The sequence below is a fragment of the Saccopteryx leptura genome, chromosome 4 (genome assembly GCF_036850995.1).
Source record: "Saccopteryx leptura isolate mSacLep1 chromosome 4, mSacLep1_pri_phased_curated, whole genome shotgun sequence".
Taxonomy (NCBI): Eukaryota; Metazoa; Chordata; class Mammalia; order Chiroptera; family Emballonuridae; genus Saccopteryx; species Saccopteryx leptura.
The window spans coordinates 125772762-125908060 of NC_089506.1; the positions used below are offsets into that span (position 1 = coordinate 125772762).

General features: G+C 53.0%; 12 protein-coding genes, 1 long non-coding RNA gene and 1 other non-coding gene across 34 annotated transcripts; 3 read left to right on the plus strand and 11 right to left on the minus strand.

Moving 5' to 3' along the window:
• Positions 1–4383: 4383 nt before the first annotated feature.
• MCRIP1 (MAPK regulated corepressor interacting protein 1) lies at positions 4384–15157 on the minus strand. 7 transcript variants are annotated; one of them, XM_066381555.1, is made up of 6 exons: positions 15070–15097; positions 14256–14315; positions 6389–6444; positions 6172–6290; positions 5457–5558; positions 4384–5240 (listed from the first exon to the last, which is right to left on the minus strand). In XM_066381555.1, exons 3-6 carry the CDS (start codon positions 6394–6396, stop codon positions 5176–5178), a joined length of 294 nt encoding a protein of 97 aa, XP_066237652.1. In that variant the 5' UTR covers positions 6397–6444; positions 14256–14315; positions 15070–15097; the 3' UTR covers positions 4384–5175. The 7 variants fall into 7 exon arrangements, with proteins under 7 accessions (XP_066237652.1, XP_066237653.1, XP_066237649.1 ...); XM_066381556.1 differs by lacking the exon at positions 15070–15097 and adding an exon at positions 14688–15040; XM_066381552.1 differs by lacking the exon at positions 14256–14315 and having other exon boundaries at positions 15070–15157.
• A 289-nt stretch (positions 15158–15446) lies between these two features.
• On the minus strand, positions 15447–16349 carry PPP1R27 (protein phosphatase 1 regulatory subunit 27). Its single transcript, XM_066383755.1, has 3 exons — positions 16160–16349; positions 15921–16071; positions 15447–15611 (listed from the first exon to the last, which is right to left on the minus strand). The coding sequence occupies exons 1-3, from the start codon at positions 16347–16349 to the stop codon at positions 15488–15490; spliced, it is 465 nt and encodes a 154-aa protein (XP_066239852.1). The 3' UTR covers positions 15447–15487.
• An 8393-nt stretch (positions 16350–24742) lies between these two features.
• On the minus strand, positions 24743–36601 carry P4HB (prolyl 4-hydroxylase subunit beta). Its single transcript, XM_066381559.1, has 11 exons — positions 36388–36601; positions 35133–35339; positions 33653–33786; positions 32539–32676; positions 27940–28044; positions 27649–27774; positions 27238–27438; positions 26827–26947; positions 26539–26720; positions 26325–26411; positions 24743–25649 (listed from the first exon to the last, which is right to left on the minus strand). The coding sequence occupies exons 1-11, from the start codon at positions 36533–36535 to the stop codon at positions 25569–25571; spliced, it is 1530 nt and encodes a 509-aa protein (XP_066237656.1). The 5' UTR covers positions 36536–36601; the 3' UTR covers positions 24743–25568.
• A 7616-nt stretch (positions 36602–44217) lies between these two features.
• Positions 44218–48054, minus strand: ARHGDIA (Rho GDP dissociation inhibitor alpha). Of its 5 annotated transcripts, none has more exons than XM_066381560.1 (5): positions 47929–48054; positions 46319–46535; positions 46094–46177; positions 45721–45861; positions 44218–45565 (listed from the first exon to the last, which is right to left on the minus strand). In XM_066381560.1, the coding sequence occupies exons 2-5, from the start codon at positions 46506–46508 to the stop codon at positions 45366–45368; spliced, it is 615 nt and encodes a 204-aa protein (XP_066237657.1). In that variant the 5' UTR covers positions 46509–46535; positions 47929–48054; the 3' UTR covers positions 44218–45365. The 5 variants fall into 5 exon arrangements, with proteins under 5 accessions (XP_066237657.1, XP_066237658.1, XP_066237659.1 ...); XM_066381561.1 differs by lacking the exon at positions 47929–48054 and adding an exon at positions 47733–47878; XM_066381562.1 differs by lacking the exon at positions 47929–48054 and adding an exon at positions 47485–47708.
• On the plus strand, positions 47344–48705 carry LOC136403130 (uncharacterized). The gene is made up of 2 exons (XR_010751109.1): positions 47344–47492; positions 48367–48705. It is a non-coding gene; the product is annotated as an uncharacterized lncRNA (long non-coding RNA).
• Positions 48706–58854: 10149 nt separating this feature from the next.
• Positions 58855–62481, minus strand: ALYREF (Aly/REF export factor). Its single transcript, XM_066381566.1, has 6 exons — positions 62194–62481; positions 61696–61827; positions 60134–60281; positions 59520–59583; positions 59256–59433; positions 58855–59163 (listed from the first exon to the last, which is right to left on the minus strand). The coding sequence occupies exons 1-6, from the start codon at positions 62428–62430 to the stop codon at positions 59149–59151; spliced, it is 774 nt and encodes a 257-aa protein (XP_066237663.1). The 5' UTR covers positions 62431–62481; the 3' UTR covers positions 58855–59148.
• Positions 62482–62539: 58 nt separating this feature from the next.
• On the plus strand, positions 62540–69856 carry ANAPC11 (anaphase promoting complex subunit 11). Its single transcript, XM_066381567.1, has 3 exons — positions 62540–62604; positions 63101–63220; positions 69574–69856. Exons 2-3 carry the CDS (start codon positions 63112–63114, stop codon positions 69717–69719), a joined length of 255 nt encoding a protein of 84 aa, XP_066237664.1. The 5' UTR covers positions 62540–62604; positions 63101–63111; the 3' UTR covers positions 69720–69856.
• On the minus strand, positions 64385–64488 carry LOC136404650 (U6 spliceosomal RNA). The gene has a single exon (XR_010751370.1). It is a non-coding gene; the product is annotated as a U6 spliceosomal RNA (small nuclear RNA).
• Positions 69857–74433: 4577 nt separating the features above from the next.
• On the plus strand, positions 74434–77430 carry NPB (neuropeptide B). Its single transcript, XM_066383629.1, has 3 exons — positions 74434–74481; positions 74745–74911; positions 74949–77430. The coding sequence occupies exons 1-3, from the start codon at positions 74434–74436 to the stop codon at positions 75103–75105; spliced, it is 372 nt and encodes a 123-aa protein (XP_066239726.1). The 3' UTR covers positions 75106–77430.
• PCYT2 (phosphate cytidylyltransferase 2, ethanolamine) lies at positions 77024–83582 on the minus strand. 2 transcript variants are annotated; one of them, XM_066381568.1, is made up of 13 exons: positions 83424–83582; positions 81181–81269; positions 80788–80949; positions 80496–80562; positions 80128–80212; positions 79896–79940; positions 79121–79259; positions 78846–78928; positions 78572–78649; positions 78284–78349; positions 78073–78138; positions 77816–77904; positions 77024–77732 (listed from the first exon to the last, which is right to left on the minus strand). In XM_066381568.1, exons 1-13 carry the CDS (start codon positions 83510–83512, stop codon positions 77621–77623), a joined length of 1170 nt encoding a protein of 389 aa, XP_066237665.1. In that variant the 5' UTR covers positions 83513–83582; the 3' UTR covers positions 77024–77620. The 2 variants fall into 2 exon arrangements, with proteins under 2 accessions (XP_066237665.1, XP_066237666.1); XM_066381569.1 differs by lacking the exon at positions 80788–80949.
• Positions 83583–83912: 330 nt separating this feature from the next.
• On the minus strand, positions 83913–90514 carry SIRT7 (sirtuin 7). 2 transcript variants are annotated; one of them, XM_066381570.1, is made up of 10 exons: positions 90365–90514; positions 90153–90290; positions 89950–90054; positions 87461–87531; positions 87308–87380; positions 86452–86550; positions 86143–86379; positions 85938–86018; positions 85674–85780; positions 83913–84598 (listed from the first exon to the last, which is right to left on the minus strand). In XM_066381570.1, the coding sequence occupies exons 1-10, from the start codon at positions 90512–90514 to the stop codon at positions 84400–84402; spliced, it is 1260 nt and encodes a 419-aa protein (XP_066237667.1). In that variant the 3' UTR covers positions 83913–84399. The 2 variants fall into 2 exon arrangements, with proteins under 2 accessions (XP_066237667.1, XP_066237668.1); XM_066381571.1 differs by lacking the exon at positions 83913–84598 and adding an exon at positions 85159–85241 and having other exon boundaries at positions 90365–90498.
• Positions 90515–90574: 60 nt separating this feature from the next.
• Positions 90575–106871, minus strand: MAFG (MAF bZIP transcription factor G). Of its 8 annotated transcripts, XM_066381573.1 has the most exons (5): positions 106459–106871; positions 106151–106221; positions 105257–105436; positions 95394–95456; positions 90575–95285 (listed from the first exon to the last, which is right to left on the minus strand). In XM_066381573.1, exons 1-5 carry the CDS (start codon positions 106523–106525, stop codon positions 94833–94835), a joined length of 834 nt encoding a protein of 277 aa, XP_066237670.1. In that variant the 5' UTR covers positions 106526–106871; the 3' UTR covers positions 90575–94832. The 8 variants fall into 8 exon arrangements, with proteins under 8 accessions (XP_066237670.1, XP_066237671.1, XP_066237672.1 ...); XM_066381574.1 differs by lacking the exons at positions 105257–105436; positions 106151–106221; positions 106459–106871 and adding an exon at positions 99601–100297; XM_066381575.1 differs by lacking the exons at positions 105257–105436; positions 106151–106221; positions 106459–106871 and adding an exon at positions 99605–99720.
• Positions 106872–112666: 5795 nt separating this feature from the next.
• MYADML2 (myeloid associated differentiation marker like 2) lies at positions 112667–113693 on the minus strand. Its single transcript, XM_066381572.1, is given in 2 exon segments — positions 112667–113380; positions 113383–113693. Coding segments are annotated over 2 exon segments (939 nt in total). The 5' UTR covers positions 113608–113693.
• Positions 113694–125331: 11638 nt separating this feature from the next.
• Positions 125332–133082, minus strand: NOTUM (notum, palmitoleoyl-protein carboxylesterase). 2 transcript variants are annotated; one of them, XM_066381583.1, is made up of 12 exons: positions 132801–133082; positions 131627–131985; positions 130446–130498; positions 130261–130356; positions 129699–129759; positions 129534–129592; positions 129046–129148; positions 128208–128399; positions 127981–128081; positions 127231–127378; positions 126266–126313; positions 125332–126035 (listed from the first exon to the last, which is right to left on the minus strand). In XM_066381583.1, the coding sequence occupies exons 2-12, from the start codon at positions 131956–131958 to the stop codon at positions 125729–125731; spliced, it is 1500 nt and encodes a 499-aa protein (XP_066237680.1). In that variant the 5' UTR covers positions 131959–131985; positions 132801–133082; the 3' UTR covers positions 125332–125728. The 2 variants fall into 2 exon arrangements, with proteins under 2 accessions (XP_066237680.1, XP_066237679.1); XM_066381582.1 differs by having other exon boundaries at positions 132686–133082.
• Between the last annotated feature and the right edge of the window lie 2217 nt (positions 133083–135299).

Below are 135299 nucleotides of genomic sequence, written 5' to 3' on the forward strand. Positions count from 1 at the left end.
TTTGGACCCTGCCTCTTATGTTTGTTCATTAGTTTCTTACAGAAATGTATGCAGACCTTCACCAATCAGAAAATTGGAAAAATCTACCTAACCCTACACACCAACCCTGAAACCTGCCCTCGCAAAACAGAAAAATCTGAAACCCTGTATCAGCAAACCTCCTAAATCCTCTTTCAACCCCTACAGGTCCCCTAACCCTAAAACTCTCCCATATCCCTGAAGAACTAGAATGAACAGCATTCACCTCTTAACACTTCTCAGTCTTTTTACCCTTCACATAGTAAGGGGACAAGATCGCTGGGTCTTCTTGACTGAAGAAGAGCCTACAAACGGACGTGAAACATTTCTTTTAACTCAAGCTAACTGCTCTCTCCAGGGCTGCCAGGAAAGAATATCTCTAACTTTACCATGGAAGAACTTTCACCCCCCTGCTATACAACCCTCCTTATCTCTGCATTCCTGATCTCCAAATATTTGCCCCCTTCTTTATCAAGTTCCTACAGGCCCGGATGAGAGAAATCTCTAGGATTACCTATAATCATAATGCCCCTACACTTCTATTCCCCAACACCCCAAGGAGAACTTCATGAGGGAAATATCAAATAGGTAGGGATGACAGCAGGAAGAAGCCGCCCCTCAGCCCGAGAAGTTCCCTCCTGAATGTTCTCCAAACCCCCTTCCTTTTAACCACACATATTCAGTCCTTCTAAAAACTTACACCAACAGGTTCCCTATCTCTAAAAATCTCCACATGTCCTCCCATTTGAGAGGAACCAGACCAGCACGTCTCATGAGGATCATCCAGGAGACCATGTATCACCGTGTCACTCTGTCCACTTGGCACTTGCAGCAAGCAATTCACAATTATTACCTTACAAAATTATTTTACTTCCTCACTCAGGTTTTCAAAAACATCGCCAGGTTCAGACCTCACAGCATGGAAATTGATGACCTCCTTAACTGGATGAGGAACTTGGCTTGACAAGGTTCTCTTCTTGAGTTCTCACCAGAAGAAACAATTTTCCAAATTTTTCTCCTCTTTCTCGTCACCCCTCATCATATATTATAAAATTAATAACTGCCTTTCTTTTATATGTAACCACAGAGTTGAGAAATGATAGATATGTGAATTTACCAGGAATTCCAAACTGCCCTCTTGATGTTCCGCTTATCTGTCAGACCTCACCCTTACTGGACTATCGCCCCTGAGACAGAAGAATTCCAAGAAGCTGGCAAGGCCCCCAAGGAGGAGCATTCTGGACATACCAGGACTTTTGATTCAATATCCACTTGCTTGAAACTCCTTTTAACCTATAAATTCGTCCCCCTAGCTTGTACTGAGGCTCTTCTCCCTGGAGGAGTGCCCGGTAGGGTTCCTTTCTTCCTTTCAATAAAGCCTGTTACTCTGGTCTTTTTGGACTCCCATGGATTCCAACAGTTCCCAGCAGGCTGGAATACTACACACCCTAGTCCTTCCCCTCTGACCCTTCCCCCAAAAGAATTATGGGCACTGCCCAGCCTCTGTGTATGTGTGTGTGTGCATATGCATGCTACTAAAATGAGTGTGGAGACCAAGAAAGAGGAAAACGTACTTTCAGAAATAGGGATCAAATCTAAGAATGCCAAGGAGAATCCCCAAGATATGTGCCAGGCCAAGTGGGTCACTGGGGCCTCAAGCAGGGTAGAGACTCCAGGAGAGACACCCTCAAGGGGATCCAAGTGACTGAACACACACTGAGGAGAATTAACGTGGAAACTCCACCACTGAGTGCTGGGGTGGGGTGGCTTTACTCCATAAACAGAGGGGAAAGACTTGAGGGATATAACCCACCTGTCAGACACCTAAGCAACAAGGATTGGGTGTCAGATGCTATCAGGGAATTATCACTCTTCCTCAATACACATCCTCAGTGCTCAGAGCTCAGGCTTAGTATTTACTACATTAACATATTTTTACATTAGCATTTTGAAGAAAATAAAAGCCAACAAATCAGAATAAGGCCAGTCTTTTACAGATCACCATGTCCTCAGAGGCAATAAACGTGCCCATGGAGCTGTCAAGTAGCAATGTCGCACACTGCAGAGTAGGATGTGATGGACACATGGACGAACCTGTCACACCAGGATATTCGCCTCACTCCCAACTGCCCCCACTACATGAAAAGCAGGGGGTGTCCGAGGTGGCAGTGCAGCTGGGGCAGAGGACACAAACTTCTTGTGAGCCACTGGGCTGACAGAGGGTACAGCTACCCTCTTCCTGGCATACCTGCCTCCCCCTCCAGGTAGCATCCGTCCTCCCTGCATGGGCCCTCTGTTGTGACCACACCAAGTGCTTATCCATTAGGGGAGCCCCCAGATTGGATGTTTATACTGCACACTGGGGAAGGGGGGCACTGGAGTACAGGTCTGCTGGAAGTAGAAACTCGGCCCAGCAACCTGAGCCTCTACAGGTTGCGCCCCATCTCCCCAACCCTGCATCACCCTCCAAGGTTACTTCCCCCCTTCCCCACCCTAGAGCAGAGCTTCTGCCCCCAGTGCCCCTATCAGAGCTCCTCTCCCTGCCTCGCCCTTCCTGCCAGTACTTGCCTATTAAACCCATTCTCACTTCCAAGGTGTTAATTGGCAGAAAGACCCCAGGCCAAGGGCCTCCATTTCACAGAAAAGCTAAACTGGCAGGAACTGCAGGAATAAAAAGGCCAGGAGGCGTGTCCCACAGGCCCACCCAGGCAGGGAGGGGGTATACAGGCCCAGCAGTATTACCACTAGTGAGGCTATGAGCAGGTGAGGCCCACTCCAGAGCCCAGTATGGCCCAAGGGAGCTGAGGACAGTGACCCCCTCCCACCTTCCAGCCCCACAGGAGGGATGAATGACCCCAGACAGGGCTTGGAGTCAAAATCAAGTCAATTTTAACTAATGCAGCAAGACATTAGACCGGGGTCGGGAACCTATGGCTCGTGAGCCAGATGTGGCTGCATCTGGCTCGCAGACAAATCTTTAATTAAAAAAAATGTTAAAAATATAAAACATTCTCATGTATTACAATCCATTCATTTCCTACTGTTCATGTTCATGGTTGCAGGTGGCTGGAGCCAATCACAGCTGTCCTCCGGGACAATACCAAATTCTTATTGGATAATGCCTAACGTACACTGGTCGTTGTATGGCTCTCACAGAATTACATTTTAAAATATGTGGCGTTCATGGCTCTCTCAGCCAAAAAGGTTTCCAACCCCTGCATTAGACCTTCCCCAATGTGTTGCTTGGGGCTCTAGCACCCCTTTAGGGAGGTCTCTGGACCACCACAGCCCATTCCCTCACTTTACAGAAGGGAACAATCAATCCAGAAGGCAGTGTGATGCACCCTAGGGTTCACATTAAGGCCACGACTTTGGCCACCAGCAGTTGTCTAGGAAACCTGTGGGTTGTGCCCACTGTGCCAAGGCTGAAGGCTCTGTTAAGTCTATCCACGAGGTGACCAATAGTGGCAGTGAGCATTAGCACTAGGCAGTCATCTGGGAGATAGGTACCAATCTCCACGTGAGAAAACTGAGGCTGACTCAGCAACCTGCTCAAGGTCACACCTGCAGAAAAGGCTGGCCAGGGTCCAGTCCACCCTCCCACCTCCCCAGCAGGACCCCTGCTGGCCAGCAAGGGCAGCACAGGGACAGGGCCTTGCTTCCACCTCATCCTGCCTAGTCTTCAGTGGTCTTAGTGTTTTTCAACCACCAGTCAGTGAAAAAATTAACCAGGTCTTTTGCAGACCAGCACAAAATTTCTGACAGACTGGCAGTTGAAAAACACTGGTTTGGGTGGAGAGTGTGATGTGTGCCTATGTCCACTCATCCTCTGGCCACAGCCCCCTGCACCTCAACTGGACCATACCCAACCTGGCCTCCACCCCTATCCCAGCCCCAGGCGGTGGGGGTCAGCTTAGGCAACCCAGCCCAGCAGACATTAAAGCACTCACAAGTCCCTGGACAGCAAATGAGGCCGCAGTGTTACAAGGACTTGGCTGAGGGTTGGGCATCAGCCAGCGCCAATGGCAGCAAGCTTCCGTGGCTATTTACTACGTGAACCATCCCTCCTGTGCCCCAGGCCTGGAAAACCATCACTAGGATAAGATGCCTCCCAGAGCCACCCTATGGGGCCAATCAAGCCCTAAATTACTTTTCTAGGAAAAGATGTTCTTAAAATAAATTCTAGTTTGGCTTTTCTGGGTTCAGAGCTGCAGAGGGATGCCCCCACCCCACAGCACCTCAAAAGGCCTGAGCCCCCTAGTGGAGACCAGGGATCAGATGAAATTTCTGGGCTCAGGGGCCTTATCCACAACCCTGGATTTCTGACCCTGTATGGGCTGCAGAGACAGATTGCCAAGAGGCTGACCCAGTGCTGCCCGCCTTTATTTTCTGGCCCCAGGCTCCAGTTACAGGGGGAAAAAAGGGCCCTGATGACCCTTCTAGCACACCACAGAGACAGGACCCACCAGGCAACCTCACACTCCTATCCTGAGGGTGCTATGGCCACAGGGCTACAGACACCAAGAGCCAAGCCTAGTTTCCAGGACCCTATGAGGGGAGCCAGTGGTATCCAGGCTGAAAGCTGGTGCCATTCTAAGCTAACGCAGGAAGGAAGGGACCAGGCTGGACAGTGGGGGATGAGGGGGTTATTCACTCCCCATGTGTCCAGGCCAGACAGGCAGCAATGTGGGAGATCCACACTAGGCCTCGTCCTGCCTGCTGGCCAGCTCAGGGACTAACCTGGCCTAAGACCCAGACCTAGGAGACAACAGAGGCCCTCTCATATCTGTCCTGATCCTGGAAGTGGCCAGGGGTCAGGGCTGGGCAGTGGAGAAGATAGAAGGATAGGGAGTCAGGGTCAAGGCCCTAGGGGCAGGCAGGGCCAGGGGACTCCAGAGACACCTAGGCAGCTAGGACCAGGAGAGAGCCGCAGATGGTAGGGCCCAGACCTCCCAGTGACTGGCAGCTGAGACCACCAAGGGGGCTGGGAGAGGAGGGGCAGGCCATGGCCATCAATCATGCTGTCTTGGTCCTGGGATGTGAGGCCCAATGGGAGCACGGGCCCTCCCCCTCCCAGGAGCTGGGCCCACAGGAGAGCAGGCCAACATCAGCTGCACCCAGATCTCCCAGAGGCCAGAGGGGGCCCCTGCCGGTGCTTTAGGACTTCTTGGCATCCTGCGTGTTCCGGCGCTTCAGGTCGCTCAGGTCAATAGGCTTGAAGGCTGTAGGCGGACACATTGGTCAGCGGTGGGCACAGGAAAGGCAGCTTCACCCAGATCCTGCTCCCACCTCTGAAAGCCCTGGGATCTACCCACTCTGCCCAGTTCTCTTCCTATGAGGAAAAAGAAAGCAGGAGGGCCCTTCCTGCCCAGCCCCGCCCCTGACTAGGCTCCACCCCTAGCCAGGCCCCATACCCTAGACTAGCCCCTCCCACTCACTCTTCAGGCTGGGGTTAGGGAACTTCTCCACATACTCCTCCACCAGGCCCCGCTCGCTGCCAGAAATCTGGCTCCGAAGATCCCGCTCCACGCCCTGCCAGGCTGCAGGAAGGAGTGACCCAGTGAGAGACCCAGCCCACTGGGCAGTCCTCAGCCAGTCAGTATCCCATAACAGAGCATCTTTCTCTTGCCCCCTCCTCAGAGCATCCTTACAGGCCCTCCCCCAGCACCACCAATACCCCTCTTCACAGCCACTGGTCCACAGATTGGCCGGCTCTTGACCTGAACTTGTCCCCAGTGCACCCTTGGAGAGCCCTGCCTGGACCACCCGTCTAGGCCTCCCTGCCCTAGCTCCTCTAACAGGCTTGTCCCTCCTCTATACTACGGCCAGGGCTGTGGTCACAGAAGCACATGTGACCTACTGGGGTACAGCACTCACTGCTCCAGGCCGGCCCTTGCACACAGCCCTCACTTTTGGGATACCCCTGGGTTTCTCCAGAGTGCACATCTGTCTCCCATGGCACCCCCCACCCCAAAAGAACCCAACCAGCTCCAAATGCTGCCTCTTCTGGGGGATGCTGCCCATGGGAACCCAAAGTGTTGACCAGCCCCCATTACAAGAACCAGTCTTCCCCATACAGGCCTGGTCACCCCACCTGCCTGGCCCTGAAGGCTGAGGGAGAATGAGGTGGAGGCCAGTGGGGGTGGCCCCTACCTTCATAAATGAAGCGCACATTCTCCTCATGGGCTGGGGTGAAGATCTCGCTGCTGTTGGGGGGAGAGCGGGGGCTACTGTTCCTCTTGCCGTTATAGACGACTCTGGAGACGGGGGACCTGGGGGGGCCAAGCTTGTGAGGAGAGTCTGGAGGGCAGGGTGGGGATCCCATTCTCTCTGCCCCCGGGCAGAGGACACTCCACTGCCTAAGACCCACCTGGTCATCGCTGGGGCGTCTGGTCCTCACACTCTGCTGCTGGATCCCCTCAGCCTCTGAAAGGGAAGTCCTGTTGTGGGGCATGTGTTGCAGTAATATAAGGTTATAGTAATTAAATATATAGAAATATAGAAAACATGGAAGATATATAAAAATAATTAGGATATAATATTAAAAGCAATTAAGGAAATTAAAGTTATGCTGTCTGGATAGGAATTAATATAGTGTGTACAGATATGATAAACAGAGTCTGCCTTTCGCGCAGGACTCAGTTAGTGTGTGTGTGAAATTACATATAGATAAGAGTGGCTTGATATCATAACTCTGTGGATTGACGTAAACAGAAGGCTCCCCTAGGAACATCTTAAAAGTGGCTTGATGTAGCCTGACTGTGGTGGCACAGTGGATAAAATGTTGACTTGGAAATGCTGAGGTTGCTGGTTCGAAACCCTGGGCTTGCCTGGTCAAGGCACATATGGGAGTTGGTGCTTCCTGCTCCTCCTCCCCCCCCTTCTGTCTCTCTCTCCTCTCTCTAAAAAAAATGAATAAATAAGAAAAAAATCTAAAAAATATATTTTTTAAAAAGTGGCTTTATGTAACATTTCAGTAGATTAACATAAAAAGGGCTTCCTGCAAGGAACTCCCAAAAAGGTGGTTTGAGGTGATAATCCTGTAGATTGACACCTGTTAGAAGCCGTTGGCCAGAAAAGGTACTAAAGCTGAGGGCCCCCTGCTGTAGTAGTAGCCCAGACTCCAACGTGAATGTGGACTGTCTCCACGCCACTCTGAGCTCTGACAAAGACAGCCGAGAGGAGCACGCCAATAGGGCCCCCTGAAGCTGTACCCAGGCACGCCAAAAGGATTTGTGAGTAATAAACTGCCTGTGTGATTCTTGCAACTAACTTGTGTGTCGGTCGTGTCTTTCCTCCATTGGCTGTTGGTGTTGGCACTGATAAGTAGAATCCTCATGGCTGCCTCAAGAGTAGTCTCGAAGAGGCTGCCAGCCCTGCTGATAAGTAGGAGTGTCCCACTGCACAGGGAAGTTGAATTAGGGATGCCTGAGCGATGCAGAGCTTGGGCTCTACTGGGACAATGTGTCAGCCTCTTCCCTTTAAGCTGATGACAAACTACTGTGGCCTCACTGCTGCCAGGGAACCCCTGAGGGTGGGGTACAGCCACAATCTGTGGTAAGGATGTAGCAAGCTCAACTGGTGGGAGCCAGGGGCTGGCCAGGGGGGCAGAGACATGCATGACCTGAAGCAACCTCAGCCCCCAGTACCTGGACCACTGCTGCCCTGGGAGCCCCTTCCCCAGAGTCAGGTAGTGTGAATAATGCAAGCTGCTTTATCGCACCATTTCCAGAATCACAGAGCACCTCTCAGTGAACCTAGCTCTGCCCCCAAAGCCTGCAGGCCCTGGCATGTTGCTTCTGTGAGCCTTAGTTTCCTTTCTCCTAGTGGTGAGGAGCCCAATGGACACACAGAACCTGCCCAGCTTTCTGCACCCGGAGGCTGGGTTATGGGTAAGCTGGTGCCCGGGACATGGAAGACAGCAGGGCAGGATGGCTGGAGGGGTGTGAGCCAGGCAGAAGCTACCAGGCCTGGGGACTGACCTAGTGATTAAGACTCTGGGTGGGAGTCCAGTTAATCTTTAGGCTTACCCTCAAACTCGCCATCCAGTGTCCGCTCTCTGGCAGAGAACACACACTACAGGGTAAAGGAGCAGGCTGCATAGAGCTGGTACCATGCCTGACCTTGCCCCAGAGTAAGGCAACACTTGCTGGCAGTAGGGCAGCCCTGGGAGAGGGCTTTGAGCACAAGAACCTCCCTCACCCACCCTGAAACCCAGGGGCCCCCAAACTGCCCAGAGCATGAGCCACAGCCCCTCCTAGAGGACCAGGAGGATAGGAGAGTGTGGGTACATCCTCTCTGACTCACTAGGCCATATTGAAACACCTATACAGTTAAACAAAAGCCCACAAACAAGTCAAGAACAAAAAAAAGCATAAAACCAGACTGCTGAAGGCATGCAGAGCCCTGTGCCCCTCCCAGGCAGGAGCCTATAGCCCGTGTTCTCCTGCCCAGGGCCAAAGTGCTGGTGGGCACCCTGAGGACACTCGCCCCAGGGGGCTGTTAGCAGTGAGCAGAGGAGAAGCTCCAATTATACAACAGGAAGGAGGAGCCAGCAAGACTGGCACCCCTGCCCACCCTGGGCCAGGCCCTCATCTCCTCTCATTCAGGAGTTCCAGTCCACCTGCAGTCTGTCCCTTTTGACCTGGCCAACCACTCCTTTAGGGCACCTTCCTTCCTGGCCTTGCCAGCTCCTCACCTCTCCTCTCAGTGCAGCCACAGCCTCAGCCTCCTTTGGTCAAAGCCTGGTGCTTCCCTGCTTCCCTTTGTCCCTGCAGTCACCAGACCTGGCTGCGCTGAGCCCAGAGCAGCTGGCCTGCAAGGGAACCGGCACATGAGACCAGACCCTGGAACTCTGGGTCTCTGCACTGGAAACCACCTCATGCCACTCCTGGGCTTCCTGAATAAACCAGGGCCTTGTTGGGTGGCACTAGTTCCTGGACCCAGGGCTATACACTTGGCACCAAGTGCCTTCCTGCACAGATGTCCTTCCTACTTCAGTTCCAAGATTTCTGGTCAGCGTGTGCTGAGAAGCACCTCTACCAGGAACCACACTCAGCAAGTTCTCATATCCTTGAGACTTGAAGGTCAAATAAAATAACATTTTCAATGCTGGCTGGGTAGCTCAGTTAGTTAGAGCATCGTCCCGATACACAAAGGTCATGGATTTAATCCCCAGTCAGGGCACATACAAGAATTAACCAATGCCTGATCTGTGGTGGCGCAGTGAATAAAGTGTCGACCTGGAATGCTGAGGTCACTGGTTCGAAATCCTGGCTTATCCAGTCAATGCACATATGGGAGTTGATGCTTACCACTCCTCCCCCCTTCTCTCTCTTTCTCTCTCTCTAATATGAATAAAGTCTTAAAAATAATCTTTTTAAAATCAACCAATGAATGCATAAATAAGTGAAACAACAGATCAATGTTTCTCACTCTCTCAAAAAATCAATCAATAGATTAAAAAATAATATTTTAACCCTGGCCAGGTAGTTCAGTTGGTTAGAGCATCAATGCCATATTCCAAGGTTGCAGGTTCAATCCCTAGTCAGGGCACATACAAGAATCAACCAACGGCCTGACCAGGCAGTGGCACAGTGGACAGAGCATCAGACTGGGACTCCAAGGACCCAGGTTCAAAACCTCAAGGTTGCCAGCTTGAACACAGGCTCACCAGCTTGAGTGCAGGGTCACTGGCTTGAAGCCCAAGGTCACCAGCTTGAGCCCAAGGTTGCTGGCTTGAGCAAGGGGTCACTTGCACCGCTGTAGGCCCTCGTCAAGGCACATTTGAGAAAGCAATCAATGAACAACTAAGGAGCCACAATGAAGAATTGATGGTTCTCATCTCTCTCCCTTCCTGTCTGTCCCTATCTGTCTGTCTCTCTGTCACAAAAACAAAACAAACAAAAAAAAGAATAAACCAATGAATGATTAATAAGTGGAACAACAAATTGTTTTTCTTTCTACCTTCTTCTCTTTCTCTAAAATTAATAAATAAAAAAAATCATTTAAAATAAATAAATAAATAGCCCTGGCCTGATAGCTTAGTTGGTTAGAGTCATCCCAAAACACAGAGGTTGCCGGTTCAATCCCTGTTCAGGGCACATACAGGAGCAGATTGATGTTCCTGTCTCTCTCTCTCTCTAAAATCAATATAATAAATATTTAAAATAAGTAAATAAATAAAAGTTTTTAAAAACATTTTCAAAAAGAAGTAGTCTGTCTCCTCTTAAGGGGTGATCCTGTCACACTTCAGCTGACTTTAGTGGCCTATGTCCTACCAACTGGCCTTCCCAAACACGAAAAACCTCCAAGTCCTCCCAACTTGTCCCTCAGCTCAGCCTACCACTCTGGGCTGTTCTCACCAGGACCTTTTGCTGGTCCCACCTGGCCAAGACCCTGCCACCTGGAAGGACTTGGGAATGGAGACATCTCCTGGATGTACTAGCAGCTTCCCAAGAGGCCAAGGACCTGCTGCTCCCCTAAACACAGTGGGGGAAGTAGCTACTCACCATCATTACCTCCTCGAGGTCCCACCAAGGTGCTAGGCCCAATTCTGACTTACAGGAAATTTCCATTAAAAATCAAATAAATGTACATGTCCTATGATAGCCATTTCAGTGCATGGGGGAGGGGGGACAGCTAAGACCTGGATCAAGAGGTGACCTCTGGACCAGCATAATACCATCTCAGCAACAATGGTCTTAGTGAAGCCAGGGAAGGGGGGACTCAGCCCAGACTGTGGTCCATGATACCTGGCACCAGGTAAGGGTCCTTGGTGGTCTGTGTCTTGCTGAATGGAGGGCAACTTGACCATATTTTTAATCAGGGGAAAATGCTGAGCAGGGCCACCAAAGAGGAGGGTGAGGAGGGCCTGGGTGACAAGCGGCTGGGGAGAATGGCAGAGGCCTGGAAAAGCACAAGGAACACCTAAAAGACCCAACAAGCCAAGGCTCCAGTGAGGTCAGAGACTAAAGTCTGGTAGGACAAAGACCAGATGCTCAGTAGCTCAAGTAAAAGTGATATGGGAAGGGGTGGGACCAGGAAGAGGGCAGGCTATACACTCTGTGTCCAAGAACCTACCTGGCCTTCAACCCTTCTGGGCCATACCAGAGATAAGAGCAGGTGGGGAGTATGCCCTTCCCAAACCCCTTCTCTCCCCTAGTCTTCTAGGGGAATCCTCACTCATGAAGATTATAAGACACAATTACTTCAACTCTTGAACTCAAAACGCCATTGTATGTACCACATGCTGTCAACCCTAAGAGACTTCTTTCAGGTTCTAACAGCTCCAGAGCTGGGCTGTAAGTGGCAATCGATAGCATGTCCAAGTCCAACTGCATCTTTGCATCTGAGTGCTCACAATCCCTGGTGTCTCAAAACTGAAGATACAACCTCAGTCTCTCGCTGGCCCACAGGGGCATCCTTCCCAGAGCCTCCACCAAGGTGCTCCTCTTTCCCAGGGCTCTCATGTGAGGACCACCCCATGTAGGAAGAGCCTCCCACACCACCCTCCCTCATCCCCCTACACGAGTTGCCAGCATGTTCTGCCCAACAACCACTCCTCAAGTCACTTACCACCTGGACACCATCCAGGCCCTCTACTGTCATCAAGTCCCCAGTCTGGCCCCCATCTATTTCATCAGGAGTCACTGACTGCTGGACACCCAGACCACCCCCAAACACAGTCTTTGCCATAGAGCCACCTCTGCCTGCTTCCATCAACATGGAGAACTACACACTGACCCCCACAGCCCACTGCAGACTTGGACTGTTGTCCATCACTGCCTAGCCCAAGTACCTGGTCGGCTGCATGCTAGGCACACAGTCCAGAACCACTCTGTGGCTGAATATCATCCTTCCCTGCTGCCCCTGGGCAAGTCCCTTCTCTCTCTGGGCCTCAGTGTCCTCATCTGAGCCACAGTGGCCCCCAAGGGTGATCAGCAGGCCCTCCTGCTTGAAGGAGTTTAAGTACAGCCACATGAAGCCGCCACGTCAAAAAAGATGTCTATGGCTCCTTATCCAATATGAGGATGGACAGGGTGATCACTGAAGGAATGTATTGCCTAAATGGGTACTTCTGAGGCTGGCTTGTGGTGGCGCAGCAGATAAAGTGTTGACTTGGAAAGCTGAGGTCACTGGTTTGAAACCCCAGGCTTGCCTGGTCAAGGCACATACAGGAAGCAACTACTATGAGTTGATGCTTCCAGCTTCTCTCCCCACTTTCTCTCTCTCTCTCCTTTCTCTAAAAGTCAATAAACATCCAAGCCGATTGGCTCAGTGGTAGAGCGCCAGCCCAGAGTGTGGATGTCTTGGGTTCGATTCATGGTCAGGGCACACAGGAGAAGTGACATACTGCTTTTCCACCCCTAACCCCACCCCTTTTTTTCTCTCTCTCTTTCTCCTCCTCCTGCAGCCATGGCTTGATTGGTTCAAGCGCAATGGCCCTGGGCGCTGAGGATGGCTCAGTGGAGTCTCCACATCAGGCGCTAAAAGTAGCTCAGTTGCGAGCATGGCAACCAGATGGGCAGAGTATCAGCCCCATACAAGCGCTGCTGGGTGGACCTCTGTCAGGGAGCATATGGGAGTCTGTCTCTCTATCTCCCCTCCTCTCACTTGGAAAAGGAAAAAAATAAATAAAAATAAAAGTCAATAAATAAAATCTAAAAAAGGAACAATAATAAAGTATAAATAAATGGGCACTTCTGAGAGAGAAGGAATGCTGCTGATTACAAAGCATGAACCAGGACAGTTCTGGGAAACCTGAATATAGATCAGCCCACTCAGAGGATGTGAAGACCCAGAAAACACAGGGTACTGTGGAAAACAGCAGTGCCACTGGCCACAGCATACACTTGCTGAGGGCAAACTGCAGAGTGCCAGCACAGTGGGTGCTTTACAAACACTGGCCCAGGAAGAAGGAGCCCTGACAATCCCCATTTTGGAGAATCCACAGGTCAGGAAGCCTGCCACCCAGCAGCATAGGGTCTACACCTCAATCTCTGGGCTTCCAGAGCCAGGGCAGCCAGGGATAGCCCAGAAGGCTCCGCTGGGCTATCCCTAGAGCCCACCTCTTCCCCTGCTTGTCCCACCCCCACCCCACAGGTTCCTGACAGCCTGGATATAGATGTGGCCCTGGTCAGGTATGCGGAAGAAGCCTTCCTGGTGCATCTGTATAGTACCATACTCTTCCATGGGATCCAAGGGCTCTAGACACCTCCTGGGGAGAAGCAGGGGGCCCAAAGCCTAGCCCTCTGGTCCCCCAGTCTCAAACTCTTTCCCCATACACAGCCATATGCCCCTGGACAAGAGAGGAGAATATACTCTGGGGTCCAGAACAGTGACAGTAGGTATTCCAGAGTTAGAACCAATGACATAATTGCTAGTCATTCTGTGTTCCTTTGGAATTTCTTAGATTCAGATTTTCTTAGATTCCACTCTCCTGTCATTCTGTATGTTCAGGGCTACCAACAGCCCAGTTCCAGGCAATGAGACTTCTAAAAAATGTTCTTCTACCCAAGCAGTGCCAGCAGGATACTGCTGGACTAGACCTCACACAGGGCTGCCCGTCCCTGAATGCCCTGGAGCAAAGGCTCCAAGCACTGCACCACCCCTCACCCTCATTCCTGGCTGACCGATTTCGTGGATGACCACAGCTTCTCTCCTGAACAACAGACCTGAGTGTGTGCATCCCCTTCCACATCATTGGGAAACCCCAACATCCCTTGAACCCACCCCAAATCAAGACTACTTTTTTTTTTCTTTTTTTTTTTTACAGAGACAGAGAGTCAGATAGGGACAGACAGGAACAGAGAAAGATGAGAAGCATCAATCATCAGTTTTTCATTACAACACTTTAGTTGTTCATTGATTGCTTTCTCATATGTGCCTTGACCGCGGGCCTTCAGCAGACCGAGTAACCCCTTGCTCGAGCCAGCGACCTTGGGTCCAAGCTGGTGAGCTTTTTGCTCAAGCCAGATGAACCCGCGCTCAAGCTGGCGACCTCGGGTCTCAAACCTGGGTCACCTGCATCCCAGTCCCACGCTCTATCTACTGCGCCACCGTCTGGTCAGGCAAGACTACTTCTTCAGGACTCAGCCCCTGCCCCCTCCTCCCTGGCTCTACTCTCTCAAAGCTCTCAACACTCGCCACCCAGCCCTGGCCGGTTAAAGCATCATCCTGATGCAAGTTCAATCCCCGGTCACGGTACAAAAAGCAACCAATGAATGCATAAATACCTGGAACAACAAACAGATGTTTCTCTCTCCCTCTCTCTCTCTCTCCCACTTCCCCTCTCTCTGTAAAATAAAAACAATAAAATCTCTCTTCATTCAAAGGGTCGCTCTCTGCTGCCCACTGACATCTCCAGGCCTTTATTCAAGCAGTCTCCTCCGCCCCAAACTACTAATCATCCTTGAGGGTCCGGCTAAAACACTTCCTTCTCTTGGAAGTCTCCTCCGGGACAGGACGAGGGACACTACTTTTGCACCTGCGTACGACCTGGAGATTTTTACAACCTAGGTTGCTTCTGTAGTTATTGACGACTATGGCTTTCACCCCCTACACTGCGCTCCAGCGGAGGCATCCTGTGCACCATCTACTCCGGCTGCCCCACGCCCAGTGAGCCCGCGAGGTCCGGGCAGGCGCGTCGCGCCTCCCTTTGCCCGCACCTGGTCCCGCGCGTCCCGGCCTCGAAAGGCAGGGCAATCAGGGAAGGGAGGATGTGGAGGGGCCCGGCCCGCTGAGCTGCAGGCACCAGGGGGCACCCTCAGGGAGACGGGACAGCTGCCCTTCTTGGCGACAGCAGCTTCAGAAGACGAAAGGCGGCTCGGGCTGCCCCTTCCGAGCCCTCTGCCCGCGGCCGGAGCGCCACGTTCCCCACGCTCCCTCCTCCGCACTCCCGCGGCGGAGGGCGCCCCCAGCTTGCCCGGGCGCGGGGCGCTGTGGGTGGGGCGCACGGGTCTCCGCGACCCGCCCCGACCCCCCAACCGCGGCCGCCGCGCCAGGGCGGGTCCTGGCCGCACCGCTCCGCCCCCGTCGCCGCCGCCTCACCTTGCCACTCGGCCGCGCCGCCGCCGCCGCCGCCGCCTGCCAGCTGGGGCCCAGCCGGAAGTGACGCGCGCCGCGCACGCGCAGGAGCCGGCCGGCCACGTGACGACCGGCGCATAGGGCAGTGGATCGCAGTGTACCGGGCCGCGAAAGCGCGGGTGCTGCTTACCCGGCCCGGCGACCACGGTCAGCGACTGGAGGAGACTGGGACGGGCGGGTGTCTCCAGGAATGAAGACATCACCACGGGCTTAGGCATCGCGTTTATTGAAAAAGTAAAAAGTGTCACCATAAAAAATTCACCTGGAGAAAAAAACAGGCCAGAGGTGTGGGGCGAGGGTTGTGCCCGGGTAAGGGAGTCCTGGCCGATTCCAGCCCTTGCGGGCGGGTAAGCATGCGAGCCATGGGAGAGCAGGGATGGGCTCAGTTCATTCTAGTCCCTTTGAAGAGCTCCACCAAGTCCTTGAAGTCCGGGTCAATGAGGTCGGAGGGCAGGTCGCCGTCATCGTTGGCTGCCTCTCTGTCTGCCCCCAGGGAGATGAGGTACCTGGGGTGCAAAGGGATGCCCTGGTTGCAGTGGGAAGATGTCCTGGAGGAACCTCCCCCAACCCTAGGTAGCAAGCTAGAGCAACCTAGTTTTCCTTTTTCCAGGTGGGGTGAGGGGTAAGAAACCTGACCCTTCAGAAACTGTCTGACTTTTCCAGTACGCTCTAGGGAGGACAACAGGGCAGAAAGGAGATTCCAGAAGCTCTTAAGGTTCTTAGATACACTACCAGGGCCAGCTTTTGGGGCCCACATCCTAGAGGCCTCTTGAAGCTGAGGGGTTGGGAGAAAGCCACTGACCACAATCTCTCACCTGGCTATGTCGGGGTACCCATCACTGCAGGCAATGTGCAGGGGCGTCCAGCCTGTCTCATCGCGCTGGTGAATGTCAGCCCCATATTTGACCAGTAGCTTCACACATTCCAGGTTTCCAGAAAGGACTGCTTCATGCAGGGCCGCCAGACCTACGCAGGACATGGCAGGAGGCGTCACGGCTGAGGCCTTCCCCAGGTGCCCACCCCACAGACCCTCGGCTGACCCCCAGGCACTCACCTGAGGGGTGGATGGTGTCCAGGGCCACTTTCCGAGCCCGGATAAAGCGCCCCACCTGCTCCAAATCACCCTGGCGGATGTGGTCCAGGAACAGAACGTCATTCGGGAAGCGCACACTGCGCTGGGCCAGCAGCCGCCGGCGCCGCTGCCGTGGGCTATAGCGGGCATAGCGGACAGTTCTGCTGGGCATCCTGGGGGCTGTGCTGTGGACCTCCCCTGTGAGGACAATACTGCTAGGGGAGAAATGTGCTCAGCCTGACCCCAACTAGTGGGCAGGGTCTTCCAATCAAGTGGCTTCCAGCACAGCCACCGAGATGCTCCCTGTATTCCCTCTGCAAGGACATCTCCCACTTATATAGGGCCAGCAGAGCTATATAGTAGCTGCACCACAGTCATGCTTCCACCGCCAGGGGCTGAAACTGAGCCTCTCTCCACCCTGCGCTCAGATCAAGTTTAGTGGCTCATCTTTCAGCCCACCTGTCACTATACCTAGCCAAAGGGGTCAGATCCTTCCTGGCCATCATACCCGGCCCCACTGCTGGACCTAGCAGATACCTTACAGAGGGCACCAGATGGAAAGGGCCTATAAGGAAGGCAAGCAGGTACCAAAGACATCAAAGGTCCCAGGGACCTCCCCCAGTTCTGGAACTCTGGGAGAAGAACTAGGGGCTGCCCACATCTGAGGAAGCACACCTGACCACGTTGGGGAGAAGGCCCAGGCCCACTCATCTCCTTCTCTGTAAGGTCACTTTCCATTATGGCTGTATTACTCTTAGCACTTTTACTAAAACATGGGCCATGGTGTCACTGCCCTCCTGCTTGGGAACCTCCAAGGTTAGAATCTAAATGCCTCAGCTCCCACTCAAGCCATCCTACCATGCCCATCAGGAACACTCTGCAGTCCTGGCCCAGTAGCTCAGTTGGTAAGCATCCTCCTGATATGCCAAGGTTGTGGGTTTGATCCCTGGGCAGGGCATATACAAGAATCAACCAATGAATGCATAGAGAAGTGGAACAACAAATAACTTTCTTGGCCCTGGCCGCTTGGCTCAGCAGTTGAATGCTGGCATGGCGTTTGCAAGTCCTGGGTTTGATTTCTGGTCAGGGCACATAGGAGAAGTGAACATCTGCTACTCCACCCCCCCTCCCCCTCCTACCCACCTCCTTCCACAACCATGGCTCATTTGAGCAAGGTAGCCCCAGGCACTGAGGATGGCACCATGGCCTCTCCTCAGGCACTAGAATAGCTCACTTGCTGAGCAACAGAGCAGCGGCCCCAGATGGGCAGAGCATCACCTGTTAGGGGGCTTGCCAGGTGGATCCCAGTCAGGTTGCCTGCAGGAATCTGTCTCTCTACCTCCTGGTCTCTCAATAACTTTTTAAAAAATATATTAAGCCTGACCTGTGGTGGCGCAGTGGATAAAGCGTCGACCTGGAAATGCTGAGGTCGCCGGTTCGAAACCCTGGGCTTGCCTGGTCAAGGCACATATGGGAGTTGATGCTTCCAGCTCCTCCCCCCCTTCTCTCTATCTTTCCTCTCTCTCTCTGTCTCTCCCTCTCCTCTCTAAAAATGAATAAATAAAAAATAAATAAATACAAAGAAAATTGTAGCAGGAATTCTTTAAAAAAAAAATTTAAAAAATGGCAAAAAAAATTATAAAAAAATATATATATATATATATTAAAAAAACCCACAAATTGATGTTTCTCTCCGCCTCTCTCTCTCTCTCTCTCTCTCTCTCTCTCTTTCTTTCTCTCTAAAGTTAAAAAAAAAATTTTTAGCCCTGACCGGTTGGCTCAGTGGTAGAGTGTCAGCCTGGCGTGCAGGAGTCCTGGGTTCAATTCCTGGCCAGGGCACACAGGAGAAGCACCCATCTGCTTCTCCAACCCTCCCCCTATCCTTCCTCTCTGTTTCTCTCTTCCCCTCCTGCAGCCAAGGCTCCATTGGAGCAAAAGTTGGCCCGGGCGCTGAGGATTGCTCCGTGGCTCCATTGGAGCAAAAGGTGGCCTCAGGTACTAGAATGGCTCTGGTTGCAACAAATCAATGCCCCAGATGGGCGGAGCATCATCCCCTGGTGGGCATGCTGGGTGGATCCTGGTTGGGCACATGCGGGAATCTGTCTGACTGCCTCCCCGTTTCCAACTTCAGAAAAATACAAAAAAATAAAAATAAAATAAATTTTAAAAAAAAATTTTAAAGGACCTTGGCCAAATAGCTCAGTTGAGCCTGACCAGGTGGTGGCGCAGTGGATAGAGCGTCAGACTGGGATGCAGAGGACCCAGGTTCGAGACCCCGAGGTTGCCAGCTTGAACGCGGGCTCATCTGGTTTGAGCAAAAAAGCCCACCAGCTTGAACCCAAGGTCGCTGGCTCCAGCAAGGGGTTACTCGGTCTGCTGAAGGCCCGCGGTCAAGGCACATATGAGAAAGCAGTCAATGAACAACTAAGGTGTTGCAACGCGCAGTGAAAAACTAATGATTGATGCTTCTCATTTCTCTCCATTCCTGTCTGTCCCTGTCTATCCCTCTTTCTGACTCACTCTGTCTCTGTAAAAAATAAATTAATTAATTTAAAAAATTAAAAAAAAATAGCTCAGTTGATTAGAGCATCATCCCCATTCACAAAGGTTGTGGGTTTGATCTCCAGTCAGGGCAGCCAGTGAGGGCTCATACAAAACAGATCCATAGTTTTGTCTCTCTCCCTTTCTTTCTAAAGTCAATCAATAAATTTAAATAAATAAATGATTTTTTAGGTTTTTTTTTTTTTTTTTTTTTTTTTTTTTAAGATTTTATTTATTGTCTGACCAGGTGGTGACGCAGTGGATAGAGCGTCAAACTGGGATACCAAGGACCTAGGTTCAACACCCTGAGGTCACCAGCTTGAGCGCAGGCTCATCTGGCTTGAGCAAAAAAAGCTCATTAGCTTGAGCCCAAGGTTGCTGGCTTGAGCAAGGGGTTACTCGGTCTGCTGCAACCTCATGGTCAAGGCACATATGAGAAAGCAATCAGTGAACAACTAAGGTATCGCAACGAAAAACTGATGATTGATGCTTCTCATCTCTCTCTGTTCCTGTCTGTCTGTTGTTATCTATCCCTCTCTCTGACTCTCTCTCTCTGTCCCTGTAAAAAATATATATATATATTTATTGATTTTAGAGAGAGGAGATGGAAGCATTATCTCATAGCTGCTTCTGGCATGTGCCTCGACTAGGCAAGCCCAGAGTTTTTCAAACAGGCAACCTCAGCGTTCCAGGTTAACATTCCATCCACTGCGCCACCACAGGTCAGGCATAAAATAAATAAGAATTTAATAATAAAAAACGAAATCCTCTGCAGCCCTGCCCACATGGCCTGTTTCCCTCCATCATGACCCCTGTCCCTGTCCCCCAGTTCTGCTCGGTCTACTGGACACATGCTGAAACTTGGTACTGAAACTTAAAGTGGTATCCAGTGTGCTCCAGGGACAGGTTATCATGTCCCAGGTGGCGTGTGCACTGGTCTGTGCCCTCTGTAGCTGGCCCAGTGCAGACTTAACTATAGGAGTGCAGCCAGTGGAATTTTAAAAGAAGGTCCAGCAGGCTGGGCCAGGCCACCTGCCTTCACTGCAGCAGCCAAGGCCTGAGGCGGGGCATAGATAGGCCTGGGTGCAGAAAAGCAGCCAGTGGACAAGGTGTGAGTCAGGGACACACATCCAAGAGCAGCACTGGGCCAGGAGCAGGCCCATGGGATCAAGACAGCCCTGCACATCTAAACCTGGCTATGTTGTTTTTGCTAGGCCTACTGTAACAAGGATCCAAACTGGGGGGACTTCAACAACAGAACTTGATTCTCTCCAAGTTCTGAAGACTAGAAGTCAAGATCAAGGTGTGGGCAGGGTCAGTTCCTTCTGAGGGAGGGTCTGAACCAGACCCTCCTCCTGGCTCCTGTAGCAGTCCTTGGAGCTGTCTGCTAGCATACACTTTAGTCTACCTCTAGCATTGTGTTCACATGGCAGTCTCCCTGTGGGCATGTCTGTGTCCAAAATTCTCTTTCTTGTAAGGACACCAGCCAATAGAATAGGGGTCCACCTTGCTTTATTTAGTGTGACCTCATCTTGATTAAGTACATTTTTTTAAGAAGGGGAAGTGGGAGAAAAACATCGATTTGCTGTTCTACTTATTTACGCATTTATTGGTTGATTCTTGTATGTGTTCCAATTGGGATCGAACCTGCAAGCTTAGTGTAATGGGACGATGCTCTAACCAATTGAGTACCCAGCCAGAGCTTGACTAAGTACATTTGCATCAACTCCATTTCCAAATAAGGTCCCTCCTGAGATCCTGGGGTTAGTACATCAACATATGAATACTTTGGGGGGGTGCAGTTCAACTTATGACCTGGATGTGATCCCCCTGGGAGGTCACTGAGGCCTGAGGTCAGAACCAAGACTGGTCAGCACTCTTCTCAGGGGTGGGAAAAGCAGCTGGGTCCCCTGTACCCCTTGTATCACCAATCTGGTCTTTTTTTTTTTTACAGAGACAGTGAGTCAGAGAGAGGGATAGACAGGGACAGACAGACAGGAATGGAGAGAGATGAGAAGCATCAATCACTAGTTTTTTGTTGCACATTGTAACACCCCAGTTGTTCATTGATTGCTCTCTCATATGTGCCTTGACTGCAGGTCCCCAGCAGACCGAACAACCCCTTGCTGGAGCCAGCGACCTTGGGTTCAAGCTGGTGGGCCCCTTGCTCTAACCAGATGAGCCCGCGTTCAAGCTGGCGATCTCGGGGTCTCGAACCTGGGTCCTCTGCATCCCAGACCAATGCTCCATCCACTGCGCCACCGCCTGGTCAGGCACCAATCTGGTCTTGATCCAACAAACTCAAATCACCACATATACAAGGGTGGGCAAAAGTAGGTTTATAGTTGTGAGCACTTAAAACACAGTTTATTCTTGTATTATTACTTATTAATTATTATATAATTTATTTGTATTATTTGTCTTTTTTTTTTTTTTTGACAGAGAGACAGGAAGGGAGAGAGATGAGAAGCATCAAGTCTTCATTACAGCTCCTTAGTTGTTCAGTGATTGCATTCTCATATGTGCCTTGACCAGGGGGCTACAGCAGAGTGAGTGACCCTTTGCTCAAGCCAGCAACCTTGGGCTTCAAGCCAGTGACATGAGGGTCATGTCTATGATCCCACACTCAAGCCAGCAATCCCTCGCTCAAGCTGGTGACCTTGGGGTTTCAAAGCTGGATCTTCTGCATCCCAGTCCAATGCTCTATCCACTGTGCCACTGCCTGGTCAGGCTATTTGTCTTATTATTATTGTTATTATTCTATATGCTTATGATTTGTCTTTTAGGTAATGATGGCTAGTAATTTAACCTACTTTTGTCCATCCCTTTATTTAACGCCCTCTAGGTGAAAAGTCTTGGGCCTAATGCCCAAGAGAAACAGGCAGTGTCTGAGGTGGTCTCCCAGCCCCTATGGGTTTGTTCCACCTGCCTCTGCGACTCCAGCCCATAGGCCTCATACTACTGGGTGCACACCTAAGTTCCAGGGCACCTCTTCCCCGGCCAGAACCTGCAGTGGCCCTGATGGGAGGGTGGTGCCCAACACTAGTGTACTTCGGGGCTCAGAGGACAGGCTGTGTTGCCTATCTACTGGTCACTGGAAAGGAGTCGGGTACAGTTTCTTTGGCTTATTTACACGAAGCTTAGAGACTAAAAGTTCTACACTGTAGAGAAGAGACAGAACTTTCCTTTGATGTGAAGAATACCTTTTCTGATGTTGTGGAAAGTTCTGTCTGCCCTCCCCGCTCAGAGGATCAGATGAAAGAACCATGGATGAAGCTGCCACCAATGGCATGGCCCTCCCCGGAAGTGACCAGGCCCAGGGCCAGAGACAGGCTTGGCAAGCCCATCAGGTTCCTGCTATCTAGAGGACCAAAGCAGATAAAAACATTTAAGGCAAAAAGCTTACTTTGAAGTCCAAAGAGCCCACCTGTAGGGGTTGGCCTGCAATAAGGGAGTTGAGCAGGGCCCACTGTAGGCACCTCCCTCCCTGAATTCTCTGAGGCCAGAGCACCATAAGGATCTGCTGCCCAGGCCCAGCAGCTGCTTGTTCAGGTTTCAAAGCCACTGGCTTCTTACCACCTGAAGAGAGAAAGATCAGGAAAGAGAGAGGAAGACATTAGGATGTTCAAGCTGTTAAGCTTTAACTGCCCACCCCAGAGCCTGTGGAGTCACCTCTCCAACCCATCAGCCCTGCCAGGTCTTGGCCTCTGCCCACAATCTCCCAGCAAAGCAGGCCCAGGATTGCTCATCAGCTATGTCTGCAGAAGAGGATCATAGCAGTGACACCCTTTCCTGGAGCATGTGATGGCAGTGCTCTTGCAGCTGGGCCTGGTACCAGCCTTCCATGAAGTGGGCCAGGCTCTCACGGCTTGATACAGGGTTACCCGCATGGTCAGTGGGGCAGGGAATATAGGATTGGGCATGACCCAGCCCTTGTAGCTATGACCCTGCCAGACCCCTCTGTGCTGCCAAACCACTTAGATTTCGAGTGTCAGACATAACTTGTCAGCAACATCCTTCCAGGGTGCTGACACCCCTTCCCCACCATGCATGTCACTCTGTTGGCAGGACTGAGGCACAACATGCAAACTTGGCAGCAGACAAGTCACTCAGAACCAGGGGAGGATGCCTGGCCATGTATAGAATAAGCACACTGCTGAGCTGGAGCAGTGCCCAAACACTAGGGTGCAGGGACAGGCTGGGCCCAGTTGGTGCTGCCCAGGGAACTCCAACTGGGTCCTACCTGCATAGCACACTGCTTGCCTTAGTCAGAGGCAGGAGCAGCCCTGGGGTTGTGAGGGCCTGGATGGTGGCTGATGGCATAAAGGAGGGCAAGGCAGGCATGTAGACCTCCTGCTGAGAGCAAGATGGGTCCTGACAGAGATGATATCCCACCTCCCTGTGGTCTGTGACCACTGAACTATGTTCACAGCCAAGTCCCATGGTAACTAATATTTGCCAGACATGACACTGGCATCTGGAAACCCTAAGCAGAATGTGAGCCTGAAATAGGGGATCAGGGATCAGGAAACATGCACACACTTTCTATTCCAGGGAGCAAGTTGTCGGTGGAGGTTTTGGATGGACCATGTGGGCTCCACATTGCTCTGCCTGGGCCATTCCCTTCTTCAGGAATGCCTCAGAGGCCTTCCTGCCTCTCTGCTGCTGCAAATGTGCAGAGACCATGCTGCTGAGTCCCACACTCAGGGACTCTTGGTCAGGGACCGGCCCTACATAAGCGTAAGCAGGCACTGCAGGCCCTAGAGGTATCCCTGATCCACAGTCAGAAGTGCCATCTGCCCTACATAGCAGCCAGATGACACCTTCAAGCCTCATTGTGCTTTTTAAAATGCGAACTACAAGCTGAGCTTCTAGAAGTCAAATTACATTTAAAAGAACTCGGTGATTTGATCTTTTTTATGTGAATGTTTGATGATAAGCTCAGGATCATATCATTTAGTCAATTTTTAAAATTTTTATCTTATTTTTAATTTTTAAAATTTTTCTAAAGTGAGAAGCAGGGAAGCAGAGAGACTCATGCATGTACCCGACCGGAATCCACCTGGCATGCCCACTAAGGGGCAATGCTCTGCTCAGCTGGGGCATTGCTACGTTGCAACTAGAGCCATTTTTTTTTTTTTTTTTTTTTGTATTTTTCTGAAGCTGGAAACGGGGAGAGACAGTCAGACAGACTCCCGCATGCGCCCGACCAGGATCCACCCGGCACGCCCACCAGGGGCAATGCTCTGCCCACCAGGGGGCGATGCTCTGCCCCTCCGGGGCGTCGCTCTGCCGCGACCAGAGCCACTCTAGCGCCTGGGGCAGAGGCCAAGGAGCCATCCCCAGCGCCCGGGCCATCTTTTGCTCCAATGGAGCCCTGGCTGCGGGAGGGGAAGAAAGAGACAGAGAGGAAGGAGGGGGGTGGAGAAGCAAATGGGCGCTTCTCCTATGTGCCCTGGCCAGGAATCGAACCCGGGTCCCCCGCACGCCAGGCCGACGCTCTACCGCTGAGCCAACTGGCCAGGGATGTTTTGCCAATTCTTGAAGCCTAAAAATGCTGACTTCTCACTGAACCCTGTAGCAGTTAGGAGCAGTGGCTGGAAGAGACCACCATTGTACAAGAGACTCACCACCTCCAACCAGGGCTGGATCCATGTGGGGTGGAACACGACCAGTGTCCTAATGTGGTCCGAGAGCAGGACCACCGCCTGACTAGATGCGCAAGGAAGGGTAACTCTGGCCATACCTGTCATAGGTGAACCAGATAAGCCAGCCCCAGAGCATATGAGCAGGGCCAGGCAGCACCTGCCTGCTTCTTGACCTGGTGACCTGCGTGTGCACCCCAGGTCATACACTTGGTGACAGATTATGACGGCTGAGATGCCTATGAACTTCCACACTTTCACTGTGCTCCAAGAAAGGTGTCTCAACAAGAGCAGCCCCCCAAGCCCACCTTCTCTCTTCAGAGTTGGAATCCTAACCCCCATCACCATAGCCTAGAGATAATAAAGCAAAGACAGGTAGTAAAATTTAAAATTTATTTGGCCAATGTGTTCAATTCCAATATTGTGGTAGAAATGCCTGAAGAACTGTCGACAACTGATTGGGCTCAAGCATCCCTGGCTGTCTCTCAGCCTGAAAAAGGAGGGTCATGGCTCTCTGTGGTGCAGGCCGCAGGCCACCCTGTCAGAGCAGCCAGGAGCCGACTCTGGGAGGGCCCTGTCCTGGCCCAGCTGGTGCCCACCGCCCATCCTCATGGTGGGGCCCTTGTGACAGAAACCTCAAGTCTGTGTTTACCAGACAATGTAGGAGCCATGCAGTCATGGCTACACTGGCACAAGTGAGAGTGACTGTCCAGCCTGGTGTGGTTCCTCTCCACACAGGGGACACCCGTCTCCAGGGCAGCCCAGCCAAGATGAGACAGAGACCCTGATGTCCCAAAATGTCTAAAAATCTCACAGATAGAATATTTTTAAAAGTGATGGCATAATAAACCTAACCAGGAGGCATCACTGCCAGCGTGAGATTCCAAAACATTTTAGGAGCACTCTGGACAAATCCGTGTACCAAAAAGTACATCACAATAAAAATTTAAAAAAAAAAAAAAAAAAAAAAAAAGCCCATCAAGACGGTTGTTCTGGAGAGAAATTCCTTTTCAAAAATTGAAAAGCAGAAGGAAGAGATGGGTCTAAATTTACACGTGTTAGAGTAAAGTGTTGCTTCAGAAAGTTCCCTGCAGTTCCGATTGGTGCTCCATCCTCCTGGGAGGGCGTGCAGGCTCCAGAGGCTGTGCTGCTGGGGGTGCAGCCCCGGAGGGGCGTGTCAGGGGTGTCCAGGGCTGGTTCCCACGTTACAGTTCGTCTTTCACAGCTTTCTGATCATCGTCTTCCTCCAGGTCAGGCTCCTCTGCTTCCTCTAGATCTTCCAGATCCTGGGATGTAAGGAAAGGGTAGGCCAGGGTCCCAACCTCAGCATGACAACCCAGCAGAGGGGCCACTGGCATGCAATGTCCACCCACTCCAGCCCTCAGGGTTTGTGGGCCAGTGACAACCCACTAACTACAGCAGTATGAGCTACCCGGGCTCCCCAGACCCAATCCAACCCTGTTTAGCAGCCAGAGTGGATCCCTCAGCCCCATGACCCGAGATTTCAGGTAGGCCCAGCTGGCTTGAGCTGACTATGCCCTCTGCTCCTGGACACAAATGTCCTGCTAGTCACAAGCCCACATCCCTTCCATATCCTCTTGGCCTGGGATCAATTCTGACGTCCCCTTGGCTCCCCCACAGCTGACCTTGGCTGACACAGGGCACGTCAGGGCACCTCAGCAAATGGGTTGGGGAAGGACATTAGAGTCCAAATTAGCGGAGAACCACGTGGAACATGGGACAAGTGAGACTTCATAAGCAAACACCAGCACTTAACAACCCTTCCAAAGCACTCCACACATTAGTGCTGATCGTAGAGAGGCAATTCACAAACCAAGTGAGGGCTTTTCTGTAGCCAGCCTGGCCCAGGCACACATGTGCCTCCAGTGTCAACTGAGTAAGCATGGTCGAGTGGATTACAAATGTGGCCCCAGATACCAGCCAAAGTGACCACCACTTACATCATCATCCCCTGCTCCATCCTGGCCGCCACTCTCCAAGAACTTCTTAAAACCATCTAGTGTCCGCTCCCCGTTGTAATCAATGACCTGTGGGGGGTGGGGATGAGAAGCAGGCCCTGGGGATACCTGCAGAATGCTGGGGCTTCTAGAGTGGGCCAGCTCTGCTCTGCACACCCCCGCCCCACCCCCATCCCTGCCTCCACCAAAAGCGCACCGTTCTGTCTGCACTGGCGGGGAAGAACTTGAGTGTGGGGAAGCTGTGCACTTTGACGGCCTCCACCTCATTAGATGTCGAGTCCATCTTGGCAATGATAATATTTTCATGGTCCTTATAGGTCTCTCCCAGCTTATCCCAAATGGGAGCCAACTGTTTGCAGTGACCACACCACGGGGCATCTGAAAGCAAGCAGTGCTGAGTCCTGCTGGGCCAGGAAACCACTCCCTGCCCTGCCCCACCCCACTCCCTTTAGTGCCCACAAACCCAGGGAGAAGATTCACTTACAGAATTCCACAAACACATTCTTCTTTTCATCAAAAGCCACCTCTTCGAAGTTCTTCCCAACTAGCACTTTCACAGGCTGCTTGTCCCAGTCTTCGGGCAGCTCCTGGCTCATAAGGTGAGGCTGGAGGGCAGGCAAGGTAGGATCAAGGACCGAGCGCCTATGACCCTGACCCTGCAGACACACAGCTGCCCTCAGCGGACTGTGCCTAGGGAGCCTCAGGAGGGCTGAGCCCATAAGGCCAGGGCTGCTCCATGCTCCCCACAAAGTGAGACAAGGACGGCTATGTGGGTAGGGTTAGGAGGGGCCTGTCCTCAGAATCCTACCCTCATGGTTTTACACTGCAAGGATGCGGCCACACTAAGGAACAAGAGGCTGGTGTAGACCAACCCCAGACCTGGCGCGGTTCCCACCTTGATCTTGCCCTCCAGGAAGCGGTGGCAGAAATCTGTTATCTTCTCTGCCGTCAGCTCATCCGACTCAGGCTTGTACTTGGTCATCTCCTCCTCCAGGGTGATGAGGCGCACGGCAGGGCACTCCTCCTTCTTGAGTCCAAAGAATTCGAGGATGCGCTGGTTGTCAGTGTGGTCACTGTCGATGAATATAAACAGGATCTTGGGGGAGAAAAAGCATGTTGAGAGCAGCACTGGGAAGACAGCACAGCTTCACCTACAGCAAAGCTGTGCCACAGGCGCCTCTGCTCTGACCTGGCACAGGCCCTCCGGACCAAATGGCTGAACCCTCCCTGAGGGCCTGGACCCCAAGAACAGCTATCCCCAGAGCAGCACAAAGCCCTGCTCTCCACCTTAGGGAGAGCCACACACCTTGCCCTTGAAGCTCTCAGCGGCTTTCTTGAAGTTGCTCAGTTTGCTGTCATAGTCAGACACACTCTTTGGCAGGAACAGCAGGATGTGAGTCTTGATTTCACCTCCGAAAATCTTTGGGGCCGTCTGTGTTATAAACACAGGTTACTGGTCTCAGCCACAAGCTAAGCTATGGATGCAGGATACTGTCCCAATGGCCCCGACACCACTGGACACCCGGATGACAGTGGGGACTCTGCAAGTGAGGTCCCTGGGCCACCCCCAGGGGCAGGCCCAGCAGGGGAGCCACACCTGCTCAGTGAACTCGATGACCAGTGGCAGCTGGTTGTGCTTGATGAAGTCGAGTAGCTTCTCTTTGGTGACCTCCCCTTCAAAGTCATTCCGGCCTTCGTCAAACTGTGGACAGAGAGAGGGCTCTGACCACTAAGGGCTCAACAAGGCCACCCATGTCCCTGGCCAGTTTGGTGTGGCCTAGCACAGCAGTTTGGCAGCCTCACATGCGGGTCCATAAAACAACCAGGTGAGGCCTGCAGGGACCAGCTGGCCTAGATCCTGCCCCACAGGATCCTCAGAAGCCAGCAGAGCCCCATGTCCTGGTGCCAGGGCACCTTCCTCATCTCCAAGTCCCTAAAGCACCCACTCAGTGTGTGGGCCACACCCCTGTGGGTGGCTGCAAAGTCAAGGCGACTTTCATCATTGCATTCAAGGGTCACCAGGTGTCATGTGCCTTCTCCTGCTTTCTCCCAAGAATGCAGAATGTGTGACATCACAGCCACTAAGGGCAAAGCAGAAGAGTCCATGGTCTTCTGTTCAGGAAGATGTTTAACATACCAGCAGAATCTAGACACCACTCTTACCATTAAAATGTTACCTGGGAAGCCTGACCAGGTGGTGGTGCAGTGGATAGAGCGTCGGACTGGGGTGCAGAGGACCCAGGTTCGAGACCCGAGGTCACCAGCTTGAGCACGAACGAGCTCATGTGGTTTGAGCAAAGCTCACCAGCTTGGACCCAAGGTTGCTGGCAGGAGCAAGGGGTTACTTGGTCTGCTGTAGCCCCACAGTCAAGACACACATGAGAATGCAATCAATGAACAACTAAGGTGACGCAACGAAAAACTGATGAGTGATGCTTCTCATCTCTCCCCATTCCTGTCTGTCTGTCCCTATCTATCCCTCTCTCTCACTGGTCTCTGTCAAAAAAAAAAAAAAGTTACCTGGAAAAATTTGACATTCATAAAAACATTTTTGATAATACGTAATGGGTTTATTATTGTTATTTTAGAATGAATTAAGTTTTTAAAAGTTTCTCAGTTCTAATTTGTAACACTATAAAAACCAACAAGAATATTCCATATAAATAGAAGCTCTCATGTAATAGACCCCAGCCTGAGGCCATGAACAGGGGTGGAGGAGTGCCTGACATAGGTGTGTCCTGTGCCTGAGTGTCTCCAGGTGACAGTTCAGGTAAAAAAAACATTGTTCAAAAAACAACAACAAAAAGACATTGTTCAGAAAAAGAGAAGCTGGCAGGTGGCTCCATCAGGCACAGAGCGGGTCAGGCCCCTCACCCCAGTTAGAAGCAAACGGGCTGTGTCCCACTCCTCTGCCCCTCTGAGAAGCAAGCATTGTCTGCCTGATTTCACACTAGGCTGCCACCCCTTTAGTGACACAACCTTTCCAGTAATGTTGCCAATTACACTATATTCACTGTCTACTTTGGTAAAAAGCAGACAGACAGCCTTCATTTAGTTGGATACAGCTTCAGGAGGCCTGAGGCCTGGGCCCTGGGCAGTGGAGGCCAGCCCACCAAGCCACAAAGATAACATCATAAAAAGGTTGGACACCCCAGACAGCAGAGCGCCCAGCCCCAAACCCACTCCTAACACCCAGCTTCCACAAATAAAAAGGAAAAACAGAGTAAATGTCAGAACAAAGACAGAATGCTCAGCTCTCAAACCCATGGTCCAAGTCATGTGACAGTGACTCAAGCCAGGACTCACAGCTCAAGAGCTGCTGGTACCACTGCAGCCTTGTCATCCTGGCCAGCAAGGGGCAGTGGCCCTAACGGGGAAGCAACCGGCTAACAGGCTGCCCTGGACAGACAAGAAGACCCAGCTCACCGTGAGGAACTGGGGTAAACAGTCTGAAGGAAGGGGAACAATAAAGGCTGAGAAAGACAGAGTGTGACAGCTGAGAAAGTGGGGATGACAGGCTGGTCGAAACATGAGAGGTTCTGTGGTCTGGCTGTAAGTGCGACACTCCTGACTCACAAAGCAAGGCCTTCGGGCTTGGTCAGGCTGCCCAAGACAACCATGTTGTTGAGCAGACCCTGAAGCCACTGCACAAAAGGGGAGACACTGCCCCTCATTAGCACTGACACCCACAGCATGGCTGCGCCCAGCTTATGTGGACTTGAACATCAGCCAGAACCAGAGTCTGCATAAGAAGAAATGGAACCTGACCAGGCAGTGTGGATAGTGTTGGACTGGGCCATGGAGGACCCAGGTTCGAGACCCCGAGGTTGCCAGCTTGAGCGTGGATTCATCTGGTTTGAGCAAAGCTCACCAGCTTGGGCCCAAGGTCACTGTCTTGAGCAAGGGGTTACTCGGTCTGCTGAAGGCCCACAGTCAAGGCAACATATGAGAAAGCAATCAAATGAACAACTAAAATGCCACAATGAAAAATTGATGCTTCTCATCCCTCTCCCCCCTTCCTGTCTGTTCCTATCTATCCCTCTCTGACTCTCTCTCTCTCTGTCTCTGTTAAAAAGAAAAGAAGAAGAAGGAGAAGGAGGAGGAGAAGAAAGAAGGAGGAGAAGAAAGGATGAAGAAGAAGGAAGGAAGGAAGAAGAAGAAGGAAGGAAGGAAGGAGGGGAGGGAGGGAGGGAGGGAGGAGAGGGAAGGAGGGAGGGAGGAGAGGGAGGGAGGGAGGGGAAGAAGAAGAAGAAATGGAGTTCTACCCTTTAGGGACACATGATCACCAAAATCTGCTATCCGGTATGAAAACAGGTACCCCAAGGTCAAGGGTGATGGAAAGGAACAGTGTGGACTGATCTCAAAATCTCACAGAATCTCTCTCTGTCTAAACTTTAGAACAAAACTCAGGACTCTCTTGTTAACACCACTCAACTTGACAGTTCTTCCTAATCAGATGTTATGTAAAATTTTCTAGCAAGTCTACAACTGACTGATCAATTCTACTCCCTTCAGGAGACACTGTGAGGGTTTCCACCCAGGAGAGACAGCACATAAAATTTGACTTTTACCAAGGAAGGGGCTATAGAAATACCCCAGCCTCAAGAATACAGAAAGAAAGCCGCCCAGGTGACCTAGGCCACCTTGGTGGTTCCTATCCTCTGCAGCACTGCTGAGAGGGCTCTCACCTGCCCAACAGCCCAGGCAAAATGCTAGATGCTTAGAAGGTTCTGCAAAGAGTTCCGTTCCCCACCCTCACTCAGAGCCTGCACACAGCCTGAAGTCAGTGCCTCATCCAACTGCACCTTTTCTGACAGGCCAGACAGCAGTCCTATCCCCACCCCTGAAGACATGTCCCGCCTTCGGGCTCCTGTCACAGCCTACTTCCTCTGCTTCTCTGCCTGTGTTCCAAGAGCAGGGGTTTCCCAGCGTCTGATGGCTGAGATTAAGAGGCAAAGACCCCCACCACTACCACTGCATTGGTAACATAGAGACATGAATCCTGCTGTGTCCCAGCAATGGCGCAAAGTGGCTAAGACACCAGCAGCCCCTTTACAAAGAGGAAGGACACCAGAAGGAGGGGCTGTGGGAGCCTGAGGGAACCAGGCTTTGACTCTAGGCTGGGAACACCCTTCCCCCAAAGCTAAAACTCTGGAGTCTCTGTTTGGTGTAAAGAAAAGTTTTAGAAATAAAAACAATGTTGCACCATATATGTTGTAATTAATGTTACAGAACTACTTAGAAATGATTAGATGGCAACCTTGTTACTCTGTCCCACCACAGTTCTCTTTTTGAAAAGCTAAGGCTGCCTGACCTGTGGTGGCTCGGTGAATAGAACATAGACCTGGAATTCTGAGGTCACTGGTTCGAAACACTAAGCTTGTCCAGTCAAATTACATACAACAAGCAACCAATAAACAACTAAAGTGAAGCAACTATGAGTTGATACTTCTGGCGAGCTCCCCCAACTAGGTAGGTAGGTAGGTAGGTAGGTAGGTAGGTAGGAAGGAAGGAAGGAAGGAAGGAAGGAAGGAAGGAAGGAAGGAGAAAAAAAGAGAAAGAAGAAAGAAAGAATAAAGAAAGAAAAGAAAAGCTAACACTCCGAAGCAACTCTGCCCATAAAACATAGCATGGGGCCTGACCAGATGTTGGCAGTGGATGGACTGGGATGCAGAGGACCCAGGTTCAAAACCCCGAGGTAGTCGGCTTGAGCATGGGATTATAGATATGACCCCATGGTCACTGGCTTCAGCCCAAAAGGTCGCTGGCTTCAGACTAATGTTATTGGCTTGAGCAAGGGGTCACTCACTCTGCTGCAGCCCCCTGGTCAAGGCACATATGAGAAAGCAATCAATGGACAACTAAGGTGCCACAACAAAGACTTGATGCTTCTCATCTCTCTCCCTTCCTGTCTGTCCATAACTGTCCTTCTCTCTTTCGCAAAAATACCCAAAAACAAACAAAAAAACACAGCATGGGGCTATCACAGAAGCTGAACAAAGGGCTGAAGGCCACTCTCTGACTGGCTCTTATGCCCTGACATTTCAAAACGGGTCCTGATAAATGCCAGGCTGGCGGTCCAACAATCCAGTGCCTCTCGGCAAGGTTCTCGAAGAGTGTGCAACAATAGAAAGGTAACATCACCCCCAGCACAGCGCCTCAACCACCTCAAGCAGAGCTGCCCAGGGCCACTCACCTTTTTAAAGAGAACAACTCCATCCTTGTCCAGTTGGTATTTGGAAAACACATCACTGTTGGAGGTGATACCGAAGGGTATGTCATCGATGGTTTCTGCTGCCAGCAGGAACTGCTTGGCAAAATCTGACTCCACATCCTGGAGAGAAGAACCAGAGGTGGCAGCACACTCCAACACCAAGGACCCCTGCCCAGGTCAGTAGTAGGGCAGACCGTAGTGCCCAGGCCATAGCAACCCATTCTCCAATAGCAGGGGTAAGAAGACATAAGATGAATCCCAAAGTCCCTCTCTCGAGAAGGGAAAGGCGGCAGAAAGGATCAACTTGTAGTAGCTTTCTCATATGTACCTTGACTGGGCAAGGCTGGGTTTTTTGTTTGTTTGTTTTTTGGTTTTTTTTTTTTGTATTTTTCTGAAGTTGGAAACGGGGAGGCAGTCAGACAGACTCCCGCATGCGCCCAACTGGGATCCACCCGGCACTCCCACCAGGGGGCGATGCTCTGCCCATCTGGGGCCTCGCTCTATTGCAACCAGAGCTATTCTAGCGCCTGAGGCAGAGGCCATGGAGCCATCCTCAGCACCTGGGGCAACTCTGCTCCAATGGAGCCAAGGCTGCGGGAGGGGAAGAGAGAGACAGAGAGGAAGGAGAGGGGGAGGGGTGGAGAAGCAGATGGGCGCTTCTCCTGTGTGCCCTGGCCGGGAATCGAACCTGGGACTCTTGCATGCCAGGCTGACAATCTACCACTGAGCCAACCGGCCAGGGCCAAGGCTGGGGTTTTGAACTGTGTCCTCAATCGTTCCAGGTCAATACTTTATCCCCTGTGCTGCCACAGGTCATGCATCTCTCTTTTTTAAAATTCTTATTGATTTGAGAGAGAAAGAGGGGAAGGGAGAGTAGGGAAAGGGAGAGGAAAGGAGAAAGAAGGGGAAGAGGAAGGGAGAGAAGGAGGGGAGGGAGGGAGGGAGAGACAGAGAGAAACATCAATTTGTTGTTCCACTTTTTATGCACCATTGGTTGATTTCTGTACATGTCCCAACTGGGGATCGAACACACAACCCTGGCGTATCAGGACAATGCTCTAATTGAGCTACCCAGCCCGGGCACCAAAGTCTCTACCTTGAAGAAACCGATGACTGTCACCTCACTGGACTCCACCAGGGCCTCTGCGGCAGCCCGGTCCGGCAACGCAGTGGCTGCAGGGCCCGTGCGCTTCTTCAGCCAGTTCACTATGTCATCAGCTTCTCTGCCAGCTGCACCCAAACACATGCAGTGTTCACTTAAAACTGGGCCCACCCTCCTTGCCATCCTCATCTGAATTCACTGCCAAACCTGAGCAAGACCAGCTCTCACCACTGAAGGGGCATCTTACCCATGTGTGAATTACAGAGCTAAAAAAGGCTTTTCTGTGTGTGGGAGGCCATGGTCATGCTTTTAAAGGAGTGGCCACTTCTGGGTAATGGAATTATAGATCATCTTTCTCCTTTAATCCCTTTGTACTTTCTAAATTTTCCTTGATGTTTGTATTCATTAAACGCACAGACACTTCCCTCCCCACCCCACCCCCTCCCGGTCTTACTCTAGGGCTTTTCTTAATTAAAAATGTGCTAGAATCTATTTTTTTAAGTCAGCCCCAATGCCAGTTTTCCACATAAAAACAGGCTGAACACCACCCTGTCTCCCTTGCCCAGACTGTTTGATCATCCTTGCCATTCACAGCTCTCAGAACAGAGTCACTAGGGTACCACCCAGAGCAGAGAAATAAAAGAAAGACACCCAGTCCTCCTGAGACCGAGGTTGATGATGCTTCTTTCCCCTCATAGAGTCTGACTACCTGGTCCAACGTGAAAGGCTGGTCAAATCTCACATTTAAAAAGATTCTGCTAAGTAGTAGCAAAAGCTGAGTCATCAGTCACAGGTACAACTGAAAGTCACCTCACCTACAAAACCCAGGGGTTAGTAACAGGATCAGGGTACCTTTGGACAAGGCACTTCCTGTTCCATAAGTGAACACAGGTAAAAATGGGACTAATGAGACAGCAGCCCAGTGAGAAGACCACAACTGCTAACATCAGAATTAACACAACAGGCCACCTAAGAGGATTCTGATAGAACCGGTTCTATAGACAAAAAATTCTCCTTTGGTTACAGGTACTGCCCAGGAAACAAAAGGACCCAGCCCTATGCAAGCAGGCTCAGAGTGAGCAAGCAGAGGCTGAGGGCTGGGGCAGAGAGAAGATGGGCTTGAATTTGAGTTCTGCCCTGACAACTGTGACTCAAGTGTTACAGCCTCAGCCCTTGCCCATGAAAAGCCCGCAGTGCTCGGCTTGGTGGCCAGCCCAGCTGATGACAATGCTGCACTCGGTGCTCCAGCCTCCCTCTGTCTGCCTACTGTCCACCCCCCAGGATGTCTCTCTATACTTGAGAGGTTCTGTCAGGGTGAGAGCTTTCCTCAGAGGCCAAATGAGAATTAGAATGAGAACTCAGTCCAAAGAAAGTTTCCTCTCCAAGTTTCTGAAAATGAGCCTCCCACCCCTCAAGTATCTTCCAAGGCCTGCAGGCAAATCACACTGTATGGCAGTTGAAAGGCAGAGTATACCTGTATACTCTCTGGGGGAAGCCTTGTCTCCGTTCTTGAAGAACTTGATGGTAGGGTAGCCTCGGACACCATATTGCTGGGCCAGATCAGACTCCTCTGTGGCATCCACCTTTGCCAGTCTGATTTCAGAGCCTTCAGCCTTCAATTTCCCAGCTGCTTTGGCATACTCAGGGGCCAGAGCTTTGCAGTGGCCACACCAGGGGGCATCTGAAAGGAAAGTGAGACGCTGGACCCAGCTGGCTCCTTGCTTCCCTCTTCCTTGGGCAGTTCCCTCCCTGAAAACCTTATCTGCTAAGATAACCCTCTGAAGGTACAAGGCTGAACTGATAGCTTGTGCTCTTGGGCAATATGGGGACAGAGGCCATGAATGACAAACCAACCCCCCCAACTTTATCACACTATTCAGCACAGTAAGACACACTCTTTAATGATCAGTTACCTCCTATTACCTGCATGCAAGCAATCAGTCAGGCCTATCCCTGGAATGTCCCTCTGGGAAGGCTGAAATATTAAGAAGCCAATGCTGCCCATATTAAGGGCTAATCCCAGATAGATGATATTCATCTACGCACACCTGCCCTTAGCCTCTGATTTACAACCGGCTTTTCATACTGTGGGAACATGACTACCTCTCAGCCAAGGTTTGCAGCTGTGTTGGGCCTAAGACGTCCACCTCAAGTAGTCAGGGCTTAAACACTTATAAACACAAGGTTTGGGTTCTGGTGGTAGCTGTCACAGGCTGTAGGTGGTGCGGGCAGGAGCAGGGCACTTTGGGGAGCAGTTAGGGAACTGGACCCTGGTGTGTTCCTTTATGTTTGTGGCAGCTCCCACAGTCGACCTTGTTTTTTCTTAGACTAACAGAAGAATTCTGCCATATGGATGTCAGGCACAAAAGCAGTCCTGGCTGGCAGCCCAGATCACCCTTAGAGTCCAGCTTGGAAAGGAGGGATGTCCCCAGGACACCAGCAGCGTAGGGACATTGACAGCAGGTCTGTGCGCTGTTTCAGTCGAGGATGAACCTCCCAAGGAGCTAGGAGTTAGCGTGTCCGGGGAGGCCAAAACGCTAACAGCCCTAGGGACTGCAGCCCGCTGCGAAATTGGGGGACAGAGGTTGGCGCCGGGCCTCTACGCCTTAGCCCCCTCGGTCCTGCCTCTAACCCACCCCCGCGCCCAACCCTCCGTCCCCTGGAGTTCCGGCGCCTCCGTTCCCGTCCCCACCCTGCGACGGCTGGGGCGATGCCCGGATGGCACTCACAGAACTCCACCAGCAGGTGTTTGTGGGCCGCCAGCACCTCCTCGAAGTTGCCCTTGTGGAGCACCAGAACGTGGTCCTCCTCGTCGGGGCTGGCGCCCGAGGGAGCCAGCACGGCCAGGGTCAGGCAGAGCAGAGCGGGACGCAGCATGTCCGGTGTAGTTGCAATGGTGCGGTTGGCGCCGCCGAACAGCTAGGCCACGAAAACGCGCGCCGGTCTACTCGCCTTTATAAAGCCGGCCGCGCGCGCGTGCCCGCCCGCTCCCGCTCACTATTGGCCAGTGGCCTCCATGGCCCGCCCCCGCCGCGGTGGGATTGGATGTCACACTATGTCCGGCCCCGGATTCGGAAGAGCTACAGAGGCCTTCTTTGCTCTCGCTCGGGATTGGCCAAGGAGCTCGCGCTCGCACTCTTTCCCTGTCTGTCATTGGCTCCCCGCGGAGAACTTTCTCCCCTTTGACTTGTGACGAGTGGCTTTCACCAACACTTTCCCTGGCGGCCACCTTAGGAGGTCTGGGCCCTGAGGCTCCTGATTGGCCTAGAGTTGCGCGTTCCCTGCGCGACCCTTCGTCGAACGTGGCAGTGGGGCGGAGTCCTCCGCCGCAGGGTGGAGCTGCGCCTGTGCCTTCTAAACCCCTCGTGTTGCCTTCTTACTGGACCGCGCATCCGTAACTGGTACCACCCCACGACTCAGCGGGCCGGAAACTGAGTTTACGCAACTTCCGGTGCGCATGAGGCCCGTGCGGCCCCTGCCGTTGGGGAAGTCTAGGTTTGGGGGCTGCTGCCTGTAGGCGGACTTCCGCGGGTCGGGGTACTCCTAGTGATGGCCGGTGACACGTGATGTACTGCTGGAATTGAGAGCCCTAGGCCTCAGCGCAGAGCATGGCAGAGGAAGGAAGTTTGAGCGCGTTCTTCTAAAGATCCAGGACGAGGAAACGGCCCCTAGACTCCTCGCAGACGTTATTCAAGAGCAGGAGTCGGCCGCGGGCCGGGAAAACTCAGCGCCCACCCTAGCGAAAGACCCCAGGGTCTACACTGCCCCTTACCATCATTTGTCAGGCTTTCCGAAACTGTCTGGTGCTTGGCTGCTGCGTAGCAGCCGAAAAAAACCCGGCCCCTTGCAGCTCCCTCCAGACCCGCGCTGTTCAACGGGTGGCCTACACTGCCACGGAGACTGCTGACTTCTTGAAGTGTGTTTGGCCGAGTATAGCACACCGGACTCGAGACTTGAGTACCGGAAAAAGAATGCACGATCTCCCTTTAATCTTTCTATTGACACGTAATATTTTGGGTTCAATAAAATATTCAAGTTGATAACACTTGTTCCTTTTTAAAAATTTTAACGTGGCTCTAGAAAATTTAAAATAACACAACGTAGCCTGCATTTTATTTTTCCTGGACTGTGGGCCCTAGAGGGATCAGCTCCCTCACTGCTCACCACCTTCCACTCCCCACCCCACTCGTCCGGGAAGCTTTCCCCTTTATTTGTAATCATTTTCTCATTTGTGAATCGCTGCCACCACTGGTTTTAAGACTCATCAACTTAATAACTTGGCAGGAAAATAAACACCATCACATGAAATATACACGTTGATTAACTTCCTGATTTCAGAAATGGGAAAACAAAGTGATGGTTTTGTACTTTTGGGAGTGCTATAATATGTTGCTCTTTTATCATTACTGATTTTGAGAGAGAGAAACACCTACCTGTTCTATTCATTCATGTCATCATTGGTTGTTTCCTGTATGTGCCCTGACCAGGGATCGAACCTGCAACATTGACATATCTGGACAAAGCTCTGAGCCGTTATCTGGCCAGGGTCTGTTACAGGTCTCGAGTGGAAATGACAGAGAATTAGAAAATAAACATAGAAAGAAAAAGGATGGTATCGGGAGGCCTCATGGCCAAGCTGATGGCTTGCAAAAGCAAGCCTGCACCCCCTAAAGCTTTATTTATAGTGCAGAGCAAAGCCATTTGCAAAACAGCTCAGATACAAATTTCTGAGGCAAACCAAGGATTCTCCCAAGTGCAGAATACCGCCCACCATGCATAACATCTTTACTTCACAAAACAAAGGGTAAAAAGAGAACTGCCTTCAGTCTCTTCTAGGAACATGGGGTATGGGGCCAGTAAAAACCATCAGCATTATAGCATGGAGGTGTGGGGAGGGACATGTAAATTGCCTTTACCAACTTAAACAATCAGGTTGTGGGGAAGAAGCTTAGCCTTTAGCAATTTACACCAAGTGAGGTGAGGGGATGGGCAGCAAGGACCTTGTTAGCTTACTGCCAGTCTCCCACACCTCTGTCCCCCCAAAATCTAAACTGTCTCTTGCAGCCTGTTTCCCACAAGGGCCTACATTGCTCTTGAAGGCATGTTTTATCATCTTTCTTTTTCTTTTTTTTTTTCTGTTTTTGTTTTTTTTTGTTTTTGTTTTTTTTTTGTATTTTTCCGAAGCTGGAAAAGGGGAGAGACAGTCAGACAGACTCCCGCATGCACCCGACAGGGATCCACCCGGCACGCCCACCAGGGGAGACGCTCTGCCCCTTCGGGGCGTCGCTCTGTTGCAACCAGAGCCACTCTAGGGCCTGGGGCAGAGGCCAAGGAGCCATCCCCAGCGCCCAGGCCATCTTTGCTCCAATGGAGCCTCGCTGCGGAAGGGGAAGAGAGACAGAGAGGAAGGAGAGGGGGAGGGGTGGAGAAGCAGATAGGTGCTTCTCCTGTGTGCCCAGGCCGGGAATCGAACCCGGGACCCCCGCACGCCAGGCCGACGCTCTACCACTGAGCAAACCAGCCAGGGCCTTTTTCTGTATTTTTCTGAAGCCGGAAAGAGGGAGAGACAGCCAGACTCCCACATGCGCCCGACCGGGATCCACCCGGCACGCCCACCAGGGGCGACACTCTGCCCACCAGGGGGTGATGCTCTGCCCCTCCGGGGCGTCGCTCTGTCGCAACCAGAGCCACTCTAGCGCCTGGGGCAGAGGCCGAGGAGCCATCCCCAGCGCCCAGGCCATCTTTGCTCCAGTGGAGCCTCGGCTGCGGGAGGTGAAGAGAGAGACAGAGAGGAAGGAGAGGGGGAGAGGTGGAGCAGATGGGCGCTTCTCCTGTGTGCCCTGGCCGGGAATCAAACCCGGGACTTCCGCACGCCAGGCCGACGCTCTACCACTGAGCCAACCGGCCAGGGCCTTCTCATCTTCTTTATATGGTACTTCCTCAACTAGTATATGAATTTCTGAAGGTCACAACCAGTTTCTCTGTGTGCCTCCCTCACTTTCAGTAGAGCAAGGGTCAGTCAGAAGTGGCTGTACCCACTGGGATATCTGTCTGCTTTATAGGGGTGACTATAGTAGCTGGAGCTTTCTGCATAGAAAGGCTATGAACATATGCCTCAACTGGTGCTGGCCTCCACCCCAACTCAGTGAGGCAGTCCTTTCTGCCCTCTGGACACAGGTGGAGATTGCCTCATGTCTGCTGCTCTAACTCCCAACATCATTTTTCACCGTTTTTTGTTTTGTTTTTTATTGATTTCAGTGACAGGAACATTGATCTGTTTTTGTATGTACCTTGACTGGGGATCAAACCGGCAACCTGTGCTTTGTACAATGCTCTAACCAACCAAGCTATCTGGCCAGGGACCTCAATATTTTTGTAATTGCCATAAGCCTTTTACAGACCACAATTTGGGACCTAAGACAAGAGACATTTGTACCTTATCTAGACTTCAGAGGCACTCATTAAGTCAGAGTTTAGATGCCTAAATATTGGGACTTGAGTTTTTCAGCTGATGGGGACATCAGATGTTGATTAGTTTGTGATGGTTTGGAGGTAGTGCAGCTTCAGAGGATATCATACAAGTATTTACCTAGAAGAAAACATTGGGACCAAGGGTAGAGCAGGCCAGATGAGGGTCCATGCTGCTGGCTATGATCAAACCCCATTCTGGTTGAGTGTGGGCCTCCAAAGCTGGAGTCAAGGAAAACACCTCGGTGCAGGAGACAACAGGGCCACTGTTGTGTAGCCGTGGTAGCCATAGCCAAGTCGTCGTTCTGTGAAAACCAGGCACTGACCAGGGCTCTGGCTTGGATGGGTCACAGTATTTCAATGCCTTGGATGAATTGGTGTAGCATCTCTGCCCATCTTGAATTGATCTCACACACTGACCATGTGGGAGCAGCAAAGTGCGGTCCTCACAAACTAGAGTGAGGCCTGATTTGGGGGGAGGCTTGAAATCCACCATCTCCTAGGTTGGTCAGTAAGCTGGGTGAGGGAGCTGCGGGGTTGTATCCAGCCCTCACAGCACAGCCAGGTTCACTAATTACCTCTATTGGCCTCAGCCCCAGGGGAAAGCTGGTGTTCCCCCTTATGCCTTGGCCCAGAGTTAGAACTGGCGTTGGAAGTCAGGGCCACCCACCCTTGTGATTGTGGCACCTCTGTACCAGCACATCTGCTTCAGGATGTTCTCCAGGAGTCTCCCACGCCCGGAGAAGGTGCCCATCAAACATCGGTTGAACTGCTGAGTGATTAAAGTTTTGATAAATACTACTCTCAAAAATAGTCCTCAGAATAAAACAACTCCTTTCCCATCCGCAGTTGGGTTGGCGGTGTTGAGAAGTGAAGAGCAGGCTTATGGGCACTCAAGAAGTGTTCACCTGGCCACTGAAGGACAGCTCCTAACTGCAGGTCCTCTGCTAAGCAGCACTGGGGTCAAAGGGTTGTGCCACAGGTGAGCTTGAGCACCGGTGAGGGCAGAACTGGGGAGCAGGCACAGTGGTGTGGTAGACTGACATGGGTCATGACTACAGAGTGGACAGTGCTGGGCCTGGAGAAGATTCTCATAAATCACAGTAACTGGTGATTAGGTGGTCACATCAAGAGTCTTGATCTGGCCTGACCAGGCGGTGGCACAGTGGATAGAGTGTCGGACTGGGAAGCAGAGGACCCAGGTTTGAGACCCCGAGGTCACCAGCTTGAGCGCAGGTTCATCTGGTTAGAGCAAAAGCCCACCAGCTTGAACTCAAGGTTGCTGGCTCCAGCAAGGGGTTACTCGGTTTGCTGAAGGCCCGCGGTCAAGGCATATATGAAAAAGCAATCAATGAACTAAGGTGTCACAATGTGCAACGAAAAACTAATGATTGATGCTTCTCATCTCTCTCCGTTCCTGTCTGTCCCTGTCTATCCCTCTCTCTGACTCACTGTTCTGTAAAAAAACCAACAAATAAATAAAAAATAAAAGTCTTGATCTGGCAACTCGTAAACGGCAACCCCCTTAGTGGAAGAACGGTCTACCTTGGTGGATAAGGATGATGATAGAGGGTTAGGGGGTGGTATGAACGAAGGGAGGGAAGAAGAGGGGACCACAGGCACTGGCTCACTGGGGTAGGGAGGCCAGACCAAAAAGCACAAGGTTGGACAGAGGGATTCAGAGTGCGACAAGAAAGATCAGGTTAGACTTGGGACCTGAGACACGTCATGCAGGTTCTGTAGTTGCCACCTCAAGTTACCTTTCACCAGGGAGGGGCCAGAACGAAGTCCTGGCTGTTGGCAGCGTGCCTGTACAACTTGGCACTCAGGGTCTGAGTTCACATCTAATTAAAGCTGGGAAAATCCAAGAATGGAGATAGTAAGCCTTCTGGCCAGATGGAGCTTCACGAGGCCCTTGCCCAAAAAACTGAACTGCTAAGCACAGGCTAACCCTGGGTACAACCACTGCCTCAGAACCTGGCCTCTCCACAGGCAGCGATGCGGTTTCACAGGTGGCTGTATTTGACTTTAGTGGGAAAAGCCTGAGATGTACAATCTCACTACCTCTCCTACGCGAGCCTTTCTCACTAGGCTTGGGGTAGGCCAGCTCTGGGAAAGGCCAGGTAGGGTCTTTGCCCCTGTAGAACTAGGAGCTAGGGCAGGGGTCGGGAACCTATGGCTCACAAGCCAGATGTGGCTCTTTTGATGGCTGCACCTGGCTCGCAAATCTTTAAAAAACAAACAAAAAAAAAACGTTAAAAATATAGAACATTCTCATGTATTACAATCCATTCATTTCGTACTGCTCATGTTCATGGTTGAAGGGTGGCTGGAGCCAATCACATCTGTCCTCCAGGACACCACCAAATTTTTATTGGATGTGTAACGTACACGGGTCGTTGTATGGCTCTCATGGAATTACATTTTAAAATATGGGGCGTTCATGGCTCTCTCAGCCAAAGTTTCCCGACCCCTGAGCTAGGGGCCCAGGCTGCACCTTGGGGCTGCTCTAGGAATTGTGTCTGGGCCAGCTGCTATGGGAAGCATCCTTTTGTCCTGTCATCCAGCACAGGGCCCCAGCCTCTAGGATTCCACAGGGGTCCTGGTAAGGACAGTGGAGGAGGTGACCAGCCCTGGGGGAGCCATCCTAACATGGGCATGTGTGGTCACTAACCTACAGAGCAAGAGGACATCTCTTGGCCCACCCCAGCTGGCAAAGCTCACTCTGCTGATAAGCACTGGAAAGTGTAGCAGTCCCTGGTAGGTATGGCTAGGGCAGGGCTCTAGAGCAGTACCACACCTCCCTGCCTATGTGACACATAACCATTTTAACTGGCTCAGACCACAGAAAGAGGGCAGATTTCAAAACCCGTCACTCCAGCAGAAGCAGTTTCTGGAACTGACTCAAGCTTGGATTATCCACTTGCCTTTTCCCACCTCCGGGCTGGAGAGGGGTGCCCTTGCAGGTGTGCTCAGAGGAGAAAGCACCCTCCCTGCCACCCGAGGTCCTTCAGAGATCCTGCCAGTCAGAGGGGCTGGCAGTTACCTGCTCCTTGCCTCTTTCCTGCTTCTGTGCCACCTGGGACAATATCCACATTTCCACAATCTCACGCCACCTCCCCATTCCACCTCTGGACCCCTGGCAGGACCCTGCCCAAGGAACTGTCTTCTCCTTCACCCTTGGCTTGCCCACACACTCTGGGGGCCCACAGTTTGGGGTCATTCCTGAGACCCAATCACCCCTTTGGTTCCCATGTATTGCCACCTCTCATGGAGCTCTGTCTTCAGCAAGGTGCCTCCCCTCCACTTTTTTTCTTTTTCTTTTTTTAGAGACAGAGAGAGATAGGGACAGACAGGAAGGGAGAAAGATGAGAAGCATCAATTTTTTGTTGCAACACATTAGTTGTTCATTGATTGCTTTCTCATCATGTGCCTTGACTGGGGGGGCTATAGCAGATCAAGTAACCCCTTGCTCAAGCCAGCAACCTTGGGCCCAAGCCAGTGAGCTTTGCTCAAACCAGATGAACCCACACTCAAACTGGCGACCTTGGGGTCTGGAACCTGGGTCCTCTGCGTCCCAATCCGACGCTCTATCCACTGTGCCACTGCCTGGTCAGGTTCCTTCCCTTTTTAAAAAAATATATCTTTAGTAAGAGAAGGAGAGACAGGAACACCAATCTGTTCCAGTGTGTGCACGAACCATGGATTGAACCGGCAACCTAAATGCTTTGGAATGATGCTCTAACCAACCGAGCTATCAGGCCAGGCCTCCTTGCCCTTCTTTGGGGTTAGGGCATTTTCTGTGAGGCCAGATGGGAACAGGTCAGGGGCTTGAGGACATCAGTTAGCTGGTCCTCAGCCTGGTTAAGGCCTGGCTGTGTCTGCTCCCCAACCCTCGCCGCAAGAGAACCTGGGTCCTTTTGGGACTCATGTCTGAAACACCCACAGGGCACCTCTAACCAAGTGGGCAGAGGCAGGGTTTTAAATCTCACAATAAGGGCAAGGCAGTGGCAACCACACCTGGCTCCTGGAGACAGTACAGGAATGTGCCCCACCCTTTCCTTGCCCAGAGACAAGCAGCAGACACCCTGGCTCCTTCGGGGGAGTTTATTTCCCAGTCAGAGGAGAAGCAGGGACAGGTTCCTGTGCATTCCAGCCTGGGCCTGACCTAGGAGGGGGGAGGCACAGGGGACAGCTCCAACTGTGCACACTTGGTCCCATGGTTGTCCTAGCTGGGTCTGGGGAGAGCCTGCTGGGGATGGTGGCACAGAGCCTGGGGGCAGAGACAGCAGGCCAGGGGGCCCAGAGGACGGCACATATGGAGACAATAAATTCTGACAGGCCAGACATGGCACTCAAGACCGGCGGGCCCAGGTAGGACAAGTAAGGCTCAGCCGCTGGCTTTGTCTACTGAGGGCTTTCTGCAGGGGTCATGGGTTCTGGATCTGGGTACTGCCAACTGGGACAGAGAAGGCAGAGGTGTAAATACACCCAGCCTCTCAGATGGGACTGGAGGCAACTTAAGTTTTGGCAATTTGGCTTTCCCCAAGCCCCTGAAGCTGTCTCCACAGCCCTGGCTGGGAGAAGGGAGGGGTCAGGGGCTGGCCAAGCCCTGGCAGGCCGGGAGCAGCAGCATGTCCCATACCTCCCTGGCCATGGGGACTGCAGATGGGGCATTGGGGACTGGGGGAGACCACATGCTCATGCAAACACAGGGGTTAGGGGTTAGTAACGGCCCCCACAGCACACGTTCCACATGTTAAGGCATCATGGTTAGATGGTTACAGATGGCAATGGATAAACTGACTAGGGAGCAGTGAAAGCTGCAGGATGACTGGCTCCCACAAGGCCCTGCATTGCGTACCCCACCCCTACCCAGCACCCTGGAAGGGGAAACAAAACTGAAAATACCCAGGAGTAACCTGAGTACCCCATTTCCTTGGGAAAGCCAGGGCCTCTGGTCAGGTGAGGACAGATGGGGGACCCTTGAGGGATCCAGAGTGGGAGGCAGAGGCTTAAACTGCAACTTGTCCCCCAAAACCACAGGTGGAAGCAGCAACGACACTAGACTATCCAGGAGGCTGGGGCCTGTGGGCTGGGCAGGAGGCAAACCGAGGAATAATGGCAGCATGGGCAGGGGCCCTGTCAGCACTTTGGTATGGGGTCAGGGTCGGGTGGGGTGGGGGTGAGGCGCGTACATCCCTCCATCCATCGGCCCTGCCCACCTCCTGGGCCAGGCTCAGTCCTTCCACTCCTTTTTGATGGTGAGGTTCCACTCCCAGGACAGGTGGTCAGTTTTGTCGTCGTCTGTGAAGCGGGACTTGATGTTGTAGCTGCCACGAGCCAGCATGCCTTTGGGTGCCTCTTCCATGGGGGTTAGAAACTCATACTCCTCAGCCCGGGGCCCATAGCTCCCCACCATGTAGTCGGTCTTGTCTACTGCAGTGCAGGGGAGGCAGTGGTCAGGAAGCAGAGTGGGTGGAGGGTACCCACTGCCTTTCTTCTCTCCCTCCTTAGTCCCAACACTGAGTGGCCATCTGCATTCTGCCCCTTCCCACAGGCCAGCCACGTGATGGCCACCCACCCTCACTTACTCTTGACACCTTTCCGGTATGTGTGTTGGATGTACTTCATGCCAGACACAATCTCTCGGTTCACTCGGAAAGAGATCTTTATCCGGTATTCCACACCTTCTTTCAGTACAAAGGACTGCTTCTTGAAGCTCTCCAGATCACCTGTGTTCAGGAACATATCTCGTTAGGAAGCTTAGCCAAGAGAAGTGCTACCCCTCAGCACCTCCCACCTGTAACTCCCCTCACCCAGACCAAGGCCCCTCCAAATCCTTCAAAGACTACTTAGCTGCATATTGTGTATTCCCCACAAGAGGGTGCCAGCTCTCCAGAAAACTAGTGTTAAGGGAGCCAGCAAGGGGGCAGCCTCAGCCAGCGACCCAGAGGTACCACCCACCTGTCAGGTCCAGCTCCAGGGGGCCAGGGGCAGTGCTACACACCAGAGTCAAGCGAGTCACAACAACGTTGGGGACGTTGGGATCTGTAGAGTGACAGCAGGTTAGAGCTCCAACTCCTGGGCCTCCCACCTCAAGTAACCAACATGCCGCCACCAGAAGGAACAGCAGGGGAACTTAGAAGAGTGACAGGTATCACTCTCAGTGCCCCACCACAGTCCACTCACCAGCAGACACAGCCACACGGCCCAGCAGGGCCTCCTTGTACTTGCGCAGACTCTCGTCATCTTTGTCCAGCTCCTGGATCTCCTGGATGCTTTTCTGGGCCGGCGGCTTATAGTTGACCAAGTGCTCATCCTCCTCATTCTCAGCTGCAATCTGCGCTAGCTGCTCGGGTGTGGGCTCCTGCTCCGCCATGCTCACTTCTAGCTGGGTCTGAGACACCTGTGGGCAGGATGCACTGTGGCAACCTAAAGGGACCCACTGTGTCCCACCCTGCTACCCCTTGGCAGGACCCTCAACCAACACTGGGTGGGCTGTGCTGAAGGGGACTCTATCTGCCAGGCCTCCTCTTTGTGCCCAAGGGGAGGGGCACTGTCTGGAGTAGGAGGGTAGCTGCAGCCAGACATTGTCAAAGGGCTGGACAAAGGCTCCTGAGGTCCAAAGAAGCCACACTGACCTCAGGAGGCCTGCTGGGACCCTTAAGAGCATCCCACCCTAATTATTCCACCCACTACTAAACAGGACCTGTCAGGAGACCAGACACACCTCCCCTCCCTGGAGGAGAAGACAGCAATAACTCCAGTTCCAGTTGTCCTGGCCCAGGATGGAGTCACCTCAAATTCTGCTACCGTTTCTAAACTGCTCATGCCCTCACCCCAGGGGACCCCTCCTCCTGGGTCAGGGAGAAGCTCCTAACCAGAAATCCCCCTTGAGTGTCGTGAAGCAAGGTCTCTATGCAAGACACAGGTAACCCCAAAAGGGCACGTGAAGCCAAAGCATCTGCCCGGAGTTCTCTTCTGCTGGGAGATTTGTGACCTAGAATTGGAAACCTTTGCAGCCAGGTTTGTGGACCCTGGTGCAGAAGAGACTGAAGCTACGCTGTCAATAAGACAGCGCATAAGGCTAGGGACTGCCCTTCCCGACGATCCTCGACAGTCTCTGAGGAGTTACTTGAAAATCCTTCAGATCCGTCCCGCCTATCAAAGGCGGGTCAGGGCTCACCTACCCTAGACCACTGGTTGCCAGCGAAAGGTACCCAACGTCTTTCCCCCAGTCAGGCAGCCCGGACCTGCTGCGTTACCAGATCCCACAAAGGCAGCTGGACAACCCGGCTCGCCCGCTCTTCCCGGCCTCCCGACCGCCTCCTCAAGATTTCCTCTAGAAGGCTCACCCCCACACGTAAGTGCGGCCGCAGGCGACAAGATCCTACGAGCTCGATGCCGGGGGCCGTACTTCCGCAGGGCCCCGCAATCTGGGCCGGGCGCAGGGTGGGGTGGGATGGGGAACTCAGGGACGTCCGGGGGCGAGGGCCCAGGCGCGCCTTCCCCAAGGGAGGGGCGTCAGGTCTGGTCCCCGCCCGCGCGCAGCGGGGAGCAAGGGCTCCAAGGGACACGAGCAGCGGCCACAAAAGACACCTACACCGTCCCGGGGCCCGCGCCCCCCGCCAGCACGTGGAACCATCTGAGCCCAGAGCCCCGCCCTGCGCTCGGGCCGCCGTCCGCTGTCACTGCCGCCCCGTCTCGAGCAGACCCCCCGGAGGGCGGGGCGGACAAAGGCGCAGCCCTCGGCCCCACCCCGCCTCCCCGCCGCCGTCGCCGCCGTCCCTGGCGCTCACCGGAGGCTCAACCGTGCCGTACTCCCGCTCCCTTCCCACGAAATGACGAACGTTCGCGCCCCGCCCGCACGCACCCGGCCGGCCACTTCCGGGGTCACGGGACTTCCGCTCGCGCCGGGTGGGCCTGCGGAGAGCGCATGCGCGGTCGCGCGGGGACTGCTGGGAGCGCACGGCCGCCATCTTGAGGGGCCTCCTTCTTGGGTTCGTGCCCGTGGGTGGCGCGGAGTGTTAGGTGCCCTGCGAAAGCCGGTCGGATTGGGGGGTTCAGCACCCTTTCTTGCGGGCACATTCCGGCCGCGGCGTCCCCCCTGGCTTAACCCGAGAACTTGGGGAACGGGAAGGTGTCACGGTCTTGCGTACACCCCACCAGGACCTAGTGGCGTTTTCACGAAGTGCTATTAGGTCAGCTGTAATGAGCGGGGACTGCGCCCTGTGCAGGCTTGCGGCCCACGTGCGGGGACTGGTGGACCGAAGAGGCACGTGTTTGGCCAGGTACACCCGAGGTCATCCTCCCACCTGTTGCCATTGTCTCAACCTCCTGGAACTCACAGTGGACATCCCATCGAGTTCACAGTGACCATTGACAGAACGCCCGCGGTTCACCCCTGTTCAAGCCCTAGAGCTGGGGCCTCTCCTGATGTCAACACAGCACAGTCAGGAGTTTTCGCTGGAAATAAGTGGCAAAGATTTATTCAAGGGGTTTAGGGTTTGTCAACCGGACACCTAGCTAGGCAATGCCCACAGTGCCCCAAATAAAAAAGACAAATGAAGAATGCTCACAGTAAAAAGCACGTTCTTTGGAAGAATTAGTTCTGTATTCTTAGCCTCGGGATTGGTCTAAGGCAGGGGTCTCAAACTCGCGGCCCGCCGAACAATTTTGTGCGGCCGGCAGACTAATCCACGAAGTTCAAAATATTTTGGATAAAATTAAGTAAGCCTAGGGGCCTACTTGTATTTTTCATTTCTCTAGCATCCTAGCTAGATATTAGCTTAGTTAACAGCAGTTGTGATGCGAACTACAGTTTCTGGTCATTTTGTGACACTGAGTAAACTGCATGTACGATTGTGCTTGTTGTACTGATTTTTTTTTTTGTTTTCAACTGCAGTGAGAAAAGTGTTGCGTAACAGTTGCCTTTTGTAGACCTAGTGCGGCCCGCCGAATGGCTGTGATCTTGCTCTGCGGCCCACATGCTGAGTTGAGTTTGAGACCTCTGGTTTAGGGGCTTTTCTGGAGGCTTCACTAAAAGGCAAAATTAATTAAATCATCAGTCATTGGTGATCAACTTAAATCTCCAGCACCTCCTCCCTTTTTTTTTATGAGTTTTTTTGTTGTTTTTTTAATTAATTAATTAATTTTTGTGGCAGAGACAGAGAGAGTCAGAGAGAGGGACAGATAGGGACAGACAGACAGAAACGGAGAGAGATGAGAAACATCAATTCTTTGTTGCGGCTCCTTAGTTGTTCATTGATTGATTTCTCATATGTGCCTTGACCGTGGGGCTACAGCAGAGCAATTAACCCCTTGCTCCTGCCAGCGACCTTGGGCTCAAGCTGGTGAGCCTTGCTCAAACCAGATGAGCCACACTCAAGCTTGCGACCTCGGAGTCTTGAACCTGGGTCCTCCACATCCCAGTCCGACGCTCTATCCACTGTGCCACTGCCTGGTCAGGCGCACCTCCTCCCTTCTAAGAGGTCAGGAGACCGGACTGAGAGAGCCTAGTGTTTCTGGTGACCAGCCATCATCCTGACACTATCCAAGGGCCCACCCAGAGTTCTCTAATCACCATAAACTCAGGTATGGTTGAAAGGGACCTGTAATGATTAACAAGATGCTCCTCCCAGGAAATTCCAAGGGCTTTCAGAGTTCTATGCCAGAAATCGGCAAGACCAAATGATTTATTATACCACAGTCACTTTTCTGAACAGAGGAAATCAGGATACTAGTAGTTAAGAATTTCCATGGCACTTCTGGGTTTGCCTAGTTCAATCCTCCATTGTGGTGTAGTAGCTCCTATTCCCTGATGTCTCAGGCTTGAGAAGCCCCAGGTCAATTTTCAGAGTTGCTGTGGGCTCCACACATCAGGCAGATCTATCTTCATCAATAGCCCATCAACCTTTCAATCAGTGGGTTCAGAGGCCACTCAGGATTGTTCTCAACAGGCATTATTTTATTAGGCATCGTGCCTGACCTGTAATGGTGTAGTAGATGAAGCATCGACTTGGAATGATGAGGTTGCTGTTTGAAAGCCCAGGTTTGCCTGGTTGAGGCACAGACTAGAAGCAACTACTACAACTTGATACTTCTGGCTCCTCCTCCCTTTCTCTCTCTCTCTCTCTCTAAATATCAATCTTTTTTTTTTTTAAGTGAGAGAGAAATGAGAAGCATCAACTCATAGTTGCAGCACCTTAGTCGTTCATTGACTGCCTTCTCATACGTGCCTTGACCACGGGCCTTCAGCAGACCGAGTAACCCCTTGCTCGAGCCAGCGACCTTGGGCTCATGCTGGTGAGCTTTTGCTCAAACCAGATGAGCCCGCACTCAAGCTGGCGACCTCGGGGTCTCGAACCTGGGTCTTCCGCATCCCAGTCTGACGCTCTATCCACTGTGTCACCGCCCAGTCAGACTTGAATGGCTTTTTTATGATGGATTTGCTAATTTAAAAATATAGGCCCTGACAGACTGAACTCCCCCTTCTCTCTCTTCTAAAATAAATAAAATCTTAAAACAAAAGGCCTTGCCTGACCAGGTGGTTGCGCAGTGGATAGAGCGTCGGACTGGGATGCAGAGGACCCAGGTTTGAGACCCCGAAGTTGCGCGGGCTCATCTGGTTTGAGCAAAAGCCCACCAGCTTGAACCCAAGGTCACTGGCTCCAGCAAAGGGTTATTCGGTCTGCTGAAGGCCCGCAGTCAAGGCACATATGAGGAAGCAATCAATGAACAACTAAGGTGTTGCAACGTGCAACGAAAAACTAATGATTGATGCTTCTCACCTCTCTCCGTTCCTGTCTGTCTGTCCCTGTCTATCCCTCTCTCGGACTCACTGTCTCTGTAAAAAATTAAAAAATAAATTAAATTAAATTAAAAAAAAAAAAAGGCCTTGACCAGGGAACTCAGTTAATTAGTGTTGTCCCGATATACCAACGTTGCAGGTTTGATACCTAGTTAGGGCACATATAAGAATCAACTGATGAATGCATAAATAAGTGGAATAACAAATTGAAGTTTCTCTATCTCTCTCAAATTAAACCTCTGAGTAGTGAGTTTTTTTCATGCTCGCTGACCCCTGGGAGTGAGTTTTTTTTTCTTCAAAAAATGAAATTAGTTAGTTACGGTTTTATTAATTTAAAATTATGTTTGATAACCAATTTATGGAAACAAGAAGAACATACATTTGCTTTTCATTGTATTTTTTTTGAGACAGAGAGAGAGTCAGAGAGAGGGATAGACAGGGACAGACAGACAGAAACGGAGAGATGAGAAGCACCAATCATTAGTTTTTTGTTGCGCATTGCAACACCTTAGTTGTTCATTGATTGCTTTCTCATATGTGCCTTGACCGTGGGCCTTCAGCAGACCGAGTAACCCCTTGCTTGAGCCAGTAACCTTGGGCTCAAGCTGGTGAGCTTTTGCTCAAACCAGATGAGCCCTCGCTCAGGCTGGCGACCTCGAGGTCTCGAACCTGGGTCTTCCGCATCCCAGTCTGACGCTCTATCCACTGCGCCACCGCCCGGTCAGGCCATACATTTGCTTTTTAATGTTGCCTTACACATGTACGATCAATGTATGATCATAGTCTGTATGGCATGAGGACGTACATGAACATTTGTACTACTCAAAGGGTTAATAAAACATTTTAGCCCCCAACTTCTTAGGGGGACAAGTGGCGTTCAGCCACCTGAGATTGAGCAATAACAGGTCTGTGATGCCCTTAGATGTCCGGGGCTGCACGCATGCTACACTGACTGGCTCAGCGTGTGCCTACCCTACGCTGGCAGGCGCGGTTAACCCGTTGAACCCCATTCGTGATGGGGATCGGGGATTGCAATTATTCCCCATGAACGAATTCCCAGTAGGTGCGGGTCATAAGCTTGCGTTGATTAAGTCCCTGCCCTTAAAATTAAAAAAATTTAAAAAAAACAAAAAAAAAAAAACATTTTAGCTCTGGCTGGTTGGCTAAGTGGATAGAGCATTGGCCTGGTGTGTGATGTCCCAGGTTCGATCCCTGGTCAGGGTACACAAGAGAAGCGACCATCTGCTTCTCTTTCCCTCCTCCCCATTCTCTCCCTCTTCCCCTCTCGCAGCCACTGGATTGAATGGTACAAGCATCAGCCCTGGGCACTGAGGATAGCTTGGTTGGTCCAAGTGTCAGCCCAATGTGGGTGTTGTCAGGTGGATCCCAGTCAGGGTGCATACAGGAATATGTATCTCCCCTCCTCTCACTTAAAAAAGAAATAAATAAAATGAAAAAGAGGCCCCAAAGCAACAACAGCCTGATAACAATGAGCACTCATAGCACCTAGATGTTGGTGGCTGAATTCAACTCCATTAAAGTAGCTGGTGGAGCCTGACCAGTGGTGGCACAGTGGATAAAGTGTCCACCTGGAATGCTGATGTTGTCTGTTCATAACCCCAAGGTCAATGGCTCTGAATGTTGGCTCATAAGTGTGGGGTCACTGGCTTGAGTGGAGCAGTTGTACACATCCCAAAGCTTGCCAGCTTGAACCCAAAGGTCACTGGCATGAAAAGCCCAAGGTCACTGGCTTGCCTCCGGTCAAGACACATACGAGAAACTCAATGTCAACTAAAGTGAAAGCAGCCAACTATGAGTTGATATTTCTCACTTTCTTCCTTCCTGAGTCTCAAAAAGAAATCAGCTGGCAGACAGGTGAGTTGGAGCCCCTTATGGTGCCAGAAAACCAGGATATGCTTTAGAAAGGACAGTTGGCTAAAGGGCACAGGATGAACCCTCACAAGCTCCCAATGGCCAAAGGTAAAAGCAGTATGAACAAAGTTAACAGATTATGACTCAGAATCAAATAAATAGCCATAGTCCATGCTAATATAAATAAACCAATAGATGGTAGGGAAGGGGCTGTTCCTCTTGAAAAGAATTCTAATTACTGTTGAAGGACTGAAGAAATAGTAAAAATACCACTAAACTACAATAATTACCACATTATAGGATGCTAAAATTGGCAGGCAACCCCCCCCCCTTTTTTTATTTATTGATTTCAACAAGAGAGGAAGACAGAGACAGAGAAACATTGAGCTATTCCTGTAGGTGCCCTGACCAGGCATCAAACCCACAACTTCTTTATTTTTTTGTATTTTTCTGAAGTGAGAAGCGGGGAGGCAGAGAGACAGATTCCTGCATGTGCCCAACAGGGATCCACCCAGCAAGCCCACTAGGGGGCGGTGCTTTGCTCATCTGGGGCGTTGCTCCATTGCAACCTGAGCCATTCTAACACCTGAGGCGGAGGCCATCCTTAGTACCTGGGCCAACTTTGCTCCAATGGAGCCTTGGCTGCTGGAGGGGAAGAGAGAGAGAAAGGAGAGGGGAAATGGTGGAGAAGCAGTGGGCGCGTCTCCTGTGTGCCCTGGCTGGGAATCGAACCCAGGACTCCTGCACGCCAGGCTGATGCTCTACCACTGAGCCAACTGGCCAGGGCCCCACAACCTCTTTACCTCGGGATGATGATCTAAGTTCTAACCAACCGAGCTATCCCGCCACGACTGGCAAGCAAAAGTTTTGAGAAACAAGTATTCACTTGTCTACCTCAAGATATTATGGATTATGAAGGGAAGAACAGTAATTTTTTTTTTTTTGGTACTTTTCTGAAGCTGGAAACGGGGAGAGACAGTCAGACAGACTCCCACATGCACCCGACCGGGATCCACCTGGCACGCCCACCAGGGGCGACGCTCTGCCCACCAGGGGGCAATGCTCTGCCTCTCCGGGGCATCGCTCTGCTGCGACCAGAGCCACTCTAGCGCCTGGGGCAGAGGCCACAGAGCCATCCCCAGCGCCCTGGCCATCTTTGCTCCAATGGAGCCTTGGCTGTGGGAGGGGAAGAGAGAGACAGAGAGGAAGGAGGGGGTGGGGGTAGAGAAGCAAATGGGCGCTTCTCCTATGTACCCTGGCTGGGAATCAAACCCGGGTCCGCCGCACACCAGGCCGACGCTCTACCACTGAGCCAACCGGCCAGGGCAAGAACAGTAATTTTATAGTAGATAAAACCGGCAGCTTCCCCTGAACTAAGGGAGCGAGATCACATCTAGTGTCCCATAGTGTGCCCCATGGGACACACCACAATAGCAACACCCCATCTGTGGTATACCTGCCAAGAACACATAACGTTGGTCTAATAATCATAAAGTGACACAATGCTCCATGGGATTGACCTTCAAAAGTGTCAAGGGTGCCCTGGCTGGATAGCTTGTTTGGTTAGTGTTGTCCCGATACACAAAAATTGCATGCTTGATCCCTGGTCAGGGCACATACAAGAACAGATCAATGTTTCTATCTCTCTCTAAAATCAATAAATTTATTTTTAAAGTGTGAAGGTCATGAAAGACAACTCAGTGCAATGGACTGGACACCATTTTCCACATGACCAATGCTAGGAAAGAAATTCTGTTTGTATCATTGGCCTTTTGTGCCCATTACATGTTATTATTTTCAATTAAAAAAATAGTTTCTAGCCTAAGCAGGTGGTGGCGGAGTGGATGGAGCGTCGGACCGGGATGTGGAGGGCCCAGGTTTGAGTACCCGAAGTCTCCAGCTTGAGCACGGGCTCATCTGGTTTGAGCAAGGCTCACCAGCTTGGACCCAAGGTCGCTGGCTCGAGCAAGGGGTCACTCGGTCTGCTGTAGCCCCACGGTCAAGGCACATATGAGAAATCAATCAATGAACAACTAAGGAGCTGCAACGAAGAATTGAGGTTTCTCATCTCCCTTTGTCTTTCTGTCCCTATATAGCATCTGTCCCTCTCTGTGTCTCTCCTGCAAAAAAAAAAACCAAAAAAAAACTAGTTTCTAAAACAATTCACATTCCACACACCATTGAAACAGTAATATAGCCTGACCTGTGGCCGTGCTGTCAATAAAGTAACGACCTGGGCCCTGGCTGGTTAGCTCAGCTGTAGAGCATTGGCCCAGTGCGTGGAAGTCCTGGGTTCAACTCCCGGTCAGGGCACACAGGAGAAATGCTCATCTGCTTCTCCACCCCTTCCCCCTCTCCTTTCTCTGTCTCTCTCTTCCCCTCCTGTAGTCAAGGCAGGAGCAAAGTTGGCCCAGGCACTGAAGATGGCTCCATGGCCTCCGCCTCAGGCCCTAGAATGGCTCTGGCTACAACAAAGCAATGACCCAGATGGACAGAGCATCGCCCCCTGGTGGGCATTCTGGGTAGATCCCAGTTGGGTGCATGCAGGAGTCTGTCTCTCTGCCTCCCAGCTTCTCACTTCAGAAAAATGCAAAAAAAAACAAAACAAAAATGACCTAGAATGCTGAGGTTGCCAGTTTGAAACCCCGGTTTGCTTGGTCAAGGCATATACAAGAAGCAACTACTACCAGTTGATGCTCCCCCGACCAGCACTACTCTCTTCTAAAAATCAATAAAATCTTTAAAAAAAAAAAAAAAAAAAGACAAATAAAAGCCCACTCCATCATCTGCATTTTGGTCAGTCTATGAATGCATCCACGGGAATCCCCAAGAACCTCCAGGCAGCTCTCTTCACCCAGGCCAGTATCCCTGGATTCTTCCTTCATCAGCCCTTTTAACCAGCCACACCCCAGGGTCCTGGCTCACCCCAGCTTTCCAGTGTTCTCACCTCAGGACCTTTGTATCTGCTGTGAGATACAAACACCCCCCCCCCCCCAATGTCCACAGGTCCTACCTCCACCCTCCTCTGCCCCATCAGCACAGCCTCTTGTTGGGGTCATTACCCTGTTTTCCTCCAGGCATTTCACATCTGACACCGTGTTTCAGGGTGCCTATTTGTCCCCCACTGGACTGGGCATTCCACCAGGACAGAGATGTTTTGTGTCTGTTTCTCCACACGTGAAAATGGTGTCTGGCATGTAGCAGGCAGTCATGTTTGTTGGATGAGTAAATAAACTTCATCTTCCTTTTTTAAAATTTTATTTTTATTGATTTTAGTGAGAAAGGGAGATAAAGGAAGAAAAGGGATAGGAACATTGATCTGTTTCTATGTGTCCTGACTGGGGATTTAACTGGCAACCTCTGTGCTTCGGGACAATGCACGCGCTATCTGGCCTGAGCTCCTTAAACTCTAAAATGCAAAGATTACCTCATTAGGTTCTCAGGAGGATACACGAAACCAAGACAGAGTATCTCAGAGTGCAGGTGCATCAGTCCTCAACGTATCTGAGTAGTCCTGCATCTGGAGATGCAAGTGGCAAGTTTCCAACCCCCACTTACTTCTAATGCAGTTACTATAGTGCATTACATTTTATTTCCTACATCAGACTGTCAGCTCCCTGAAGGCCAGAACAAAGCCACATGCATTTAGAGGACAGCAGAGGCTGAAAAAGACACAGCATTGCAAGATTTCAGTGTCCAAGGAATGCAACTGCTCAGCGAATCTGGTACCTTAACTCCTATTGGGCTTTACTTCATGTATATGGGGAGAGGCTGTTCCTCCTCATTCCAGATTGCTCAGGAACCACATGTATCATTTATCAAACAACCAAAAGCCAAGAACACGCTCATGAGCTGACTGTCCTGTGCACAGGGACTAGGCAGTCCCAGCTCAGAGCAGCTTCCACATCCTTCCGCCCTGGTGCCAGCTAAGCCTCAGCAACACCTTTGAAAGCTGTGAAGAGACTGAGGCCCAGTGAGCCCCATGCCCACTTCTGGTCCAGCACCGTCCTTTAGGAGACCAAATGCCTGGTTCACCTGAGATTATAGGTGTTGTCTCTGCCCATGCAAGAGCCCCCACTACTAGCTTCCTTCTCAAAAGCATCCCAGCATGGATAAGGCACTACATAGTCTGCCAGTCCTGGAAAAGGTTGCGTTTCACAAGTCTGGAAGTTGAGGCTGAGCACTGAAGACCACCCCTCACCCCTACTGTCTTAGGAACCTAGGGGTTCCTACTGAATTCACTGGCCATCCTCCCCCTGCAACATAACCTCTCCTTCTTCCTATCCCTTCCAACCCTCCCTGGGCCCCACCATCCACCACAGCCTCACTAGTGTCCAAAGTGCGAACAGCTACCAAATCAGAGAACACTTGTGTGAGCCCAACTCTAGATGCCCACCCACCTCCTGGACCAAGCACTATACATGGTCCCTTCCCTGTTCTCTTCCACCAATGACATCCTCCCACCCAGCCCCTGGCCCCTCCTCATACTGTCTAGTCAGTTCCCAGGTCCTGGCCACTACTCATTCCAGTGCCCTGGAGGAACCACCCCACAGCTCCCCATACCCAGTGGCCACCAGGTCTAGCATTTACAGCTTCTGGCTTCAATAACCTTGACCCTCCATCAGGTGACCTCTTTAGCTTCTCAACAGTGGGGAGGAAGATGACCCCTGCCTCTCCTGTCAACACTCTCCAAAGGTAGTCTTCTTGCCTGGCCTGTGCCTGTTCAGCCCAAGGCCACCTCCTCAGGAACATGCCTGTCTGTCTGGATGACCTCACCTCTATCACACCCAACTCTCAGGCCACAGGCAGCTAAAGACAGATATTTGCCAGTCTGTCCACTGCTGGGCTAGGTTCTTCAGTGGGCACATTAGTGCCTGGCAGGGTGCAGGCTGGAAAAGTGGCAGTTAAAAAGGCCACTCCTGCCTGACCTGTGGTGGCGCAGTGGATAAAGCGTCGACCTGGAAATGCTGAGGTCGCTGGTTCAAAACCCTGGGCTTGCCTGGTCAAGGCACATATGGGAGTTGATGCTTCCAGCTCCTCCCCCCTTCTCTCTCTGTCTCTCTCTCCCCTCTCTCTCCATCTCTGTCTCTCTCTCTCCCTTTCTCTCTCCTCTCTAAAATGAATAAATAAAATTTTAAAAAAAGGCCACTCCTTAGTAACACTCCTGCTGTGTGACTCAAAGCCCACGGGGCCTAGGAGCCACGTGTACTGCGGGAGAGGCCAGATGGAGTGAGCTTGCCACCTGCATACTGCAGTTACCGTTCTTCTGGTCCCAGCTGGAGCCTGGGGGACTCAAGAGCTCCATTTTCCCTGTCCTCACCCAACCCTCCCCAGTCCCTGTTCTGAAAATACTGTAGCCACCTTCTGACCAACTCAGCACCAGGTGATAAGGGCTGCCCCTCCTACCCTACTCTGGATGTGCCTGAGAGCCACAGAAGAGGACCCTCAGCTCTGGCTGGACTGTGGGCAAGACTGAGGAGCCCATAGCCATGCCCTCCAGAAGGGAGATGGAAGACCAGAAGACTTCAGGCAGGTCTCCACACGCTGTCTCCCACAGGCATCTCTGGACTGCACCCCGAGTGTGGTGCTGGCCTACGCTATCCTGTCCCGAGGGCGGTCAGATGAGACTTGGCCACAGTTTCCACCAGCTATCTCAGCAATGCCTTGCCCCTCCCTGGCTGAGAGAACCACAAGGGGAGGATGTCACAAAGTTAGGACTGCTGACACTGGGTTTCTGAGAATCACACCACTAGAAGAAAGGAAGAGCCCAACCCAGTCACTTGAAATCTGGCAGCAACACAGGTGGCTGCCTCACACCTCACAGTGCAGGCAGTGGACAGGTGGCTACAGGTATAGGAGCTACTGCTTCATATCCTCCCATCCACCAGGTCAGAGAGGAAGGGGTAAGGACCCTCAAAACAGATGGAAAGGCAGCCACTCCCACCAGCCCTGCCCAAATGCCTGCCTACCTCCTTGCCTCCCAATTGACACCGAAATTGTGGCCCAGGCAAGGACTCTGCCAGCAGAACAAATCAGAGCTCTATTTCTACACACATTTCTGTTTATTATGGCAAAGGTGAAAACACCACCTCCTCCAGAACAGCAACCAGTAAAGTTTATCCCAAAAATAACTCAGTACAAAACAGGTCTGTTTCAGAATTTTAAAAAAAGGAAAAAAAAGAAGAAATAAAAGAAAAACCTTTACATGAGTTTTAAATCCTATTTTAAAACAGAAGAAACAAATCCATCATTGGCTGCATGGCCCCAGCCCACCCCTCCCACAGGGAGCAGGAATGAGATGTCTGGGCCCAGTTCCATGCACAGACTTGCTGTTGCTTTAACTGGTGTCCATCTGAAACAGGAGAAAGAGGTTCCTACTTAAGAGGAGATCCTACTCCCCTCCCAGTCTAGGTCAGGCCCCCGCCATCCTAGCCCAGGACTCACCCTTGCATTGTAAGCATCCAGCTGGGCGTCCAACTCCTCTGCAGAGATCTGCTGCTTTGAACTGCGGCCAGTGCCCCTGCCTCTGCCCCGGCTGCCACCACGGGCACCTCTTCGAGTGCTGCCGCCGCCCCCAAAACCTCCAGAACCACGGGTTCTAGTCATCCCGCCTCTGTTTACACTAGTGAGAAAGAAGTGTGTTCACATACTTGGGAGACCTGACAATGAGCCCATGGGCGAACCCCACCCAAACACCCTGGAACTCACCTCTGTGCTGGTCTGCGCTGTGTGTCAATCTGTGATGTGACAAGCTGAATGTTCATGGGACGGCCTGTGGCATGAAATACAAAAGGGCACACTCCAGTCAGAGCCCTGAAACCTACCCAAGGATGCTGCACCCATCTCCATGCAGGCACTGGATAGGGTCTCTGGCGTCTCCAATGCTCCCGCCAAGGCAGATGGCCTGGACACACTGGGGAGGGAGAACAAGATGGCACCAAAAACAACACGTCAACACACTGCTTCTTCTCAGTCCGGGTGCAGGTGGGTGTCACTCACAGGTGGAAAGGTGTGGGGGACCTGAGGCAAGAAGAAGTGGTACCTTTGTCTTTATGACTACAGCCCCACACTCAAGAGGCGTACTATGGCTTCACAGAAGTGAGTCTTCCTCGGAAGGAGCTGAAGGAAGGGAGGAATGTAGCTTGCTGGATGGGGGTTCACAAGAGGTTGGTCCAGATGTGTGGGGCAGCATGAGAGGTGGCAGAATGGAAGAGAGAGACAAGGGGGCGAATGCAAAGTATCCTCAATCAGAGTGGTAAGCCATATTCCTGCATGGACAGGTGCCAGCCCCTCAGTCTCCCTGGGTCCAACCCCAAACGCACCATCCAAAGGGACACCGTTGTATTGTTTCATAGCTTTCAAGGCATCTGCCTTCCGTTCAAAGTGCACATCAGCTGTTCCCAGACTGCGACCGGAACGATCATAGTGCACGGCGGCCTTCTTCAGAGTTCCAAATTCAGCAAAGAGTTCCTGGGAGTCACAAAGAACAATTATTAGTAACTCTTTTCCTTCTGGTGGCCCAGGAACAGTCCCTGGAAGTGTGAGCTACTTTGAGGGCATTTCCCTGGGAGGCAAACATACATATGTATGGGGGGCAGGACAGTGGTAGTGGGAAATGTGGGGAAAGATGGGGCAAGTGGGACAGCAACTTCCAGGAGCAGCTGGGCCTGAGGGCTCCTGCCAACTTGGGGACCTGACATCTGTACCATGATGCAGGTAAAGGATTTTGCAAAGCCCACCAGTGAAGGGCACGAGATGAAGTCACTATCTTCTTCAACAGAGGAATTTACAACACACTCAAGGGTTGTGCCAACAATCAACAAAGGCCAAGATCACAGAACAAGGGACACTATCCAACGTGGATCAGCTCAAAGGGACCACTGATTTGGGAGCCCTGACCCAGCCCCTCCCCCAGGGCAAATTCTGGCTCACCTTTCCCTCTCCTCCTACTCAAGCCTGCCGCAAAGTCTGAAGTCAAGCGCTGCCATGGAAACTGCCCTGACCTCAGGCAGGCTGGGAGTTGGAGAGGGAACCCAGAGTGTGGGGCTATTCCGGCCGCAGGCACACAGCGGGAAGTGGAGTTCACCAAAAGCGGTTTCCAGTGGATGCCAGAAACCACCTTAAAAAAAGTGTTGAGACACTGTGAGTGCTCACCAGCCTTGCTCTGTCCTCCCACAGCTGAGCTCTGGGAAATTGAACCCAGGACGGCCCAGCACCCTGACCCGGCCATCTCCACGACTGACCCCCAAGGTGTCACTTAACCAAAGAACAAGTTTAAATGCCTCTGGAATTCAATCAATCCGGAAAAAAAAATTAGAAGTTTCAACCAAAGGTGGTTTTAAAAGTCAGGCCTCTAACAAGACCTGAAGAATGGTGGTAAGTGAAACTACACATATAAGACAAAGGGTTCAAGGCAAACAGAGTCAGGGAGATGCAACACTGTCTTTCTTCTGTGCTGTCAATTCTGTAGAGGGAGATCTTTCTCCTCCCAACAAATTTTGAAAATGGGCACAAAATAAAGCAAGCAAGCAGCCTAGCTCTAACAGTAACAGGAACACTCATATATGACCGCTCTTCCCTTTGGTTAGAAATGTGCAGCTCTGCCAGGGAACGCTCACTCACAGAACTTGTAGTAAGAAGAGCAGCAGCTCCTCAGATTAGGTTGGGGGCCTTTTCCAGCACAAACCAACTTGTTGGAGGTTCAACTCTAGCATGACCTCTGCTCTGCACTCCAGCAGCCCCTTATGGGGGTCAGCGGCTAGCCTTTGGGTGCCTGGGAGAGGGCTCACTGTCCTAAGGAGGAGAGGGGTTCAGAGCCACACCCCAAACAACAAGATCATTCTGCGCAGGGTGAACTGCAGACCGAGAAGCTCCTGTCCCTCACCTGAATATCAGCGTCAGACACTCCAAAATCCAAGTTGGACACCAGCAGTTTCCCACCCGTCTCCACGCCGGCACCACCCCCAAAGCCGCTGTCGAAAAGGTCGTGTTGCCACTTGTCAGGAAGTTGTTTCGGCTGAAGGAAGAAAAAAACACGAGAACAGAAACAGACTCTTGAGTCTCACACCAGGGCTTTCCCTCCCTCGCAGCCACAAGAGCCTCCCCCAAAGAGGCCCGGAGGAAGTGCAGAGCCCTCCGCTTCCCGCCCGCGCCGGGGCCCCACGTTCAAAACTTTTCGGTTCCTTCCAACTTCCCGCCGCCACGAGGCCCGGCGCCCAGCCCAAACAAAGGGGGGGGGGGATTTCCGCCTCCCGAGTCGGGACAGCGCGCGATCTTCCCGCCAGACCCAGAGCCTGCCTTCATTCACAAGCCCAGCCCACGGCCATCTCTGCCGCGCGCCGCCCAGCCGGCCCGCTCCTCCGCCGCGGGCCTCTACACTCACTCTGCTGTAGGGCGCCGGCCGGTTCCTGCCACCGCCGCCCGCCGCGCCGCGGGCTAGGGCCGCCCGGTTCCGGATGGGCCCGCCACCCCGGCTCACTCGTGCGGCGGCCTGCGCTCCGCCGCCGCGACCTCCTTGGGAACCGGCCCGGCCTCGGCCCCTGCCCGCGCCGCGGCCGCCTCGCTGGCTCCGGTTCAGCTTAATGATGTCGTCCAGAGACATGTCCATTTTGTCGGCCATGGCGGGCGCGGAATCGGCGTCGGCTCGATCCCGCGCGTCAGCACGCGGGCTCGTCACTTCCGGCGCCAAGCGGGGACTTCCTACACTTCGTCCCCGGAGCGGTCGCTGATTGGCTGAGGCCCCAGGGTGGCGCGTGCGCGCTGGGGCTCGATGCTCGACTGGCGCAGTTGCCAGGTGCCCGGCCGCAATCGCGGTCAATTTTTTACCTTCTCGCGCGGGCGCCAGCGCTGCCAACTGAAGGCGGGCGGGGCTGCGCTTAATCAAGTTGGCCCGAGTGTGAGGGCGCGGGGCGGGGCTCGGCGCCTTTCCCGCCCCTAACCTCGGTCGACCCTTTGCGGGTGGCAGTTCCCTGGGTGAACTCCTAGCGAGCTAGCTTAGTGTCTTCCCCGGTCGCCCCAAGGCCATCCTGTGCTGTGTGGCACGTTTGTGCAGTTATTGCCGGAAGTCAGCGCGCCTTTTGGCGGTCTTTCAGGTGCCCCGAGTGCTTGGCGAGCCTCTGCGGTGCCCGGTGTTCTCACGGGCAACCCTGGCCTTAGTCGTCCTTGCTTCTCTCGGCGGCTAAAGAGGTTTCTCCGAGCGAACCCTCTGGCTCGGGCAGCACTCTTGCCTGGTGCCTAAATGCTGTAGCTTCGCAGACTCAGCAGCAAGCGATTTCTTCCCCCATCGGCAGGCTCCACCGCCATGAAGGTGAAGATTAAGTGCTGGAACGGCGTGGCCACTTGGCTGTGGGTGGCCAACGACGAGAACTGCGGCATCTGTCGGATGGCCTTCAATGGCTGCTGCCCGGACTGTGAGTGCCCCCTGTGCTTCCCCGGCCGTGGCGTCTCCCCAGAAACACCCGTACATAGTCCCTGGGTTTTGGTGTTCCTTTCTTCAAATAACGTTGGCAGAAAAAAGGCAGGAGGTTTGGGTCCACGTTTGTGTCAAGACATCACCAAACGTTTTTTAAGGAAAAATAGCGCAGCCTGTTATCGTCATCAGACTCGGCTCGGAAACAGATGGGACAAAGAGATGCGTTACAAGTTGTTATTCGAAAATTCTTAAACAAAAAGTGGAATTTTGTAAGGACACTCACCCCTTCCAGCACGCAGAGTAACGATGAGTCAAGTTTCCGTGTTCGCCTCACGGTTTTGCGGAATCGCTTTCAAGTAATTGATGAACAGGACGCCTCACCTCACTCACTTCACCCGTGTGTCTAATTTACCGCGGACTTTTTTTATGATATTCCTCAGTGTCACCGCCCACTCCTAGTCCCGGTGCATATTTCTCCAGTTGTCCCCAGTGTCTCCTTATTCTTGGGTGGACTGAGCCAGGACTCCACATTTGATTGCTCTGCCCCTTTGCTGTTTAACCTGGTAGTCCTCCCACCTCTCCTTTTCAGACATCAGTTTCCTTTAGGAAACCGATATGTTTGTTATCTTGCACAATGTCTACTATCAGGTTTTATTGAATTTCTTCCTTGTGGTTCCTTTGGTTCCCCAGTCTGTGTATTTAGATCAAAAGCAGGTTTTTGTACCTATGAATTGAGTTTTTAGTCAGACCCAAGTGAACATAAAGCAGAAGCAAGGGTCAGCACTTTGCCTAGGGGACAAGGGTGGTCCCAAGAGGAAAGTGAGTTTTGGGGCTACCCAGGTGCTCCTCACTGTCATGTATATAACCAGGCCTTTTTTGTGGGCTAGGTGAGTGCCCAGAATAATAAGCTTTGCTTTTTACAATGAAATGCAAACCATCACTGAATTTTAGTGCAAATGCTATTTTATTCTAGACTTAATCTTTCTATCTGTATTGGTTCAAAGAAAATTTTGTCACCTACAAGTTAATCTACCCTGATCTAATCCAGCAGACAGGACCTTAACTTTGGGAAGTCATTGATTGGCTCTACTTGATCAGGTGTTACTTAATGAGAATAGCCAAGGCACAAAGTCTGGTTTTATTTTATCAATTTTTTTATTTTTTAAATACAGAATGCTTCATGAATTTATGTGTCATCCTTGTGCAGGAGCCACGCTAATCTCTGTGTTTTCCTCATTTTAGTATTTGTGCTACCAAAGTGAACACTTATTTAATCTCTTTTAAATTGGGTTTCCCAAGGGTACCACAGAGGAGGAGGAGCCTGAGGGGGCAAATACTTGCAACTTTCTAAGCAACAGATTGTTACCTTCCTTTTTTTTTTTTTTTTTAGTTGTTTTTTTTTTTTTTTTTTTTTTTTAGAGAGAGGCAGAGAGAGAGAGAAGGGGGGAAGAGCAGAAAGCATCAACTCCCATATGTGCCTTGACCAGGCAAGCCCAGGGTTTTGAACTGGCGACCTCAGCATTCCCAGGTCGACACTTTATCCACTGTGCCACCACAGGTCAGGCCAGATTGTTACCTTCTAAGAAGAAAAGTCCTCAAAGCAATTTTGTGATGGTGCCCTTGGGCAATGTGGGCATGTGAGCCTATATGTTAAAGATGGCACCAGTGGCATGCAGAGCCCAGGGGCACCATCCCAGCCCGGTCTGTGTCTGGGCCTCTCTGTGTTCTCTGCCTCCTGACTGAGGAGAGTAGGGGCTTTAGAGTCTGATCTTTGGAACTGCTAGTGAGCCATTTGTGGCCTAACCTGTGTGCTGAGGTTTCTGGTTCGAAACTCTGGGCTTGCCTGGTTAAGGCACATATGGGAGTTGATGCTTCCTGTTCTTCTCCCCTTCCCCCTCCTCCCTCTCCCATTCTCTCTCTCTCTCTCTCTCTCTCTCTCTCTCTCTCTCTCTCCCTCTCTCCCCCCTCCCCTCCCTCTTTAAAATGAATTTTAAAAAAAAGTGAGCCAGTTGTGATGTGCAAGGCAATTAACAAGCCTAAGGTGTTCTGTCTTTTATTTTTAGTGAGAGAAGGAGAGATAGACTCCCATATGCACCTGGACTATGATCCACCCGGCAACACCTGTCTGGGGCCGATGCTTGAATCAGCTGAGCTCTATTCAGCACCTGAGACCAATGCTTGGATCAGTTGAGCACTGGCTGCAAGAAGGGAAGAGAGAGAGAAGGGGAAGAGGGAGGGGAAGAGAAGCAGATGGTAGCTTCTCAACTGTGCCCTGACCAGGGATTGAACCTGGGACCTCTGCATGCTGGGCTGATGTTCTATCCACTGAGCAACTGGCCAGGGCCTATTTTAAGATTTTATTTATTGCCTGACCAGGCAGTGGCGCAGTGGATAGAGCGTCAGACTGGGACGCGGAGGACTCAGGTTCGAAACACCGAAGTCACTGGCTTGAGCACGGACTCACCAGCTTGAGTGTGGGGTCATAGATATGACCCCATGGTTGGTGGCTTGAAGCCCAAAGGTCGCTAGCTTAAGCAAGGGATCATGCACTCTGCTATAGCCCCCCAGTCAAGGCACATGAGAAAGAATCAATGAACAGCTAAGGTACCACACAAAGAATAGATGCTTCTCATCCCTCTCCCTTTCTGTCTGTCTGTCCCTCTCTGACAATGTCTCTGGAAAAAAAATTTTTTTTTTTAAATGAGGCAGAGGGGAGGGACAGGCAGATAGGATGGGAGAGAGATGAGAAGCTTCAACTCATTGCGGCACTTTAGTTATTCACTGATTACTTTCTCATACGTGCCTGGTGATATGGGGGGCCTCCAACTGAGCCAGTGACCCCTTGCTCAAGCCAGCTACCTTGGGCTCAAGCTGGTGAGCCTGCACTGAAGACAAGGACCTCAGCGTTTTGAACCTGGGTCTTCAGCATCCCAGGTCAGCGCTCTATCCATTGTGCTACCACCTGGTCAGGCAGATTTTATTTATTGATTTCAGAGAGAGGAGAGAGAGAAATCGGGGTGGAGGGAAGAGTGGGAAACATCAACTCATAGTAGTTGCTTCTCGTATTTGCCTTGACTGAGCAAGCCCTGGGTTTCGAACTGGCAACCTCAGCATTCTGGATCAATCCTTTATCCATTGTGCCATCACAGGTCAGGCCTAAGGTGCTTTCTGTACAGAGTAAGTGGCACTAGGTTTCTCTTGCTAAAATGAAACTCCTGCAGAAAACCCAGAACAGCTAAGACTAATAAATCTACTCCATGTCCCAGAGGGCTGTGGGAGTGAGAGTCTTGTTGAGAGGTGTTTTAATTAAAAAGGATTTTAATTAAGACACTAGCAAGCCTGACCAGGCGGTGGCGCAGTGGATGGAGCGTCAGACTGGGATGCAGAGGACCCAGGTTCGAGACCTCGAGGCCTCCAGCTTGAGCACGGGCTCATCTGACTTGAGCAAAAATCTCACTGGCTTGAACCCAAGGTCGCTGGCTCGAGCAAGGGGTTACTTGGTCTGCTGAAGGCCTGCGGTCAAGGCACATATGAGAAAGCAATCAATGAACAACTAAGGTGTCACAACAAATAACTGATGATTGATGCTTCTCATCTCTGCGTACCTGTCTGTCTGTCCCTATCTATCCCTCTCTCTGACTCTCTCTCTCTATCCCTGTAAAAAAAAGGGGAAAAAAAAGGACACTAGCAAGCCCTTGCGTGAGTCATCATCCTTGTCCCAATAAGGTAATGGCTCAGAGCATCCTGGGTGCCCTCTGTTTGTGGGCTTACTGGTACCCCCAGCAGTGGGCTGGCTGGCTCCTGCTTATGGTTTTCTATCTTGTTTGTGAAGGATTCTAATTTGATAGGGTGACTCCAAGTAGAGTTTTGCTAAGGTGGGAGTGTCATATACTGTGTGGGCTCCTGGCACAGGAAATAGAGTGTGTTACATAATTTTTTATTTACTAAGTATATAGTTTTCTGGTTGTTGTGTCATGAAAGTTTCAGGAAGGGAGTGACATTTTTGTTAGAGAAAAGATTTTTTTTTTTCCCATTTTTCCGAAGCTGGAAACTGGGAGGCAGTCAGACAGACTCCTGCATGCGCCCGACCGGGATCCACCCGGCACGCCCACCAGGGGGCGATGCTCTGCCCCTCCGGGGCGTCGCTCTGTTGCGACCAGAGCCACTGTAGCGCCTGGGGCAGAGGCCAAGGAGCCATCCCTAGAGCCCGGGCCATCTTTGCTCCAGTGGAGCCTCCGCTGCAGGAGGGGAAGAGAGAGACAGAGAGGAAGGAGAGGGGGAGGGGTGGAGAAGCAGATGGGCGCCTCTCCTGTGTGCCCTGGCCGGGAATTGAACCCGGGACTCCTGCACGCCAGGCCGACGCTCTACCGCTGAGCCAACCGGCCAGGACAGAGAAAAAATTTTTTAAAAGGTTGAGAAACACTGCCCCAAACACATGAAGAAGAAGGTCGAGTTGTGGCTGCCCCTCCCTCCTGAGTGGGTGGGCTGGATGTACCATACTGCCCTCACTGGTTGCTTGGCCCTGGCTGCCAGCCTGCAGAGCCCAGTGAGGTTGGAGGAGAGTACAGGCCAGCTTCCCTGCTCCTTGTTCTGTGCTAGGGAAAAGAGGAGACACTAAGTGGGTTTTGGGAGCATCATTTGCTGCTCAGCCAGTGCATTATTTCTTTAACATATTGCAAGATCAGGCCCTGGCCGGTTGGCTCAGTGGTAGAGTGTCGGCCTGGCGTGCAGGAGTTCCGGATTTGATTCCCGACCAGGGCACACAAGAGAGGCGCCCATCTGCTTCTCTACCCCTCCCCCTCTCTTTCCTCCCCGTCTCTCTCTTCCTCCCCGTCTCTCTCTTCTTCTCCCGCAGCCAAGGCTCCATTGGAGCAAAGATGGCCCGGGCGCTGGGATGGCTCCATGGCCTCTGCCTCAGGCGCTAGAGTGGCTCTGGTCACAACAGAGCGATGCCCCAGATGAGCAGAGTATCGCCCCCTGGTGGGCGTGCCGGGTGGATCCCGGTCGGGCGCATGCAGGAGTCTGTCTGACTGCCTCCCCGTTTCCAGCTTCAGAAAAATACAAAAAATAAAATAAAAAAAATTAAAAAAAAAACATATTGCAAGATCATGCCTTCCCACGTTTGGTGTCAGGAATAAGGACCAGGACCACAGGCAGCTAGGCCTGGCCCTGTGAGCACATGGGTCCAAATGCAGTTTCTTTCCTCTGCACTTAGGATACATGTTGCAAATGGTACTGCTTCCTGGACAAGATGTCCCTTCTTCTCCTGGTCCTGGCTTATCTGTGTGGTCCCTTGTATTTGTGTACCAGGGACATCTAAATAGAGCTAGTACTTGCGAGGTGTAGAGGACCCCCAAGGCACAGACGTGAGACAAAGGCATTCCCAGGAGAAGAGGGTGGGGACAGCGAGAAGCTCCTCAGTGACTGTGGGGACCCTCCTCTGGGGCCTGAGGGAGGTCATTGCTCACTGTGGTTCTTGGAAACCAAAGGGACAGTTGTTTCTCAATCACAGGCAGTGTGGAGTATCCTCTCTGCTCTAGGTCATTTCCACAAAGGTAGCATTTCCAGGTGTGTGTGGTGGAATACCAGGAAGCATGTGCCCTGGGCCTTGGAGGTGGGACCTTTTTTGGCTAGAAATGGAGAAGAGACAGAGGGTAGCGCTATGGTCACTCCCTCCTGTGAAGCCAGGCCTTAAACACCAGTGTCCCCAACACACTCCCATGTATTACACTGGACCCCTGCTGCCTAGGGAAAGAACCTTCTAGGTCCTAAGGTCCCAGCCTCTATCTTTTCATCAAGAAGAATAGATCCTGCCTGACCTGTGGTGGCGCAGTGGATGGAGTGTGGACCTGGAACGCTGAGGTCGCCGGTTCAAAACCCCAGGCTTGCCTGGTCAAGGCACATATGGGAGTTGATGCTTCCTGCTCCTTCCCCCTTCTCTCTCTCCTCTCTCTCTAAAAATGAATACATAAAAAAACTTTAAAAAGAAAAAGAATAGCTCCTACTCAGCTGTGTGAAACAGTCATGTTACAACCCTGGCATCATGGGTCAAGTGGCTGAGCTGCAGTGTGTCTGCTGATGGGCCCAGACCCTGGAAGGCTAGCAGTTGGGAGATGTGGGCCAGGCCAGAGCTCTTCCTGCCACTGAACCCCCGTGAGCTTTTCTCACCGGGTGGGGGTTACACAGAACTTCACATGGGGTGGCCTTGCTGCACAATCGTGACTCTCCTAAAATCCTGTCTTCTCTGAGAGGCCCTGGGCACTGATGCCTAATGCCCTGGGGTCCAGGTTTTGGTCCCACCTGGCTTGTCACATGCTCTGTATGACCCACATCTCTTGTGTCCCTGTACAGGTAAAGTGCCAGGCGATGACTGCCCACTGGTGTGGGGCCAGTGCTCCCACTGTTTCCACATGCACTGCATCCTCAAGTGGCTGAACGCGCAGCAGGTGCAGCAGCACTGCCCCATGTGCCGTCAGGAGTGGAAGTTCAAGGAGTGAGCTACGCCGCACACGTGGCCCTCCCAGATGGCCATGACAGGGTGAAACAAGGACTGGAGCTGTGTTGTTTTTTTAGTCATAATGTTGACAAGTTTTATTTAATTAGTAACTCATTAAACTGCCTGAGTTTTGCTGGAGGCCTCTGGTTGTCTGTTTTCTTGGTGCTGACATAGCCTTAGTGTGTGTGGATATAAAAACTCTCATGAATAAACATGTCTGTGGTGCTGCTGAGGCATGAGTCAACTCTGGGAGGCAAAGGAGCACGGGATCAGCTGGAAGAGCTGGGGATAGCAGTGACTGGCTCGGGCTGGAAGGGTCCAGAGGTGCAACAGCCCTGGGCTATGTTCCTGCCAACAGGGGAAGCGAAGGAACCGTGGTACAGAAGCCTGTGGCCTATCCACCAGCTTCTCACCTGATAGAAGCCAGACTGGTTTGCAGTATCCTGGCTGGGCATAGCTGAAAGCTACTGGCCACAGTTCCTCTTGCCAGCCAGAAGGCTGTCCCAGAGCCAGGTGCCAGCTGTTCTGAGACAGGCTATGCGCTGAAGCTGTAATGAGCTATGAGGATGCGATGGGGGTCTGTCTGAACTCTCTTGCTCAAATGAAAGGTCAGCTCCTCATTAAGGCTGTGACTTAACCTAGCATAGTGATCCATGTCCTTGATATCAGGCTGTGTCCCCAGGTGTTTGAGGGACTCCCTCACCTAGGGAAGGACAGCCCTTAGGAGGCTCCTTTGGACCCCTTTGCTCCCCCACAGCTCTTGTGGTGGGGGTGGCTCCTGGTGGGCAATGCTCCCAGCCTCAGGAGTCTGGGGCAGCAGCTAGGTGGAGACTGTTGTAGGCTGCATGTTCCCGTGAGCTGCAGTGAGGCCCTTGACACTGACTCCTCCAGTCCTTTCTGTTTGCCTAGTGCAGTGGTTCTCAAAATTTTTGAAGTTGGGCCTGACCTGTGGTGGTGCAGTGGATAAAGCGTCGACCTGGAAATGCTGAGGTCACCGGTTCGAAACCCTAGGCTTGCCTGGTCAAGGCACATATGGGAGTTGATGCTTCCAGCTCCTCCCCCTCTCCTCTCTCTCTGTCTCTCCTCTGTCTCTCTCTGTCTCTCCCTCTCCTCTCAAAAATGAATAAATAAAAAATAAAATTTGAAAAAATTTTTTTTGAAGTTGGGGCGCACTTAAAATCCTACAAATAATTGTAGACGCACTATATACAAATTTCTGAGAAATATAATAAGTCAAATATTAAAGAAAAAAAATAAAATCCAAGCGTGCTTTTATGGTAATTAAATTAAATAAATACGACAAAATTAAATTTATTCTGACATTAAAAAACATTTTTGTTACATTTTTTGGGTTATACTTTTTAGAATTTGTAAAGGTTAAAAAATTAAAAAACAACAAAAAAGTTATCTTTTAAATTTTATTTATTCAATTTAGAAAGGAGAGAGAGAGGGAGAAAGAGAGACAGAGAGAGAGGAGAGAGACGGGGGAGGAGCTGAAAGCATCAACTCCCATATGTTCCTTGACTAGGCAAGCCCAGGGTTTCGAACTGGCGACCTCAGCATTTCCAGGTCGACGCTTTATCCACTGCGCCACCACAGGTAAGGCAAGTTATCTTTTTATATATATAAATATCTTAGTAAGTTTAGTAAATTCGACAGGTCCTGGCACAAATGTGTTAAGTTTTTCCATTCTTGTGTTTATGAGAAACATGAGTCTGATGTGTCCTAGCGATTTCCTCAATGTTTGGGCATATATTTGAAAGGCAAACTCTCATTTCCTCATCAACACATTGAAGAATTCCTCTCTTTTTTTTTTTTTAAAGATTTTATTTATTCATTATAGAGAGGGGAGAGAGAGAGAGAGAGAGAGAGAGAAGGGAGGAGGAGCAAGGAGCATCAACTCCCATATGTGCCTTGACCAGGCAAGCCCAGGGTTTTGAACCGGCAACCTCAGCATTTCCAGGTTGACTCTTTATCCACTGCGCCACCACAGGTCAGGCAAGAATCCCTCTCTTTTTACTCTTAATTGTGTTAAGGGTAGAAAATCCTAATTCATATAAATAGGATGTTGAAAATTGTAGTAAAATGTTCAAAGCTTCTTTAGATATTGCCACATATCCTATTGTAGAAATCCAAAAGGCTTCAAGAGATAATTCCTTATGTTTAATCATCAATCCAAAACCCCCACCATATACAGTGTTTCCGTAAAGTCATGGTGCACTTTTGACTGGTCATCACAGGAAAGCAACAAAAGACGATAGAAATGTGAAGTCTGCACCAAATAAAAGGAAAACCCAGTTTCTGTAGGATGATGTGGCAGCATGTGCGCATGCGCAGATGATGACCTAACACCATGTATACAGCGGAGCAGCCCACGGCCATGCCAGTCGAGATGTGGACGGTACAGAAGAAAGTTCAGTGTGTTCTGTGGCTTGCTAAATTCAAATCCATGACCAAAGTGCAACATGAATATCGGTGCGTTTATAATGAAGCGCCACCACATAGGAATAACATTACTCTGTAGGATAAGCAGTTGAAGGAAACCGGCAGTTTGGTGGAGAAACCCCGTTCTGGGGCCATCAGTCAGTGATGAGTCTGTAGAGGCTATACGGGATAGCTACCTAAGGAGCCCTAAAAAATCTGTGTGTGAGCCCACATCGAACTGCACTGAATAGGTATGAAACTTGGAGAGTTTTCCTTTTATTTGGTGCAGATTTCACATTTCTATCGTCTTTTGTTGCTTTCCTGTGATTGGTCAAAAGTGCACCATGACTTTACGGACAGACTATATCATCTTAGCTTTACACCAAAATAAAGATAGAAGAAACTTGCCTCCAGTCTTTCCCGGAAAATAGAGGGTAGTGTAAACAATCCAGCACCACAGCTTAACAGCCTTTTGCAACCTAAACAGGCAAGTGAGGTGGGGGGTTGGGTAGACTGTCAGCATACAGCCAATTCCCCACACCTCTCTGTCCCCCAAAAATCTAAACTCCAAAAACCCTGTTGGTTTTTTGGTCCCCAACAAGCACATATTTCTCTGGAATACCATAGGGCGCACCTGGAAATCTAGGGTGCACCAGTGCACCTTGGCGCACACTTTGAGAACTGCTGGCCTAGTGGGTGGTAGTTGCTGAATCTACCTGTCCTTAGATCCTGGGGAGAGAAGACAGGGCAGTTCACTCAGAGGGGCAGGCCTATTGGTCCTACTTCCTGCCTGAATATTGTGCCCAGAGGAAAGGAATCCCTGGGGACCATCGCCCTTACTGAACCCTTACGTCAGGTGCCCCTTGGCCAGAAACCCAGCTGCAGGGCTTCCTGAGTGGTTGCTGTCCTGGAGGACACTTCCAAAGGAAGACGTTTGGGGAGTGTGAGTAGGAAGAAAGGAGCCTGAGTGAATCTAATGACCAATGTCACCTGCCATGTGAGGGCTGGTGGCCCTGCCTGGTACCTTCTCAGGCCCTGGGATTCTCATCACCCTGCAGACCTTACATCTGGCCCTGGGTTCTGGGCAGCTACTCTGTTGTCGAAGCCTCTCTTGTCTACAATGGGTCTGGGTCTAGGGAGTCACAAGGGCTTCAGGAGAGGGAGGTGGGCCACTACAGAGGACCCCATTGGAGGAGAGTGCCTGCAGCTTCCCAGGGTTTTCTGACTTTATCCTGGTCTGCCCCACTGGACTTGTGCCTTTTTTGGGGAATTCTTTCCTGTGACAGGAAGTGCCCATGGGGACCCAGCTTCTCAGGCTTTTATCCTGTCCATTGGAATAGCTGCTCTTAGCCCCAGAGGGGTTCCCAGCTTGCCCCAGGTCACACAGTGGCCTCCTGAGGACCACCCATACTTCCTGCCACTTGGACTCCTCAGCACTTTCCTGGGTTCCAGCCTGGTTCTCTCAGGGCCTACTTAGTCCACCTCAAGCTGGGCGCACAGTTGCCTAGCAGGCCCTGCACACACCCAGAGTCGTCATCTTTCTCTTACCAGGAAGCTCTGGACCCCCAGCCTCAGCCTGCTCTCCCTCCCCAGACTCCTCCTCCATAGGCGCAGGGCCACACCACTGCCTTTGTAGATGTCCCCTGGCCTTTCCTCATCTCCCCCTGAGTGCTCTGTGTCATTCCCCCAGTGAGCCATCCTGCCACCATCTCGATTTTCCAGCTTTGCCTCAGTCAGTGCCTAGTTCCAATTCATCTCTTGGATGCTGGAACATAGTAGGTGTGCAATAAATGAACCTCCACTGGGCAGTGATGTCTCCTGTCCTCTGGCCAGCCCCAGAATGTTTGGAAGATAAATGGAGAGAAAGCCTCAAGCTTCTGAGGCCACCCATCCCCAGGGCCTCTTATCTGTCTGGCTACCCCCTGGTCCAGTTTCCAGAGCCCTGGCCTGGCATTGCTGCCTGCCTGTTCTTCCTAGAGGATACTGCCAGTAGCAGCCCTGTTGGTAGAGCCTTACCACTTGCGTGTGAAACAGACCATGACTCCAGCCCACCCAGACAGATTCTTCTCAAGAAACTCTGGCCCTGGGGTCAGTTCCCCTTTAGGACGGGAAAAATGGTCTCTCAAGGGCAAGTGCGGTCAGTGGCTCTCCCAAATTATGAGCACTGGGGGTGACTCAGGGCTGGGATGCCCTCAGATTGGTTAGGGGTTAAATGCAGCCCCACTTGCTCCTGCTCTCAGACACCTTGGGCCAGACCATGGGCACCCCATCCCAGCAGCAAGCAGGTAGGCATGGCTGGAAACAAACTGGACTGTGGAGGAGGTGGAGAGAATGGGAAAGTCAGGGCCCCACCAAGTGCTGGACGGATGTTGCAGTACCTCCAACAAGGGTCTGCACCCTCTTGAGCAAGCCAACAGGTCCTCTGTACCGCCCTCCACAAGCCTGTCCCCCCAGGTCCCCCTCAGATATAAGGCGCCTGGCTGCCGCAGCTCCAAGCCCTGACGCCCTTGACATGCCGTCTTCATGGCCTGGCTCGTGTCACTGGTGGCCATCGTCCTGGGGTTGTGTCGGCTGGCTGCTGGTGCTTCGCGGCCTCGCGTAGTACAAGCAGGCAGCGTGGCCCAGCTCCTACTTGGTGGGCCGATATGCGGGGCTGCTGTTCAGCTTCCGCGAGTCTCCTTACGCGCGGCGTTCCAAAGCCCCCGCGGGCGCGGGAACCTCGGGCAGGCCTGGCGCCTTTGCAGAGCTGCGCCCAGCCTGCCGAGCCCTGTGAACGCGGGCGGCGGGTCCGCTGGAGGGTGGGGAGCGCCCCCTCAGCCTACTTTTGCCCACAGACCATTTGCGTCAAGGATGGCACCCCAAACCTGCAGATCTATGAGCGACTCCTCGACGACCACGCCACCTTCCAGGGCAAGGCAGTTATTTTCCTGTCGCTGCATGCCGCAGACTGTCGCAGCACTTGAACCCCCGACCCGACACTGGGTGTAGCTTGACTCCCGCAGGTGTCCCCGCCGTAGGCAGTCCAGCTAGCACATACCCAGACCCCTAAGGAGACGGCACCCAGTACCACCCACCCCGCAGTAAACGCTAAGTGAATTAATGACAAGCTCAGCGGCCTAAGTATGTGTGCAGGGGGGGGGGGGGCGCTGCTGGAGGGAGCAGGGCCCGATTGTAGTCCATAAACCTGGACTCCGCCCCAGCCTACACTACCTGCTTCCAGGTCCCTCAGGCTACCAGCTCTCCTGAAACACCCTGCACAGGAGCAGCCCCAACCCCACTGTTCCAAGAAAATGGTGCTGTGAACTCTCTGAGCCCCCAGCCTTACTGCATTTTAGAGCCCCCACTGCTCACCATGTCTGACCTCTCCAGTCCCAGCAAGAGTCGCCTTCCCCCTTCACTCAGCCAGCTCCAATGCCCCTACTGAAGATACAACTACTCAACACAGATTGTCCTCCTGCCTGGAATCCTGGTTTGAGCCTGAAGCTCACTTTTCTCTTGGAACCCCCCAATTCCTTAGCATTGTGCCTAGGACAATGAAACTGGCATGGTGCCAATGAATAGGCTCGGTCTGGCAAAACAGAGCAGATAGCAGTCAGACTTGTGGCTCCAGGAGGAACAGGCTGCTCAGAAGAACCTGCCAACCAACGAACCAAGTGCACCTGGCTCCAGGTAGCTGCCTCTACCCCGAGGAGGGAGGAGCTGTGTGCTGGCTGGCAGCTCACTCACTGTCTTACTGGAGAAATCTAGCAGGTGGATTCCTGCCCCCCTCTCCTCCTCATTGAAGCCGACTTTAAGTTTCCTTAGGATCATTAGCTGAGGCCCATGTGAGCATCTGAGCCCTGGTCTCAGAGGTCCAGGGCCTGCCTCGGGGATATCCCCCACCCTATGGAGGGCCTGGCTAGCTGGGCTTCAGGGCTCTCTGCTCAGGGAGACTGGTTGGATCTCAGTTCCATTGTATCTAGGTAGATGTGTCTCCAGGGGTGCTGACCTGGACCCCCAGGCCATGTCCTGGTTGGAGCTCCCTGGTTGTTGCTTTGGGATTGTCCTCACCTTCGGATGCCACCCTATGGTGGGCTCCAGGCAGGTCTGTGGCTGACTCAAGCATCCAGAAGCCCACTGACCACTCTCCAGTCTGCCCCATCTGAGTCTACCCAGGCCTATCTAGTTCCTCTGCTCAGTGGGTCCCTATAGCCTAGGTATCTTGAGTGTGGTGAGATCTGGCACCATGGGGTTCCTCAAGTTGGGGGTGCCCAGATGGGGTAGAGATGCAGGGAGGGCCCTGTGCCTCTCACAGTTTAGTGTCCCCCACCTTGGGGAAGGAGACAAGGGGTTGGAGGCTGCCCAGTATGTGTGTGTGTGTGTGTGCGCGCGCACTCGCACCTTCATGGTCACCTTGCTTGTTTCTGCCAGGAGTTCTGAGTTAGACTGCAATAAAATCGAAAGAAAGGAAAGGCCCACTTTCTACTAGAGGGAAGCCATGCTGGCTTTTGGCTCCCACTGCTGGATGGAGAAGCAACCAAATTATCCTCCTTCTGCCCCAGAGGTGATCAGGTCAGCAACCTGTAGCCACAGGGCTGCTCCAAGTGGGTCCAACTTGTGTGCCAGAGAGCCTGAGATTCTGTGGACAACCCCCACTGCAAGCCTTCCTGCATGGGTGGCCTTCTGTGGAGCTACAGAAATAGCCTCTCATCTTCCTGGTGACAGACCCAGGCCTGGGGGACCCCACTAGGCTCTTGCTCCCCTCCTGATTGTTATAACCTGACATGAGGCAGGCAGCCCCAAGGTCTGGGGCCGCAATCTGAGGGCTTCCTCACTGCCAGGCCACTTGCCACTCCCCTCCCTGCTGGGTGGGTGGTGGGAAGCAGGGTTGCCAACCTGACATAGAGCGCCTCCCACCAGGTTTATTTCATTACACACTAGCCAGTTATGCACAAGATTGAGATCTGTGGGGAGAGCAGGAGGCTGGCCTGGGAGCAGGACACAGGGGCAGAAGGGTGCCCATGCAGGAGGTAGCCTGGTCTGCACCCTCAGGAGGAAAGGCGGTGGCCTCTCGGATCACTGTTTCCCTGAAGTGGACTCTTACTGAGCTGGGCAGGCAGGAAGTGTGTAGCTCAGGTCTGCAGGAGCTGACCAGGGGTGGGATTACACAGGGCACAGTGTAGTCAGATAGATGAAAGCTGGGCCTGGGTGGCACCCCTCTTGTTGAAGTTACCCTCTGCTCATCCTGCGTGCTGGGCAGTTCTACTGTGCTGGGCTACTTCTGTGTAGCTTAGTGGGAAGAATGCAAGGGCCTGCTGCAAAATAGGTGCCTTGCAAGGTGATGGAAGGCAGTGACCTCCTCACCAGCCCTTCCAGGGACAAGACAGTTGGGGAGGAGGGTCCTACAGCTTTGTTGAAACCATGTGAGTCAGACTCTGAGGCACAGGAAGCAGGGCAGGGAGGGCCGACCTCCAGGGCTGTTGTTGACAGTCCTCTCTGTCAGAAGGCACCATCGCTTTCCCTCTCAGGCTGCGCCTCTTGCCACCTCATGGCCTCCAGGAAGGCCAGCTCCTTGGCTTCTTTTTTCTGGTTCCGGGCCTCATACTCCAGCCTGGGGGAATTTGGGGGTGAGCTCTGTGCACTACTCGGGCCCGCTGGGCTCTGGGTGCTTCAACAGCCTATCAGAGGCCTCACCTGTTCTTGATAATGCGCTGGACAATGAGGTCCGTGGTGAGGTCGCTCCCGCTGTCAATCTGATGGAAGATGCCCCTTCTCTTGGGCTCCTGGAGGCCAGGGAGAAAGGGGGAGATCAAAGCCCCCCTCTGGACCCCAAGGAGACTGCCCAGATGACCTGGTGTGGTGGGAACAGTTACTCCTGCTTGTTAACATCCTGCCTTTTCAGACTGTGAGGCCCTCAGACAGACACAGGGGCTTGAGCTCGCATGCCCCACCTGGTATGGATCAGAGCCGTCCTTGTCAGGCATGATTTCTGTCTTTCCATGACACACCAGGTCCACCTGCAGAGAAGCATGGTTCAGGGAGCCCTCCTACCACCACTCCATGTGGTCTTCTGCCCCCAGGAAGGTAGCCATAACCTCTGTCCACTGCCTAGTTCCTGCCTTAGCCCAGCCTTGTCCAGGACCCAGACCACTGGAGCCTTACCTTGAAGTGGTCGAGAAGCTCTGCTGTGACTGCGTAAGGGGCCCCAATCACCACTTCTGACACATACTGTGGGAACAGTAAGCACAGCTAGTTAGCCAGGATCCTACCTAACTAGAGGGTGGTGGGAGATGAACCTAAATGCCAGTTGAGAGGCTGCCAGTGGGGACACAGGGACTTGAGGAGGGAGCATGACAGGGCTGGTAGTCCAGGGTCTCTGATGGACCTCCTCCCCATTCTGCCTGGCACACCCTACTGACCCTGTGCTCAACAGGCAGGCCCCACGCTCACCCGGCAGGCCAGCACACTCAGGGTCCGTTCATGCAGGTTCATGATGGGGTAGTTCTTCCCCTTGTAGTGGTTGACCTCCTAAGGCCAGATTGGGGGTGGGTCAGCAGGTACACTGTCAGGTGCCCTGCCAGTGTGGGGAAGGCCTGGAGAACAACTCTGTCCCAGAAACAGGCTCCAGATCTTTTTGCCTCCAGCAGCATCCAGGACCACGCTCCCCATGGGCCACCAGTGCCTGCCTAGAGGGCCCCCATGACCCACTGTCTGGGGCTGAGACCTGGTCAAAGTGCAAGCCAGCAATGACGTAGGGCCTCTCTGCCAGACCATGAACCTTCTCCAGGAAGTCCACGTGCCCGATGTCTAAGTCCAGGTTCAGGAGCAAACAACAGGGCAGGAACAGCTTCCCTCCCATCCGGCCTCGGCACTCCCTGCCAACCATGGTGCCCCCCAGCCACCTCACCCCAGGGCCTCAAGAAGTCAGTGAGGACCCTCTAGGCAGGTGTAGATATACAAAGTAAAGGGCTGGGGCAAGCCCCCATTCACAGAGGATACGAAACAGGTCAAAGGCACCGGCCACGTAGATGACTGTCTCCCCTGGCTGGGGCTCCTTCCCAGAAGCAAACTGGATGATTTTCTGGGATGTCTGCAGGAACTGAGACACCCCGGTCCAGGGGTTCCGCCCCCCTGGGCACTGTAAGCCAAGAGGGATCTGGTCAGTGACAGAGGCCTTGCAGACGTGTTCTTTACCGCTCCCTTTTCTGAGCTGGGTCTGCCTGTATACACCTGCCTGCCTGCTCTGGGAGGCATAGATGTGGGTTGGAGGAAGCAGGTGTGGGGGCTACAGACCAGAACTGTAAACCCCAGCGGCAGTTTGCCAGCTGGTTCACTGGCTCAGGTGCTGTTTCCCAGCAGGTGTCTCAGGCAGGGACACTGAGGGTGAAGACTGACCCCAGTGCCTCTTCCAAACTATGGTCAGGCTGCATGATCCCCCCCCCCCCCCCCGGCCGCAGCTGATGGAACTGTGGCTCCACCCTGTGGCCACAGAATGCACTGCACCTGCCACCACTAGATCCAGGAAGGCCATTGGACACAACATTCGTGGGGACCCCGCACCCTGAGGCCACTGTGGCCTTCTGAGAAAAGCATCTCCCTGGTAGTTGTCAAGTGAGGGGTCTAGAAAGGGAGAAAGAGCCAGGCCGCCTGGTTAGAGGCTACCTGTCTGTGGGCAGTCCTTGCTCCTCCTATAGGCAGTGATGGTCAGTCAGTACCTGGTCAGTACCCGGAGGCAAGAAGCAGAATGGAGGGTGAGGATCTGGGAAACAGTCACCTTGCCAAAGCTGTCTGCATACTCCCGGTACTCTGAGGACATCTCCTGCATGGAAGGGTGGGAGTTGGGGGACTTGCCCTCTAGATGTGGCCAAATCCAGAACACTGAAGCCCATGGTCCTGAAGTCCCCCGAGGGACAAGGGCAGGGCAAGGTAGATGCGCCTCCTTCCCTCTCAGCAATGTCCTCAGCTAGGGGACCTCAGAGAGTCTGCCCCCATCCCAAAAGACTTACTTGGCTGCTGTGATGGGCCTTGGTCACCAGCAGCATGCGGCCAACGAGATCCGTGGTAGACACGCCCTGGGTACGCTTGCACTCTCTAGGGACAGAGGTAGCAACAGAAGTAGGGTCAAAGCTCTCATGTCAGCCCACCTAAGGGTAACCCAGCCTGGGGCCATGCTGTGCACAGAGCAGCATTTCCTCAATGCTCTGGGCTATGGCAGAAAACTGGGACATTCTGCCATTCTGCTATGCAGCATCCTCCCAGTCCCAGTCACGGCCACCAGAAACATAGGTCACGGCCTGGACGTACCCCCTGCAGGAAGAGAAGTGAGGGGAACACGGAGTCCCACTCCTCAAAAGGGGGTCATGATGGGGCTCACCTGTACCTCCCAGACTGCTTTACTTCCTCATAGGTGTCCTGACCATCAACAGTTAGTGTGATGTCATCTAAGAGGTGACACACACAGGAACAAGGATTGTTAACCTTAAGCCACCAACACCTCTAGGGCTCACAATCCCCCATTCCAGGCCTGCCCTTGGGCCTGGGCTTGTTTCTGGGGAAGGACCCAGAGTGCTCAGATTCCCAAAGGGCTCAGAACTCCCCAAAGCATGAGAAGACCCTGCACTTCCCAAGACCCCTGTGGTCTGAGCCTGCCCTGAGTGCCCACTCACTGCCGTGTACACAGAAGTCGCAGTTGTACTTGTCCAGCGTCTCCAGTGTGGTGACATAGGGAGCCGCTGGCACCACCTCGTCCACCCATTTGATGGCCTGCACCATCTTGTACCTCTCCTCCTGTGTGAACACTGGGGGTCCTTTGTGCTTGGAAATCTCCTCTAAGGCCAGAGAAGAGAGGGTAGGACTCATGGAGGGATGGGCCGCAGGAATACCCTCCCACACCTAAGCAGCCAGCACCCTGTCCTTGAGGCAGCACAGCTGCTCAGAACAGTTTGTTGGATGGCCTCACCCAACCAGAGTCCCAGGTAATACTGGGGATTCCCCCTGGCAACTGGGCAGCCCCCAGTTAGGCATGGGAGTGTGGGGTGGGCACAGCAGTCCTAGCTTACCGTCGGTATGTACACCCACAATGAGGTAGTCACCCATGGCCCGTGCCTGGCGCAGCTGGTTCGAGTGGCCATAATGTACCATGTCATAGCTGTGGGGAGGGCACGGCAGTCAGAACTTGGGCTGAAAATGGCAGGTACTGTATATGGCCCATAGGTGGCAATGGTATGCAGCTCCTTTGCAGCTTCCTTAGGAAAACTCTGAGAAGCCGCCACTGGAAGCTGCTCTCCAGGGTTTGGCTGGGCTTTCAGAGGTGAGGCGGGTGCTCATTTCTGCACAGCACTGGTTCCTGGGCCAAAGGCCAGATTCAGCAAGCGTCTGGCTGTGCCCAGGGATAAGGACTGCAGGTCCTGAGAGCTAGAGAATACACAGAACAGTCCCTGCTCCCCAATCCTGGGACTGTGTGACCTCACGCCCCCCTCCCAAAGGCAAAGCACCATTTGGCTGATCCCTTTAAGCTATAAAATTCAGGGAGGGGTGGGCTTAATTTTTTACTATCCTGAGACTGGTGGATAGTCTCTGGGGCCAAAATGAAACCAAGTCCCACCAATGAACAAGGGCAATCGCTGGCTTGGAGATCCTGCTTGCTACCACATAGCCTCCAGAAAGAGACTCTGGGGCCAACAACCACCTCCTCGTCACCTGGTTCTAGAGTCGTGTGTGTGTGTGTGTGTGTGTGTGTGAGAGAGAGAGAGAGAGAGAGAGAGAGAGAGAGACAGAAACAGAGAGAGGGACAGATAAGGACAGACGGACAGGAAGGGAGAGAAATGAGAAGCATCAATTCTTTGTTGCAGCACTTTAGTTAATTGATTGTTTCTCATATGTGCCTTGATCAGGGGGCTGAGTGACCCCTTGCTCAAGCCAGCGGCCTTGGTCTCAAGCTGGTGAGCTTTGCTCAAACCAGATGAGCCTGCGCTCAAGCTGCCAACCTTGGGGTTTTGAACCTGGGTCCTCCGCATCCTAGTTCGACCCTCAAATCCGATCCTAGTTAAGTGTGAACTCTCAACTGAAGGCATTATATGACAGTAGCCATTGTATGCCTGGTTCCCACTGGCCTCCTGTGTGTGCTGGGGAGATCCCTCCACTGCTCTGCACGTCCGGATCTGCATCCTCAAGCTAGTTCTATTTCTTACGACTTCACATTGTCTTCTGAATAGGTGAAGCTGTCCTTGCTTCTCCAGGTGGCTTAGAGCCATTCTACTCAATGCCACTTGTTACCCCCATCTCACCACACAGGGCTCCAGCAGACAAGCCTGTAGAGTCACAAAGCTTTGGCCCTAGGGTAAGATAACAGGGAAATCCAAATCTAGGGGTACCACTGGAAGGACTGGGCCAGGAGGTGCACCGAATGCAAAATGGCACTGGGTACAGGTGTGTCCCAGTCACTACAGCCTTGGGGCTGTGGCTGGCTGGGGTAAAGACCTGGCCTAGCCAGGGTCAAGGTCCGAGTCCACAGACACGAAGCCAGGTTCTCTCTTCCCAAAATGATTCAGATGCAAGTGCAGAAGTACACAAACAAGGGTGTGTTTTCTCCTCTGCTTCCATCAGGTAAAGGTCTGAGGAAGCATTGCAGGTGGCAGGTTATCACCTGACAGCCCCAAACATATTTGAACAATTCCGCTGTCTAGCTCGCCAGAAGAGGGCAGATGGGCACCAGAGGCTTCACTGGGGGTCCTGGAGGAGTCACGCAATTCCTGCGCTGATGCTGCCCAGACACCCAGGAGAATCTCTCTGGTCTTGTGCTGGGCAAGCAGGGGAGCCTGACACAGAGACCCTGGGGAAGACCTCTGGGTGCCTGGTTCCTTCAGATAACACTTAAACAATTAGACTGGTCAGATTAGATGCGCACGACCTTCGCTACCACGGTCCACGAGCTGATCGGGCTGGACTGGCTCGGTCGGCGGCTTACTGGTAAAGGTCGGGGAAGGTGCGCCTTCGGGAAGGCGCTTCTCTCAAAACCCTCCGAGTCCCCGCGGCTGGGCCAGGGGCCTAGCCTGCGTCGTGGACCCTCACGCCGTGCAGCCACAGCAGAGGAGGCCCCGGCTCCCAGGCGTCCTACGGGCCCCAACAGCCGGAGTCCGCCGCCTGCCACCCTTCCCCCACAATCGAAGGCCGAGCCCCGGCCCCGAGCGAAGCCCTCCAGGAAAAGGCCGGCTGGCTCACAGACGTGTCCCCAGGCGGCAGCACAGTGGCCACCATGACCCTGATCCGGCCCCCTCCCGCCAACGCCCGCTGCCGAGCTCACCAGCCATCGCACCACACCCGCACGGCGTGCCTGCCCCCTGGGCCCTGCCGCTCGGTGCCGCCCGCCACCCCGTGCCCGTTTCGGATCATGTTCCCGTAACCGCTGCGCAGACCGTTCTTCACAACTCCCGAGTGGCCGTCGCCGCCTCGCCCCGTCACGCGGGCCTCACCAGCCACGCACGACCAATGGCGAGAGCTGATCCGCCCGCCCTCCCGCCCCAGCGGCCAATGACGTGCACAACTTCTCCTGTCAAAGTTGAACCCCGCCCCTCCGCCTTCGATCAATGGTGCGCGCTGCCAGGCCCGAGACCCGCCCCACTCCTGGGTTTGCAGCCAACAGCATATGCGCGTCCCCGCCTTTAGCTAGACCAGGCAAGAGGGCGGGGCAGAACCACGTGGAGCACCTTCTGCCCCATCAGCAAGGAGCCTAGCCGGGAGGCTGCTCCCACCCACCCGCAGCGTTAGAAGGGCAGTCACCCAGTGACATGAAGACAGTGCAGAGATGTTTAATAACAATACAACGGTCTGCTGAGAGGTAAGGCTCAAAACCACGCCTTTGCCACATACCAATAAAGAAAAGTGTTTACTATAAAGTTAACATTTTTAGGAAGAAGTAGAACTAGGGTTGAAGCCCCTGAGACTACTAGCCTGGTGAATGAGGTAAGGCAGCATGTGCTTCCTCTTGGCAGGCCTGGTGTGAAATATCCCGAGTTCTGTTCTCACAGGAAGGTGTGGCTGTCACCTCCTTAGGAAAAGGCTGGATGGGCCAGATGTCAACACTCAGGCCCATGTGAGAAGGGAGAGGAGGCAACCACAGCAGTGCAAGGGAGCTTCTCACCAAGACAAATGACTAAACATGTCATGGTGAAAATATCACCCCCAGAGAATTCTCTCTGCAGGGCAGTCCTGGCCTTCTAGGTGACACTAGTTCCAGCCATCGGCCAAGTGCCAGTTGTTGTTCTCAGTCAAGCACCAGGTTATGTCACTCTTCTCCTTTTCATGCGTTTGGTGCAACCCCTGCCAAACCAACCGCCTAGGATGGGGGCTGAGCTAAGTGGTGTATCCTGGTCCCCCCGCAGGGGCTCCTCTGGACTTCTGCACAGTGACTTCCGGCTGTGACTGCCTTCTTCACCAGCCCGCAGGGGAGTTGCCAGAGAGAAGATGGGGTCCCGCCACCTACCGAAAAGGGAAAGCTGTGTCAGGCATGCCTAGGAGCCTCTCACAGTCACAACCTGCCCCAGGATGGGAAAGCTGACTGAGGAGGTGACCCTGCTCCCTCCCTGTGTCAAAACCAAGGCTTTGCTTGGAGGAAGCTCCACTGTTCCTGAGTTGCAACAGGGGTAAGCTCCCAGACTACCTTGGCCTCAGCAGAACGTGTCCTCATTGGCGATTTAGTAGCCAGGCACACCCGGGTAGGGCGGCAGTAGTCCCAACAGGGATGAGTCACTAGCAACTCTGGGCCCCACTTCTCACTCAAAAGGCCAAGGGCAGGTGGACCAGACCCTCTCCCCCTTCCCCAACTGTGAGACTTGATAGGACAGAAGGCCAGCTGACTAGGGAGGTGTGGCCTACAGGCTCCCAGGTGAGGTCATGTGTCTGAGATGTAGAACCACCACATATTATAAACTTAAGATACAGATAAGCACTGATAAGGAAAATGAGCTGTTAATGTAAAAAAAAAAAGTACAGTACACAATAGGCCCACATTACAGAACACCACAAACATAACATACAAGAATTGCCAGGCCCAGAAGGTGAAGGGATCCTTAATTCTTGAACCCTTTGATTAAAAGAAGTTACTGATTTCCCCTATAAGACCCTGAAAATTCAGAGAAAGAAAGTGTAAACTTTTTACTCAATACATATACCATGTCTAAATTATCACAAATTCTGTATTAAGGAACAGTTTCTTTAAGCTTTCCCATTTGCTAGCTCCCCAAAACAATTGCACCAAGATTCTGTTCGACCAGTATTGCTGAGAGCATGTCCCTTCAGGGACCTCCCCCTCCAAACCATCTGAGGTAAACGGAATGTCCAGACACACTAGTAGACTCCCTCTGTCCAAAGGGAGTCACGTCAGCCAGGGCGCCTTGGCCAGTCCCTGAAGAGGCTACCACACTGTGGTCATGCCTCAGAAACTATTTGCAACATCTCACAACCTTCTCTATGCTTAGCTCATGAGAGAAGACAGACATGGTCCATCCACACAGGGGCGGGAAAGGGGTGGAAGGATGTGCCTGTGCCCCCTTACCGGTTATAGCGGGGGATCTCCAGGCCCAGCTCTTCCATGAGGAGCTGCATGACATCATCACACTTCCCGTGGAGCTTCAAGGCAGCCCAGTCATCCTTTGGGGTCCACTGGGGACAAGGGAAGGCAAGTGAAGTCAGCACCTCACTCCTTCACAATGCCCTGCAGCCTGGGTCCTGCCATCCAGATGCCCAAGATGCCTGAGTGTAGGACAGAAATGTTCCAGGGATTCTGTGTCTAAAGATATGGCTTTGAACACCCCATTACCTGCAAGTTCACAATGTACAGCTTGGGCCGCCGGCTGGGGGGCTTGGTCATGCACCAAAGGCGTGGATACTTCTTTAGAACCTGTGGGGACAGACATACCACACACATACCAGAAAACAAGGTTGTAGGAAGCTGGGGTCCAATGCTAAGCTGGCTAGATGCCAACAGGGTCACTCCCTTTCCATCCATGGTGCTATCTATGTACCTTTAAGCTGGAGCCTAAACACAGGATTGTATCTGCTTTGCTGGCGGATTGGGTAGCTGCCTCCCAGTTCAGAGGCTGCCCTAGGGTCCCCCGCTCTCCAAAGTGCACAATGGTGTCCCGGAGCAGGGCCCCGCACTTGTGGCAGGCCCGGCCTGTCTGGTGTCGGTGCAGGGCAGTGCGCTCTGTCACATCGAACACCCGCACATACTCCCTGTTGGGAGTGCAGGCCGTGCAGACCTGAGGATGGAGAGCACTGTGAGTGGGAGCTGCTGGCCCACCCAGACTCCAAGCCCCAGAGGTACCGCTCACTTCAATGTACATGTTCCCATGGAGCTCTGAGATGGCTGAGCGAGGCAGCCCACTCCGCAGGTGGAGTCCATCACAGTTCTGGGACACTACATGCTGCACCTGGAGAGAAAACAAGGTGGCACTCAGCAGGAGGGCTGTGGGGAAGCAGCACTCAGCGGTAAAACTGTTCTGAGTTCACAAACCAGGGCAACTCCAACCTTGCATGAAGCTTTGAAGGCAAAATCAGGGAAGCAGGCTGGGCCCAGCAGGACTCAGGAGGGCCAGCCACCAACAACTGAAGCATTTCGAACAGCCTGGAGGACATTTACATCACCCCCTCTCAGCCAGGCAGGGGCTTGGGGCCCAGATGTTCTCTTGGGTCATTATGTTTCAGGCCCTTGAAGGCTCCCTTAATTGAAGGTATTCACAGAGGGTCTCCAGGTTTCCTATAAGTCAGTGGTTCTCAACCTGTGGGTCGCGACCCCGGCGGGGGTCCAACAACCAAAACACAGGGGTCCCTAAAGCCATCGGAAATACATATTTTATTTAAAAATGTATTGTATAATAAATATGTATTTTCCGATGGCTTTAGGTCGTTCGACCCCTGCCAGGGTCGCGACCCACAGGTTGAGAACCACTGCTATAAGTCCTCTCTGTATTGATTCAGAGAAGAAGCTGCCCTCTTCTCTTGGAGAGGAAGCACAGAAGGATCAGAAGGAGGTCAAACCAGGAGTCTTAACCACTTGGTGGGTGCTCATCATGGGGTCCATGGCTAATAGAGTCAGGATGCAGTTGCCACTTGGGCACCAAGGTGGTTGCTCCAGGCCCCACACCACGGACATGGCAGGTATACCAACTAGTCACATGGGGCTCTTACCAGCTTCTGTTCATGTAAGCGGGCGATGCTCATGTGGGTGAGGGTTGGCTCGGCCTCACTCAGGTCAGTAGCACTGCCAGGTGGAAGGGAAGCAAACGTCAGGCCCATGCTGCTCTTGCTTAACTTAGGGGAAGGCTGTACTAGGCTGCTTACCTAATATGTCTCCCTTTCTGAAGCAGCGTCCACACTCCATTAGGACCCCGGTAATCTGGGATAGAGGCTGCCTGAGTGTTCAGAAGGAAAATGAGCCCAGTGAAGAGGCACCACTATAGGCACTGGCACTTTTCAAGAACAGGAACAAATGATTCTCTCAGAACACATTTGAGGCTTCAGTGAGCCCTGCTTCCTCGGGGGGCTTCTCCCATACCAAGTATAGCCTGGCTCTGCAGCCATACCTGTCCTCCATACTGAGGGGTGGGGACTGGTCAGGCTCACCTGTGTCCCCAGGGCTTAGCCAATGCAGAAAGTGAACTCCTAGGTAGGACCCTCCAGTCCCATCCTTTTGAGGTGTTTCCTGCCTTACATCCACAAAGATAGGCTAACCAGGGGTCCCCAAACTTTTTACACAGGGGGCCAGTTCACTGTCCTTCAGACCTTTGGAGGGCCGCCACATACAGTGCTCGTCTCACTGACCACCAATGAAAGAGGTGCCCTTCTAGAAGTGCGGTGGGGGGCCGGATAAATGGCCTCAGGGGGTCACATGCGGCCCGCAGGCCATAGTTTGGGGATGCCTGGAAACACTACTGAATTTCTCAAGTTCCCAAACCAGTGAAACAAAGCCACCTAAAAGATAGAGAAGGAGTGCCAGGATCAAGGTGCTTTGTGCTCCTCAGGCTGAATAATCTCTCTGGGGAGCCCTGTCTCCTCTCTGGTGCTTAAGTCCACCCTAATCAGTGGGTCTGACTCGCATAGGAGAGTAGAACCTCAAACAGTAGTGCTCAAAGCAAAAAGAGCTTTAAATAGCCAGTTAAAACTTTTTTTTTTTTTTTTGTATTTTTCTGAGGTTGGAAACGGTGAGGCAGTCAGACAGACTCCTGCATGCGCCCAATCGGGATCCACCGGCACACACACCAGGGGGTGATGCTCTCCCCATCTGGGGCGTTGCTCTGTTGCAACCAGGGCCATTCTAGCGCCTGAGGCGGAGGCCATGGAGCCATCCTCAGCGCCCGGGCAAACTTTGCTCCAATGGAGCCTTGGCTGCGGGACGGGAAGAGAGAGACAGAGAGGAAGGAGAGAAGCAGATGAGCGCTTCTCCTGTGTGCCCTGGCCGGGAATCGAACCCGGGACTCCTGCATGCCAGGCCAACGCTCTACCACTTAGACAACCAGCCGGGGCCTGCCAGTTACAACTTTTTAAGAGGTGATAATGACTGCTTTAAAATAATCTCACAATGGGAATTCACATGTGACCAGACAGATCAGACTGCCTATACTCCAGCTGTTTGTAAGTTAGAGCAGTCAACGCACCTGGCACATTCTTTTTCTTTTTTAAAGATATATATATATACTTTAAATGTTATTCAGTTTTTTTAAAGGAGAGAAAGAGAAAGAGAGAGAGAGAGAGAGAGAGAGAGAGAGAGAGAGAGAGAAGGGGTGGAGGAGCAGGAAGCATCAACTCCCATATGTGCCTTGACCAGGCAAGCCCAGGGTTTCAAACCAGTGACCTCAGCATTCGGAGGTCAACACTTTATTCACTGTGCCACCACAGGTCAGGCCTGGCACATTCTTTCTACCAGGCCTCCACACGCATCTCTATTTGGAGCGTCTTACTCTCCCCTTCATCTGTAAAACCTTATTCGTCTTTCAAGGCCCGGACTCAGTGCCAAGGCTTGCAAAAAAACAAGTGGGATGGATTCCCAACTCTGAGACCACAGAGGGTGTAACTGAACTTCTATTCTGGTGACCTAACACAGCCAGCTTCACATTATTGTTCTTCGCTTACATGCCTTGTTATTGTCATCTAGGAGCTTCTCCAGGATGAAGATCCTCGGTGTTTATCTCAGCTGGGCCTACACATAGGTCACACTCAACACACACCCATCAATTGGACAACGTGCGCTCACACTGTTAAAGCTAGTCACCCATATTCCACAGCCCAGGAGAGCTTCTCAATCAAACTTCTCAAAACCCAACGCATTTCTCTTCCTTATCTAGTGTACTCGAATTTGCACTGCCTTGCTTTCTACTTGCCTTACTCCAACATTAAAAAAAAACAAAACGATTAGGGAATCAGGACACAGTTTTGGGCTTAGCTCTGCCCATATAACCTTGGGTCAGTACAATAACCTCTTTAACTTTGAAAGGAGAAGGTGCCTGCAAGTACTAAGCTATTATGTGCGTTTTTATATTCCTTCCTTGTCTCTGAGTATAATAAAGTTCAAGCCTTTAAAGATGTTTCTCTACTTAGTGAGGTTTCAAATGGAGTCATTTCGAGTTTCTCTAAAAAAAGAAACACGTAGCCGCTTTTAAGGTGAATTTTTTGTTAATCAGTAGTTTTACTCAACTTAGAATACTGTATTCGGTCCATAGGTCAAACACCCAAAAGGGGGCGCCCCAGGCTCGCTCCCAGTCCCGGCGGTCCAAATTTCTCGTGGACCCGGGAGCCGACCCAGGGGCGCGACTGTCCCCGCTTCGTCTCCCTACCGTGCTGATCCCCGCGCCTGTATAGACGACCAGGTACTTGGCGTTCCGCACGGCGCCGGCCAGCTCCCTTACTTTCCTCTGCAGCTCCTCCGGGTCGTCGCACACCTGCCAAGACCCCCATGACGGTCGTTAAGCCCCACCCCGTACGCCCCACCCGCTCCCTACCCGGAGAGAGGCCCGGCCCAGGCAGCTGCGGGACTCGCCTCCTCCTGTCGCCGCTTCAGGCCCTCGCGCCGCCTGCTCCGACCTTGTAGCTCGGTCACCAGGTCCTCGCTCTCGGCCAAGAGCCGGCCCTCCTCCGCGCTACGCTCGGCCGCCGCCTTCCTCAATATGCGCGACACCTGCGGGCGCGGGGCAAGTAGTGAGAGCGGCGCGAGCTGGGGACGGTGGGGTGGGGCGAGCGGCGGCATCGTACCTGGCGGAGGCGCTCCCGCTGCTGCTCCTCCCGCAGCCTCCGAACCCGCTCCGCTTCCTTGCGCTCCGAGCGGCTCAAACCACCGGCTGCCATCGTTCCCGGGAAGCGCACTTCCGCTTCCGCCTTCTGGCAGGCCGCGCACCGACGCATGCGCGCGAGAGCCCGCCCTTCCGGCCCCACCCGCACCACCCAAGGAAGCACCTGCCAGTATTTTTAAAAGGTGTTTATTGATCATATACAAAATAAAGAAAACCTTATATATCACAAACATACAGTATGTACAGCAATAAATACCTGGGGCCCGGCACAGTGCCGCCCCTCCTGGACAATAATTTAGCAATAAATACTGCACAGGGAAGGGTGGCGCGGAGGCTGGGGCCCCAACAAAGTCCTCCCCACTGGAACCTCCGACAATCCCCACCGCTGGGCAGACCCCAAGGTAACCCTACCTCCCACTAGCTTCAGCCCGAGGCAGGGCAGGCAGGGTGTGATCGACTCTGCTTGTACCCACCCTTTTAGAGCCAGGAGAGCAGAGCTGGACACACTGGGCAGCCCTTTGTCCTGTTGCTCTAAGACTCCAGGAGAAGGCTTTCTGCACCCACTCCCATTTGGTTAAAGGCTTCCGGGACTAGCAGATTCAGGGGACGGGAAGAAGGTAGGGGCCAACAGGGTCGCTCCTCATAGTTCATTTTGGATACTCCCGTACCAAGGTTGCTGCTCTAGGGTGAGGTGCAATTAATTGTGTGCGACTGGCCCAACAGGTACAGCACAGGCCCAGGACACAAAGGCCAGAGCAGGACAGACCAATAGTCTCAAGGGCACACCCATCTCCCCATCTGCTCCAAAACCAGACAGCCAACAGAAAGGCAAATATACGCCAAAAAATTATCCCATGGCTTCTGGGGGGAAAAAATCGTTGATGTGTTGGTTCCTTTCACCAAACCACAGCCTAAAAAAAGTAACCTATAAGATCCCAAAGCGGAAATGGTGCTGTAGGTTGTGGTTCAGGATTTCCAGCTGTGGATGGAAGCTTTGGCCAACAAGCCACATCAGAGATGGAGGCAGCAGGGATCAGATGGGGCTTGATCACCCATCCTAAAGCAGGCTACCGCAGATCAGAGCTGTGGGCCTGGGCACTGACCACTGAGGCTGTTGCTGACAGACAGGACTGTGCACAGACTTGAAGCATAGACCAAAAGAAGAAAAGTCCCCATCAGATACCAGCATACCTCCTAGCTGCCACAGAACAGCCACATCTTCTCACCTGTATAAAAGGCAGTACCACCTGGAGCAGCAGCCAGGGGCCTGGGGCGGTCTCTCCGGGACCATGCTCTAGGAAAAGGGGTTAACCTGTTTCCACAGGGTTCTCCTCTGAAATCTGAATGTCCATGTTAGGTTAAGGGAGAAGTCAGGCGAGGGCAAAGTAGGAGCAGAGGTGTATGGTATGGTTTACTTAGTGGACACGTTTTGGAGACTTGGCTTTGGCCAAAGCTCTCAATTCACTGTGTCAGAAAAGTTGAAGAGAGAACAAGGGAACACCACATTCTTATATAGAAGGAAAACTGAATTAACAAGAGTCAGAAAGACACCAACCAGTCACATGTGGACACAGACCTACTGTCAAGAAACCAAGGTGAAGGGAAAACGGACTGGGATGGCCACAGAGGGCTGGCCTGACAGGAAATGGATGTTCCCCCAGACTCAAGTTGCTTCAAATTCAAAAATCCTGAAAGGAACCATGGCCTAATTCCAGAAGTTTCTTTTATAAACCAAACCAAGGACCTACAATTTCTGCTCAGCAGCCACTCACAAAACCCTCCTCTTGCCTTCCTCACCCACCTCCTTCTTCCACTCTCTAGGTCCACAGCATGGAAGGGGTGTGCAGAGATGGACAACCACCTCCCAGCCAGGACAAAAGTGGGGACCATAACCGGACATGGAGGGCCTGTCCCTCGCACCACTGAGACAGGGCATGACCTCTCTTTAGAGACTGTTATAATGCAATTCCAACACACTACTGCTACAGGCATTGACAACTCTTGTTTGGATCTTACAAAACAGAGGGAGACTGAAAGAAGAGGAAGCCATTAGGTGAAATAGAGTCAACAGTCAAAATTTTCATTGCAGGCTGAGCCAGGTACAATTGGGAATGTCTCCAAGAATCTAGGACCCAGGGAAGCCCATCAAGATGGCAGAAGTTGACAGCATGTCCCTGCTCCCATCCCCTGGGCATACTGGGTCAAACTCCAGGATGAAAATCCTGCTGCCCACCAGGTAAAACCTTGTTAGGCCACTGTTACACTTCTATGCTTTTCAGGGGTTCAGGGCCCACAGAGGAACCAACCAGCAACCCCAAGGAGAAGCCAATGCCCAGAGACAGCACCAACCTCTTGGGGGTAGACACCACCCATCATGTGCCTACAAGGAGCTTTCCAAGCCAAGTCTGGAAGACCAGCTGCCTTCACCAAGTGGCTGAGATGGGAAGGTGGGCTCAGCCCCAGAGAGAAGCACCTCTATAAGCCAAGCATCAGACTCCTGGAAGACACAGATCCCAAAGGGAGGCAGCAGAAGGCCCAAAGCGGAGAGCTGCCAACATTTTCTGGGAGACATGGGACAGGAACTGGCCCAGGAGACTGGCCCTTATTTGGCACTGGTGAAGACTCCCCAGGCCCTCAGGCAGACATAAAGGGCCGCCCCAGGTGGGCCTTGAAATCACCTGGTTCTACCTAGGAAGCACTGCCCCACAGCCCAGAAACAGTTCTGGGATAAGTGGGCCCCTAGGCAGCCCCTGCTGAGGCCCATATGAAGCCTAGAGGAAAAAGCTGGGGTCAGCGGCCAGAGCCAGAGCAGGTTGGACATCAGAAGGAAGACAGCCAGGGGCAGACAGCTTGGCCATGGCCCCGTGGGTACCCACAGTGACTCCTTGGTCCCTGCAAAGCCCCCACCCAGGGCCAAAAATGGTGGGTATGGAAGCAGCATGGGGACCCCTGGGACATCCCCCAGTTTTACCTACCCTGCCACTGGATCAACCCAAGCCTGACACACACACGCAAAGCCAAGGGACAGCAAGGGCAGGAGTGGCAGAGCCCCAAACTGGACCTCCTGGAGGCCTGGGGCAGTCAGCAAAGCTGAAAAGGCTGAGCTGGTAGGCACAGACACCCCCAAAACTCTGCTGGAGCAGGTCCCGTCAAGCACCCTAGCCTGAGCCCAGCAAGCCAGCAGAAGCAAAAGACAACCAAATCCAAAAACAAGCACGGGAAAACAGACACAAGTGACAACCACAGGTCAAAGGTCATCAGGAGCACCAGCACAAAAAGCTGCACAAGACCTCACCAGGCACGACTACACATTGCACCGGCAGGAGACAGAAGCAGGAGGGAAAAGGAGTAAGTCACTTTCGGTACAATTGCAAAAGAGCAAAGAGGATGTCAGGATGCGCCTTCTGGTCGCTCGCGGCTTTCCTTTTTTTTTTTTTTTTGTCTTTTTTAAACTAAGTTTTATAAATAACATCTGATAACTCTGTGTATATAAAAACTAAACTCCAACAGCCACAAAGACTTGTCTGTAAGTTTACAAGAAAGGGATTTTTTTTTTGTTTTTCTTTTTTTAAACTAGCAAAGTTTCTATTGTATTTTCTTCCCTTTTTCATTTATACGGTCAAATGTTCTTGCTTGTTTTTTGTAAAAAGACAGTTTTATAAATACTCTGCAGCTCTTTTTTTTCTTTAACTTTTAAACATATAATTTAATAACTTCGTAAAAGGAACCTCTCTCTTTTAAATAAAGGGCTATGTAACCACACAAATAGGTCATGTAAACAGTGACACGGGACCCATCGCAGGACACTGGACACACCCTTCACATACGCTCACAACCAGTGATTTGGTCTTGTTCAGTGCAATGCATCAAGCCAGTGTGCTGAGGCCCCTGGCCCATAGCCACACGACACCCATCCCCCCAGCACCCAAGCTGGTGGCTTGCCTGTTCAAGGCCCTCAAGGACACCCTACTCCTTGGAACAGAGCCCATCTATTCCTGTTGGCCGAGCAGTGAGTGAACCATCCAGTTCTCTGCCAGTCCAGCAGTGGTCAGGGCCTATGGGCCACTCAGGAGGGGAGCTCTCCTGCCCTGGACCCTCTCTGTTCAGGGACACTCAAGCCCCAGAGCTTACTCAGTCTTTCTATCTATTCCCACAGGACCAATTCTGATTCCAAGCCCACCTGGCCTTGGTACAAAGGGGGCTGGGGTGACCACACATCACCACCAAACTGACCAATCCCAACATACAAAACACATGATGACAACGACGAGATCAAGGGGCTCAGCCCAGTGCCCCTAGGGTACAGGTTGTGCTTTGTAGGGAAGGGGGGGGATAGGAGAGGAAGGAGAGAAGGAAGAAGGGGACAAGGCTGCCGAATTCACCATGTGCCTAATGGCCCTTCACAGACCTGCCTGGGCAAGTGTGCATCCCTACGATCGGGCGTCCGTCTTGGACTTTACAATTGTGATGACGCTGGTGGCAGCCACCTTGCCAGGGACAAGGGGCCCTAGGCCGGCAGCAAGGGGGCCCCGAGCCGGCGCCACAGGGCCGCGGGCCACGGTCCTGGCGAAGTTCTGCAGGGCCTCGTACTTAGAGCGCAGTGCGTCAAGCTCTAGCTTCATGCTGGCATTCTCTGAGGCCAGCTTCTCCACCTCCTGCTGCAACTCCGCCTTCTGCTTCTCCAGCTCCTCCTTCTGCGTCACCCGCTTCACACGGCAGCTGGCAGCATAGCCGCGGTTCTTGAGCGTGCGCCTGCGCTGCTTCAGCTGGACAATCTCCTCCTTGGACAGGCCCCGCAGGTGCTGGTTCAGCTCCCTCACTGACATGGTCACCAGCTCCTCATCAGTCAGGCTGGTGCCATTCTCGCCTGGCTCCCGCTTCACCTGGGGGTGGTACAATGCATAAGGTCACAGGATGAGTGACCACCATTCCTGTGCCACACCACCCCTGTGCCACCCGATCCCCAAGATGTACCCACTTGGCCTGCTCACCTTCAAGGCCTTGTTTCCTTTATTGGGGGTCGTCATAACCCAGGGGCACAGCAAGCAGGCACTCTGTGAGACATGGGGCAGGGGTCAGGACCCTGGAGACCACCCCTCCCCCCTCCACACCCACAGCCTCATCCACCCCTGCCCATTCCCACAGATATTTGGCCCTGAGGACTACCCTTCAGCCTTGCCTCTCCTGAGCTGGGCTACTTCCAGTCTACCCTGCCCCTTGGGAACCAGGTGGGAGGCCAGTAGGGTTCAAGGAGAAAAAGGGAATTGAAAGACTGTGAGGAAGGCAGAGACCAGAAAAGGGGGTAGAGGAGAGATTAGAGGGTGCAGGAGGGGCCAGCGTAGAAGGAAGCCCAGAGCTTTAAAAATAACTCCAGTGCACACCCCAGATCGGCTGTTCCTGGCGAGTCATGCTGACTCAGCACATCACTCTTGCTCCCTCACTGGCTTGGCACTCCATAGGCCGCCAGCCAACACAGCCCCAGGGGACCGGCAGCCAGAGGAGAAAGCTGCTGGGGCCAGAAAGGTCAGCATTGCCAATAGCAGGTGAGGGCCAGGTCCAGCAACCCTGCATGTGTATACTCAAGCTTTCTCCCCTAAGTTGCCCTGGGACAAAACCCTGCTCCCATAAAGGCTTAGGATACCGTCCCCACTGGGGATTTGGGCAGAGAAGACAAGGAGGAGTCCTGATTCTCCCAGACACTTCTCACTTTGAAGAGTGCAAGTGGGTCATCCAACTAGCTCTGGCAGGAGCTCTCCTGCCCTCCAGGTGGCAGGATAGGCTCCTTGGTGCTGATGGAGTAACCATCCTGTGGCTTTGGGTTGCAGCATCTTATGCCCCTGCCCTCCAAGTCCAGGGTATTTCACAAGAGTGCCCGCAGTTAGCCATCCAAGGGGACTGACTGCTCAGTCCCCTCTGAGCCAATGACTGCTCTCTGGCCCCCTTTCCGGTTAGCACCCATAGGGCAGAGAACAAAAGCAAAAGGGCTAGGTGGCTAGAACACAGGGCCTCCTCCAATCCCCTCCTACCAATCTCGTCACCCTTTCCACATCCCACTCTCACTTTCTGCTTCTTAAAGCTCTATCAAGAAAAATTTTGCACACCAAGTCCTGAGACTCCTGGCTCATCCTGCCACCATGAGACCAGCTCTGTTTTCCAGGTTAGATGCAAGGAGGTAAATGGCTAGTTAGCTAAGATGGACAGTCTTCCTCCTGGAGGAAGCCATAAACACTTCAGGCAATTCTGGCCTGGGGAGGAGGGGTCGTCTTACTCTCACTGGTAGCTAAATTATGGGCTGAGGAAGTGGTGGGCTCAATGGCAGACACTACCCCACCCAGCCCTGCACCAGGAGACCAGCGGCACCTCCCCACAGCTAAGCCACCTAGGATCTCAGGCAGACCTAAGGCTCCAGAACCTGATTCTTCCAGAGCAGAGAATGGGCAGACGAGAGCTGGAGGTGAGAAGGTCCTCAGGGTCCATGCCCACTCTGGGGCCAGGCCCTCATGGCAGAGCACAAACTGGAGTGCAGGGACACTGCCCTGGGCCCTACCACTGTCACCCAAAAGAAAAAGCCTGGCACCAGCTTTTCCCACCACCATGTTCCCTCCACCCCCCATGCTGAGCACAGCGGTGACTTCCTGAAGAGATCACACAGAAAAGTGCCTCCTTGAAAGATTTCACCCTCTGCAGAGGGCCTCCAAATCCAAGGTGTGTGTGAGTGCGTGGGGGAGGGGCAGGCCTCAGCAAAGCCAGGGATGCCAGCTTCTTGGCCTGGCCTCCATCCACCTGGGGACACACACTGATGTGATGGGAGTGATGGCTCAGAGCACCTCTAGAAGCCAGGAGGAAGAGATCCCAAAGGCCAGATCAAAAAGAAGCTATACCCCCCCGAGCCCTCCTCCCCAGCGCTAAGGCTCAGAGCTGCGACTAGGTCATTCCATTCTTCTTCTCTGCTTCCCCAGACACTGAGTCCACTTTGTGGAGAAGGCCCAGATGGGCCCTAAGCACAAAGTATCCTGGACTACCCACTCAGACCGAGAGCCAGTCAGAAAGGGGAAAGAGTTTCAGGTAGCTCTAGCCCCTTTCTCCTGAACCCAAACTCCAGGGCATGGACACAAGGCAGGCAACAAGACAGTCAGCTCCTGTTCCTTCTCTTGGCTTGCAAATACCAGTGGCCAAACCTCCAAGGCAGGCATGGTCTTGAGCGCTTTGGCACCCCAATCTAGCCAGCCTCACTGCTACCTGGCCTTCAGACCACCTCCTCCAGAAGCCCTCAGCCACAGAAAGCCACTCTGAAAAAAGTCTAAAACTTAACTTCCACCAAAGCATAAGTAAGAAATGCCTCTCCAGGAACCTACATTTTCCTGGGGCATAAAATTCCAGCCAAAAGATCAGCTGAAGTATTAAAACATAGCACCTTTAAGCCCCAGGCTCTGTGTATGTGTGCAAGCGCACATGAATACAGGGTGGGGCCACAGTAGGTTTACAGTTCTTTGTATGGACAAGAATATAATTAATAAATAATACAATCATAAACTGTTTCATGTACTCAAATCTGTAAACCTACTCTGGTCCCACCCTGTATGTGTGTGGTGGTGGTGGTGGTGGGGGAAGAGGGGCGAATCCCTGAAGACAAACCACAAACCTAGCCTAACTTAGCCATGAACCCCTGGGCAAGAAAGGTCCTTGGTTGTGGTCCAGATGGAACACTCTTCCACCCCTAGAGGCCAGGAATCACCCATACCCCTGGGAGAGGTGGCCCGGAACACACTACCCTCAAGCTGTCCCTTCCCAGGAGTCCCCACCACCTGGCCTGACACCCAACAGGGCCATTCTTTGCTAACTTGCACAATACTGAGCCCCAACCTCCAGGAGAACAATTTTGTGGTGACTGAAAACTGCCATCTTCTACCCTGCCCACCTGCTGAGTCCTGAAAACTAGGCACCCTTCAAGCTCCCATCATCTGTAGCCTCAGCCCACACCCCAAGGCCCAGCTGCAAAGAGAGGCAGGGCCTGCTCACCAGACACCTTGGTCCCCAGTGTCTAAGTCCTGCTGCTTCCTCTCTTAGCAATTTCCTGGTAGAGCTGCACCTGCTTGCCAACTGTCCTGTCCACTGTCACCCAGGACTCAGTACAAGGTGTACTCTGCAGGGCTCTTTCACAGATCCCTGGACTCCCTACTGGACCCCACCCTTTCCTCCCGCCACCCAGGCTGCCCCTCCCTGCAGACCTCCCCAGCCTCTTTCTCCCTCTCCGGTCAATCTCTTCCCCGCCCAGGGCCGCACAGCCTGGCGGACCAGACCAGTCACAGGGAAAGCCTGCTTCCCGTCCCCTAGCACGGCCCCTTTAAGCTCCTCCCCTTCTCTCAGAGAACTATTTCCCAGTTTGGGGAACTGTCCCAGACGGAGTCGGAGACATGCTGCCTGAAATAAGCATGCCTCAGAGGGATGGATAGGCCAGGGATTTCACGTACTACTTCATCGTGGCCTCTTCAACTTCCTCATCACCACCCGGCCTTCAATTTGCACCTCAGCCCAAACTTAAAAAGGCGCTCTAGCCCCTTCCCCACGTTCACACGGTCCCTTCCACCACTCGTATCCTGGCCTTGCAGGCCCCAGGACCTAGCTCAAATCCCCCCAGGCACCAGGAAGAGCATCGAGTGACCTCATGCTGATGACTCAGCAAGTCTCCCTTGGGCTCTGGCACCCGTGTGACGGAGAGGAGCCGGCGCGAGAAAGGTCTTCCCAGCGCCTCCCTACCGGCCCTTCTCCGGCCCGCCAAGGACCCCTGCGTCTGGGAAAGCGCCGACAGACACCTGATGAATCAGCAGCTCGGGCCGAGGCCGCTCGGCTCCTCCGCGGAGCCCTGGGCGCCCCGCTCGACCCCACCCTATCCTCCCGCTACCCAGGCCGCCCCTCCCTCCAGGACGCCCCAGCTTCCACAGAGCGAGCCGCGTGCCCGCCCGCCCTCCGCCAGCCCCGCGGCCCACCCCCAGTACCCTCGACGCGGGGACTTGTGGTACCCGGCCCGATGGGGAAATCGAGGCAAGGGTCCCCAGCAGGGAGTGGTGCAGACCCGAAGCCAAGAGTGCTCGACCCGTGCTGCTCAGGATCGCCGGGAGAAGCCGCGGCCCCGCCGGCCGCACCCGGCCCAGAGCCCCCGGGCGTCCGCCGCCCCCCACCCGCCGGGCCCGCACTCACCCACCACACTGCGGGCCTGGGCGGGCCGAAGCTGGGGCGGGTGGCGGCGGGCGCTCCGAGGCTGCGCGGGGCTGAGCCGCGCGGTGGCTCCGGGCCCGGGGTGTGGGCTCGCGGGCTGGGCGGAGCGCGCTGGGAAGGCCGGACCGGGCTCAGGATCCGCCGCCGCCGCCGCCGCCGCCGCCGCCGCTCCACAGACGTCACATGATGTTTGGTCACATGGGTTCCATTCATGAAGCGGCGTCGCAACCGGCCGTGGCTTAAAGAGAAAGGCGCGGCGGCGGGGATACGAGGCGCAGCCGTACCGCGCCTGCGCGCCGGGCACTGGCGTTCAGGTAACGTGCCCCGCCCAGCCGGGGTCTCGCGGGAGTAGCCCAGGCACGCGCTCCTGGACAGGCCACACCCCCTTTCGGCCTTTAAGGTGGGGCCTATTGGACCCGGCAGCTTTTCTGACCCTTCCGTGCTGACACTTTCAAAGGTCACGTGTCCAAGAGTTCCTGCTTCCACCTGCGCGGGTGGGGGGTCTGTACTTTTGGGCTCACGCGTTAGCAGGGTTGTGCAGGGACACAAAGTCCCAAAGCACTCTATGCCCAGTACTGGCCACGGACAGTGGGTTCGTGGGGGCTACCCTGGCAGAGACCGGAAACTATCCCTTCTTTTTGCTCTATTTTTTTTTTTTTAACAGAAAGAGTCAGAGAGAGGGATATATTGGGACAGACAGGAACGGAGAGAGATGAGAAGCATCAATCATTAGTTTTTCGTTGGGACACCTTAGTTGTTCATTGATTTCTTTCTCTTATGTGCCTTGACGGAGGGGGGGGGGGGAGCACAGCAGACCGAGTAACCCCTTGCTTGATCCAGCGACCTTGGGTCCAAGCTGGTGAGCTTCTGCTCAAACCAGATGAGCCGGAGCTCAAGCTGGCGAACTCAGGGTCTCGAACCTGGGTCCTCCACATCCCAGTCCCACACTCTATCCACTGCGCCACCGCCTGGTCGGGCTGTACCTTTTTTTTTTTTTTTTTTTGTCGCGCATTTTCTTCCGTTTTTCCTATCTCTTCCCTTGTCCCCAAAGTGCCTTGTCCTCCCACCCCCTTGTCCTGGGCCTTGGTTCTAAGCAACCCCAGGGGAAGGGTAAATAAACGTGGGACACTCCTAATCACCCCTTCTTTCCCACAAGGGATCCCACCGCTTGGCCTGTGTGCTCCTGACACATCCTACAGATGCCCAGTTTTAGGGGTAGGTGTGAACGTGAACATGTCAACCTCTGAGGCAAGGGGGTTTCATCTTGCTGTCTCCACAGGCTTTGTAACTTTTTTGTTTCTTTTAAAGTGAGAAGCAGGGAGGTAGGGAGACAGAGGCTGGCATGCGCCCCAGGGGGACCTAGCCCACAAGCCCATCTGGGGCAGTCGCTCTGTTGCTTGGCAACCTTATTTTAGGGCCTGAGGTCACGGAGGCATCTTCAGCACGGGTGGCAAGTTGCATTAATCAAGCCATGGCTGCAGGAGAGGGAGAGAGAGAGGAGAGAGGGGAAAGGATAGAGGGGGAGGAGGTTGCTTCTCCTGTGTGCCCTGACTGGGACTCAAACCCAGGATATCGCCTGACCAGGCGGTGGCACAGAGGATAGAGCGTCGGACTGGGATGTGGAAGGACCCAGGTTTGAGACCCCGAGGTCGCCAGCTTGAGCACGGGCTCATCTGGTTTGAGTAAGGCTCACCAGCTTGAGCTCAAGGCTGCTGGCTCAAGCTGGCTCGGTCTGCTGAAGGCCCGCGGTCAAGGCACATATGAGAAAGCAATCAATGAACAACTAAGGTGTCACAATGAAAAACTAATGATTGATGCTTCTCATCTCTCCGTTTCTGTGTGTCTGTCCCTATCTATCCCTCTCCCTGACTCTCTCTCTCTCTCTGTAAAAAACAACAACAACCCAGACCCAGACACGAGGCCAATGCTCTACTGCTGAGCCAACCATACAGGACCAATGTAACTGTTGATTGAACGATGCGACCACTCCTGGTCCCATAAGGGATTCTGACCCGCAGCAGTTCCTCTGATCTTGTGGGCCTCCTTTGAGGGTTACCTTTGTGTCAACTTGACTGGGACCTGGGATGCCCAAATATTTGGTCAAATACCGCCTGTTTCTGTGAGGGTTTTTTGCACAAGATTAACATTTACATTGTAGACATTAACAGATCACTCTCCATAATGTGGGTGGGCCGCATCCAATCAGTTGAAGGCCTATATAGAACAAAGAGACTGACTCTCTGGAGAGAATTCTCTGCCTTCAGACACACCAGCAACATTGGCTCTACCTGCCTGATGGCCTTTGAAATGGACTGTTAGCTGTCTGGTATCCAGCCTGTTGGCCCACCCTGCGGTGGACTTGCTAGCCTCCATAGTTATGAGCCACTTCCTTATAATAAATCTCTCTTTACATATATTCTAGTATCTATTTCCATGTCCTACTGGTTGTTTCTCTGGAGAACCCTAATACAGTTAGCTCCTTAGGGGCCTCCTGCCCCACTTACCCTTGCCTGGGTAAGCTGGGAAGACATGTGCCCCCACTAAGTCAAAAGGTATGGAAGATGCAGAAGCTGGTGCCCCTCCAGCAGGGGCAAACGAAGCCCAGCCTATGATGCCAATTTCCAGTCACACTTCTAGTGACTGGGGCCTAAGGGGCTGTGCCCTTCTCCAGAGGCTCCCTCCCCTCTGCTCACTGGGAGACTCTTCCCACCCCCTACCTGTAGTCTAGCTGCCATGGTGTACTGGTTTGGACTCTTAATATTACACCCAACAGCAACAACCTGGGGCACCTGGGAGCTTCCCTCAACATGTGGTGACAAAGTTAGAAGTTAGGCACTGGGCTAGAAACCAATTTATTTAACCCAAAAGATCAGGAAGAGAAGTGACAGCATCTGTGGGTCAGGTCAGGAATGGAAGAGGGTGGCCTGAGTGTTCCAAAGGTGACTTGGAAATCCAACTGTCTGAGAAGCCCTTTTTTCAAATGTCAAGTGGGGACAATAGCCAACCAAGAACCATGGTCCCTCCCACTACACTCAGAAAGCCTGGGGACAATTCTGCTCTTTCCCACACCAAGGAAGGTATCTCACACTATTGGAGGTTGGAGAAGTGGCAGGCATGGAATGGGGCTCTCTCCTTGGCTGGAGCACTAGCTCCCATAGCACTAGCTCTATGGGAGCAGCTGTGGGAGGACACGGGGTAGGATCCGGCGGAAGAAGTTAGGTGGGCAGTGCCAGTCCTGGGCCTTCAGGGAGGGGAATCTTAACTTTTGTGCTCAGGAAGAGGCCAAACCTCAAGCCGGGGTCGTGACCCACAGGTATTTCAAGCCAGCTAACGCTGGAAGGTGAAATACCTCTGAGCTCCAGGAAAGTGGTCCTGACTTGATTTTGGGGCAGAGGAAGGAAGAGGTTAAGGTCAGAGTCCATCCCACTTCTGGGCCAGGAAACACTCAGGGAGATTCCCACTGGGAAGTGATGTGCCCCCTCCCTGGCTATGAACCTGGCTGACTCAAATTGACCAGAGCCATGGGTAGTAAATAGTCCACCATGAGGATACAACACCTGTGTGGCTTGGGTCTAGAGATGCCCACTGCAGAAGCTCCATGCTGGGAGAGAGAAGGCGGAGGGCAGCCTGGTGTGCAGGTGGGACATCTCAGTTCCTCTTGCCTGTTGGGGCTGTGCTGTGGGGGTGGGGACAGCTTAAAGTGGCCCAAAGGAGCCAGCAAGGCCCCTGGAGGGGAGTCCAACTTCACTTTGTCCAAGACAGTCTTCTTGATGGCAGCTGGTGAGACCTTCTCCCAGTCAGCCATGGACTGCAGTTCCCTGGGGAAGCAGTGAGGAGTATTTCGTCCAGGGCTCCACCTCCTACCTGAGCCCAGGTGTCCATGAGGGAAGTGGGAACAAGGCCCACAGCTCCCAGCACCTGCCAGCTCAGGGCCCATGCATCTGCAGTTCTCTGAAGCTACCCCCTAGAATGCTCTCTGGCTCTCCCTCACCTCATCAAGATCAGCTCAGAGTCAACAAATCTAGCAGCCCCTGACTCTGAGCACAGGACATGTGCCTCATCTGGCTCCTCCGCAGATTGATGCCAGGAGGACAGCACTGTGTCCTAGCCTCACTGCCAAATGGTAACACTTGGAAAAACCTAGGGGTCTGGACTAAACAGTAGGCTTGGGGTGAGAAAGGTGCCCATCCATCCTCAAAACCTGAACTAGGGACAGTGACACCAGGCCTAGACACCAAACTCTGTCTGTCCTGCTCTAGCTCTTTCAGTTCTCACAGAACTTTCATCAAGCCTGTGCATTTTCCTGCATCCTGCTTCACTAACCTGCTTAATCTCCCTGGCCAGGCTAGGAGGAAGGGTTTATTTAACATCAGGCCCACAGATTCCCCAGCAGGACGATGGTGAGGGGCACTGCAAGCTGCACCCCAGGGGACCTATCTCCCAAGATTTTGCCCACTATCAGGCCAGAGCTCGATAAACAACTGCTGAGTGAATGGCTGAGTGAATAACTGAGTAGACCCGAGCAAGGCCAAGGGCTCTGGTGTGCCAGCAGCAGGGGCCCACTGTGTGCAGATGTACAAGGGCTACACGGCATTGATGAGCAGAGAATGAAAACTCCCACTCTCTAGCACAGCGATTCTCAACCTGTGGGTCACGACCCCGGCGGAGGTCAAACGACCAAAACACAGGGGTCGCCTAAAGCCATTCCTTGAGCTGGCCTGGGTGCTGTTCTGAGTCCAGTAGCATCTTGGCAGCCCCTTGCAGGCAGAAAGAAGGGCTGACAGCTGTGGGTACATCCACATGTGTTGAAAGGACACTGCCAGGAGCCCTCAGCTAATGCGCTTCCTCTCCACCCACTTATTCCAGTGCACCAGCCTTGCACCCAGCAAGGAGTGGCCCCTGTCAGATGGTCAAGAAAAATACTGACCAGCAGAGTCTGGGCACCGAGGCGGACTGCCAGGCACCTGGGAAGCCCCATCTTCACCCCTCTATCAGCCAGGGCATTAAGGGCTGTGAATGCCTGCAGGGAAGCCACTGTCCCAGGCCTTTTCTTCTGCAGACAATGGTTGGTCCAGCAGTTCTACCCTAAGTAGCCAGAGCAGGGAGGAGGGTAAAGGTGGGCAGATGTGCTTTGAGCTTCTCCCACAGCCACTGCTGCTACCCACCCATCCCCAGTCCTCACATAGGCTGGGCCACTGCCACTGAGCCTCATGAAAGCGTCTATCAGGTCTTCCTCCAACTCCATGAAGAAGCCCACACTGCCCATGAGCTGCTCCAGGAGCCCACTGTTCCCTTGGGCGTGGGTGCCTGAGACATACACGGTGGCCCCCTCCCATACCACAACTGGTGTGTTGGTAATGCAACGGATGACTTTGGGGGCTGGCTGGAACGCCATCAGTTTCTGGAGAAGAAATTGGCTGTGTATCCATCCCAGCCTTGTGCCCAGCAGGGTATGCTGGTTGTGAGCATGAACACACTCATCCAACTGAACATTTCCTGAGTTCTCACTGTGGACTGGGCTAACACACTCATTTCACAGACAGAGAACTGAGGTGTCGAGATGGCTGGAGCTCCTGACTACAGCACACACTTTCCCGTCCTCTCCAAACCCCATTGGGCCTGGACCCACAGCACCCACCTTCTCAATGGAGTTGATGGTGACACCAGCTGCACAGGACACCACGACATGCCAGTCCTCGATGTCGGGGCTGATCTCATCCAGGATGAAGGGGATGATGTTCGGCTTCATGGACAGGAAGAGTATGTCACTGTGCTGTATTGTCTCCTTGTTGTGGAGTGTCAGGTTTACCTCCATTTTCTGCAAGAATGCCAAGGTGGGCTCAGCCTGCCCCTATACCTGGCTAAATCCCTAGGACCTCCCCCAAGCCAAGAGCCATAATGTGGACCAGCACAGAGGCTGCTGGGGGCATGGGCATGGCCAAATTAGGGGCTCAGGGAAAGGGCTGACAACCCCCCCTCCAACCACCCTTTCCACCCCAAAGTGGAGGAAGCAGTTTGCTCTGGAATGTGCTCCTTTTACAAGCAGAAAAGGAACACTAAATCCATGCCACAACCTTGGCCTACCTTTTGGGCTGCAGTGCCAGGCCCCTGCCCTCTGCTCTCCAGGTGTGGGTAGTTATCCCAAGCTAAGCACCTCCCCACCTATGGATCTGGAGCCCTAACTCAGCTATAGCAAACCAAAGCTCTATCGGCCCCAGATGTGTCTCACCTGGTCCCACACTGTGGCCCCATGTGCCTGGCCCCCACAGCACCCCAATCCAGACCAGCACCCCTCCCCACCAGCTGCACATAAGCCTGTCACCCAGATCCCAAGAGCAGAGCAGAGTGCGTGAAATACTACAGTCCAGGGCCACTACTCTTGCTGGGGTGGTGTAATGTTTCATGGTGCCCATCACTGGGGCCACACTACTACCGGCCCTCCATGGTCAAGGCTGCTACAGCCCCCCCCCCCCAGTGTCAGACACACTGACTGACCCCTGCAGAGACAGCTGCCTTGTCACCCTGCACCTACCCTGAGGGCAGAAACTGTAGCCAGGTCCATGTTTGGAGAGCTGGCCATTATCTTGTGGGCAGCTAGGACACCTGGAGAAAAGGAGTTCCTTCCTCAAGGCCAGTCCTGGCCTTCCTACCCAACATTCCCAGGAAGGAGAGCAGAAATTCCACCACCCAGAGTAAGAACAACTCCTGTCGATCCCAAACATCCTAAAGCTGCCATATTCCACAGGCATGTTATCCAGAGCCCCATCTTCATTCCCCAGACTGCAGAGGGGTAACTGCCCACCCTCTGGCATTGGGCCCCCTCCTGGCCACAGGCCCTACCTGCTTCTGTGAGGTCCTTAGCCAGGGCACAGGCCAGCTGGCCAGTCCCGATGAAGCCCACGCTCATGGTGTCCGCAGATTTGCCCACGGCTCTCAGAACCTGGCACTAGCTCTATGGGAACAGCTGTGGGAGGACACGGGGTAGGATCCGGCGGAAGAAGTTAGGTGGGCAGTGCCAGTCCTGGTCACTCGACCGCCGGTAGGCGCCCCCCTACCCCAGCCGGTCTAAATTTCCCCTTGGCTGCCCTACAGCCCCGGGCCCGGTAACTGCTCCGATCGGCCACTTCAACTGCGTCCCCGAACTGCTTCTATTGGTCCCAAAGGGCCCTCGGAACGGGACTGGGAGCTGCGGTGTGTGTGGGGGAAGCGACAGATTGGCGGCCGGAGGCCCCCCCTGGGGCAAGCCCCTCCCGTTCTAGCACCCCACCGCCTGGTGCCAGGTGACGCAGACGCGCATCTCCCCCTACCCGGCAGCACCACCCACCTTGCGGGAGCCCAGCCTCAGCCTTGCGCACAGTAACGGAATTATCCAATACAGGTTACCCTCTGCCCGCGGCCGGGCGCCCGCCACGCGGCGTCTGCGCCTGGTCGGCCCCGCCTCCGACACTCCAGCCAATCCGCAGCGCGGCCGCCTGGGCGCCGGCCAATCGGAGGGCGCAGGCGGTCGGGGGTTGCATCATCCGCTGGGTCAGGCTCCCATCCCCGGCTTAGTCTGGTTTTCCTTCTCCCACCCAGCTCCCTGAATCCGTGCTTCCTGGGACACAACCCCCGAATCCTTGTGCTTTAGGATTCCAGCCCCTCGAGCCCTCGCCCCCTGACCCGTTTCGCCCAGATCCGGGCCCTAGGACCACACGTGGGGACTGAAGACGCTGTGGTTCTGGGCAGGGGCTCCCAGGGGCCCTGTAGTGGGCAGGCACTGTGAGTCTAGACTTGTTATTAACATGATCATCAAGTTTGGAGGAGCCCTACTATACAGAAATTTTTCTTACTTGCTTGCTATTTTGTATTTTTTTTGGTGGGGGTGGGGTAAAAACAATTTGCCAAATGGAAACATTTAAAATGTATCACTAGCCTGATCAGGTGGTGGCGCAGTGGATAGAGCCTCCAACTGGAACGCAGAGGTTCCAGGTTCGAAACCCGAGGTCTCCAGTTTGAGCGTGGGCTTACCAGCTTGAGTTCAGGGTGGCGGGCTTGACTGTAGGATCACAGACGTGATCCTAAGGTCGCTGGCTTGAGCAAGAGGTCACTCGCTCTGCTGTAGCCCCTACTCCCACCCCCTATTCCCCCTTGTCAAGGCACATAGAGAGTCAATGAACAACTAAGGTGCCACAACAAAGAATTGATGCTTCTCATCTCTCCCCCTTCCTGCCTATCTGTTCCTATCTGCCCCTCTCTCTGTCTCTATAACACAAAAAAATAAAATGTATCACTAGTTTGATACTGTATCTTGTCACTTGTTTTTTTTGGGTTTTTTTTTTGTGTTTTTTTTTTGCAATTGTACCTGGAAGCTGGGAATCTGGAGAGAGCCAAAGACCTTCCCAGAATCCCAGGATCAAGAGGCAATTGGGAAGTCTAGGTCATTTCCCTAAGATCACTGCTTCTTCCACCTGGAGTTATATTTCCACAGGCCTCTTCTGGGCCAGGCCCTCTTTGAAAGATGCATGACAGTCAGGCCATAGGCCTGTTGCCATGTCAACCTACCCAACAGGCAGCTTGAGGCCATGGTAAACAGAAGAGGATGACCCCACAGTGCCCCCCAGCTCCCTCAGAACACCACAGTGTTTCCTGACATCTTGTCTGCAGGGTCTGTAGAAGTTTTCAGCTTTGGGATTTTGGAAGAATATGGCCTCGTTCATTTTTTTCCCAAGGACATGCTCAGGGCTCATCTAAGCTGAGTTGATATTTGGGTTTGGGATAGTCTGGGGTCCCAATTAACAGCAGGGTTAAGGCAAAGTAAGAAGTGATCCTTGATGACAAACCATCCCCCACCAGGGGAAGGGTTGAGTTGCTGCTTTTTTTTTTTAATCAATTCTGCAAATTAAATGACAAACTGCTCTAAAGCATATTTTCAGCCCTGGCCAAATAGCTTGGTTGGTTAGAGCATCATCTGGATACACAGAGTTGCCGGTTTGATCCCTGGTCAGGGCACATAGAGAAACAGATCAATGTCTCTATCTCTTTCCTCCTTCGTCTCCCTCTAAAATCAATAAATAACTTTTTAAAAATAAAAATAAAACATATTTTCAGAATTACATAGATATTTGTGTCACAGAAGCAGGGCTATGACATTTTGGGTTTGTTGTTTTTTTTTTTTTTGTATTTTTCTGAAGCTGGAAACGGGGAGAGACAGTCAGACAGACTCCCGCATGCGCCCGACCGGGATCCACCCGGCACGCCCACCAGGGGCGACGCTCTGCCCACCAGGGGGCGATGCTCTGCCCCTCCGGGGCGTCGCTCTGCCGCGACCAGAGCCACTCTAGCGCCTGGGGCAGAGGCCAAGGAGCCATCCCCAGCGCCCGGGCCATCTTTGCTCCAGTGGAGCCTTGGCTGCGGGAGGGGAAGAGAGAGACAGAGAGGAAGGGGGGGTGGGTGGAGAAGCAAATGGGCGCTTCTCCTATGTGCCCTGGCCGGGAATCGAACCCGGGTCCCCCGCACGCCAGGCCGACACTCTATCACTGAGCCAACCGGCCAGGGCCTTGGGGTTTTTTTTAAACAACTACAGAACTCCTAGTTTGGCTTTTTAAAAAATATATATACTTTTTATTTATTCATTTTTAGAGAAAGGAGAAAGAGAGAGAAGGGAGGGAGGGGCAGGAAGCATCAATTCCCGTATGTGCCTTGACCAGGCAAGCCCAGCGTTTTGAACAAGAGACCTCAGCATTCCCAGGTTGACACTCTACCCACTGTACCGCCACAGGTCAGGCTGACATTTTGTTGACACAATGACCACCACCACCACCAGAACACTGTGTAGTGATCATGTGCATGGCAGAAATCTCAGGCCTTAGAGCGGCATCTGTCTTTCCTGGCCATTAGCCCTCACTCTCCTAGGGAGGGGCTGATCAGGGAAGTGACCTGGATGCAAACCTAGGGGCTCCAGTGTGTCTCACCTGACTGTTCGTAACCAGAGAATGGAGTACTTTATTTATTTATTTTTTATTTATTTATTAATTTTTTAGAGAGAGAGGAGAGAGAGAGATAGAGAGAGAGAGAAGGGGGAGGAGCAGGAAGCATCAACTCCCATATGTGCCTTGACCAAGCAAGCCCAAGGTTTCGAACCGACGACCTCAGTGTTCCAGGTCGATACTTTATCCCACTGCGCCACCACAGGTCAGGCCAGAATGGAGTACTTTAAAAGTCCTGGTTTTTGCTCTGGCCTTATAGCTTGGTTGGTTAGAGCATCATCCTGAAGCTCAGAGGTTGCAGGTTCGGTCCCCAGTCAGGGCACATACAGGAGCAGATCGATGTTCCTATCTCTCTCCCTTCCTCTCTCGTTAAAAATCAATCAATTAAAAAATATTTTTTTAATTTTTAAAAATTAAAAAAAAAGTTCTGGCCTGACCAGGCGGTGGCGTAGTGAATAGAGCGTCGGGCTGGGATGCAGAAGGACCCAGGTTCGAGACCCCAAGGCCCCAAGGTCGCCAGCTTAAGCGCGGGGTTACTCGGTCTGCTGAAGGCCCGCAGTCAAGGCACATATGAGAAAGCAATCAATGAACAACTAAGGAGTCCCAATGAAAAACTGATGATTGATGCTTCTCATCTCTTCGTTCCTGTCTGTCTGTCCCTATCTATCCCTCTCTCTGACACACTCTCTGTCGCTGTAAAAAAAAAAAAAAAAAAAAAAAGTTCTGTTTTTCAATTAATATACCAAATAACTCCCTTGTCCAAGGATAGTCCTCTAGTTCAGGGACAAAGTGTCAGCAGAACCATATCCAGGCCAGCCTCCAGGGGACCTTCCAGGCTCATCTTGAGCTCTGGAGCCCCTCCACTCCTCTGTCTTCCCCATTGGAACCTGGAAATTTAGTGTGGGTGGTGCACTAGGGACAGAGGCCTCTGAACAGTGAGGAAATCAGGAAGTTGGTGACAGCTAACTCATTTCAGAAGTTTGGCTAGAAAAAAAAGATGACTAGTGGTGTCCAGGCCTCCATATGTTCCTTTGTCACCTGGAATGTACCTCCTAACCCTATCCTCCCTTAGCCAGTGGGGCCCTTAGGACATCTCAGGATATGAGTTTCTTCCCCCTTCAGGGATCTCCCTAGCAGGTAGGGAGCCAATTGTCTCCCACTCTACTGGGCACCAGGACAGGGAGCCCTGAAGCCTGTGCCTGAAACCTCCTTGGGTTCCTCTGCCTACTATGGTGCTTGGTGCCCCCAGAAACCCCTGCAGGGGTGGTGGTAAGTGCTGAGTGCCCCTGGGCAGGGGGAGGACAAGCTTAACATCCAGTCTTCCCCCATTCTTGTTCCCACTGAAGGAAAAGATACTTCCTGCCTCTTTCTCGGGAGCTGTCCCTCACACCCAGAGTACCCCGGACTCCCCCACAGCCACCTCCTCCCTCAGCCACACAGGGTCTAGGCTCTCTTCCTCAAAACATGCTGGGGGAATGGCCCAGCTGGTGCAGAGACTGCTCATCAGAGCTAGGGTGCAATTCAGCATTGGCATTTATTTCCCGCTCAAGGCCTTGAACTAGTCAATGGGCTGAGGGGTGACAGCCCAGGCTGGGCTCTTGAGTAGAAGAAGCTGGTTGAAACATGGTGGATGATGGCCCCAGAGGGCCCTGGTGGTCATCAGCTGGGCAAATAGACACTTGAGCAGACGAGGTCGTGGGTCTGCAAACACCAGAGAGGCACCTGATGCCCATGCTCCATGTCCAAGTAGCTGCCCCAGGTTGGCCTCCCTTGGGCCCACGGCAGGTCCGAAGAAGCTGCTGTGGGGACCAATCGTGGGGGGCCTACCTGGGTGGGAACCCATATTATCATTAGCATACTTCAGGGGAACAAAGAAGACTACCTATGTCTTCTCCAGCCTGCTAACACTGCCCTGTGTAACCACACCAGTCCTAGCTCTGGTTCCCATGTCTGTAGCCAGTAGAAGGCAGGTGAGCTGGGGTCCTGATTTTGGCTCCTTCTTTTTAAGCTGGCACAGAACCCCCAGCAGGGCCTTGCTCTGATGGTTGTTCTGCCAGGGTTCTAGGAATAGACCCCTGAAGGCTGGAGGAGGGACCAGCAGCTCTAGAGCTCTTCTTGGCAACTTTCCAGCCCCTTCCCACACCTCTGGGAATTGTCCCTTTTTCAACTCTACTTAGGTATCCAGCCTGAATGTGAGCTCCAGACACTGATGAACACGTAGGGCCACCTAAATCCTAACCTCACCTGACCAGGTGGTGGCGCAGTGGATAGAGCGTCAGACTGGGATGCGGAAGACCCAGGTTCGAGACCCCGAGGTCGCCAGCTTGAGCGTGGGCTCATCTGGTTTGAGCAAGGCTCACCAGCTTGGACCCAAGGTCGCTGGCTCCAGCAAGGGGTTACTCGGTCTGCTGAAGGCCCGCGGTCAAGGCACATATGAGAAAGCAATCAATGAACAACTAAAGTGTCGCAATGCGCAACGAAAAAACTAATGATTGATGCTTCTCATCTCTCCGTTTCTGTCTGTCTGTCCCTGTCTATCCCTCACTCTGACTCTCTCTCTGTAAAAAAATAAAATAAATAAAAATAATTAATTAAAAAAATAGACTGTCTTTGTGATTTATTTACTTAAAATAAAATGAGCCTCTTTTAAATCCTAACCTCAGTGAACTCATGTGCAAAGTGAATCACAACAATTCTTGCCTCCAAGGCTTCTCATGAGTTATAGTGACCATCACTGAGTTAGGGTGGGCCAGGAAATAGAGAGCTAGAAATAGAGAGATATGGAGAGATATGGTGACAGAGAGACAAAAACAGGGAGAGACAGAGACAGAGGGATAGAGATAGAGATAGAGAGAGGCTTGGGAGCTGCCTAGTGAAGGCTTCTCTGGTATCCTGCTTAGGGCCTTCTGCCCCTCTCTCGCCCAACCCACCTTTCCTGAGCTTCCATCATTGCCAGAAGTCCAGGAGTGGCTGTGCTGGTTGCCTCCTCCAGCTCACTCCCAGGGGTCTGGGCTCTCCTGAGCCACTCTCATGGTGCCCAACACCACTGGGGTGCAGATGTGGGTGGGCTGCTACCTGCAGGGCTACAGGGTGGGCATGAAACGGATCCTCTGGGAGTACGCAAGGTCAGCAACATAGAGGAGTAGGTTGACATAAGTGAAGATGGCTACCACCAGCTGGCTGTCCCAGGGACATCTGCCCCTATGGCAGTCAGGGGGCTGCCTGGGCTCTCCATACTTGGGGTTGAAACAGAAGACAGGCCAGATGACCGCAGTGCTGAGGTATAGAAGAACGGCCAGGAAGGTGTACACCACCACCACACGGTCGAAGGGACAGCCCAGGCCCCCCGTGTGGCCCAGCACACTGAGGGCCACCACAGCCACTGTGGCCAAGAAACACAGACTGTAGACAGCCACACACCACTGGGTGGCCACACAGCGCCCATAGCGGCTGTCATGAACCAGTGCCCCAAAGATGATGCAGGCCACGAAGGCCTGGACGATCTTGAGGAGTCCAGACACCGTGGCCATGCTGGCTACCTGGCCTGGCCGGGCCTGGGTCAGGGCCACCTCCGCTGCGTAGGCCAGGAAGAGGAGCCCAGCAAAGACACTGGCTGCCAGGCGGAAGTCCCTGGCCGCACAACCCGCGGGCTCTGGTGGGCACTGCAGGCAGGTGAAATACAGCGGGTAGATGACAGCAGCCGTGGCCGACAACAGCGTGGCCAGCATGGCAAAGGCTACAGTAAAGTTGCCCCAGGAGAGGCGCAGGCAGCTGTGTAGCTGGGTGAACTCACAGCTGGGTGCAATATCACCAGGACTGAGAGGGCAAAGCAGAAACCCCAGGCAGCCATGCAGAAGGTGCCCTGGACACCTATGAAGCCACCCTGGTGAGCCACCAAGCTGAAGGTGGTGCAGCCGAAAGCCAGCTTCAGCATGCGGGCCGTGCCCACCGGGGATGTCATAGCACCCAGGTATAGGTACCTGCCCGCAGGAGGCTCCATGGTGCTGCCCATTTGACTGGCCATTTCCTTGCCTCACACAGCACCTGGTGGCCAGGGAGGTCTTGCCTGGCTATCACCCCTCTGTCTCCTGTGGCTACAATGTCTCCTTCAGCCCGCAGCCTGTAGTGGCAGAGATGAGGCTGGTGATATTGCAGCAGGCAGTCTCTTTATTGCTTGTGTGACCCCCACGCTATAAATAGGCTGCCCATGATCAGAGGCTGGGAATAGCAGAGCCTGTTCCCGTTCCCATCTGACCCCTATGTCTCATGCCAAGCCCTTGCCAGGATCATTAACCCCTTGACCGCTGGCACCGCCCCCTCCACAGAACCTGTGTCTGTCGGTCAGTCTCAGTTGCTCCACTGCCCACAGGGTAGGGAGCAGAGCAGAGAGCAACCAGGTTGTTATTGGTCTGTTCAGCTCAAGCAGCCTCCCTGGCTGGCCCGGGTGGAGAAGGGATGCAAGAATATGAGGGTAGCAGAAGGGGTGAGGTGTCCTTCCAGAAGGTGGCTTGGTGCCAACCTGGATGGTTTCTGTAGCCTGTTATCATTGTTCCTGGGGCCCTGGCTCAGCTGTGGTCCCAGGGAGATGGTAAGGAAGGGAGGAGTATCCTGGAGACCCTGTGCCTCCCTTTCTTCTTATAGCCCCCAGCCTGAACTGAGATGCAATTTTAATTATTATTAGGGGGGGTTATTATGGAACTCTTTCCTTGTCCCTACTAGGCATGTAAACACCTAGAAAAAACTCAACTCCATCATTTTTAGGCTAAAATATTAATAAAGTATGAAATGTTTTTGGAAATGAAAAAACTTTCTGAAGGCCCTGGCCGGTTGGCTCAGCGGTAGAGCGTCGGCCTGGCGTGCGGGGGACCGGGGTTTGATTCCCGGCCAGGGCACATAGGAGAAGCGCCCATTTGCTTCTCCACCCCCCCTCCTTCCTTTCTGTCTCTCTCTTCCCCTCCCGCAGCCAAGGCTCCACTGGAGCAAAGATGGCCTGGGCGCTGGGGATGGCTCCTTGGCCTCTGCCCAGGCGCTAGAGCGGCTCTGGTCACGGCAGAGCGACGCCCCGGAGGGGCAGAGCATCGCCCCCTGGTGGGCAGAGCGTCGCCCCTGGTGGGCGTGCCGGGTGGATCCCGGTCGGGCGCATGCGGGAGTCTATCTGACTGTCTCTCCCCGTTTCCAGCTTCAGAAAAATACAAACCCCCCCCCCAAAAAACCTTTCTGAATGCATGAGTTGGACATGCTCCATTAATGCAGAAAAAGATACAGAAAAATTGCCCACGATCCTATCAGTCGATCCAACCACTAGGAACATCTCCTCTGTGTGTGTGTATATAAAATTATATAGTTATATACATTTTCCCTATTTTCATTTAGAAAAATTTCACATTGTAAAGTAGTTGCAAAATAGCATGATCAACATTCTTTCACCTAGATTCAAAAATCATTATTTTGCCATTTGTTCTCTCTCTCTCCCCCTCACTGATAATTAATAATCAATAATAATGTTAATACTGTGGGTACGACAGTCTGGCCCCAGTTACTTCCATGGACACCTGCTAAGAGCAAGGCTGTCCTCCCATAAGTCCTGCACACAATGGTTGCATCTGGGAAACTTACAAAAAACACATGGTCCTTATTCAATTTTCCCCACTTAGCCCCAAACACACTTTAATTGCTTTATAATTTTTGCACCAGAGTCCAATAAGGATTATACTTTGGCTGCTGTGTCTCCAAGTTAGTTTCCTTTATTCTAGAACAGTCTCTACATTTTTTGGTATTTCCTCATACTACTTTCTTTCACTATGCGTAATGGACTGTTTCCTTATGGTTATATTCCAGCGAAATGATCTTCTTGACCAGAAATCCACGTGGGATGGCACTTCCTTCACGTGTCCACTGGGGCAGACATGATGTCAGTGAGTCCTAACACCAGCAGCCCAGCTACAGCATTTCTGTGATTTACATCTGCCCAGGAGGGTCCTAGCTTCTGTGGGCAGCTACTCTGTGAACACCTCTCCCCTTTAAAAGGAGAGTCACTGACTGGGTAGTTCAGTTGGTTAGAGCATTGTCCCCATACACCAAGGTTGCGGGTTTGATCCTGGTCAGGGCACATACAAGAATCAACCAATAAATGCATAAATAAGTGGAACAACAAATCGATGTCTCTCTCTCTCTCTCAAATCAAGAAATTAAATAGAGAATTACACTGGCCATCTGATTCAACATTCTTATTTATTTATTTATTTATTTTTCATTTATTTTTTATTTTATTTTATTTTTTTACAGAGACAGAGAGAGAGTCAGAGAGAGGGATAGATAGGGACAGACAGACAGGAACGGAGAGAGATGAGAAGCATCAATTATCAGGGTTTTTTTTTTTTAATTTATTCTTTTTTTTTTTTAGAGGAGAGGGAGAGACAGAGAGAGAGAGAAAGAGAGAGAGAGAGAGGAGAGACAGAGAGAGAGAAGGGGGGGAGGAGCTGGAAGCATCAACTCCCATATGTGCCTTGACCAGGCAAGCCCAGGGTTTTGAACCGGCGACCTCAGCATTTCCAGGTCGACACTTTATCCACTGCGCCACCACAGGTCAATCAGTTTTTTTGTTGTTGTTGCAACACCTTAGTTGTTCATTGATTGCTTTCTCATATGTGCCTTGTCCGCGAGCCTTCAGCAGACCGAGTAACCCCTTGCTCAAGCCAGCGACCTTGGGTCCAAGCTGGTGAGCCTTGCTCAAACCAGATGAGCCTGCGCTCAAGTTAGCGACCTCGAGGTCTCGAACCTGGGTCCTTCTGCATCCCAGTCTGATGCTCTATCCACTGCGCCACTGCCTGGTCAGGCCTCAACATTCTTATTTATGATATTTCTAGAACAGTTAATAATAATGGTAAAATAAAGGATTTCCATTTGTTTTCAGGTCTTTAATCCTTGGGAAGAGTGTCTGGACACTGTGAGTAGCCCCATGCCCACTCCAAGAATGCCCACCAGGTCACTATTACACAGGAGGAAGGTTTTGCTTGCAGGTCAGGTACACCCTTAAGAAAGATTCTTGTGCCCTGGCCGGTTGGCTCAGTGGTAGAGCATCGGCCTGGCGTGCAGGAGTCCTGGGTTTGATTCTCGGCCAGGGCACACAGGAGAAGCGCCCATCTGCTTCTCCACCCCTCCCCCTCTCCTTCCTCTTTGTCTCTCTCTTCCCCTCCCGCAGCCAAGGCTCCACTGGAGCAAAGTTGGCCTGGGCGCTGAGGATGGCTCTGTGGCCTCTGCCTCAGACGCTAGAATGGCTCTGGTTGCAACAGAGCTATGCCCCAGATGGGCAGAGCATCGCCCCCTGGTGGGCGTGCCGGGTGGATCTCGGTCGGGCGCATGCGGGAGTCTGTCTGACTGCCTCCCCGTTTCCAACTTCGGAAAAATACAAAAAAATAAATAAAAATAAATAAAATACATTAAAAAAAAAAGAAAGATCTTGTGAGCCTTCCAAGAGCCCCCAGTAGGTACTCTTGGCCCAGCCCAGCTACCCCAGGGCCACAGGAGTGGAAGACCTCCTCTGCTGGGAGTAGACAATTTATAACCTTTATCTCGAGCAGATGGTTTATCTCAAGAAGACATATGCCACAATCCAGCTGAAGTTCACAGTTCAGAGAATCCTAACAGTGAGCCCAGTCACATTTTCCTCCACAACTCAACTAAATGGGTTTAGCTTGTAACACCTGAAGACTTGGGCATTTTGGGGAACCTGGCCTTGACTCTGCCAGCACTTTGGTGTTATCCCCAGGTGTTCAGGCATGGCCAGCACAATTGTGCAGGCCAAAGTCAGAGTCCCAGGCACCTGTGACAGGTGTGGTGGGTATAGTGGGCATCCTTCTCTTATAAAAGTCAGTTTGCTAGCAATTATATAAACAGAGATTCTAGGTTGGCTGTTTCAACATGATTTTAAGGGAATTTAGTTAGAAATCACCTAAAGCTCAACAGTAGGAACTGGGTAGCAAATGATGGACTGATAGGCTGCCTTAAAGTCACCTTGTGGATGCACAGGGTGATGTAGCAACTGGTCACAGGACCCAAGATGACCTATGGTGAAGCTGTGCAGCAGAATTCTCCCTTGTATGAGACAGAAGGTACATGGATACAGGTGCCTCCAGAATCACAGAATGGTTGGGGTGAATGCCTGCGGTATCCCCAAGGTCACCTCCCAGATGTGGGGCAACAGGGGCTTTTGCTGCTTCTTTGGACTTTTCAGTATTTTTAAAGTTTTCTAAAATGAATGACTAGCTATTACTTTCTAAACTAGAAAAAATTTTTTTAACTATAAGTGAAGTATATCTTACTACAATGAAAAAATGACTAGATTTATATTCTTGTATGAATAAAAACTGTTACATTTTAAAGACTTTATTTTTTAAAACAGATGTACAAAGAAACTGAGCAGACAGAGTCCCTGCACACCCCATACCCAGTCTAACTCATACCCAGAACCACCTTACATTTGTTACAATTCATGAGCAAATATCTATACATTATTATTAACTATTAACAACCCCCCCCCACTGAGGGTCTCATTGACATCTTACAGTGTGGTGCCTTTGTTACATTTATGAGCTAATATTGATACATTATTATTAACCAAAGCCCACACTTTGTTTTCTCACTTTTTAACCTATTGTTCCTTTTCTGCTCCAGAATCCCACATGACATTTTTTTGTGTGTGACAGAGAGAGACAAAGAAAGAGACAGATAAGGACAGACAGGCAGGAAGGGAGAGAGATGAGAAGCATCAATTCTTTGTTGCAGCTCCTTAGTTGTTCATTGATTGCTTTTTCATATGTGCCTTGACGGGCGGGCTACAGCAGAGTGAGCAACCCTTGCTCAAGCCAGTGACCCTTGGGCTCAAGCCAATGACCATAGGGTCATGTCCATGATCCCACGCTCAAGCCAGTGACCCCCGCACTCAAGCTGGTGAACCTGCGCTCAAGCCAGTGACCCCAGGGTTTTGAATCTGGGTCTTCTGCATCCCAGTTTGACGCTCTATCCACTGCGCCACCACTTGGTCAGGTCCACATGACACTTTTATTATTATTGTTATTATATATTAAGTGAAAGATGGGGAAGTAAAGAGACAGACTCCGGCATGCCCCCCACCCCCCGCCACCAGGATCCACCTGGCAAGCCCCTTATTGGGTGATGCTCCGACCATCTGATGTCAGTGCTCCGTTGCTCGGCAACTGAGCTATTTTAGTGCCTGAGGCGAGTCACAGAGCCATCCTCAGTGCCCAGGGCCAACTTGCACAAACCAATTGAGCCATGGCTATGGGCAGAGGCAAATTAAGGTCGGTTGAGGCCCCAGGCGTAGAAGAAAATATTGGGCCCCTTACATTATAAAAAAGTGTAAAGTTGGAGTTTTGCGGGGCTCTTCAGAAGTCGGAGCTCAGGGCACGTGCCTGGCGCATCCGCCATTAAATCAGCCTCTGGCTTTGGGAGAAGAGAGAGAGACAGAGAGAGGGAGAAGGGGAAGGGGAGGAGTGGAGAAGCAGATGGTCGCTTCTTCTGTGTGCCCTGATTGAAAAACGAACTCAGGACCTCTACACACCCAGCAACGCTCTACCACTGAACCAACTGGCCAGGGCCCCACATGACATTTATTGATAGTGGGCTGGACTCTGCAGGCTCTTCTGGTCCGTGACTGCTTCTCAACCGTTCCTTATTTTGGGAACAGTGCTGAGTGCAGGGCAAGGATTATGCAGACTGTCCCTCTGTTCGGATTTGTATGACAGTTCTCTCATTATTAGTCTGGCCTTGTGGTTTTGGGGGAGGAAGACCACCAAGGCAAAGTGCCCATCTCAAGGGTTGTGCTCTCAACATGACTCATCACTGCTGATGTGACTGGTCACCTGACTGAAGTGTGTTTGCCAGGTGTTCCCTCTGTGGAGTTTCTATTTCTCCTCCTTTGCATCCTGTCCTTGGTGGGAGGATGTCACTATGCTGACCCACACTGGGGAGGGGGTGGTGATTCCTCTTTTGGAGGGGAGAAAATCTATATACATTATTTGTAATTCTGCTAAAGAGATTGCTCTTTTCTCCCCCATTTGCATATTTAATTATTTTTTTATATCAGTACAGACTCAGGCCTATTTATTTTATAATTTGGTTTACAACCCAAAACTACATTTTAAAAAATGTATTGATTTTAGCCTTACCGGTGGTGGCGCAGTGGGTTGAGCATTGGACCAGGACACTGAGGGCCCTGGTTCAAAACCCCAAGGTCACTGGCTAGAGAGTGTTGGCTTATGAGCATGGGGCCGCCAGCTTGAACACAGTATCATTGACATGATTCTAAGGTCGCTGGTTTGAGCTCAAGGTCACTGGCTTGAGCAAGGGGTCACTGCCTCTGCTAGAGCCCCTGATTAAGGCATGTATGATGCAACTGCAAGTTGATGTTTCTCATCTCTCTTTTTCCCCGCCCTCTCCCTTCCTCCCTCTCTCTCTCTCTCTCTCTCTCTCTCTCTCTCACACACACACACACACACACACACACACACACTTAATCGTGCGTGGGCACACACACATAATTAAAAGACAGGAAGGGAGAGAGAGCAAGAGAGAGGAGAGAAACATCGATTTGTTGTTCCACTTATTTATACATTCATTGGTTGACTCCTGTATGTGCCCTGACAGGGGATTGAACTCACAACCTTGATTATCAGGACAATGCTCTAACCAACTGAGCTACCCAGCCAAGGCCCAAAACTACATTTTTTCATTCTGTTATTGAAAGCATTCCAGCCTTGGCTATTGTGAGCCCTTTCAGGGTCCCTGTGACCTCTTGCACACCCCCACAATGTAGTGAAGTTATTGGACAGGGGACCTGGACCTTTGGGTCTGCCTAGGGCTAGCCAGTATCGTGTGGATTCTTGACTTCATGTCGGAAAAATTTCACAACATGAATCTAGGTGATTTTGAGAGTAAGTTTAATAAAGCTGGAGGCAGTGAAACAAGGAAGGGCCTGGAATAGAAGAAGCAACAGGCAAGCCTAGGCAAAGCTGCTTTGGCTCACTGGGAAGTCAGAGAAAAGGGGGTCTTGGAGACAGGTTCAGGGGATTAGCCCCAGATGAGCTGCCACTACTCATTGATTCTCTGGTTTTAAGTCTCCCACCTCTTTCCAGCTTCCCCCATGGTGGACATGCCCACCAGAGGTGCATTTGCAACAATTCATGAACCTCCTGGGACTGGTCGTCATCACCCAGAGTCCATAGTGTACATTACAGTTCATTCCGTTGTACATTCTTATGGGTTTGGACAAACATGTAATGACATGCATTCACCATTAGAGTCTCATACAGAGTAGTTTCACTGCCCTAAAACTCTTCTGCACTCTGTTCATACCTCCTCTTCCTACCTCTGACAACCCCTGATCTTTTTGTTTTATTTTTAAATATTTAAATATCTAAATATTTATTTATTTATTTATAGCAAGAGAGATAGACAGGGACAGACAGACAGGAAGGGATAGAGTTGAGAAGCATCACCTCATAGTTACGGCACCTTAGTTGTTCATTGATTGCTTTCTCATACATGCCTTGACTGGGGTCTCCAGCAGAACCAGTGACCCCTTACTCAAACCAGTGCTTTTGGGCTCAAGCCAGCAACCATGTTCAAGTTGGTGACCCTATGCTCAAGCTGGCGACCTTGAGGTTTCAAGCCTAGGTCCTCAGCATCCCAGGCCAATGCTCTATCCACTGCACCACCACCTGGTCAGGCTTTTAAAATTTTCACTTATTGATTTAGTGAGAGAGAAAGGAAGAGAGGGACAGGAACATTGATCTGTTCCTGAATGTGCCCTGACTAGGGATCAAACCAGCAACCTCTGCGCTCTGGGTCGATGCTCTCACCAATCGAGCTATCCGGCCAGGGTTACAACCGCTGATCTTCACTGTCTTTGTAGTGTTTGTTGCCTTTTCCAGAAGATACAGAGTTGGAATCACAAAGTGTGGAGCCTTCTCAGACTGGTTTCTCCCACTTAATGAAATGCCTTTAAGGTTCCTCTATGTCTTTTCATGGTCTAACAGCCTATTTCCTCCTAGTGCTAAACAGTAGTCCACTGTCTGAATGGACCACAGCTTGTTTATTTGGTCATCCAAGGTAGGATACCTTGGTAGCTCCTGTCATGAGCACTTTTGCTCTTATAGGAATCATGTGTTAGGGAAGGTGTCAGGCAGCTACATTTCCAGAAAAGTGGAGAAGGCAGCACAGAGGGCTCCCTGTGTCACACTGATGTCTCATCAAGCACTGCAGATTTGGTCGCACCCAGTGTCCTCATGCATCCTGGGCTCATTTTGTCTCTGGTCCCACAGTGGAGCACTGCACGGACTGACCTATGGCTCTTCCTTCTTTTAAGGTTCTCTGGGGCCCCTGGCCAGTTGGCTCAGTGATAGAGCTTTGGCCCGCCATGTGGATATCCCAGGTTCAATTCCCGGCCAGGGCCTGACCTGTGGTGGCGCAGTGGATAAAGCGTCAACCTGGAAATCCTGAGGTCGCTGGTTTGAAACCCTGGGCTTGCCTGGTCAAGGCACATATGGGAGTTCCAGCTCCTCCCCCTGTTCTCTCTCTGTCTCTCTCTCTCTCTTTCTCTCTGTCTCTCCCTCTCCTCTCTAAAATGAATAAACAAACAAACAAACAAAAAAATTCCCGGCCAGGACACACCGGAGAAGCGTCCATCTGCTTCCCCACCCCTCCCCCCTCTCGCTTCTCTCTCTCTCTCTTCTCTGCTGCTGAGCACTGAATGAGACAGAGGCGCTTGGACGCCTCAGATTCTGTCTGGACAAAGGACTGCTGGTCCTCTTTAGCATCTAAGTCTGCCCAGTAGTTCTGAAAAGATATTCAGAACGTGTGAACTGGTGTGTGGCCATGAATGGAGTGCTCTGGAAGGTCTGACAATGGAGGAGGAATCCTCACCCTCCCTGCGATCTTCCTCTCTCATCTGAGCAGCATGCTCCAGATCCCCGTTTTACAGATATGGAGATTGAGGCTCTAAGAGTTTAAACAATTTGGCTAAGATCCCACACACAAGTTGAGCCAGAGTACTAGCTTGCTTGTCCGTGATTCCCAGCTCTGTACTTACTGCCCGTACTTTTTAAGGGGGCAGCCAGGGGTCCCAGCTTGGGATAAGAGCTGCGTTTTTCAGAGGGGCAGGCTTGCCACCATCCCAAGTCAGACCAGCAGTAGAATATGGAGACTGGGTAGGCAAAGACCTCTCCAGGCACTGGCCCCCTTTAGGAAGCTCAGCCCAGGTTCCCTGGAAGTGTCAATACCTGTGGCTTTGTCTGGTGTTTGGGAGTGACTGCACACACGTTTGCTGAATAACGCTGCGGTTTAGAGATGCTTCTCCGTCGGGGAAGGGCGCGGGGTGGTGGGACTAGAGAGAACATTAGTGTGGAGCGCTAAAAAAAGAAAAAATGGCTTCGGTTGCAATGGGGTGTAGGCCCCAGACGGGTGGAGCACCGCCCTCTAGTGGGCTTGCCAGGTGGATTCCGGTTGGGGCGCATGGGGAAGTCTCTCTCCGCCTCCCCTCCTCTGACTACAAAAAAAGAAAAGCTCCGTGGGGACAAAGAGTTTATTCATTTGGTGAAATCCACTGGGCCTAACCCACAAGTGTCGGCCACACCCAAGATGCACAAACACACAAAGCTGCCCCCACATTCCATGAGCCCACATCCAAGGGAGTAGGACTGCTGCCCTCCTAGGGATCGTGCTGGTGTCACCACTGACACCTCTGCACAGAGCACTGGTCTCTGAGCAGCACCTCCCAAGTTCTTTCCAAGTTGAGAGGTTAGAGCAGGGGTCTCAAACTCGCGGCCCGCTGAACAATTTTGTGCGGCCCGCAGACTAATCCACGAAGTTCAAAATATTTTGGATAAAATTAAGTAAGCCTAGGGGCCTACTTGTATTTTTCATTTCTCTAGCATCCTAGCTAGATATTAGCTTAGTTAACAGCAGTTGTGATGTGAACTACAGTTTCTGGTCGTTTTGTGACACTGAGTAAACTGCATGTACGATTGTGCTTGTTGTACTGATTTTTTTTGTTTTCAACTGCAGTGAGAAGTGTTGCGTAACAGTTGCCTTTTGTAGACCTAGTGCAGCCCGCCGAACGGCTGTGATCTTGCTCTGCGGCCCACATGCTGAGTTGAGTTTGAGACCCCTGGGTTAGAGCCTCCCAAGATGGCTCTCACCTTGTTGTGGCAGGCCCCTCTTTCAGAGGAGTCTCCCTAGGTAGGTGCCAGTGGGAACCCTCTGGGGTCTTCCCAGCCCATCTCCTGCTGGGCTCCATCATTGTGTGGGAGCCCTCTCTGTGGCTCTCCTAGGAGGTCTGAGGAGGGCTGCTCCCCTAAGCCAGCAGCTACCCCTGGGAACTCCTTCTTACTTTCTTTCTCAAAAATTATTAATTGGTTGATTTTAGAGAGAGAGGAAAAGGTAGAGAGAGAAAGAGAGGAAAGCATTCATTTTGTTGTTCCACTTAGTTGAGCACTCATCAGTTGCTTCCTGTATGTGTCCTGACCGAGTGTTGAACCTGAAACCTTGGTGTTTTGGGACAATGCTCTAACCAACTGAACTAACCAGCCAAGGCCACCCCTTCTTTCTTCTCTATCCTTTGGCCACCCCACCCCACCCATTGGCTGAATGAGTGAGCAAAAGCAGGGCCTCCTCAGAAAGGGTCTGGAGTGGGATTTTTGGCTGCCGCACTGAGGTTGGTGCATGATGAACTAATGTGAGCCTGGTGGAAGGGTGGGGGCGGCAGCTGGGATTGCCCCAGGATGGAAGTGGAAGCAGAGAGGCCTGGGCAACACCATGAGGTAGCAGCAGAACCACCAGGCGTGGCCTCAGCCCACCATGGCCCAGCTACTCTGGCTGTCTGTGCTGGTGGACCTGGTGTTGTTCCTATTCGTGTACCTGCAGCTGTGATGGATTGCCTGATAGCTGCATTAAGAAGCTGGCTTCTGGACTGGAGTTTGAAAATAACCACAACCTCTTGAACGTAGGAGGCTTCTGTCCCAGCACAGACAGGATTGTGCAACAGAAGAATTTTGAACTCTAAGGCAACACCTTTTCTTTTCTTTTTGTTTTTTGTGATAGAGACAGAGAGAGACAGAGAAAGGGACAGATAGGAACAGACAGACAGGAAGGGAGGGAGATGAGAAGCATCAATTCTTTGTTGCGGCACCTTAGTTGTTTTCATTGATTGCTTTCTCGTATGTGCCTTGACTGTGGGGCTACAGCAGACCAAGTGACTTCTTGCACAAGCCAGTGACCTTGGGTTCAAGCTGGTGAGCCTGTGCTCAAACCAGATGAGCCTTCTCTAAAGCTGGAGACCTCGGGGTTTTGAACCTGGGTCCTCCACATCTCAGTCCGATGCTTTATCCACTGTGCCACCGCCTGGTCAGGCTCCCTTTCATTTTATATGTTTGTTACTCATTTGGGGGCTCTGTTAAATGGGTAATGAGCTCACTTATTCATAGCTAAGTTGTTAAAACTATACTTTTTGGTATTTTAAAACTTTTCAAATATCTGATGGCTTAACAGGGACTGAATTAAAATATTTATACAGAAAAAAAAAGAAAGGGTCTAGAGTGGGACATGAGGTAGGGTATGGACCCCACCCCCTATTTAATTTCTAAACCAGGGTTGGGGGGAGGCTGGAGGTGAGGGAGGGGAGTGCAAAGTGGGTCAACTGCCCTTTCAAATAAGCACATCTGCAGGGTGAAACTCTTGTCTTTTTCTCATTATTTTAAAAATATATGTTACAAAACAATATTATTCATATATTTCTTGCTTATTTTCCTTTTCTAAAAAAAGTAATAAAAAAGTCACTTCAAAAAATACTGTGAAAGGGCAAGAGAAGCTGGGGCTGTCTGGGGGGTTCTGGGCTGGGGCTGAGGAATCCAGTTCTCTGGCTCCCTCCATGGGCTGGAGGCTGGGGAGGTGGGCAGGTTGGAGGGGTCCTCAGGCCACCGTGTCCAGCTGGGCCTCCTGTAGGCATTGGAAGAGGGGCAGTGAAGGCTGCTGGGGATGGGTTGGGTGTCCAGACCCTGTGTGGGTGATGGCTGGGCCCTATCTTCCCAGGAGGAGCAGGAGGGCCATGGGGTGGCCCTCAGGTGGGACCCCTAGCTCTCACTGCTCAGCATCCCCAGCAGTTTGCTGGGCTCCAGGCCCTGCTGCTGAGCCATGGTCTGCACGTCAAAGCCCATGTGCATGAGGAACTGGGCCACATTCATCTCCTGCCCTGTGAACTGGTCCCGGATGGTGGGACAAGAGGGGTTGCAATGGGGCCAGGGGCAGCTGTCCACCAGGTGGGTGGGGCAGCCCTTCAGAGGGGCTCTGCTGGCCTTGTGGCTTTCATGGAGGCTTCTGTCCCAGCAGTGAAGTGCCCGCGGCAGTGACGTCCCCTTCACCTGGACATCTGTCCATTGGCTACAGACAGAAACCCAGGTGAGAGTCACTCATGGTGTGGCCAAAGCAAGTGACAGCGTGCTACCACTGAATTCTTGCCACACAGCTCGTTGTCTAAGTGGCTTTGACAGCCCTAGAAGGAAGCCCCTTACACAGGGCCAGGGAAGGCAGGTTGGCAGGCAGTGGGGGGCTTTGTGTGTTCAGAGCAAGAGACAAGGACATGAGCTCGTCCACAGCAAGGGGACACTGACCTTCGGAGGATGATTTCGTGGGAGAGGCAGGCGGGGGCAAAGCTGGCCCTGTGTGGAGGAGACAGACAGCTGGTGAGCAGTCAGGTCCCGCCTCAGCCCTTTCCCACCCTGACACCCACAGATGACTCCTCTGGGAGCCTGTCCCTGCCTGGCTCCCACCTCCTTTCTTTTGCTGTGCCTGGCAAGCTGCTCCTCAGCCCCGGCCTTGTCCTTTCCTACTTGTATGACCTCTGCTAACCCTTCTCCCTTCCTGTCTCCAGATCCTGCTTGGCATCCAACTCTACCAGGAAGGACCGCCAGGCACTAGTGGGAGGCTACCCAGGACAGGTGAATATTGTGCCATTTTAAAAAATAGGTTTTATCTTTTAAAGAAGTTTTATATTCACAGTAAAGTTTAGGGGATTCCCCATGTACCTCCTCATCCCTTCTTTCATTATCAACACTCCACCAGGTGATGCAGTTATTACAACTGATGAAGCTACAGTGACATGTCCTCATCACCCAGACTCCACAGTCTGCATTAGTGTTCACCCTGGGTGCTCTACATCCTATGGGTTTAAACAATGTGTACTGATGTGTATCCACATCCTCTAGGTTCTGACTGTTCATCCCTCCTGCCCCCAACCCTGACAATCCCTGATCTTCACTGTCTCTATGGTCTTGTCTTTTCCAAAAGGTCACAGAGCTGGAGTTATACAGTGTGAAGCCTTTTCAGACTGGCTTCTTTCACCGAGTGACATGCATCTTAGGTTCCTCCCTGTCTTTCTATGGCTCAACAATTTATTTCCTTTTAGTGCTGTGTAATATGCCAGGGTCTGTGTACACCACAGATTGTTCCTTGCCTCCTGCAGGTGGCCCAGCCACCTTCATGACCTCTATTTTTTTTTATGGGTTTGTTTTTTTTTGTGATCTCTATTTTTAAGCCAAGTGCTTTGTTTCCTCATTGAAAGGGGCCCAGCACTCACGACACATCCTTGAGCGTGTGCCGCAGCTCTTGGCCCACATTCTGGATGTACAGCCACTGGCTCTCCTGGACCGGCTGTCCCGTAAGATGCACGTTGTCCACAGTCAGCTGGGCCTCATCAAACAGCCACTGTACCACAAACACTGGGCCTGGGGGGCATAGCTCAGCTGGGCTTCACTTCAGTACTATGCTCCCCATGCCCAGGCTCAGGGTCCCCCAGGTTCGGGCCAGCTGGCCTCTCCCCTCAGTGCTGGCCACCAGCCTTCCACAGCATCTGCTTAGCGCCCACCCTATCTTGAAGAAGTACTTTGTTAAGCCCACCCCACCACTACCACTTTGGCCTGGCTCCTAGGGACTCTCTTTGAATGAAATTTGGTGCTGATGTTTCTTTGCATGGGACCTCACTACTCCCCAGCATGTGGGGATAAGTGAAGGATGACCCAGGTCCTGCCCAGGAGCATCACTGGGAGTTAACTCCACAGCACATTCCTCACCATGGGAGCAGACAAGGTGACTTCCCCAACCCCCTCATCCACCTCTTACTCCCATCCTGGTCAGCTCCAGGGTCAGGTGGACTTAGTGCTAAGACCAGGAGAGTCCCAGGCAAAGCACATGGGTTTGTCATCCTGCTCCGGGTCAGGTCAGTGATCTGGACCCAACCTCTGGGGGCTGGACTCCCAGTTGGACTTCAGGAGGTGCAGGAGGTTCCCTGCCCCTGTGTGCCCTGTGAGACGCAAGTGTGTGCACTTACAGCGCAGAGTTGGGTAGACCTTGTAGCCAAAGAAGCAGTTCCACTCTTCGCCCTCCTTGAACTGGTGTCGACAGCGCTCTGGGACAACCCCATTCCAGTACCTGGGCCACACCTGCAGGTTAGGCTGTCCTGGGCCCCACCCCAGGCTACTCCACCCACAGACAGATGCCACCCACCCTGGACCCTCTGCCTGGGAGCCTGGAAGCTTGGCCTCCTTCTCCTAGCACCTGATGCCATGGCGGATGGCCTCGGTGGGCGCACAGGTGATGGTGTCGATGCAGTCTGTGGGATGGTACTGCTTATTGTCGAGGAACCAGCCCGAGTCGACCAGGCCCCGCACCTGGATGGCCGAGTAGCCCAGATCCTGTAGCTGCTCAGCCACACGGTCCACATTCAGCAGCACCCCTGTGCCTCCCGCACTGCAGGGAAGGTAGGACGTGAAGCCCGGAGGATGAAGGGATACTCAGTTTCCAGAGCCCACCTGACCCCAAGCCCTTAATGCCCCAAGGAGGGGCACAGATCTTGATGCCTCCTGAACTGCCAATGGGTTCCTTGTTCATGTGCAAGACCTGTGGGTCTTTCAGGGTCCTAGAGGCAGAGGAGGGGCTGCAGAGCTCCAGGTACTGACCCAGGACTAAGTGGCAGATTACCCACTTCCTCCAGCCTTCCCTCTCTTCCTCTTTCACCCTCTGCCTCAGTTTCCTTATCAGAAAATAAAAATGCACTGTGTGACCTCAGCCCTTCATCGATTCTACCGATATCCCAACGGTGGGACATGCCTGCTGGAATACAGTGACCAACGAGTGTGAAACTTCCATACTGGGACCCCAGCCTCAGAGAAGATACATTGGCCTACAGCTAACTGCTAAGCAACTACCTAGGTCACTGTGGTTCAAGGCTACCCTCACATCCACAACCCTGGAATCTAGAAGTGTCCTCTAGACAATTTCCAACTACTCTGGATGCCTACCTAAGCCTGGCAAGACTGGAGTCCCCTTGGTCTGCTCAGGCTTGGCCCACCTGTCCCTCCCTCTATATACCCTCCCATTCCCCTTCCCAGATCACCTGCTCCCTGCCAGCAGCAGCACCTTGGCCCCACTCAGCCCTTTGCCCAGGAGTTCTCGTACCACCTCCTGGATGATGAGGGCACCCATGAAGGCATATTCATCTGCTCAGAGGAAGGGGAATGGCTTCAAGTGGGGGCCTGGACAGAGAGCCTGGCCTCCTATTGCCAGGTTGGAAGGAGGAGGGGTTCTAGCTGGGGGCTTGAGGGGCTGCTGGGGGCTGGGGCCAGGGACTGGATAAATTAGAGGAAGGTGGGTCAGGTGCAAATGGCCATGCTGGAGGCCCTCCCCAAATAACAGCCAGGAGTGAGGACCTCCACAAGGTCCAGGTCAGCCATGGAAAACAGGCACCTGGGACACACGGGTGTCAGAAGTTAGAGGGAGGTATAAGGCTAGCGTTAAAGGTTAGCGTTTCCCCAGGACCTGATCCTCCCTGCCCTGTCTGGGGGATGCGGGGTAGAGAAACAGAGAGGAGGGCAGGAGACTCACTGTTGTCAGACTTGGAAGAAATCCCACTCCAGACGTCACTGGAGCAGTAGGGGATGAAGCTGCAACACAGGGACAGTGAGCCTGCCCTGTTCTTCCACTGCCCAAGGCCTCAGGGAGTACCCCTCCCCAGGAAGGACCCCCAAGGACCCACTTGTTCCCTCTTACACCATGTTGGCATTCCACCAGTGGGGGTTTTCCTCTGGCTGGGAGGACAGGATTCCTGTACCTGTGACAGGAGAGGACAGAGGCAGTGGGTCCTTCTGGTGGAAGTGTGGTGTGCAAGGGTGGGGACTATAGGGAGGCCTAGGACATGGAGGGATCCTACTTGGCCCCCACAGGTGGGTGGTCGTGCTGGCTGGAGCCAAGATGTCTGGGGAAGTGCAGAATGGACAGAGTCATCATGGTCAGGATGCCCAGCTAGCATGTGACACTTGAATGTGGTGTCCTTGACCTCCCCCACCCTCCACCTGCTGCGTTGATCTAGAAATGACCCATGTTCCTGAGCAGCAAGTAAGCCCTGGGAAATTACTTGTGGAATAAGAAGTCAAGGTTGAGAGTAAGTGCACCCTAACCTAAGGAAGGTCAGAGACAGAGGCAGGGGAGATGGGTGGAGTGGGGCCTTTCTGGGGTTCTAGGGAGAGAAGCCAGGACCTCAAATTGTGAGCTCCAAGAGGCTCCATTCCCCCCATTATGTTGGGCCTCCAGGTCGGGTGTGCGCCCTGCTGACCTGTGCGGGTGTGCGGCCAGTCGTTGGAGCTCATGAGGCGCCTCATGGTGTTGTACCGGGAGTCGCAGTTCTCACGGTTGAAGCAGTACCAGCCGCCTGTGGGCACAGCCACCACGCCACCACTGAGGGCCCGAGTGTCCAGGAGGACCCCCGCCAACCCTGCCGCCTTGGCCCCTGGGACGTACCTTCCAGAAAGAGTAGCCACCGCCGACTGCCCTTGGATTCCTTCAGGTAGTAGCTGCAAGGGAAGGCAGGCGGAGCGGGCGGTCAGCTGGGATGCAAGGCCCAGCTCCGGGGAGGAAAGGACCATTCCACCTGTCGCCAGGAGCGCGCTGGCCGCACGGGGGCGCCAGCGGCCGGACCCTCACAGAGCGCACCCGCGGCCAGCGGCGGCTAGTACCGGAAGGTGGCGCTCGCGGGGTTGGAAAGGGCCGCGAGGGGCTGTGTGGTCCGTGGAAAATCCCCACGGCCCACCCCGCGCGGGACCGGCTGTAACCTTGGCGCCGGCGGCCGGGCGGCGCGCGCGCGCGCGGGGGGGTGTCTTTGCCGGGGTTCGGGGTACTCCTGGGACGTTCAGTGGCACTTGGAGAGTGCAAAGCGCCCTTGCTAAAGGAGTGTGCGTGGGTTGGAAGCACTGGGACCGGCTTGCGGGCGTGAAGGGGCGCGGGAGCCAATGAGGCGGGGTCGCAGCCTTCCCTACCAAGGCCCGACCTAAAGTCCCGTTCCTCGGCTGCCCGACTCGCTGAGCGTGTGTGCTCCCCGACCCCCTCCCTAGCCCTTAGCCTCACACCCTTCCTCTATTTCGAGGATGGAGAGGGGTGAATGCCACTCTTCAGGTTCTGTCCCACCTGTGTCCCCTCCCTGGCCCTCGGCTGACTGGGATCCCTGGCAGTCCAGGCAGCAGCAGGGAGCCGACCTGAATCTAGCTGGGGTGGGGGTGGGGGTACAGCAGGGCTCTCCCCGCCCCGCTGTGTCGTCTCCTCCTGTTGGAGCCAGGGACACTCGAGGACTGCCATCTCCCGGCCCAGGGACCGAAGGACGCCAGCAGAGGGTCTGGGCACCAGTGGCCGAGGGGTCAATGCCGGGGCTGGCCGCCGACCAGTGCTTCAAGCGCTGTCCCAACCCCCTTGCGGCGAATCATGGAGCTGTGCCCTACCAAGGCCAGCACCTCCCAGCGCCCGACGGGAGCCTTCTCCCCTGGAGGCGAGAACTGCCACGGCTAGTAGGGAGGGTCCAGCGCAGAGACTCCTTGCATCGGAGTGGGGACAAGGAGGGCGTGCCGCACCGCTGCCGACGGGGCGGCCCGGGGCCCAGCGGGGCCATCAGCAGGGCGGCCGATGGGTCGGGGCTGGAAGTGTGGCCTTACCCAGCTGGACTGCCGTCGTTGCACGCCACAGATGTGTTTTGCAGGAAGTGCAGACGCAGGTCCTCGTTGAGCTGCTGCACGGAGCAGGGGTACAGGGACTGCGCCAGGCTCTTGACCTGCGCCATGAAGCTGTCCATGTTGCCCTCCACGGCCGTGAAGTCCAGCGGGAAGCTCTCCACCGGTTGTCCGGCCGCGGGTGCGGCCTCGGCCCGCTGCGGGGACGGTTGTGGGGGCGGCTGCTGGCCGCGGCGACGCCAGGTCTTCCTGCCCTCGCCGCCCCCGACCCAGTGCAGCAAGCCCAGCAGCAGCAGCACGCGCACCCCTCGGCCCATGGCCGCACCGCTCCAGCCCGCGGCCACCTGCAGAGAGCAGGCGGCCGTGAGGCGGCGGCGACGGTGAGGGCGCCGGGCCGGGGACGTCGGGGCTGCGGGGCGCCCGCCGCGCCTGGTGGCTCGCCCGGATCCTCGCGCTAGGCCCCACCGATGAGGCGCGGGAGGTCGGCGTCGAGGCTCTCAGGGCCGGGTGCCGTGGCCTGGGCAGCTCGGGCTCAGCGCGCAGCTGGCCGAGGGCAGCGCAGGGTCTGGGTGCGCTGGCTCCGGCCCGCGCCAATGAGCGGCGGGGGCCGAGCCTGGGCGTTGTTTGCGGGGGCCGCAGCCGCCCGGGTGCCCGCGCGTTAGATGTACCGCCGCCGCCGCCGCCCGGGCTTGGCGGAGGGGGAGGGGGCCGCGCTCGCTCTTTTCTTGGCGGAGGCATTGCCTTTTCTTCCCAAACCGCAAGCCTGATGGAGGGGCCTGGACTACCCCGCCGCGGCCGCCGGAGGCGCTCCCGGCCCGGCTCCGTGGGGGGCAGCGCGGCCCGCGGCCCCCGGCGGCTCTGTTCGCCCCGGCCAGACCGGCGCCGCTGCCCCCGCCACCGGGGCGGCTGAAAGGGGCGGCGTGGTGGTGGTGGGGTGATGGTGGAGGCGGGGAAGGAGCGGGGCTTTTCCCAGCCGAAGATACTCTACCCGTCGTTCGGCGCCCCGGGCCCGACGGGCTGGGGGCGCAGGGTGGGCACACTCACCTGAGCCTCCGGGGTCCCCTTCACTCCCGCTGTCCAGGCCCAGAGTGCAGCTGGAGGGCGCCCCGGACCCCGTTTCACACCCCCATTCCGAGCGGGCCCGGAAATCCCAGCTCACCGCTGCCCCGCTGCTCTGGCTTCTCGGCGTCGCTCGTCCTGCACCACCAGCCCGCTGGTGCGCCCGACTCGGCTGCCTCCCTCTCTAGCTGGCGCGGAGCCGCCCTGGACTTTTATCCAGCGGGGCCCCCGGGATCAAAGCGGCGGCAGACACAGGGCTCCGCGTCTAGGGGCCGTCAGCAGCTCGCCCGGGGCCTCCTGGAGGAGCGGACAGGTGTGGCCCGAGGCGTGGGCGCCCTAGGCGACGTGCGGGAGGAACTGGTCTCCACTACACGGCACCTCAGATGATTCGCCCTGTCCCGCGCCTGGGTGGACAGATTCTGGGCAGCCCTCAGAGTCAATGGGGCCAGAGGGGGCGCTGCCATCTGCCGAGGTCGATGGGCCTCGGGTGGGGTCCTGGATCCTCTCCGCGAGTGCGGCCTGGCTGCAGCGCGCCAACAGAAGACACCCCCCCCCCCCCCCCCCCGGGCCACACACACCACACGCCAAATCTCTCCCTGTGCCTGCGGCCCCTGGGATGGGGGCGAGGATCCAAGAACTGCCGGCTTGGTCTCAACTCAGTGACCTTCACTAACCATTGAATCTGCCCATCACCTACCTTCCTTGTCAAAAATCAAAACGGAGGGGTGGGGGAGGCAAGAGTTTACTTAGGTTTCTACCCAGGTGTGTGGGGAGACAAAAGAAAGAAAGGCATTTATTCAACCTCTCTCACACACACACACACAAAGTGCCAGCAACAGCTTTGACAGACCTTTGCCCATGTCCCTTCCCAAGGGCAGCCTGGTGGATGTCACTACATCTATTTTTTAAAGTCAGGAAACAGGTCTTACCTTTTCAAACGGGTTCTAGACCTATGGCAGGCCTTCCTGAGCCCTCAGGGCAGTGGGCAGGCTGTGTCCCCTGGAAGGCACCAGTAACTCCTCTAGGGCAGGAGATTAGATACAGCCAGGAGTTCTGGCAGCAGCTCGGTCTGACCCCTGCCTTTGTAGTCTGCCGGGGTTGCAGGGACCCTTTGGCTCTGAGCACTGAGTGAAGAGCTGAGATTAGATAGTTAACAATACTCACTCTGCACACACCCAACAGGCAGCACAGGTACGGATCTCGGAAGATGCCCTGGGAGACCAATCAGGGTCCTTGAGAGCTGTCCTGTGAGCATTGGAGGGGTGTGAGGTGCTGTGATGTAAATCTCAAAGCCTAAAATCAGGTTGAAAGGCCCTGGAGGTCAGCCTCGGTTGAGGGCACTCAATGCAGGGGAGGCAAGTCCTCCTCACAGCATATGTGGGGCAGCTTTGTGCCCATTTTCCTGATGAGGGGAACTGAGACTCAGAGAAGCTAATAGAAGTGCTGAGAGACCAAGCTCTGTTCATTCAGAAACCCATACTTGTGTCCCCCTTTTTGTTGGGTCAGTTTAAAGGCAATGCCTAGGACTGACCCCAGAGGCAGTAACTTCAAACACAGACCCCATCTGGAGGCAGTCTTCTCACCCTTGCTGACCTTGCCATGGGGAAGAACCTGCCTGAGAACCCTCTAGCTCTAGGAGCCTGTGATTCCAGGTCCCCGGCAGGAAAATGCTACTCCCAGCTGGATGACTTGACTGCAGAGGTCTGTGCTTGACACTGACCTGGCTCTGAGCCATTTACTGGCTGGGAGGTCCTGCACAAGGCCCTTGACCTCTTTCTGTGCCTCCATTTCCTCTTCTTTAAAGTGGGGCAGTGACTGTCCCCCCATCAGAGGGTTGTTGTGGGATTATGGGAGCCCATGCGTGAAAGTACTCTGCACAGAGCACGGCGGGATGGCCACTATCATTGCCAGTGAAATTCCAGGACCAGGTAAGAGCATGCACAGTATATTCCCTGGCATTTGCTCTAATGCAATTTAGCCTGCACATTGGACCCAAGTGAGTTCCTGTTTGGGTTTACTCAAGACTATTAGCAGAAATGAAGATTGCCTCAAACCCAGCCTCCCCAGAAGTTCCCTGACCTTCTATGTCCTGCCTTCCCCACTCTTTTTTGGAAGACCCTAGGCCACCCTGGCTGCTCACATGATGTCCTCCTCTAGACTCAGACAGACTGGCTCTGTCCTGCACTCCTACCCCTGGGGGCCAGCTTTACTCACCTTGGATCCCCCCACTCAGAGGTTTCAAATCTGAAGTCTGGTGGGGTCTCTCAGGACAGCAGTTCCTTTGAGCGGGGCCTGAACCCAGCCCAGTGTCCACTGTGGCCCTGACAAGTGGGAGGAGGGGGACCCTTTGTTGAACTGCAATGGGTCAGTTACCACCCCTCACCAGCAGGGTAGCTGTAATAATGATAAAAAACAAACCAACCAAAATAAAAGACACAGAAAATAACAAGTGTTGGTAAAGATGTGGAGATATTGGGACCCCTGCACTGCTGGTGGGGATGTGAGATAGTACAGCCACTGTGGAACACAGTCTGGTAAGTCCTCAAACAGTTCAAGAGAATTATCACATGATCTAGCAGTTCCTCCAAAGTATATTCTC

Coding starts and splice junctions, on each gene's coding strand:
- MCRIP1 (XM_066381552.1), bottom strand. Junction 5,559..6,171: donor TGTGCGCTTCATTTATGAAG/GTAGGGGCCACC, acceptor TCCTTCCTGCAG/CCTGGCAGGGCGTGGAGCGG. Junction 5,241..5,456: donor CCCTAACCCCAGCCTGAAGA/GTGAGTGGGAGG, acceptor GTCCGCCTACAG/CCTTCAAGCCTATTGACCTG.
- PPP1R27 (XM_066383755.1), bottom strand. CDS start 16,349: ATGCCCAGCAGAACTGTCCGCTATGCCCGCTATAGCCCACGGCAGCGG. Junction 16,072..16,159: donor GGACACCATCCACCCCTCAG/GTGAGTGCCTGG, acceptor TGTCCTGCGTAG/GTCTGGCGGCCCTGCATGAA. Junction 15,612..15,920: donor GGGTACCCCGACATAGCCAG/GTGAGAGATTGT, acceptor TTTGCACCCCAG/GTACCTCATCTCCCTGGGGG.
- P4HB (XM_066381559.1), bottom strand. CDS start 36,535: ATGCTGCGTCCCGCTCTGCTCTGCCTGACCCTGGCCGTGCTGGCTCCC. Junction 32,677..33,652: donor CAGTCATCGGTTTCTTCAAG/GTAGAGACTTTG, acceptor TCTTCTCTCCAG/GATGTGGAGTCAGATTTTGC. Junction 27,775..27,939: donor TCATCGAGTTCACTGAGCAG/GTGTGGCTCCCC, acceptor TTTATAACACAG/ACGGCCCCAAAGATTTTCGG.
- ARHGDIA (XM_066381561.1), bottom strand. CDS start 47,774: ATGGTTCCACGTGCTGGCGGGGGGCGCGGGCCCCGGGACGGT. Junction 46,178..46,318: donor CCGTGTGGCTGTGTCTGCTG/GTGAGTGGACTG, acceptor GTCACTCTACAG/ATCCCAACGTCCCCAACGTT. Junction 45,862..46,093: donor CCTGGAGCTGGACCTGACAG/GTGGGTGGTACC, acceptor TCCTGAACACAG/GTGATCTGGAGAGCTTCAAG.
- ALYREF (XM_066381566.1), bottom strand. CDS start 62,430: ATGGCCGACAAAATGGACATGTCTCTGGACGACATCATTAAGCTGAAC. Junction 60,282..61,695: donor TGTCTGACGCTGATATTCAG/GTGAGGGACAGG, acceptor TGTGACTCCCAG/GAACTCTTTGCTGAATTTGG. Junction 59,584..60,133: donor CAACGGTGTCCCTTTGGATG/GTGCGTTTGGGG, acceptor TTCATGCCACAG/GCCGTCCCATGAACATTCAG.
- ANAPC11 (XM_066381567.1), top strand. CDS start 63,112: ATGAAGGTGAAGATTAAGTGCTGGAACGGCGTGGCCACTTGGCTGTGG. Junction 63,221..69,573: donor CAATGGCTGCTGCCCGGACT/GTGAGTGCCCCC, acceptor GTCCCTGTACAG/GTAAAGTGCCAGGCGATGAC.
- NPB (XM_066383629.1), top strand. CDS start 74,434: ATGGCTGGAAACAAACTGGACTGTGGAGGAGGTGGAGAGAATGGGAAA. Junction 74,482..74,744: donor GAGGTGGAGAGAATGGGAAA/GTCAGGGCCCCA, acceptor GGCCTCGCGTAG/TACAAGCAGGCAGCGTGGCC. Junction 74,912..74,948: donor CGCCCAGCCTGCCGAGCCCT/GTGAACGCGGGC, acceptor GAGGGTGGGGAG/CGCCCCCTCAGCCTACTTTT.
- PCYT2 (XM_066381568.1), bottom strand. CDS start 83,512: ATGATCCGAAACGGGCACGGGGTGGCGGGCGGCACCGAGCGGCAGGGC. Junction 79,260..79,895: donor ATGCAGACAGCTTTGGCAAG/GTGACTGTTTCC, acceptor CTTGGCTTACAG/TGCCCAGGGGGGCGGAACCC. Junction 78,650..78,845: donor CTGGCTTGCACTTTGACCAG/GTCTCAGCCCCA, acceptor ATCTGGCCTTAG/GAGGTCAACCACTACAAGGG.
- SIRT7 (XM_066381570.1), bottom strand. CDS start 90,514: ATGCGTCGGTGCGCGGCCTGCCAGAAGGCGGAAGCGGAAGTGCGCTTC. Junction 86,380..86,451: donor ATGGGAACATGTACATTGAA/GTGAGCGGTACC, acceptor CTCCATCCTCAG/GTCTGCACGGCCTGCACTCC. Junction 86,019..86,142: donor GTTTAGGCTCCAGCTTAAAG/GTACATAGATAG, acceptor CTGTCCCCACAG/GTTCTAAAGAAGTATCCACG.
- MAFG (XM_066381573.1), bottom strand. CDS start 106,525: ATGAGCGTGGGCTTCATCGGGACTGGCCAGCTGGCCTGTGCCCTGGCT. Junction 106,222..106,458: donor TAAGGACCTCACAGAAGCAG/GTAGGGCCTGTG, acceptor CCTTTTCTCCAG/GTGTCCTAGCTGCCCACAAG. Junction 95,286..95,393: donor AAGGAAACAAGGCCTTGAAG/GTGAGCAGGCCA, acceptor TACCACCCCCAG/GTGAAGCGGGAGCCAGGCGA.
- NOTUM (XM_066381583.1), bottom strand. CDS start 131,958: ATGGGCCGAGGGGTGCGCGTGCTGCTGCTGCTGGGCTTGCTGCACTGG. Junction 129,149..129,533: donor TTCTTCCAAGTCTGACAACA/GTGAGTCTCCTG, acceptor TCCTCTGAGCAG/ATGAATATGCCTTCATGGGT. Junction 127,379..127,980: donor GGTCTACCCAACTCTGCGCT/GTAAGTGCACAC, acceptor TATGCCCCCCAG/GCCCAGTGTTTGTGGTACAG.